General features: G+C 40.1%; 1 protein-coding gene and 1 long non-coding RNA gene across 2 annotated transcripts; one reads left to right on the forward strand and one right to left on the reverse strand.

Moving 5' to 3' along the window:
* Nucleotides 1-7,723: 7,723 nt before the first annotated feature.
* fam222aa (family with sequence similarity 222 member Aa) lies at nucleotides 7,724-118,398 on the reverse strand. Its single transcript, XM_088335908.1, has 3 exons — nucleotides 117,530-118,398; nucleotides 52,839-52,966; nucleotides 7,724-13,011 (listed from the first exon to the last, which is right to left on the reverse strand). Exons 2-3 carry the CDS (start codon nucleotides 52,918-52,920, stop codon nucleotides 11,549-11,551), a joined length of 1,545 nt encoding a protein of 514 aa, XP_088192034.1. The 5' UTR covers nucleotides 52,921-52,966; nucleotides 117,530-118,398; the 3' UTR covers nucleotides 7,724-11,548.
* On the forward strand, nucleotides 60,053-83,681 carry LOC148365537 (uncharacterized). The gene is made up of 3 exons (XR_015850416.1): nucleotides 60,053-60,099; nucleotides 61,080-61,130; nucleotides 82,286-83,681. It is a non-coding gene; the product is annotated as an uncharacterized LOC148365537 (long non-coding RNA).
* Nucleotides 118,399-144,179: the final 25,781 nt, after the last annotated feature.

Consider the following 144,179-nt stretch of genomic DNA (forward strand, 5'->3'; position numbering starts at 1 on the left):
AGCTGGCAGAGATGGGAAGCTGCGTTGTGGCTGTCATAGACTTTCTGGACTAGTTTGCAGGCTGGGGGCATCGTTGCTGTCATGCACTTTCCGGACAAATTTTCAACATGTTACCTAGTGTTCATTATGTTTGCGTATAGTAATGCTAAATGTAATTCACCCTGGTCATCCTGAAAGGGGGATTACCACTTGTGAGGTCCCTTCTCAAGGTTTCTCTTTTTCCTCACGCTGAGGTTTTGAGTTGTTCCTTGCCCGCATGTTGGTTTAAGATCCGGTTATTGTGTCATTGTAATCCTGTGCAGTCCTTTGAGACATTTTTGTGACTAAGAGCTATATAAATAAATGTGACTTGACTTGTAATTTTGGACACGGCCAAAATGTATGTATGTGGTCAACGTCTTCCTCTCAACATGCTCTCCAGTATGGTTATTGAACCTCCAGAAAACTTCTCCTAATTTTGGGGGTAATACAAATCCGACCAGGTCCTTCCAGTTGAATTCCCTCAGAATCTAGTAGTTGTGTACTATGTTTTACGGAACTTCCACCACTCTTTTGTTAATTTTTTTTTAATCTTCCAATGTTTAGAGGCCCATAAAAAAGTGTGCCAATTGGGTGACCCTTTGGAACCAATGGTCATATGGGGAAAAGGCTTCTACTCTGGAATGTTTAAACACACAATAATAATCTTGGGCTGTAATGAAAGGTAAGACTTGAAGCTACCACCTTGTTGTTGTTGCATATAACAAACCACTCCCGTTGTAAACACGTGGGTGAACGGGGTAAAAACACACCCAACCCTAAACACGTGGGGAAACCATGGTAAATGCACAATCATGCTGAGAAAGAACATATTCATATACACGAAAAGCAAAGTGAGGATTTGAATAATAAGTAACACAAGGTTGCTATTGCACATAGTCCAAGACAAAAACCACTGTGTAGCTGTGACATTATTGTCTGAAAAAGGCTAAAGTTGGCCAATTATAATCTTTGGTGGTCGATTCATTGTCAGGCTCAAATACAGGATTCTGCAATTTAAACACACACGACCAAAAGGGGTTTGATATTAAATGGCTCGTGCCTTATCTGCGGTTTTCATGTTGACATCATGGTATTTGCCTGTAAACCAGTGGTCCAACCTGGTGCGCAGCTCACCGGTGATGGGTCATTGAGATGTTTTTTTTGTGTGCAATTTCTATAGCCCTTATTCACAAAATGTCTCAAAGGACTGCACAGGCCACACATGCATCATCCCCTGATCTGAAACTTGCACACAGGCAAGGAAATACTCAAAAACCTCAGCAAGAGGAAGACAAGAAACCTTGAGACGGGGCCAAACAAGAGGTAATCTATTTTCCAGGATTACTAGGCTGCAAGAGATATGGCTTTGGGTAACAATACACAAAGCGTAGTCAACATCAACAATAAACCTAGGTAATGACTAAAACTGTATAAGAAGTCAGAGCGACGACGCAGCTTCCCAACTCAGCCAGCTGGTCAATGCAGATGATGACATGTTTTAGTTCCGGATACTGGTCCACTGACTCATCCCAGTTTGTCCTTCTTCCTCATTCCGACACCAGCCAGGGAGCCAAAAAAGACAGGAATAGTAAAGTATTTGTGCCAAAACTATGCCATTGGAAGAAAGTCAGAATTTTCTTATCTGTGAACTAGAGTCATAGTCTGCGATGAAAGGCACTATAGGCTTTTAATAATTAAGTGAAGTTTGACTTATGTATGTTTTATTCTTTTACTCTTTCTTGATCCGTATGTCTGTCTGTTACAGTGGAACCTCGGTTTTCGAACACCTCTCAGTTCGGACAAATCGGTGTTCGACCAAAAATTCCGACAAATTCTTGCTTCGCTGTTCCATCAAAAAATCGGAGTTCGAACGCCGGTACGCTAGGGTGCGATGCTGAGCGGCGTATGGGTGTTTTAGCCCCTAATTATGCCTCCGAAGAAGTTCGGTGCACGCAGGACAGGTGAATAAAAAACCAAGTTGTTCGTCCAACTATTGCCTTTAAGAAAGACATAATAGCTAAATATGAAAGAGGTGTACGAATTTCCGATCTTGCTAGTAAATACAGCATGGCTAAATCTACTATCAGTACGATAGTAAAGAATAAGGAGGCTGTGAAATCGAGTGATGCGGCTAAGGAAGTTAGCGCTATAAGCAAGCAACTGCCGCAAGTTTTGGAAGAGGTTGAAAAGACAATTTTTCGTTCCCCACCGTCCGCCAAAAAGGTAAGAAATCCTATTCATAATCCTTTTTGTTTATTTTTACACGTTCATGTTGGTGTAATCTTTCGTACGGAAGATTACGCTAACGCGAACGTACGATTAGCCTGGGTTAGCTTCATGTTTACGTTCTTGCTAAACATTCAGGCTGTTGGAACGGATTTAAACGATTTTACATTACTTTTAATGGGAAAACGATTTTCCGTGATCGACCAAATTGGTTTTCGAACAGGGTTTTGGAACGGATTATGGTCGAGAACCGAGGTTCCACTGTATTTAGTTATTTAGTAATCCAGTATTATATGGTGGAATTTCAACTTTAACGGCGAAACCTGATTTGTGCTGAAATTCACTGCAGCATCACAAAAAAATAATTTTGAATCAAGGACTTCCTATACATAACTATATTAAGTATTTTTTACGTTTATGTTGGACATATACCAATATATTAATACCAATATATTAGTCAGTCATGCAACGGAAGCACATGGGTCTTAGCGCCTAGCAGTAAATAGTCTTCAGAAAATGAAACTGCAGTCTGGTCGGGTCTCGTATGCGTAGACGATCTGTCACTTTAATTAGGAAAGAAAAGGAAAGAAAAGCTGTCAAACACACAAACGGACCAAAAACAAAACAGAACAAAACAGGTTCAAAGGCAATCAAAATTACAAACTAGACATTACTCAGATCAAACGGGCATAAACAGTTTCAACGAGGGTTAAACAATGATCTGGCAGCGGGCAGTTCTAAAAGGAGCGCTTAAGTACTCCAAGAGCAATCAGTCCAATGCGTCTCAGCCGGTGTCAAGGGGCGGGGCCAGCTGGGCGCCATGACAACCGTGCAGGACACGACACACCTGGCTTAAAATGAATACAAAAGTACTTGCTTTCATCTTTTCACACATTTTCTTAAATACTTATAAATAGCCTCAAAATAAAACAGAATTGTTTCTTTCAATGTAAATGCATGTGAATTGACAGAGTATTTCCTCCATAATTACTGTACTCCCCTTTATACCTTTCAGGAAATCCATTCATTTTTGAAAAGGGTTTGATTTCAAGCCTCAACTGGTGCTGTCACCCAATACTCTCATTAGATAAGAGGACGACTACGCTGGATACCCATTGGTGGGAAAGGCCAGACAGCACAATCTCCATAGCCTCAAGTGTTGGCTCTTGACTCCAACGTCATGTGACAGGGTTTAATGCTTGGATGAAGAAGCCAAACGCAGGGGATTTAGGGACGGCATGTGTTTGTAGATTTGTCAAAATATTTCTACAAGACAGAAAATATGGCGGAATCAGATTGCGGCCTGGATATTAAGCTGTTGAAACAACATGATTTTATTATTTTTTTATTTGAATCTTAAGGAGGCTTACTGTGCCAAATGTAAGCCGAGAGGCTCGGCGTTTTTTGGGCCGTCCGGATCTTATTGACAGTGGTGGTTTTATACAAATAAAGTGGTGTTGTAGAGTGAAAGTGGTTCACCTATGCAATAGTGGTTGCGCCTGGAACCTTGGTACAAGGGTTTTTGTATCTCACCTGTTAGAGTGACGTACCTGTAATGTATATTTATAAGATGTTTCCACCTGCAAACCGATGAATGGATGTTGCTGACAGACTTAAGTAAAGCAAAATGGTACAAAAATTTGCATTCATTATTGCAATCAAAGGAAACTACTCAGATTACTACAAGTGGGACAAGCTTAATTCAATCCAAGATTGTGCTCGTACCTTGAATTGCTCATGTAACGACCAAACTTTTCCGATATGAAAAAATTAAACACTAATTGGTCCAATCCCGTCCTCCCAAAAGTTTATCAGTGAACCATATGTAGCTATAAAACATATCTTCCTGACTAAGGAAACCACATTTAATGAGTATTTAAACATATCTCGAAAGGTCTGGCGTGCTCTTTCCGGGTCAAGGTTAAGATTCTGCTCCTAGTGGAGGAGTTCAAGTATCTAGGGGTCTTGTTCACAAACAATGGTAGCTGTAATGGGAGATGGACAGACAGATCAGTGTGGCGTCTGCCTTCATGCCGACCCTACACAGGTCTGTTTTGGTGAAGAAGGAGATGAGCTGAAAGGCAAAGCTCTCAATTTACTGGTCGATCAACTTTGCTATCCTCACCAATGGTAACAAACTGTGGAATGAACCCAACTAAAAAGATTCCGGAGGCAACTGTAATGAGTTTCCATCGCAGGGTGGCTGGGCTGTCCCTTAAAGATAAGGTGAAAAGCTTGATCGGACTCAGTGTAGAGCCACTTCTCCTCTGCACTGAGAGGTGGCTCGTGCATCTGATAATGATGCCTCCTGGACGCCTCCAACGGGAGGTGTTCTGGGCATGTGCCATTGGCAGGAGGACACAGGGACAGCCCAGGACACACTGGAGGGACGACATCTCCAGGCTCGTCTGGCAATGCCTTAAGATTCCCTCTGATCACTGGATGAAGTGGCTGGGGATAAGGAGGTCTGGGCTTCCTTGCTGAGGCTACTACCCCCATGACCCAACCTTGGATAAGCGTACAATAATGAATGAATTGATGAATGGACATAAAATATACAGTTATAAGATAAATAAGATGGTATTAACAAAATAAAATGTGAGTTTATTATGAGCGCCTGAACAAATTTGTGCGCATGCTGATGAGGAAGGTGGGGGGGTTACAAGAAGGAGTCACGGAGCTCGTATACATATAAACGTAAACATTTTCCCTGTATTTTATATCCTTTTTGATCATATACATTGAGTATTTTGTTTTTAAAATGGAATGATCTCGTCAAGGCCATTTCGGCTCTAATCCGGATCGTCTCGGTCACTGGTAGCAGACAAAAACGTCATTGTAGATTGCTGATATTGGTGCGGTATTTTACATATCAATTGGTGGAGGTTGACAGCTATGAGATCGAAAGACTGTTAATGATGCAAAAGAATTGAGTATATACTTAAAATTAAAGTTACTGTAAGTTTAAATGAATGCGCACATTAAAGAAAAATTAGATACATTTTTTGCAAGTAGTATATACAGTTTATACAGTATATACAGTTACCACTGTAATCACCCCGCAGTTTAAAAAATAGAAATGAGATTGAGGTTGAGTATTCGTTCAAATAAGGAGAGGGTTCCTTTTTCAATTTTAAATGTAAATGGTCTGCATTTATATAGAACTTTTCAAGTCAATGAAGGACTCCCAAAGCGCTTTACAAATAGAGACAAATTCATTCATCCATCCATTATCTGCACCGCTTATCCTCAGTAGGGTCGCGGAGGTGCTGGAGCCCATCCCAGCTATCTTCGGGCAGTGGGCAGGGGACACCCCGAACTGGTTGCCAACCAGTCGCAGGGAACACAGAGACAGACAACTAACTAACTGATTCACAACTAGGAACTATTTGGACCGGGCAATTAACCTGACATGTATGTTTTTGGAATGCGGGAGGAAACCAGAGTGCCCGGAGGAAACCCACACAAGCACGAGAGAACATACAAACTCTACACAGGAAAGTTTGATCCCATGACTTCAGAATTGTGTCGTACACGCGCTAACCACTGTGCTGCCGTGCTGCTAGAGAGGGATCCATCGTAATGTTTTGATTTTTATCTCAAGCGAGGAGTGTACAAATCCCAAGTACATTGTGGGACAATATCTGGCTTCAGTATAGAGTATTGTTTAAATCAAGAATTTTCCATCAACCCATTCATTGCCATTGACGACCATAGACAGCAAAGATCGATTTTTGGGGGGCGGGCAGTGTATTTGTTAGTATTGTTGGATAAGCCTCTCAGATAATAGAAAGAAGACTTGATCTGACCCATTGCTGACCCGTTGCTCTTGGTGCCTTTCTTTCTAAAAGCACTTTTGCAGACATTTTTCAGTTCGAACCAGTCGGGTCACATGTTGGCACATTGAAGAGGCTTAGCTGCCCCGCCCCACGTGGGTGGACATCCAAGATTATATAAGGCTAGGGACTGTTTTAGATAAGTGTGTGATAAGTGTGTGTTTTGTAGAAAAAGGCTCGACAGCTGTGTATTCATTCTTTCTGGTATTGAGTCGGTAGCTCAATTAGAATGTGCCGTCTCCTTGTTCTCATTTTAATAAAGCAAGCATTTAAGATGAAAGAACCAGGCTAAGGTTCAGGCCGAGCCGTTGGTGCTGAAACGTGGGACCTCATGCAGTTTTTATGGACGAATCTCTCATTAGTATGTGCTTTTTTGGAAAATGGTCTTTCTTTTCGTTAAAAATTAAACATTTTGTTACTGTTGGTATTCGTACTTGCCAGTGTTGAATACTCAAAAGTTAAGTACTTGCACTAGTCATGGTCTTGAAAAAGTGGTATCGAGCATCGCTACTTTTAAAGATTAAAGTCAGTACACCAGGTGTTTGGACCAATATCTAGCTTTATTTGTAACTTTCACAATAGAACAAGCTTTGGTAGATTGCAGAAGCCAAAAAATATGAGGGGTTTACCGCTTCCACAAGTTGGTCTACACATTTTCTTCTATTTCTTTCATTTTGGGGCTATTTTAAAGCAGTTTAGGGGGTCGGCTTCAACGCGAATATATACGATAATTTTTAACTAGATTGTTACAAATTGCAACCTTTTTGTTGTCAGTAATTTAGTGTCTGTGAAAGCAAACAGGCATGTTCCTATAAATGTTTTCTTTTCTCAAACGCTAAGTCCTTTACCTCACAAAGCGCCTTTGAGCGTAGGAGTCGGATTTGGGCACAACACCGGCTCGGGAGCTTTTATACCCGTGGTCCACACGAGAAAATGATGAGGAAGCGGAACAGTCGCCGGCGTCTGTTTTGCGGGCATACCACCGATGAACAGCGGGTTGGCCAATTTTGCGCATTTTCCATCGCGGGCAACCACGGGCAAAAAAAAACCGCAAAATTTTACCCGCGATACAGACGCAAACGGCTGTGTGACCGGGCCGTAACCAAAGAAACCAGTACTATCTTTTTCATGTAGGGGAGCAAACCCCTGCCCCCATAACGGCCTGGATGGGCACCGGCAGGCTTTACTTGCCCAAGACACACCACAGGAAGTTGTGCTCACATGACCCAGGTGGTTAATGTTTCTGTGAACTGTGATTGGTCACTATTTTCTGTGAACTGTGATTGGTCACTACTTTGTGGCTCTGTACATTCAGGAATTACAAGATATAACAATAGAAAGCTAACATTATTTCGAGAAATGTTTAGGAATTTCTGGGGCTTTGGTCAAAAAAATATATTTACCAGTATTGGAGATAACTTAAAAGTTGTGTACTTGTACTGTTTACCTTCTTTGAAAGTGGAATCAAATATCATACTTAAACAAAAAAAAGCTTAATTTTTGTCTTTTAAAAAAAAGTTTTAATCCCGCTTGAAAGTTTCGGCTTGAGTACCGACAGGGTCCACCTTCGTGGTGACATACACACAACCTCAAAGTTTAGAAAATGACTGGTGTCAAAGTCAAGACATGGACTCTGGATATGTTCTTAAAGAAATTTATTTTACACCTCAAAACAAAAAAAAAGGAGAAGGGTCAGGGATGTGGTACATTGGGAATGTATTGACAACTGTAGTTTACATTTTTTTTGGTGTAAGCTCAGAGAAAAAAAATGTTCATACAGTCATAGTAATTGCACTTTATAAATCTAGACCGACGCCAGTATTTCCCCACAACAAAGCTCCGGCTCTCCGCTTGATTTAACAAATTGAATTTAGCAATGAAATTCTACTGACAATAGAAATGCTAATCAAGACCACTGGTCTGCTGCACTGATCCAATTCCTCTCTTTCGCCTGAACCCCACAAGGCAATAACACATTGCAGTAATTTAAGTGCAGTACATTCAAGGGAATCTCACAGTCATAATAAATATTTCACCGCTCTGAGTCGTCTCGTTAAGACTGGCCCGGGCTAAATGCTTCCCGACCAAGAGTGAAAATCAACGAGGGAACCCAAAGACCCTCGCCTCATTTCGTCTGACGCCAAAGGATAGCAAACGATTGTTTTCAATTTTTTTTTATCTGCACGACGAGTGAATCGTCTCTCAAAAGAAATAGGACTCCCTTCCTTCCCGGCTTCCTGATGACACCTGACGGACAAGGCAGATGTGACAGTTACACATACAATTGAGATGCGATAAGTCCTCCGTTAAAAAGGAAGACGAATCAGCAGAACATTTTCTGTACATTACTCAGATACGTATGACTTTATGGGGATGCACTCCGATTGAAATGTTCAAATAACAACCTGAAAATAAAAAAAAAGTCGGAGGCTTTTGAAGAGCTTAAATGCACACGTGCACAATCGGGTAATCGTGTTCAGCACAAGTAGACGTATTGTTATTGGCGATAACACTGAGATTCACATCGGTTACTGTAACATTTCTAAGCGTTTTTAATAACAGCTTTAAGATTGATCATTATGAAGGAGTATCAGAGGGACACAGAAAATAAATCTATGATGAAAAATGATAAATGTTTACGAGAAAAGTTGTTGATTTAAAAAATAAATATATAACATTTCCAATTCAATTCCTTAAATATTTGTTTACTTTGTTGCTAAATGCCAAATGTTAATGCATTTGAAAAATGTTTTAAAAATTACTTAAAGTGGCAGCCATCATGAATACTTTTTCTTACAACAGTTCTGTGCTCACCCACAAATCATCATCACCTTTTAACAATGTTCTTAATGGATTATGATTTAAGGAATAAAATCCACAGATTGCTTTATATATCTCAGTTTTCCCCTATTTTGCTACTTTCTGTCCACTGAAAATAATATCACATGCTTTATACTGCTTCAGTACACAGTGGTGGGCTCTCAGGACAGTCAAGGCTTCTCTGTTGGCCTAAAGAAATATCCAAATCATGTTATATTTACCCCCTTGAATACTCAATCAATACTTTTAAATTGTCTTTCAATGTCCTTCAAGTGCTTTTCCCCTGGCTGCGTTGCTACCAGATGTCTGCTTTCATATTTTTCATCACAATTCAGCCATTACAGGGTCAGAAATCTACCATAAGGCCTTCACAATCTAACATCATTCTCGATAAAGCTGTTGGTTTAGCCATTCGGATTTGGAGCTGGCAAAGAAGAGATTTTTGAAGGCGCAACAAAATGTCAGTGATTTCGCAATCTATGATTTGCTAAGGGGTCGTAACAAACGTATCACAAAAAAGGGTGGGAAAAAGCCGCTGTGTCTACTGCTTCTGTAGAATAGCCTTTTTTAAACTCAGATTGAAAAAAAGATTCGATGAGGATAGGAAAAAACCTCTTGATAGAATTAAAATAAACGGAAAATCCTTACAACAGAGGGATTGAAATCTTCTTGAGGAAAGAAAGGAGTATGAGTTTTGTGCACAAATGTAATGATTTTGGGTAAAAATGACTATATTCTGAAATAATATTGTTATTTTATGAGGTTATTGTTTATGCTTTGTATGATTTATAGCCTAAAAACAGATATTGAGGATTGGATTGATTCAGATGTACAGGGATCAGAATGGAGATTTTCATTTTCAGCTGAAATAGCCAGCGTCCAGGAATAAACCAGGGCGGAGCCGCGGAAAATTCTGATCCCTGGATGTAGCATTGCTGAAGGCCTAGGTGTGAAATGCATAACCCACCACTGTCAGAATGTATGTACACCATGAAAAGTTGCCATCTGAGCCTTTAGCAATTGTGGTCTCATTTTCATTTGACAGCAGGAGCAGAATGGCTTAATGGCTGAGATGGATAAAACAGGCGGATATCGTGTTTTAATCAAAATGCAGTGTTTGGACTAGTAGGGGCCAATCCTATTTTCCTGAACTTAATAAGACCCATTTGATTCCTGTCTTTCATTCTTGAGTGGACAAACCTATTATTTCAAGTGGGTCAGGCCCTTGTTACACGGTTTACCGTGGCCAGACACCCCTTGATTTATCAAGTGGGCAAAATAATGAAATTCAGAAAAGGTCAGATCAGGAAAGAAAAGATCAGGAAGTAGTGGGTTTGGGCAAAAAGCCAATTGTTTCCTTTTCTGTGTCAGCCTAACACTCCTTTATAAATGATCAGGATAGTTTAAATGCAACTCAGCATTATAAGGTATTATTTTATAAGTTTTACTATTGCTGAAGTCATTTTGAAAACATTTATTGTATAACAGACAACACTTAGATCTTATTTGGAGTTATTTCTCCATAGTGTTCTTTATCGATTTTCCAGATGGTCTGTTGTTTAGCTGTCGGTTGACTTGTTGTTTTTGACAGCACCTGTGCTTACCGTGCATTAAAAATATGGAGATTCACTTTCATTTACCCCATGAAATAATGAACCCTCATGCAATTGGACTGTTGATTACATTAACAAATTCAAACGCTTCGTTGTCTTTTAGCCGCCTTGAATATTTCAGTGTTAGTCCGGAAACAAGATCTCCTAAAGCGGGTTCTTACAGAACCAAATCAGTAATGATGCCTCAAAACAGGACGTAGAAGCTGCACATTTGCTTGAAAAAAAAAAAACATTTCAACCTTAAAAAACAAGTGGAAAGAACAAAGCATCAGAGACACTTTTCCCCATAGCAGCCAATGCATATAATATACCTACGAATATATAAAACAACATAAAATAGGTTTCAAGTTTTTCAAGTTTCTTAAATATATCATATCCAAACTACCCAATTCCAAACTTCAATGTTAACAAGATTCAAGCAGTGCAATTTATGTATCCATTATAACAGCAATAATCATTAATAATGCTCTATCCTTTTCTAATCGGACTTGATGATTCTTTTGCAGAAAGCTCGACTCCTGGCTTTAATTTCACTGAGTCTGTCTTCACCCATTTGCCCGTGGTTCTGGATGTCAAGAGCAGCCCTAACTTTGGTCCTTTGACGACCTTTTCAGTGACAACCTACACAGTAGCTTCAGTCTTAGTGTTTGAAGTAGGGAGAACAGGTGATGTTCACTTCATCTCAAGCTATGATCCCGTTAAAAGAAGAACACAACAAATAATAGTTAAAAGTTCAAGCGAAAGTAAAACATCAGCAAAAGAAATGATGGAGAAATAAATCAACGTAAAAATCCTATTGGCAGACTGCACGATCGGGAGAATCTTCAAATCGCTTCTCCTCCCCAATTAGCAATCGCTACCGCCCTTTTTCTTATTTGGAATTTTCGTAGCCTGGCTTGAAACGCCTTCGATTGGGTCACAAGAGTTCTTCTCGGTAGAACTCCATTAAAGCAAACCTTGCCCACCCTTTCTGATCTGTCCTCTGAATTAAGATATTTCTTTACAAATTCACAACTTGATTCGGCACCGCCTCTATCTGTAAACCGGGAGGCGGATGTGCGCGTGCTGGTGGTCCAACAGTCGCGGCACCGACACAGTCTCATAGCCTTTGCCGAGCATCTGCTCTTTAATGCACGGCGGGTGGATGTCGTTGATCAGGTATTCCAAAGACTGCAAGCTGCTGCTCAGCACAGACGTGTTGCACAAACTCTTGCTGGGCAGGCTGCAGCACAGGCGGCCTCCACTATCGATAGCGGGATGGAGGTGATGATGATGGTGGTGGTGGTGATGATAAGGGTGATGTGGGTAGCCCACTTCTCTTTGGCCCGTGGCCGACCCACCGGCGGAGGAGACGAGAAGCTCCTGAGGATTATAGCAGTCGCTGTCGGGTGTAACTAGGACACTGTTCCATGGGGGTGCGAAGTATTGACCCACAGAAAAATTCCCATGCATCCCCATGCAGTTCAAGGGGGAGGAGCTAACTTTGTCTAGCCCTCCTCCGCCACTAGCGCTTGCCGTCAGGTGGTAAGGTCTCGATGAAGACGAGGACACCTGCCCCACCGCCATGCTGCTGACGGGGATGCAGCTTTCAGGGGATTTACTGATGGCCCCTCCCCCTCCGCTGCCCCCGCTATACATTCGTAGTACCGCCTGATGCTGCTGCTGTTGTTGCTGATGCTGCTGCTTCTGCCAGAGGATGTAGTCCATACTGTCGGAGTAAACCCCGTTCTTGACCGTCTCGGCATTTGGAGCCGGCAGACCAGGACCCGTATATACCATGTTGGCCTGTGGGCCTATCCCCACGACGTAACCCCCACTTGAGGAGCTGGAGGACACCCCCATGACGGCGGTTCCCTGCTTGGAGGGGCTGGGATTGGAGGGTGGCGCACCTTGACACACCTGCTGCAGCGCCTGCGCTTGGCAGTGCTGGTTGATCTGGTAAATGATACTCTGGATAGAAGGGAGGTTGGATTGCGCAGGGAGGGCCAGGCCACGCCCCCCTGGTACAGGAATCACTGAGCCAGCTACAGTGACATTTGGGGGTACTGACAAACTGGGGCCCTCTGGCGGCTTAGCCGGCCCGGTTCGATATCCCATCTGACTGGGGCCAGTGACTAAAGTGCTACTAATGGGAGGGTAGGGGGCAACGGCAATGTGAGCTGGAGAGAGCTTAGTCCGTCTGCCCTCAGAATTCTTGAGAACGCCTTTAGATGAGACAAAAGCAGGAGTGGATGATGACAAGGGGGAGGAGGATGACTTGACGATAGCGAGCAAGCCATGGTAGCCTCCAGTGTGGAAGTGTGGGTAGGGGCTGTAGCGCTGGCCGGTGGTGTCGTATCCATTTACTGTCCGGTTAAGGTGCTTGTGCTGGGGAACCCTGATGTTGGTCGGGAAGATTTTGATGGACAGTGGGTTGTTGGCTGTCTTTTGAGCATAGGCATCAAGCTCGGCCGCAGTTGGGTAGCGAGGGGAATTTGGAGGCACCACCAGGTCACCTGGGGTACAAAACACAGAGGAAAAGATGAGTGACGATCAATTACATCTTGAACATTCTCACTAGTGCATGTCTATCTATCTATCTACCTTGGCCATATCCCTCAAGAGGGGTGACCGACAGCAAGACAAACACATACAGTAACAAAGAAAATAAAAGGGAGAAAATTAGCAAAAAAATACACACAAAATGTTTTGGACCATGCCCAACCCAATTGCCCAAACACTCAAACAAGTCAGGCATCGAAGTTGGTCATGCTTTCGTCCCTCCAGATGAAATGGGACACCAGAAAGCAGCCATGTCGCTTGGGTCAGGGTGACACAACACACTCTTTTGTTCAACAGCAGGGCCCGACAGCTTTCACTGGTTTACCCCTGCCGCATCATACGGGTGCCCAGCCCATCCTTAAGAACGCGTCCACAATCTCACTATCCTTTCACAACACCTCTCCACTCCTTCCTATCACCAACAAGAGCTCTAGCTTCCATTATATTTAGACCTCTTTCCTGCAGTGCACTCATAACACCATCCATCCACGTCAATCGCGGCCTTCCTCTTGGTCTCCTTCCATTGACTTCTGCTCTGTAGATCCTCTTCAACATTCACTCCTCATCCATCCTCTCCATGTGTCCAAACCAACCGAGTACTCTCTTATCAACACGCTTGCTCAGTTCCACGACTACTCCAGTTCTGTCTCTCACAATTTCATTTCTCAATCTATCCAATCTTTTCACTCCTAATATACTCCTCAAACACTTCATCTCAAAAACATTCAATTTCCTTCTTAAATCTGCGTTCAGGCTCCAAGTCTCTGCACCATGCAACACAGTCGGCACAATCACACTCTCAAACAGTCCCCTCTTAACATCCATAATCATACTCTTGTTGCTCATCACTCTCTTCAGAGCATCCAAAATCTTGCTTCCTTGATCCACTCTGTGGAGTATCTCGCACTCCATTCCACCAACTGCAGCCACATCACAACCCAGGTACCTAAAGCTTTCAACTTCTTCCAGCACCTGTCCATGCAACCTGATTTCTAACGTCATGCCCACTCCATCATGTGAACACTTCATAACCTTACTCTTCCCAACATTGACACATAACTCACGCCTATCACATACTCTTCCAAACTCCGTTACCAACCTTCTCAATGTTTCCTCAGAATCAGCCACAAGCGCTGTGTCATATGCAAACAACAACTACCTTACCTGCCACACTGTTCCACTGTTGTCCATCATCTCTACACCTCTGCCAAATACTCTTGCATTCACCTTTCTCACCACAGCCATGGTCACATCACACACCCCTGTCTCACACCAGTCAACACAGGGAACCACTCACTTGTCTCACTCCCCGCTCTTACACATGCTCTGCTGTTCATATATAAAATCTTCAATGCTTCCAACAACTTTCCACCCACTCCATACATTACCATCACTTGCCACGATCAATTACATCTTGAACATTCTCACTAGTGCATGTATCGGTGGCAAAGAAAGGCTCAATATAGTGAACCATTTTTTATGAGATTACAAGTGGCACTCCAGGACAGACATTTAATGCGGATTGAAAGAGAAAAAAATCATATTTTCAAAATAGGAATGTTAGGAGAGGCTAAAACATGTATAAGGTAGTGCTTGAAGACTGGCCTAAGATGTTAGTGCATCAGAACAATAGTGCAATGAAAAAGTAGTATAATTACATATAGAGGCAAAACATTTCTTAAATAAGACAAGAAATAAATGAATATCGTTTTCAATACAAGGACAAGATACGTGTATTTTTTTCAGTCTTGTGTGCTTGTTTAGGGTGGTAATAGTGGTTGAGAAGAACGTCTCTGAGCATTTTAATCCTTGATTTAAGGGACCTATAGAGTCTGCCAGAGGGCAACACGTCAAAGAGGTGGTGACTGGGGCGAGAGAAGTACCTTATATTGCTATTAGCTAGGCTGTGGTATTGAGAGCAATGTCCTACAGATAGGGCATAAAGCAGCCAATCATTTTCTGGACCGAGTTAATAGTAAACATGATGAAATGCTTCACATTCATTCTTTAACGAGTTGATGCATTTGTCTTCTTTTGGTACCATTCTTGCACTAAGAGTTTGCAAATATGAACACTGGACCGGAGGGATGAAACCACTCATGTTAGTATAGCAGAAATACATTGGACACATGACCAAAATCAAACCTCGGTTGTTTACCATTGGCATGAAATCAAGGGGGAAAAATATGTTTTTTTTTTAACACCAAAAGAAAATTATGCACTGATAATAATTGTGGCTGGTTATGCACACTCTGAAATATGTAAAAAGAGGTTTCGTTATACTTTTTGCAAACTGTGGCCCAAGGGCCATTTGCAGGGCCAATCTTTTAGCATTCAATAAGAATTATCTCAATTGTGATGACACAGTTGCTGACTGGTTAGTACATGCCTCTTTAAAACAAATCATATAACATTTCAGTGGATTTTGATGTTTTTGGGAAATTAGAGTTAAAAAAAAATCAGAGTCACTTTTGTATCCTTCCGTTTTTCTCAGAAGATGTTTGGAGACCTCTTATGTTAATGAACCATAAGTGCGTCCACTAAATTCACTACATTGATGAATTAAAGTATTTATATTTGTAGGCATTTATCTGTTTAAAATGTAAACCCATGGTAATAACATTTACTGTGACGATTAGGGGTAAAACCTAAAACGTCAAATCATTTGTATATTCTAATTAGGATTGCTGCTTCATTAGAGATTTCTTTTCCCATCTTATTAGGACTCCCTTGCTGAGAAGATATTTTTAAAAACTCATTCTATCAAAAGTCTGGAACCGTAGGCAGTGTTAAATCCGTGCATTGTGGTTTAGTTCAAACTGTTTTTAGCAACAAATTAGGTTAGACGTAGAAACTAAGGCTGTTCAAGTGGGGTAGCACGTTTGAGAAATGTGATTGTTAAAGTCCAGTAAATGAGCAAGACTGATTTGATCATCTTTGGTGTGTCATTCTTGGAAACATCACCATCCCAACACAACTTAAGGTACATGTGCATAATAAAATAAAACCTAGTAATGTGGTGTTATCGGAAATGTGGTGATAAGTTTATTCTGTTTTTAATAATGAACAACTGCAAAGAAGATTGCATGGGACGCCAGTTAGTTATTTTGACTCTTATTGGCCACTGTTGACCATTATGAACTGTTTACTCTTAGCCAATCATGTAACTGTTCTTTAATATCCACACCCTAAAGCGCAGATCTGCTTTTGTAACCCAGGGGATTTTAGGGGACAGTGTGTATTGAGTGCATCCTAGTGGTACAAAAACTTTCATTCAGTAAAAAAAACAAACCAGCAAAAAACACTGATATCAGTACTAGTCAAATATACATGAAGTGTCATACCAATGTTAAATTATATATTAATAAAGATCATAGGTCAAGAAATTTGAATTTCTTTTACATAAGTGGAGTTCCGACTTAAGTCACTGCCATGTTTGTCTGCTGTATTGCTGTGGTACTGGTTTTCGTTCGCATAAGAAAACAATGTCATCTAGTGGTCAAATATTAGACATGCAGGCTTCAATAAAAAAGAAAATGCTCTGGAAGGGCTTGAGAACAGATTAGGAATTTGGCATTGTGAAATTACTTGTATAGTTCTACCCTGTTCTCCTTGCATGTGATGATTTCTCTCATTTGGAATATTTACTAAACTATTGATACTAAATTTATCAACATTGTACTAATAAGCAAGATTTGAACACTAGGGGTGGATCAATCCAAATACTGTACCAATATTATTGAGACTAAGTAGGTACCTAGATCAAATCAATACTATGGTCCTAGGATCGATATTTCCCTCCTCCACCAATTTTCTCAAAGCAGCTTCTCTTTAGGGCAGCCCTTCTCTTCCTCAAACCAGCGTTTTCGACCTATTCCTTAAGTTTATGCCTGATTCGTGACTGCCAGGCACACTTTTATCACGAGCCTGCTACTACATCCTCCTGCCTTCCAGGCAGAAAAGTGGGCCCAATCTATGTGCCCACCCTGATCACCAGAAGCTGAAAATGACAGAGCCAAAGCGCAACGCAGTGTGGTCAAGTGGTCTGCTGGTGTGGCAACAACGTTGAATTACATAAACAAATGAAATAGCTCACCCCGTGGAGAACAACGAGCTGCAACCATAATTGTAAATATGTTACTGTTCCTGAACAAAAGTGTAAAAATCCATTATCACCATCGCAACAGAGCCGATGAGAGAAAATTGACACTTTAAATTGCTGACTTTATTTTCAAAATATTGTGTCGTTTTGTTTCATGCTGTTAAACTTTATAATGTAATTATTTATTAAAAAAGGAAATATTTTAGTGCCTAATTCTTTTTACTGTTTATCGCAATTACAAACTAAATCAAGGGGAAAGGGTAAAATTATTCAATGATCATTACATTTCTCATAATAAGCATCAGTCTCGGATTGGTATTAGGTGATACTACCCTGTGTTTACTAGTACCGGATTGGTAACAAAATTCCATGTATCGCCCACCCCTAGTGAAGACTTCCTTTGCTGTCATAAAAAAACGGCAAAGATTTAATACAAAGAATAAAAAAGGTTCAGCAAAAGTATTTACTGTAAATGTTATTTGCTGTTTTCAATACCGAATTCTCCAATCCGAGAAATTCAAGCAGAAATGACGACGGTGACTCTGAATAGCAACACCCTCTATCATTGGACAGGAAAATGGTAATTTTGGAAAGAAAAAAAAAAGATCATGAGTCAGTCTTTGGAGGCTGGTCGTGGAGGTGATGGGCCACATTGAAATGAGATTTAAACAACATTATTCAGGCAATTTCATGGCTACTTACCTCAATGCAACAAAAAGTGTGTGGGTGCTCGTGGAGGGAACTCAATTTACAAGCGATATATCAGCTGCCACAAATGACTTGCGACCCCTATGTAAATACATATTTTTTATGCAAAACACACACCGACACACACCAAGTGGCAAGAGCGCGCTGTCAGCAAGCTAAAAAGTAAGCACGGGTCGTAGACTGTGACGACGACTCACGCCATTTCTTTTCCAATTGCAAAATCGTTTAAAAAAAAAAAAGGAACTCCACAGGCAAATAACCTCAACCCTTGCTAGGCTTCCATTACCGATCGTACGGGAAGTTAATTTCAACGACCTAACAGGTCCTTAACTGTGAAAATGAGTACATCTAAAAGATCCATATCATAAAAGAAATACATTTGAACTTTGATAACAGTGGGTGATGGCAGTGGATATGCTGAGCTGAATTTTATAGGTGCCATCTAATTCAGAATCCCCTAATCTAGAATTCTATTGCTGACATGGTAAAATACAATACAGTATATCACAATATTCTAAAAGTTAAGTTATACTTAATTGTATATCCCTTAATCACAAATAGTCTTAAAGGGCTGCAAGGACGACTATTTGAACATCCCCTGTTCTGAAACCCAAATAAAATCATGGTCTGGATTTATACTCTTTTTTTTTGCATTTCTAGCTGTTTTGTTTTTAAGGTGAACTGAAAGAATAGAACATTTTAACCCAGCTATGGTGAATGAACCAGTTATAATTAGGGGAATTAATTAATTCTTGCAATTCCCTCTTTTTTATTCAAAATAAACCTTACAAACACAATCCAACACCTATTCTCACAGCAAGACAGACTATTTAGAATACAGCCACAATATTAGCAATCTACAATGCCGTTGTTGTCTGCTACCAGTGAGACGATCCGGTTGGAGAAAAAAAAGCCATACACAATTTAAACTGTTGAAAAAAAATGTATAAACTACCTGCAAAATGTCTAAGTTGACAGGTATGCAATAGGAATGGGACGAAACATAAATGCCACACAACGACAATCCTCATGAGATTTATTCCATGAGGACAGACAGAAGCATAAATATAAATTTTAAAAGTTTTAGAAGTTATACATTACATGCTACGTTCCGGAATGCTAATTAGTAGCTAGCAGCTGAGACACCTGCATTAGCTGCTATTGTCTGCATCGCAAGAATTTGCATATGCAATGGTATTATCGGCGATTAGCAGCCACATCAGGACACGAGTTTCTAAAATGACGCTATTTGGAACAATTTCACAAAATATGCTTTGAATTAAGGCATGGAACAGGAGATATTAAGCCTTAGAAACAATCTAATGATCTTTTCGGTTTTCAAGAACTCACAATCATGTTGAAGGACTTCATGATCAAAGATCGTTACAGTCATCGCTCATTTTTTGCAGGGTTGCATTGCAAAAATGTCCCGCATCAGTCAAACCCCAAAGTAGAAACCTTTATTTATATATTTATGAATTTATTAAATACTTTATTACACATTAAAACCAAAGAACAAACCCAATTCACAGGCTCAAGTATTTGTTTAACAAATAAAAATACCATACTTTCTCATTTAATTTGTTTTACAAATAACTTCTTATGATTTTGAAAATAATCTTTTCACTTTATTGCTCAACAGTTTTGATGAAGAATTTAATCCACTTTAGACGATACTTTGTCGCCATCTTGAAACGTTATAGAAAACTACATTTACATCCTGGTCAGCAACCCAATATGTTAAAGAGCCATACAGTGGTGGATTCCCCCCACCCCACCCAAAATAAAAAAATCATGTCTGAAGCAGAAAAAAAATAAAAGCCTTTTATGAGCTTTATAAGAAAAGAAAGACTATATTATTTGGAAAACTAAAATAATCGGTCCTGTTGGCGCTTTTACAGAAACAATATATTTTTTCCATTATCAAACCTTTTTAACAAGCGCCAAGGAGCCACTAGAGAACGTCAAAGAGCTGCATGTGGCTCCAGGGCAAGTTTAGTGGGTCAAGATGTACAACTTACTTGGCAAAGAAAGCATCTTCCTCTGTGGGTCTATGTAGTGCATTTTGTTGACATGATGACTTTTAGAGAAACTGAAGTTGGAAAAGATTTGCGCACACATAATGTATCTTCGTCAAGCTGTTTTACGTACATGTACAACTCAGACCGCAATTTCATTGATGCACACGCAGACACAGGCAGTAGAGGGATTACTGTATATCGCCGAACCATAGATCAAAACAAATTCTGATTGAACCTGAACGAAACACCATTCGACAGGGCGGTGCCCTGACCTAGCCAACCTCGAGGAGGTGGCGCTCAGCTGCCCCGGTGACGATACCGCCAGATGCTTTGATGCTCTCACTCACTGTAGAAAACTGACAGGACTTGTTTGGTGTGACGCAAAGACCAAAAACACGCCGCTTTCAAAGCTCATCTCTGGTCCGCATGCAAATGGGAAAGGCAGCGTTTTTTTTCTCCCATATTTTTACTCAAGAAAAATGTCTTTGATGACAAAATGGTCCAAATGAGAAATGATTCTTGGCTTTCAGGCATATTAGGGTCCTTGTGTCCTGTCATCCTGACAAACCCCCCGCTGCATTATGCCCATCATTCCACCTAATTACTGCCATATATGACGGGAGAAAACAATATTTAAAAACAAAACAAAGACAGAACTACAGCGGTACCTCTTCATACAAGCTTAATTTGTTTCAGGATCGTGTTCGTAGCTAACGAGCACATTTTACCGATATGTAAAAATTTAAAATTAGTTAGCACCCATGGCAGGTTAATTGGCAACTCCTAATAGTCTCAACAAGCGTGTGAATAGATGTCTGTTTCTGTGTGCCCTGCAACCCTAGTGAGATGAGCGATGCAGAAAATGGATGGATGGATAATTCACCCGTTCCTAACCTCCCAAAGGTATTAAAGTGAACCCTATACAGCAATAAAACATTACCTTCTGATTACTCATTCAAATAGTAATTAAACATTTTAAAAAATACAGTACCATAGAGAGTATCCTGACCAGCTGTATCTCTGTGTGGTGTGGAGGCTGCAGCGCTACCGACTGGGGTAGTGTGAGGAGGGTAACAAGGACAGCAGAGAAAATAATCGGGACTACACTTCCCTCCATTCAGGACATTGGCCAGAAGCGCTGCCTATCCCATGCTAAGAACATTATCGGGGACCCCTCTCACCCCCATCATGGACTGTTCACTCTGCTAGCCTCTGGGAAGAGGTACTGCAGTGTGCGGTGCAGGACCACCAGGTTCCGCAGTAGTCTAGTCCCCCTGGCCATTAGACTGTTAAATGGTCAATCTAACATATAGTTAACCTAAATCTTAACGGCTGCTAATCTGACTTTTTGCACTACTGGCAGTTCTTTATAGCTTGCCACTCCTTGCACATTTGCTCTCTGCACTATTGTACTTACAGCGTTATTGTTACAGTGTTAATGTTACTGTTTACCTGACTTGTTAACCTGAATGCCCATTTTGCACATCTGGTTAGCTACTCCTCTTGCACTATCGTCACTATGGTAAAATACTATACGTAGCCATAATAAAATACAACTTTTACTTATATCTGTACATTCGAGGAAACTGTGCGGGTCAGATGTATCGACATTTCGTTCTGTATACACGTGTACTAGAATGACAATAAAGTAGATCTGAATCTGAATCTGAATCTGAATAAAATAAATAAGATGATATTAACAAAAAGAAAAGGCCAGTTTCCTATGAGCACTTACTAATCGCCGAGCAATTGGCAGAGGTTGACAGGTATAAGATTGAGAGACTGTTGAGGATAAGTAAGCACTTACTGAACAATTGAAATTAATGTTACTGTAACTTTAAATAAATATACTCGCACGTTTTTTACAGTTTGCATGTACTAACTGATGCTGCCAGGGAGCAGTCACGAGTGGTAAGCCGTCTCAAGCAGTCTCTCGTGGTAGCCTCTCGAACTGCTTGTGAACTGGATTTTTCTTTGTATTGCGAGCAAGATTTTTGTTGAAAATCAAATTTATACAGAAGTTCTCAGGTTTAGAGGTGCCGGCGCAAAGAGGTCCCACTGTATTGCTCGAAATTCTTTCAAGGGAGGTTAATTCTCCTACTCCCTCACCAAATGCATAGTTTTTCCCAGCCTGGTCCTTGCTTGTCAATAGGCAGAGAGTTTGGCTTGCCAACCTGGCTTCAAAGGGCTTCACACTTGACAAGCCACAGGGATTAGACGCCTTTCAGGCCCGCCAAACCCACCGTGGCCCACAAATGTTTCCGGTTATTAGAAATCGAGGCTTGGAGTTAAATGAGCTCCTGTAAATGAGGAGCATCTGGAAATTTCCAACCGCAGCCTACAACTTTGATATCAAACTTGATAACAATTATGGACACATTTTTGTCTGCACATGGTTTGAATTTGCTACCTTTTACAACATTTGAGAAGAAATGATCATTTTACTGGCTACTCGCCTGAAAAGTAACAGGTTAATCGCTGGTTGGTTGATTTTAAAGGTAACTATGTAGTTCTGACAACTTGACTAGGTATTGGATTGGGACTATATATGCTGAAGCGACAGTCTGTATTTTTTAGGGCCTCTTAGTGGTTAAACAGACGTCATTCATTAAAAAATGTATTGATCCAAATAATGAGCAAAAATACAAAAAATATTATATAAACGTGATTATTATAATGCTTGTCTGTTAAGAAAGTGTGTATTATTTAACCGTTAGATGTCACTGGATGTAGTACAACTGAAAATGAGTGCTAAAAAGACAAGGAAGACTACAAACTACGGTGACTCAAAGTAACCAAAACACACCATTTTTTTTTTCCATTTTTGCCCAGCTTTTTTTAGGTTTTTAGAGTAGCCAAAGGAGCGAGATGACGGACAATAAAGCCGGATTCGTTTAGCCCTTTAGGCTCATATCATGTAAAAAATAATCGCTAATTTCCCGCCCAGCCAGTATTTGAAAAAATGCATGTTTATATAAGAATTTGTGTTTTTTTTTTGCTTATTATTTAAATCACATTTGTTAAGCTCCTGGCCTAGGGGCCAAATGTGGCCCACCACATAATTTTATGTGGGCGAGAGCTTCAAATGTCTAAAAGTCAACTGGTCAAAAGAGTGTTTTGACCAAAATCTAAATTGCAGCAGAATGACAGCTAAGTGCCATTACATGCCAGTATACTTATATAAATAAATGCCAATGAGTAGAATTGGGAAATAAAAGATTGTACAATGTCCAAGAAGATTTTCTTGTTTTTTTATATTTAGTTTAGTCCAAACAAAAGTCATGTTTCTGACTTAAATGAATAATATATTCAGGGATATTTTACATTAATTTTACATACAATTTATAAGTTACATCCGGCCCTTTAAGGAGACTCATTACACCGATGTGCTCCTTGGTGAAAATGAGTTTAACATGCCTGATTTAAATCAATATTGTTTTTTTTTTTTTTCAATTAATGAACATTTTTACAGTTTTTACAACTAGGAGGTGCTAAAAAACACACAATGTCCTTTGACATTGACATTGACAATTGAAAATTGCCCATTTGTGGGAAATTGCATAAGGTTTGGTTCTGGTTGCAGAGATAGCATTCCAATTCTGTGCTTTCCACTTACTCACTAAAACATTGAAAGCATGTTTAAGCTTTACAAAGTTACTTATTAGTTACCGTACTCAAGAAATGTTTCAAACAAGTGCACCTTCCTCCCGGGAAGCACGAATTCTGTTCTCTAGTTAGCAGAGTGTGACTTATTGGTTTAGTTTTCAGCAGATCCCAGCTAAGAGCAGCGAGCAGTTGCAGTACAGATGGCGCTTCCTGATAAAACCTTGCAAGGCAGCTTTGCGCCTCTTTTGCGTGCGCCCTCACCTCCATGCAAGGTTGGGGCTTCCTTGCACCTGTGCATGCAAATAGCACGCGTGAAAGGCGTGAAAATACGGCACACAAACAACCCAAATACACAAACAAAAGTGCTTCTGCACTTGTGTGTCTCGTTTGACATCAGTGGAGCATGTTGTTATCCTGCGCTCGGCTCTCTCATGAAATGTAGGGCAGGGACAACAACAGGTGCCTGCGCCGACGACAGCCTGCAATGCCTCCTGGGCTAAATGCTTCACACTCGCTTCATTCCGACACGCGACAGCCTTGTAAGGATTAATTATTTCCCCTGAGGATGTTAGAATATGCTTTTCCCCTTTCTGAGACGGTGCAGTAACACGGGAAATGGCTTGAAGTATACTAACGCAGTGTCTCGCGACCTTTATTGCAGCTAAGACACCGAAAACAATTGTTAATAACGATTGAGTGCCCACTGAAGTTTTTTCTAATTTTTCAAGATTACATGTTAAGACACGCTATAATGTAGCCTAAGTTCACTCTAAAAGATAAATTGCTCATTATTGAATTAAATATTGACCTTTTTCAATGGATAATGTTTTTTTAAACACTACGAGACACTAAAAAATTAAAAGAATACAAAATTAAAAATGTACAAAACATCTACCATTTGCTAAATTTAGACAATCAAAACAAAGAGAGAAGACATCAATGAATGTTGCACTTTCAAGGAGAACAAGAGAGGACTGTTCAAAAAAACACTGTGAAGTTTAAAGTTTAGTTTCCACTCAAATAAGGACAGAACGGATTTTGAATTAGCAAGGAGAATAGGCGATAGCCATAACCTCAGGTAAGCAATTCCAACCTGTTCAGGTGGCCCGCACCTAAGCTCCGTCTTTTTATCATATTTCCTAGGTTGCAAAAGTGGATCCACCTTGAATGGCATGGAAATCAAAGAACAGCAAGAGTGAGGTCCGATAGTGAAAAAAAAAAACTGGCATCCTAAGTGATTTCCCTGTCAGGTGTCCAATTTTAAAAACGTACAACCCTCACAATGTCAAATTCCAAACTTCTTCTAAAAGCCCTTCCCAGAGCTCTTTCTTTTGCAATAGATCTAGGGTACAAAAGGAGATTTTCACAAAAGGGTGTGGAAATCAATAAACAGCAATAATATTGGCAAAAAGTGAAAATGATGTAAGCAGTGCATCATAGTCAAAAAAATAATCGGGCATCCTGTGCAAAGAGAGAGAAGCTTGTACATAAACAAAGATTGAGCTGCAAAAGAAATGAGATGAAAGCGCGTTATATGGAGCAATCACGTGGCGGAGAGCTGAGATGGCAGAGAGGCAATTACCGGGCTGACCTTCGTCTTTAATAATCCAGTGCCTGGCACACAATGCCCGCGTGTCAGGGCAGCGCATCTCAAAATGCCATCCCTCATTAGCAGAGGCGACTCTTTGAGCGGTCAAGCAAGGCGAGATAGCACGGTGGCAAGGGAGATGATCCGGGCAAGCCCGTTTCAAACCGGGAGGACGGTTAACTCCCCAAGCGCAACGTCCTCGCTGTCACTCTGATTGCCTCCGTGCACCGGCGTGTTTGCAGAAGGGGGGTGCTCGATTCTTAACACTCAATTAACACTCCTTTAATTAGCCAGCAGTACGTTTTGAATTCTGATGAACTCATTTTCTTGGTGTGCGTGCGCAGGGAGGAAGCCTGCTAAAGACGAGGTCCATTGGGTACAAAACAGCAATAAAGAGGGAACTGGTTAGATTAGACTGTTAGCAAAAATCCATTAAATTCTGAGCACTTCTTTCCAGTGAGGGGTCAAATTGTGTTGATCACACCAAGGCAAAAGCAGATGGTGATTGCCTGTGAGAGAGGGAGACAGGTAGGGGGGAGGTATGTAAGTTCGCGGAATCCTATCCGGAGAACCACCACAACGATTTGCATTTTAATTAGGAGGTTTAAATGTACAAGCAAAGCAAGGCGTTTTAGGAAAGTTACCAAAATGCCTTCACTTTGAATGTTAGTAAGGAGTGTCGTACAATTATGGAAAATGTTCTCTTTACGAGTGGGGTGATGGGAAATACAGAGCTACATCAAAAAGCTCTCAGCATTTTCTTTCCTACTTGTGAAGAGCTGAAATCTCCACACACTTTGATCCCAGCGGAGCAAGTAGTCAGGTCAGCAGGGAGGGAAAAAAGGCTAAGGGTAGAGGATGGTTTGGTTGACTTGCAATTAAGACAGAAAAGATGGAGGAGGTAGCGAATAGCAACCGGAGGGCAGAAGCGGCGTTTATGTGGTGGATTCAAATGTTCTTTAATCTGCCATGTTTGGCACACTTGGGTACCGTTTCTCAAGGGTTTTTTTTCTGTTAGATTGGACATTAGCGGTAGTCAAGGGTCAAATTAAGCAGGGCTTAGGAACTTTGTGGCTCAAAGAGCCCTGAAATCAAAATATTGAGATTTTTCTCAGTGAGAGCCACACCATACATTTTAAGACAAAATTTAAAAAAAGCCAAAAGGGAATTCTTCAGTGCATTTTATTTCACTGTATGACATTTGATGATTTCATAAAATGTGAAATTACAATAATAATGATAATAATGCCAGAGCCTATACCCCATACCAACAAAAAAAATTACTTATAAGGAGTCTCCATTCCTCAATTACTTAAGATCATTAAGTTCAATTTGATAGCCATTTTTTCATAAATAACGGTTTCAAAACAAGGTGTGAGCAGAGTAGAAATGTCACAAAATACTGCAAACGAGAAGGATATGGATGTATTTTCCTTCAGGTATTGGACGTGGTCACAGTTCTTACCCTGGGAATGCAGTTAACTATTCCGTTTCAAAAACATTTTTGGAATATATATTCTTCATAAATGTCCTCAAGCAAATAATTGATCATTAGTTGATGACATGTGGCCAACTAAACGCTTGAAAAAATATCCAGGAAAGGGTAGAAAACAGACATCAAAATTGAAGGTGTATTTTGATGCATCTCATTGGCTAAGAGACAGGCAAAAAAAACATCAGAACATTTCTTCTTACCACTCTTAAAATTAGAGAAGCGCAACAGCGCTCTTGTTGCTAGTAGTCAAAACATTCCCGGCCTAAATAAGTTAAAAAAGTGAATTTTATCTCAAAGTCAGATAATCATGACAAAAGCCCACCCCGCTCATGTGCTATAAAATATTTTGATGGTATCGCTCTAAAAACAAAAGCTTAGCATTTGCTCGCTTAGGAAAGCACATTTTATAATAGGGATTTCATTCATGCATTCACTATCGCTGACTACAGAAAATTTGAGGATCACAATTGATCTGAATAAGGAGCGAAACCAAGATTTTAAGTAATTAATCATGTATGTTGATTTTTTTTTTTATTTGTCAGTGTAGCATGAAAATGGTGAAAGTAGGAAGCCTTAAGAAGTCCAAACGCCAACCCAAACCCCAAGAAAGATGAAAAAAAGAAGTGTTTATTTAGGAGCGTGTAAAAAATCTACGCACTTGCATGCGCGTCTTGAATGAACTGACTGAAACTGTAATGATGACAAAAGCCAGGAGATGGCGGCAGAGAGTAACAAAGTTCTAAATTCTGTACAGCACCTTTAATATCAATAGGTTGGCATGTATGCAAATTACACAAAAACTCAAATGAACTCATTGGATTCCATAACAAATTCCACAAGACATGTCAAAAAAATAATTGAACGTACCTGTCGGTAACATTCGACTTTGGCTAAAGGTTCGTACGATGCTTTGGCCCCGCCTCCTTTTGCTATTGGATGGGGGTCATCGCTACATCCTGAACAATACCTGCCTGGGGCTAATGGAGGTGTCATCTGGCGCAGGCCTGATTAGTCAGCGATTACGGCGAGGCTAGGATTGCCGTGACAACTGCCGCAAACACAATAGGCCTTGATAGAGCCAGATGTTTGGTCCTCGGCAATTAACCCCACATCCCACTCATCTCTGGCAGCGCACTTGCTCTAATTGACTATTGCGCACACAAAGCGAAGGCTGTGGGGCCAGACCCCCCTGGACGCGGCCCCCTATTTCTGCTCCCGCCCCTCTGACGCTGAGGAGATGATAATAATAGAGGCGTCCCGCCGACTCGCCCGCCAGTCAATCAAAGTCTCGGCGCCCCGCAGGAGCTTCCTGATGAGCGAAAAAGCAGAGAAAACGCATGTACAGTAAACAGCGCCCTCCTTGGATGGGGTGAGGGCCTGGAAGTGTTGAATAGTACAGCGGTACCTCTTTATACAGGCGTATTTGTTTCACGATCGTGCTCGAAGCTCAAATTACTCATGTAACGTGCACAACTTTGCAATATGAAATAATAAAAAAGTAATTGGTCCCAAAAAATTAATTATACATAAAATAATACAGTTGAGAATAAGATGTTAACAAATTCAAATTCAAGTTTTTTGTGACTATGAGCACTTAACAGTCGCTGTAACTAAGGTTTGCGTGTGGTGCAGAGTAAGGTGTTGGCGGGTGGCTGGTGCAAGGAAGAGTGACAGAGATCGCATACCTGCCAACTTATACGTGTTCCCTGTATTTTGTACTTTTTGGATTTTAAAACGTCACGGTGTTCTACATGGTCTGCACTGGTGGGCCATCGGGGTCTACAAGGCTTTCTATGCTGGCCTAAAAGAATATCTGAATCATTTTGTTAATTACATTTTGTCCATGAATACTTAAATAATTCCAAATTGTGTGTCAACTTCCTTTCATCACTTTTCTTCCAGTTGAGCTTCCTCCAGATGTGTGTTTTCATATTTAAGCATTTAACCAATCACATTTCAGCCAATTCTTGTTGCCAGGGTCAGAAATCTACCCAGAGGCCTTCACCATCAGTTCTGAGAATATGTGTCGATAAAGCTGTTGCTATAGCCTTATAGATTTCATGGTGGCAGAGCCAGGGCCTTCTTGAAGGATAAGGGAGACATCAGTGGTTTCACAAACTATGATTGGCTAAGGGGTGGTAACGGAAGTATCACAACAAAAAGGTGAAGAAAAAGATCCCGATTCCCACTGCTTCTGTCGAAAGGACATTTTCAACCCTAATAGAATTAAAAAATCGTGCTGAAATCTGACAGGACAGGCTTGACTTTCAGCGCAAGCTTCGACGGTGATAGAAAATAACTTCTTGATCGACTTAACTGAATCTGTAAGACAGAGTAAGTGAAATCTTCTTGAGGAAATAAAGGAGGATGGATTTGAAAAACTGATTTTTGGTGGGTAAAATGTGGCTATATTCCTAAAAATAATGCAAATTTATGATCTTTTTATGGATGTTTTTGTATATGTAATGCAGCTGCAGCAGCATAAATGTTTCATAGCCATAAAATAAGTATTGAGGGTTGGATTGATTTAGCGGTAGCACTTCTGAAGGCCTAGGTGTGAAATTCATGGCCCGCCACAGAGTCTGTCTTGAAGTGAGTGAATAGTTACCGTGTTGTGTTTGAAAGTTTTATGATAGCTTAATGATGAAGATTCACAATTATTGATAAGGAGAGCAACTGGTGGAGGTTAACAGGTATGAGACTGAGAGTCTGTTGATGATCCATAAGCACTTACTGTAAACTTAGAATGTGATTGTTTTTAACTATAAATGAACATACACAAAACATTTAGAGCCCAATTTTTAATTTATTTTGCCTTTAGAGGTTTCCATGTGCAAACTGGGCGAGCTGATGCTGGGCATTTAGCAGTCACGAGTGTTGAGCTGTCTAGAGCGGTCTATAGTAGTAATCTCAGGGATTGCTCATGAACTAGATTCTCCTTCGTATCGCGGGCAGGATTTTTGTTGTAAATGAAACTTGAATACCGAAATCCTCGTGTTTAGAAGTGCTTGTATAAAGAACCACTGTATACAGCGCTCTCCTCGGGGTGGGGGTCTAGGTGAGTCGAACACGCATTCAGTCAAAGTATTAATCAATTCGAGTGCATGTGAGGAAACCCTGCTGCTTGCCACATTATCAGAAAGCCATTTTGGGAAGCGTTCATCTCTCCCACTGTTCATCTCAAGGTTGATTTTTCCGCAAGAAAAAAAAAATGTAGGCAATTATTTGTCAGGCCTCTGTTATCTATAATTGCAAAGATAAAAATCAAACCGCAATGATTTCTCTGTGGATAGAGCTGTCGAAATTCACAGCTGCTTGTGTCATCATAATCTTCAAACAAATGCATTGTCTGCAGCTAACTCCGCTCCGCCAGCGCTCAGTCGGGAATATTTATTATTGAGGAGGCTGAATTATCGATGGGATGTTTCAGGCGAGCTCAATAGGAGGAATATAATGCATGTAATGCGAACGCATATCCGTGTGGATCAAGTGGAGGTTTATTTTTAAAAAAGGTGATGTTTTCGCCAAAAATGTTCCGTCAGACCTTGTCAACATGTTACAAAGTGCAAAGTAAGATTTTTAGTAAGGTGTCAAAAAACGGTCGTTTCTATAAATACATTTTATCTAATTCTATGTAATGGTATTCTTAGGGTATCAATACTGACTTTTATAGTTGATACTGTTAACGAGTGGCTTTTATTAGTGGTATAAAAATTTTTTCAGAGGGAACTGACATTTATGAATTCATTTAATAGGCATGTGATATCAACATAGACTACTCAAGACCTGGGTATCAGGATCTGTCTGAAAAACATGTTGTTTAGAAAATCTAATCATAATATAATAGCACAATACAGACGTTCCCCTATTTTCGAACATTCAAGTTACAAACAACAGTACTTACAAACATTTTTTTCGGGATGTCGAAAAATATCCGGACATTGCTGTAAGTTAGATTTTGTAATGTGCACCTTTTTCCGAGTACAGGACAGTACTGTAGTGCGTGTAGCGCTGAGAAAGCTCACCCGGTATCCACCCCGAAAAAGAAATCCGGCTTCCTCTTCCTAGTTCGGTAGCAAATATACTGTACTGTATCTCCAGCGCGCTAAGAACTTTAAAATAGTCATTGTTTAATATCTCGTGCATCCATTCAATATGGTTGGTGTCAAGTGTAAAAAGAGGCGAGACGTTTCTTTTGAAATAAAAGTGGAATATGAAAGCTTGATGCGGTAGAGGAAATGGTCAGAACACTTTTATTCGGGCACTTTTTACAAAAGAGGAGGACCTCTTGAAGCGCATCTTCCAAGAGTAAGTTAACTTTATTTATAGAGCATATTATTTTATAAAATGTTTATTTTTTAGTACAAAACAATACAGGTTAATTATACAAGCCTTAAACACAATTATATAAAAATTAAACATAAATTCCAAACAAAATATAGCACTGAAGCAACTTATGAACAAATTCAACTTACGAACGATCGCCCGGAGCGCAAAATAAGGAAATCAAATCTTTTTTATCAGTGTTTTTCAACAAGTGTGCCGCGGCACATCAGTATGTCATGAGACCTTGGCTTGGTTTGCTACAGGAAGTTATTTCAATTTTATGTAATGGTCACAACAAATTGTGAAGATTGTATATGATGTCTCATCCTTAGTACAAGAGGTTCTGTTAAAGAACTGTCAAACAATTCATTAATCACATTTTTCGCTGTTTTTGCAGTCTTGGAATCAATGCCATTTATTTAATTAATAGTGTTAACAATCTTTATATTACTCAAAATACCTATCGTGGCTTTCATGAGGCAAAAATAATCTCCTTTTTTGCAGTTACATCACAAAAAAGTAAAAAATTGATAAAAAGGAGTTGTCTTTCCCTTGGCAGCACTGATATACATCTATTTTCAACAAGATGCATTTCTAAATACATGACATTAAAAACATTTTGAACGTAAAGGAAAATTTATTGAGCCTTTTTTTCTGTTTCAGTGTCATATTCGTGATTCGCTGAAGTTTCAATTTATTGACCCTCAAACTCGACCTTGCAAGAATTCTCCAAAATACTCGAATACCCTATTTATCAAAGCTGACACATCAGAGAAGCTCATTAACTACTACAGTTTTCCTTTGAGGAGAAGCAAAACTAATCAGATGCTGCCATGTTTACGTTTTCTCTGTGGAATTTATCTCTGAAGCCAGATGTCACCGGATCAGCCATGAAAATTAATTAGTTGGGTGGATGCGGCAACCTCAACACCTTCTAGGCTGACCTGCCTTTTATGGGCTGTCAGGGAAATTACTGGCAAATGACTCCTCTGGCTCCCACGTCCCCTTGTTTGAAAAATCACTGAACACTTTCAAACACTGGCTAAAGTAAACATCCTCTCATGCTTAAATTTCAGTGGAGACGAACAGGTGGGTCCAAAAAGGGAAAAATCTCAGCTGACATCACAATGAGGTTGCCCTCCCTGACCTGGAAAGCTTTGTAATTACAAACACTGGAATTCCTCAGTCAGGTCTCTTGATCGTCTCTGTTCCTTCATTCTGTTTTCATCCCTGTTGCCTCCCTTGATCTATCTTCACTTCGCTTTTCAGCCCCCACCTTGTCTCTCTGGGCTACCTCCCCTCTCTTCTGTCTTTTCCATCTGAGTAAGTGAGTTTCATCTGGGGTGCTCGCCGGGCGAAATCACCCCAGGGTGAACACTTTATTATCTGTAGTCAAAGCGTCACCACAAATACCATTCTACACACACAAGTGTCACTTTCCATTTGTCCACACTCTTGCTGCATTAGCCGAGTTGAGTCGGGCCGGCCCAGGGCCTCGCTTGTGCTAACAGCGTGGGAAAGCGCTCGTCCTGCATTCCTGCCCCAGTTGACATCGGCGCGGCTGACCTGCTGCCTCCCTCTCGGGAATTAAAACAACAATAACAGAAAATCTGCACCGAGATGACAATGAACAAGGTAGCTTGTGAAATGAGGATGATATTGTGGCATCTTGCGAGCTTTGTTACGATTCATGAGCTCACAGCAGGAGCGAAAGAGGCCGAAACAAAGGGGGTTCTCTGGTTCATGCCGCAAGGGTTAATTAGAGATGATCTAGCCAAGTGTCCACTAAATACCCGAGTTGTTTGGACCAATGTGGAATGCTGGAAACCACGCTGCGCCTTTTGTGGGACACCATTAGACCAAATACACAAAAGAACAGAACAGGGGTTGGCAAAGCAGCTATTAGATCCGGGTTAGAAGAGCCCTGTTTTATAAGAGCCATCATTTCTTATGTTATTTCAAAGTATCCCTGCTTTAACACAGCTACAGCTCATCAGCCAAATTTGTAGTAGTATAATGATGATCGTATTCATCAATCCAAGGCTGTATTCATTGGGGAACAGAACGTCACCCAACCTCCCTTTTGCTGATGATATTGCTGGACTGGACGTTAATAAAAAAACAAAAGTCAGGACTAATAACACCCAACATCACCATCACCATCACCATCACCCACCAGATAGTTTGAACCTGTCACCAACTTTAAATATATTGAAGTGATATCAGAAGAGGGGTCATAACCAGAAATCGTGGCCAGCTTAGCTCAAACCACAGCCGCATTCAATTAATTGACTGGTGCCAACTTTGCGGCAACTGAAACTCAGGCCAGGAAACGTCAACAGTGGATAAAACTGTCCAGAGTTGTGCCTTAGTGGTGCCCCGACGACCCAGGTGGTTAAGGGATCCGTGAACAATCAATTCACATTCAATAGACATTGAAAACCGGCCAGCCTACTATGACTTTCAAAAACCAGGGTTCCCCAGTCTTGTATGCGTTTAATTCCCCTAACACACCTGACATCAGTGTTAAACTTGAAATTCTTAAGATCTAATACATCTGCTTCAAATTATTATCTCTTTGATTGTCATAACAAACATTTGTCATTTGTCAGTTAATGGAAACATCAAAATCAATCTTTAACGACTCAAGTCCCTGATTGCCTTTATCTGATGTTACCTAGAAAATCACTGTCTGCTTTCTGGTTAGTCTGGAGGATATAACAACAAAGCAATTACCATTATAAAAGACTTTTCTCACCTCGGCCACTATCTCTTTGACCCATTGGTCTCTTAAAACAAAGACTAACAGAACATCGCCACCGTAAACAAGCGCAAAAATTAATGGAAAATCTATATCTTGTGATTTATTTGGGAATTTTGTAAATATTTTTGACCATCTATCCTGACATTCTTTTATCTTACCTTTCTTTATTATGTGTTCATCCTGGAGTGTCACATCTAATCTCATTACAAATAATGTTCACTACCTTGTTATCAATGACAAAAAAGATAATTCAATTCAATTAATATGTCCTGTCTTCCAATAGACCTGATGCAAAATAATCAAGATTGTTACTGGTCTTCTCACAAAAATGCTCGGGAGATACTCATTCAAGAAAGGTGTTTTAAAGGACGGAAATATTTAAACGACAGGACTCTGGCTCTGCTTCTTGAGCACGACTATTCTGCAAGAATTCATAGTTGCCCTCTTTCAACTCATATTATGCAAATGATCAGGATTATTGCTAGACTCGTGTAGAGAATAAAGAAGATCTCACAATTTATATCAAGTGTGATAGAGGACTGACACTTTTCAACCACAGCTCTTTATCTCAGTTCCTCGAGGACCCTTATAATTTCTATTTTGGAATGATTTACCATCTTTAAAAATACCTGAAGCATATGGAAGGAAGAATCTAAACCATGGGACACTGACTTTGCTTCTTGATGACCACTATTCCTCTTATTTGGAAAATTCCTCATGTCACCAAAGCTGATGCAAATACTGAAAATTAACAACTCTTCTGAGGAGGCCCTTTTTATACCTGGCTTTACTCATGTCCTCTTCCAAAACAAGTGAACCTAAAAAAGAGCTTGATTCTTCAAATCAGGTGTGCCGGCTTTGGCTTTTGGCTTACAACATAAATACTGCAAATTACACCTAAAGTGATACTACAAAAAATATCCTATGGAAATATCACAAAAATACTACAGTAACACTGTACTACAAAAATACTACAGATATACAACAAACATTGTTACATGGAAATACTAAAAAATACAATAATAATACAAAAACACAAAAACATAAAACTTCAGCAATGCTACAAAAATACTATCATCATAAAACTACTGCAAGAATACAAAATACTGCGAAAATACTACAAATATACAAGAAAAATGTAATTTCGAAATACAACAAAAGTACTAGAGAAATACTAAAAAAACATTACTATGGAAACACAACAAATATATTACTTCAAAAATACCACAAAAATAGTACTAAAATAAAACTACAGTAACGCTACAAAAAAAAACTACAGAACTTCAATAAAAATTTGACCTCAGAAATACTATTAAAAATTAAAAAAAATCCTACAGTGATACTTCAAAACTAAATAACACATGAAGTGCTCAAAACAGGGATCCAATATACTATTTTGCTCTAATTGTGGCCGTTTCAAAACCAATTTGATGAAACTAATCTATCCAAAAAGAAGTATAACAGGTTACATGCGGCCCCTGGCTCCAAATAGCTACCCACCCCTGGAGTATAACATACAATGAATTCTAGTATGGATGCAATATCAAGTAATAGGGGGCCCCAAATCTAATTTAAGGGCCCCATGATGGCTTGGGACGGTCCTGGGTTAACCCCACCCATTAATAAAGGAGCTGTATACAATTTGGAGTTTTTTTACTCGCTGCCACAATCTCCTGGCTTGTCTTAGTACTTGCATTTCCTAGACGAATATTCATCTTTATTGGGGGTTAGATTTGCATTTATACTCTACTTAAAGCGGGCCTTTTCTTACTTTTCTTACAATTTTCATGCTCATATAACAAACAGAAAAAAAACATGGGGGCAAGCATGATCTCTCTCTTTAGGACTTCTCCAACCCCCATTCTGCACGGAACAGCTTTGCTAAACGTAAGGTAATAGCAGAGAGGCACAGTGGAAAATAAAGCATAATGGCTCTTTAAACTCAGTTGGTCATTTATAAAACATACTAAATAGAGAACATATTTAACGTTCAACTCTTAATGAAACCTCAAATGACTTGTTTCCAATTTTAAAGTCAGCTCTGATAGGTTAGATAGCATAGCTCGGACACTTCCATATATTGCATTGTCTTGTCATATGTGCTAATGTTGGCTTTTATTTTGTAGTAACAAGTTGCACTAATTTGAAAAGATTTACTTACCACCTATGCCACTCTGTTGTGAACTTTTTCTATATAGTTTTCTGCTCTGGTTAACTACTTATTGAATATGTTTAGTTTTTGCTTTTTTTTTGTAATTTTTTTTTTTACCTTTGAATCTTAATAATAAGTAATGATCACAAAATGTATCTACTTAGTTGTGGTATCCAAGGAGATGTTACTAAATCCTGACTTTAATAACACTACCATAAAATAAAATGTAAGATTTAATATGCACAAGTTTTGGGAACTTATTTGCATTAATTTTGCTCATGAGCCTGAAAGCATAACAGAAAAGTTAATGAATGAGAAAAACGTTATCTACTAAAAAGTGCTCTGTTTAATAATTAGATCTGGCGTTAGATGCCGTTAGCCCTGCGGCCAGCCTGGGCTCCCCTCATGGTGCACATTGCGTGGTCTCAAAAAAACAGAGGCCTTATCAGCAAATACCCCGAGTCAGCACCCGCAGCAGGGCGGTTATGCGTTGCGACTGGCGCACCAGCCGATATTGTCATGTACGATTAGGCCCGTGCTCACAAGCCTGTGAACTCATTCCTGTGGCGTCCGAGTCAAGCCCGCCCACTTATTTCTATCTGCTGCTCCTAAGCTCTGGTGCTATGCTTTCCCATTTATTATCTATTTATTATTTCCAAATTCTTAAACATGCAAAATGTGAGGAAATAGTAAATGTACTGAAGGAGTTCTGCCCTGTGCAAAACTACTGAGGCATCTGTACGTCGGGTAGAGTTAAACTGACGCACTTAGAGCGTGGCTAAATTGTTCCCCCCTTTCGGGGTCAAATACCTGTCTGACCAAAAAACGTTCCTACCTTAATACAAATGAATGTGCGCTCCCCAGTGAGATAAATAAGAATAACATTCAATGAAAGAAATACATTTTGGCTCCTACAACATGTTTTTTGCAGAAAATCTATATACATTTAATTGATATGTTCCAATTATTTTCTGAGATGCGTTTTGAAGACAGCATGCCTTGTTTTTGTCATTCCGAGCTGTAACAAATTTGGAAGAAAATTCAGAACCCTGGTAAGCCAGTGGGCATCATGTTTTATGTGTTAATAAAAAGACAATAGGCGGACAAGGTTCTGGCAAGAAACGCAAAGCCGGCCAGAAATAAAACCAGGGAACACGGCAAAACTGGCGATAATGCCAGGCTAGCCAACAAAAAAACACAGATGGAGCAACCAGGCCAACTTGGAACCAACAATGAAAAGTGACAACAGTTCCGGTGATAAACAAGATTCCAGTTGCATACCTGTCAACCTCCACGGCTCCATGCCCTTACAAAATGTTGTATTTTCCCTTACAAAATACAAAATAAACTTACACCATATTTTTTTTCAAACATATTTATTTATGTAGTTTAACATCTTATATTCTACATATGTTTCGTTATATCATATATATTGTTAATCAACATTTTGGTGTGAGATACTGAGTTGCTCGACATGAATGAGGCTTATTATAAAAAAAGTTCAAAAATTAAGTAGCTTGGACATTCACTGAAGAAGGAAAAAATACATGCAAATATAATTAAGTAGAAGAATACATATTCTTATTCAAATTATTAATTCATTTTCTGCATTAAATTATTGTCGGTAAAATAGTGAATGTACATGGATGGTGTGGTGAGAGAGGTGAATGCAAGAGTATTTGGCAGAGGTGTAGAGATGATGGATAACAGTGGAACGGTGTGTCAGGTAAGTCAGTTGTTGTTTGCAGATGACACAGCACTTGTGGCTGATTCTGAGGAAACATTGAGAAGGTTGGTAATGGAGTTTGGAACAGTGTGTGATAGGCGCAAGTTATGTGTGAATGTTGGGTAGAGTAAGGTGATGAAGTGTTCATGTGATGGAGTGGGTATGGCGTTAGAAATAAGGTTGCATGGACAGGTGCTGGAAGAAGTTAAAAGCTTTAGGTACTTGGGTTGTGATGTGGCTGCAGTTGGTGAAATGGAATGTGAGGTATTGCACAGAGTGAATCAAGGAAGCAAATTTTTGTGTGTGTGTTTTTTTTTTTGCTACTTTTTCCCTTTTTATTTTTGTATGTGTTGTCTTGCTGTGGGTCACCCCTCTCGAGGGATATGACCAGATAGATAAATATACTGAATAAAGGGATAACCACAAACCTGTCTTTTTTCGTTTTCTCCTTTTATACTTCCTTTTTTTTTCTTAACTTCTTAATACAACAATAATGATCTGTAGTATAATGCATCAAAGCAAGTGAGCCGTTTGAGAGCCGGCTCTCTTTATTGAGTTGAGCCGAAAAAGCCGGTTCTCTAAAAAGAGACGAACTTCCTTTCACTACATAACTACCACAATAAATCCGAGGCGGCAGATACATGCGCACAGTAGCATCAAACCGCTCGCTCCGTTTGCAACGGTAAAAAAACGATACCGAGATAGAGGCTACCGCGGCGAACTCGTTTGACTTGATTGATTTGCCTTTTCGTCATAGTCGGTGTATACCGGATGGTACCCACAATTGACAAATATGCGTTTTTCCGTAAAGATTTTTTTGTACGTCGTACACGTCTCAAAATGCATAATAAACGTACTTTGTACGGCAAAAACGTACAGGTTGACAGGTATGCAGTTGGGAATAAACCAAAGGACAGGGCAAAACCAGTGCTAACGCCAGGCAAGCCGGCCAAACAAATCTCGGTAGGAAGCCAACGAGCGCCAACCAGGAGCAAACAAAACAGGAAATCCTTCGACACTAACGGAGAGCTAGCTGGACAAAGTACCGACAATTATACCAATCCCGACACCCACTGCGAAAGAAATACAAACAAAGAGCCACATCCACCTTACTTAAAAAGAGGCGAACGCAAACAAGGAATGCACGCTGTAACTGAGGTAGGTAAGCTTATCCCAGCTTTTGGAGGTCAAAGCACGCAACTCCGACAAAACAGTCACAAAGCCCCCAGCGACACGGTAAGCAACGTTCCAATTACTCCAAGCAGAAAGGAGCAGGATGCTGGTTTCAGTGCTGGCCTCACATGTTGTGTTAATGGGTTTCACCATTTTAAAGGTTTTGTTGTCCTTCAATAACATCACAACTCTACAGTTTCTCGAGTCCCCGGCACATGGAATATTACTAAACAGATTTGCATTATTGTGGGGAGGAACACTACACATTCTGTGTATACAACCTCTCTAAACCTCTGAGAAACTGTAAAGAACCCATTTTAAAAAAACGGACAGCAACAGATCAAACTGATCAAGCAAAGTCGATGCTAGCAATAGGTTAATTTGTCACCTCTGTGCATGACAGTGTGGATGGTGGTGAACAAAGGGACACAAAGACAAACTGAAAGGCCACTTACCAAGAAAGACTGAGGAGATATCAAACATTATACGTACATGCTGACTATGAACACTATGTTTGTTCACTGCTCAAAACAGACACCGCACAAAAAAACTGAAAACTCGTGCCAACACTACCTCATACAATATAATGGTACTCATGTCTATGTTCTTGCACATGTCGGCTGCACTACGTTTACTGCTCACCTTGCACAATGTCTGACCATTTCTTTTTTCTGCACTATGATGCCTATGTTTGCACCAATGCATATGCTGACTATTTTTTTGCACTATGATGACTTTGCACCAAATGCAATATTGCACAACCCTTACGATACCAACGGTATTACGATAACACTGTATGTAACATCCCACATGCCGACATTTCTTGTGTAAATACCATGTAAATTATAACTATAGCCTTATCCCCCTTGTTTTATAACCTTATCTTCTCTGTTCCTTTATCTTCTTGGCTCATACCTCACTGTGAATGTGTAAAACTGGAGTGTCATGCCCAATTTCGTTGTCACAACATGTTAACCCATTTCGTAACAATGACAATAGAGGTATATTCTATTCTATTCTATTCTATTCTATTCTATTATGACGACAGGAAGACTCTTTTATCTGTCTTTCCTTTAGGAAAAGCGACTCGCATCCTGACACTATTCTCTCAAAGGGCTCCATGTAGTGTACTGCCAAGAGCAGTTTGTAGTAAAGGGTCGTTTGCGACTGAAACGGCTCTATGAGACATCTCATTGAAGTGACTGACGAGAGCCGACTCGTATCATCCACAAAAAACACGCACGCACACCAGTCTGGACTAAAAGGCCTGAGAGATAATCATTTTTAGTGCATTCAAAAATTAAAAAGGAAGCAGAGCTGAGGGTATAGAAGCAGGGGGAGGAGGATGAGGATAAAAGAGGGGAGGCTGGGGGCGATTGGGCCGGCCTGTCAAAACCCAAACGTGTTGCTGCGCAGGCCTGCAGGTAAATGGAAAAAGAAAAGGCGCCCGAGGGCTGCCTGAGGCAAACCCGGGCCCTTCTGTTTTATCATTTAAGAGACAAGTCGTTCACTGATTCCCAATTAATATTTAACACTGCACAGACAACAAGGCACTCCACTGCAGTACACATGCCAGGAGGAGGAGGAGAAGGTTTTTGACCTTTAACAGACACTTTACAGCTTCTATTTTCTACCTCGGGGAAGAAGAGAAGCTCTGCATTTTGATGAAGACTATAAATACAATTGTATATTTTTTAGGGATCTCATATTTAGGGTCGGTACACCTTTTTCATTGCCAAATTCAAGCACTTTTTAAGGACTTTACAAGCCAATTTTTGAATTTCTCCAGTACCATTAAAATATATAATGCGGTGTGAATCATGTATTTTGCAGAGCAACAAATATAGCTGCAATTTACATTAGTGAATCTTAATCTTGTGTGCGAATTTATCAAGATATGTGATTTTTAGATCATGAGTAATATGCAAATATATTTGGTTTTGAGACAAATTTCTCCCCATAAAGTTGTAAGGTAAAATAGACAGTGATATGCAGCTTACAATTTCAGTTGCAGGAAGTTCTTCCCATTACAATTTCACACTGGGAAACACTTTATTGTTTTATTGCATAGTCCATCATACATATCTATAATTGATACATAATCCTTGCACTAATACACATTTCATCATTTTATAGTGCTGTGTTTAGGTATAGCATGACCCTGTCCTATTGGGCACAATCCATAGGGTGCGATAGCGTTTCATATGACAATACCGTACAGACCAATGCCAGCTACAGTTAGTCCGGGGGGAGAAAAAAATTACACGGCAAAGCAAATGCAACCAGAAGGCAGTGTCGCCATCCTTTTAAAGCAGATTTGTTGAGAAAATGGCAACAATTTCAATCATTTAAAAGAACTTCACACAAAATTCAAGCATTTTCAGTTTTTAAACTGCCCATCCCAGCTATCTCCGGGCAGTGGGCAGGGGACACCCTGAACTGGTTGCCAGCCAGTCGCAGGGCACACAGGGACAGACGATTCGTACCTAGGGACAATTGGACCGGCCAATTAACCTGACATGCATGTTTTATGAAATGTGGGAAGAAACCGGAGTGCCCGGAGGAAACCCACGCAAGCACGGGAGAACATGCAAACTCCACACAGGAGGTTTGACCTCACGACCTCAGAACTGTGCCGCACACGCGCTAACCACTGCACCGCCGTGCTGCCCCACTGTGAAAACAATACAATTTATTAAAGCTTTAACAGTGAAAAATAATTCTACTAAAGAACAAAAGTTAAAAGTGTCAAACCACCAAAAAAGCATCAATGGAACTAAGATACGAGTAATGAATAACAATATTAACATGATGAGTAAAGTACCTTCCATTACGCAATATTTCTAAAAACAAGTGCAAACACATCTATTATTCTGCACCGCTTATCCTCAGTGGGGTCGTGGGAGTGCCGGATCCCAGCTAGTCAGTGGGCAGGGGACCCCCTGCACTGGTTACACCCTCATCTATACCTAGGGAAAATTTGGAGTCACCAATAAACCTGCCATGCAAATTTAAAAAGAAACCGGAGTGCCCTGAGGAAACCCGCACAGGCACGGGAGAACATGCAATGGCTGGAGGCTGGGATTGAACACTGGACCTCCACACTGTGGTGCTATCACGCTGTCCAGAGTAAACACAATTTGATCCAATGAAAAAGTTTTAATTTATGAATAATCTTACGACCCACTAACAATGTTATTTTAGTGATGGTTAAAAAGGGAAGACAGTATTGATCCCCAGACAATAGTTTCAATCCGATCCAAGTTCTTGCTCATTATCGATAATATGGATATTTGGATCGATCTGCCTACCCTTATCTCATATTAGGAAGGCTATATCAATATTTCATTATTTTTGTCAATAGTCTGGAAAAGCAGGACGTAATCCTAATACTGTCCTATTTATGGGAACAGTGTTTTATCGCAAACTCTCCAATAAGCCAAAAACAGCCACATGTAAACAAGAAATTTTAAATGTGAGATATTATTGTAAAATTGTGAGGCGGAACATTCTTGTTTTTTAATGTCAAACAAAAGGAAACAGAAGCACATAAAGATTCAAAATTGTCTTCCTGTCTTGATCACACAGCCACATCTAGCCACATAATGGCTCTTCTTACAGCAGGACTTCTTGCAACAAGATATCGATCAATATTTACCATCTGTGTGCTTCAATCAGGGCCGGGAGGTTAAATGCACGAGTTATTTACTGAAGTGGAAATAAGGACGAGCAGCTTGAACAACAAAACAGACCTGCTGCTGTCTGGCTTTAATTAAAATATACTTACAGCAGAAAGCCTGTATCCTATTTATAAGCTCCCTTTATTTCCAGTTTGTATATTAAACTGTGTCTAATTGGACCTTGGACATCACTGATCGGCTTGAGTATATTGTAGTTGTAAGTATAGCAGTTGTAAAAGTACCCTGTCCAGAATCAACTATCTTACTATGATAAATTAAGGAGATTGATGCTTAAAAAATACTATTCAATTAATGGAATTGGAATTACCAGTGGAAGACTGAACTATTTACGAGTTAAAGAAGAAAGTCTGTTTCAAGAGCATGACTCAGTTCGACTTAACACATCCCAGTCCCCCTCCTGCACGTTTAAAAACATAGGCAGACGCTTCACATGGATCTACTTAGAACGTTATTTAGATTTCGGTTTTTCATTAGTTAACGTACTGCATGTATAAATTGGTTTTTTTTTTTATTCGTTTCTAGCTTTTACAACAGATTTGTAATTTTGTATCAAGGTTTTTTAGAGTCCTCTCCTGTTCTCCAAGTTCAAATGTATTCTCTATTTATGTTCAGTATTCACTAAACTATTAAATTATAAAATATATAAGTATATGGGTTGTTTAAAACAGAATTTATTTTGATAACTCTGAAAGGTAGGCTGAAAACGACACAAGCAGTAATTCGGTCTTTCAGAGTGATTCAGAGTCAAACTACAATGAATAAACCAAACTAAAACAAACAAATACCATTTGAAATATATTCTCAACAATTGGATTACATTTTAACGCGGTAAATTATATGATATGACCACCTCTTTGAAAGGCATCAATCCAGTGTGTTTGGGCGATCCGATCTTTGCCAATTACAACCTGCTGTACGTGCTAACATAAATGAGCCCTCAGTGCCTCATTTCCTGTGTGAAACCCAAAAAAAAAACTGGGGACTCTTTGTCCGATTTGTTCCCCAGCACCACGCCACTGCTCCCTGGCAGGCAAAAACAAGTGGGTGTTGATGCCTGCCTGCACCTGCAGGGATGTCCAAATGCCAGCTTGCTTCGGAACCAGAAAGCTCTTTTTCTATCAAGTTCCCACTGTGGCCATGCCGACAGCAGAGCCCATCTTTCTAGGGCTCACCTCCCATGGAAGTGAGATTGCCTTACCCCCTGCGCTTGCGGCAGAAGGCAAGAGGGCAGAGCGAAGGCAAAGCTCAGCGGGTCGGTACTAGCCGGAAATGGTCCTCTGTGTGCCAGTCCGGAAAGGCAAAAGGCTACATAAAGAATAGGAGAAGGCCACAGCTTGCCTTTTTATCTCTCACCGAACCGCGTAGACCTCTCTCAAATGCTACGAAAAGCGCTGAGATTTCCCACAATGAGTATGAATAAGTAGACATCCAGAAAGGAGGTCATCCGTGGACGGCTGTCAATCACCTTTCACTATGAAGAATAACTTCCTGATCTGCTGCAATAATCAGAATTCCAATGAGGACACGCTGTCAAATTCCAAAAGGGTCATAGAAAGAGGACAGTTCAGTGAGAGAAAAAAGGTCAAGTACATGCAGAATTCCTGCCCGCCCCCTCAAACCACCTAACCCCCACACCCTACTTTTTTTCTACTACGGCGTGTTAAGAATCAAGTGGTGACTATAGCTTAAAAGGCTGCTGTGCATAGACTAGTAGAGACTAAAATAATGCTAATACTGTATGTTTGTTTCTGCCATAGTGGCTACAATACCTACATTTTAACACATTTCACTGTTTGAAAAGCATAATAGTTAATGGGAGCAATTTTAACAAATCAAACAGTGAGACAACCTTTATGGAAGAATAAACAATGGGTCACAACAGGTCAGTGTTCCCATTATTTCTTCCCACTTACATAAATGTAAAGCAAGCATCTACCGTGCCTGGCTTCCCTGCAGAGGAACAGGGTCTATTAGCACGATCCCCAGGTGAACCTCCCTGCTGTGTCCTGAGGCCATGTGATTGTCTCTGTCCATCAATCTGGAGGAGGTCTGGAACCCGGCTTGACATGGCATGAACCGTGGATATCAGGCCTTCTGGGAACGTCTCATCTACACCTTACTGATTGGCATGCCAGGCCTCGCGGCAGGTGTCGCGAGAGGTTACTGCTGCCTGCCTGCTCGTCTACCCTCTTCTTTGTGTGAGTGAGAAGAAATAGAGGGGCCCATTAGGAAAAGGGAAACTGGACTTTAGTAGCAGTTTATTATATGGAATGGACTAGGGTTAAAGAGTTCCTACCCATTTGAGTGTACCACACACACACACACACACACACACACACACACACACACACACACACACACACACACACACACACACACACACAGTTGACATCACTGTTATCCAAATTAGGGTTAGATAACAGGCTGGACTTATAATATTTTGTACATATAAGACCTGTTTCTTATCCGACCCATGCATCTCAGCACCACAGTTTTGAACTATACCCCATCCTACACAAGCAATGTTACCTGAAATACCATATGAGTCGTATTTCACCATCAAAGTAAAAAATAAATAAAAATAAATCAATTGTCCTGTTTAAATGGCATATAATGGAAAATGACTTGGTTTATAGCAGCTCACGTAATGATGTTGATGAATTATTTTAAAAAAGGTTATCCCAGAAAAAAATATGCTACTTTCCAACAATGAAGAAGAATACAATTCTTTTTAGCAACGAAGATTCCAGTTTTTGGCATAGAAGGTGCTTGTGTTCAAGATTAAAGAATAAAAATCTAGTTTTCTGTATAGAAAAATATGCTTATTTTTAGTATAAAAGATTAAGATGTTAGTTTCAAAGAAAATGACGCATGTTTTCGATGTTCTCAATGTTTTGGACGAAGAAAGATATCCTAGATTTTAAATATGTTTGATCTCAAGGTGATGTTTTTAGGTAGGTGATGATTCTTGTTTGTTGTTGTTCTTGTTTGTTGTTGAAAATTGTTTTAACGGAAAAAGATGACACTTTTATAATTAAAAGTAGATGAACAGGACAATTTTTGATTTAAAAGAAAATACAGCTTGTTTTCAAGGCTGAAGATTCTTTAGATCAGTGGCCGGAAACATTACCTGTACCACAGACCGGTTTAATGTTTGACTCTATTCTTGCGACACTGCCCGATAATAACATTAGAAATAATAACAATAATAATAATACCAAGCCCAAATACAATGTGTAATCAGTAGGAACACTAAGGATCTAGAATGACATGGGAAAATATATTTTATTTTATTTTTTCTCATGGTACCATGATGTACAACATTGTTTTGGCTGGACTATTTCCAATATTGATCCATCACAACGTTGTACAACACGGCGCCGTGAGCAAAAATAGTATGATGAAAACAAATGCCTTTTCCAATGTAATCTACAATCGTAGTGGCCTATTGGTCAGGATTCAGTGATCATGTTAACTGCTCCCTTTGAGTCCTGTTGAATCCAAAGTTGAGCAAATAAGGTCAGCGATGTTAATCGAGTGATTAATAATTGCTTTTATACAGTAATATACTACCGTGAAACTTTTGTATAACTTGCACCCAAATTCTTGAGTTTTTTTCTGAGTGAAAAAAGTGGGTAAACATGATATAATAAAAAAAACAAGGCAAATCATTTTTCTTTCTGTGTGGCCCGGGTACCAAACGCCCCACGGCCCGATACCGGTTCGCAGCACATCGATTGCTGACAAGTGTTCCAGATGATATGTGTTCTTAGGACAGACTAAGATAATTCCATTTTCAGTGAAAAGAAAAAGATGCTAGTTCTTGTCATGGAAGGTCATGCTAAGATCCTAAATTCCAATCTTAAACATATCTCATGTTAATATGAGAGAAAATAACACGAGTGTTTGGAGTGGTCAAAGTCCAGCAGAGCATGTAATGCAAATAATGTTGTTTATTTTATTATGTACCCATCTTGTATAGATGATATTCTTGCTTCTGGAAAGGAAGCAACAACAAACTCCAAACAAAAAAGCAAATGGAAAACAATGTGTTTCTTTTAGGAAACCGCCAGATCGCCACCCAACTGTCATTTAAGATTGTGTAGCAGGTCTTTTTTTCTGGACTTGACATGTGGCAGAGTAATTGCTGTCTGGGGCGAAGAAGGGGGCAGGTGGTTGTTGAGGGGGAGCTTCCTCCCGCGCACCAAGCTCTCTTCTCGAACTTTCAGAGCCGTGATGAAGGAGAAGTAAAGGAAGGGAGGGCCGCCCCTGGTGGATGTTGTCCGGGGTCACTTGCTTCTATTCAACCTTCTCCCCCCACCCGTGTGGCCTCTCTCGTTTTCTACCCTGCTCTCTTTTCCCCCTCGTCTGGGCTGCCTCCCTTTGGGGCACAACATGATGAGAGGCTCTGGCTCGGCGGCCGTCTCTGCCTTTCATGTCTCCATCTAGGGCAGCCGTGGTGAGTGGCGGAGGCGAGGACGAGGGCTACAAATGTCACCCATAAGGAGGATTTAATTAAAAATGACAGCGGCTGGCGCAGGAGAGTGCAGCCACATATGCGCAGAATTTGGACGCGGTGGAAGCAAGTGGCTGTGATTTATAATTCAAGTAATGCTCCGCGCTGCCTTTAATTCAATGGCCAAAGGAAGAAAAAATATCAAAAGGCCGCCCCTCTGAAGCTAATCCAATATGATATTTTTAAGGGCAGGCGGTCAATGGCTTTCAGTAAAGCCGGCTTCTCGTGGCTCTCTCGCCATCTCCCCAACTGAGGCCGCCGCTTGCTGTCCCCGCCCAAGCCCCCCCCAGGCCCCCATCCCCTTTTCGAACGCCGGGCTGTGATAATGGAAACATCCGACTCTCCGCCTCCCGTTTCCCCCGCTAAGCTCTGCGCGCTCGGGGGAAATTGATTGTCTGGCGAGCAGATCTGAACGCTCCCAGCTGATGGCAGAGCCAGTTAAGTCCTTTTTTATTGAGGGTATGAGGGATTTTTAATGGGAGCTGCATCAATGAACTGTGCAGTCGCTTGGCATCTGCATGCAGGGTCCTTTTTTAAAAAGCTTCCTCGCCCTCCCACTCACCCACAGACAGGCTTTATTCAAAGGACAGTACAAGCAAATGACACATTTCATCTCTGCTTCATTGCCAGGTAATCTACCTCCTGTATCTTCATTCACTGTGTCTCAGCGGGAGTGTCTCCTATTGAGAGGCTGGGTCACCTTACTGACACCTGCTGGCACTTAAATAAGAAGAAAAAAATAAAGGAGCACCTGCTCCCATTGGCTCCTGTGGTGATCCAAACCATTTGGAAAGACTTTTAAAAAACCATCATTCTGTACCTCAATTCCGTTTGCGACACTTGAGACTACTTGGATTTCTGACTTAAAACCAGGCATTTTCTTTTAGGATATATATCAGGTAAGTTCATTGTGTGACATCTGCATATATTAAATCACTCAATTTCTGTACCGCTCATCATCAATCGAGGAATTCTTAAACAGATTGTTTTTAATAAGGCCCGAACGTGTAGTGTTTAATTATGAACATTTGTTGCAAAATATTCCACGCGCCATTGGACTTGAGAATTTTAGTCTCAAGGTTTACCCATCTGCTTTTATCCTGTGGAGCTCTGATGTAATTGAAGAAACGCAACCCAATAAAAATAGCAAATTCCATTAACATAACATGTGAGGCGACCTCCGGAACAGACAGTAATTGTTTTGAACAGTGATTGCATACCGGTCATTTCTGCTTGGACATTGGTGATTGTCGCTTTTTGTTTGTGTTTTTTGCCACGTGTGTCGTGGTTGGGCTTGTCCATCTTGCTCCCGGTAAGCGTCTGGACTGCCAAGGGCTTTCCTGTTTTGTTTGTTTGTCTCATGAGTCTTTTTTAGCCAGTTAGATCATTTTTTGGCTGCTCGCCCATTGTTGTGGAATTACTGCATCTACCTGCAACTAGATTTTCTCCACAAAAACTAGCAAAACTTCACTTAAAACGCTTGTAACCTTTTCGACGAATTAACACGTGAAATAATATGGTGACTGGCTTGCTAGGGTGCCAGTGTTCCTCTGATCACAACTCAGTTTGACAAAGAAGAGACATCTGTCTTCAAAATGCATCCCGGAAAATAATTATAATAATAATTTTAATAATTTTCATGCCAAACCCATGAACTATTTCCTTACATTTTGCACATTCTAGAATTTGGGAATAACTTTAATTATGAGCGAGAAAAAAAAAAAGAAAAATCTTATTAAAAATAATGGAACTATCCTCTAAAAATATAACAAAACTTTACTTGAAAATATTGTCTTGCCTTATTTTTCCCACAATTCTGTGTGATAGGTTGAGGCGTTAATTGTTCGATATATTTTTTCTCAGACTGATAAAATGTTTTCCTTATCTACTGAAATTAGTCAGAGTGAAGCAAATAACACATTTGAGTTTTCACTTTTATTGAAAAGTATAGGAATTTAACTTTAAAATGCTACCATAGTCAAAACTTTATGATGAACTATTTGGAAAATATGGCCATTTAAAATACGGCCTTCCATCCACCTTTTTCTAATCAAAAACCTGAGAAATGTGGCAAAACGAATAGATTACAAAAAACAACGTCCAATTAAGCAGAAATCTTTAGGGCAGATTTGTATTTATCTGTCGGAATTATTGTCTGTTTTGAAGTAATTATTTTACACGGTTGGATTTTATGAATTGTCCTTAATGTAACGAAGTCTTTGATACCAACATTAAAAAAAGTTGGGTACGGCCAGCGGCCTTATTGGTTTCAGACTGATTATAATGTTTCTCTGATGAGTATATTTCAAAAATGGTATCATATATTGAATCCCAAGAGATTAAGCTTTACAATTAAATGTGGCATAACATATTCCAGTGACTGATGACATTGTACAGACTTGTATTTGTTTATCAAAAGTCTGACGGCCCACCAACGGGCAGTCGGAACGTTAAGCGCTTAAGGTACTGTATATTAATAAAATTATTTCGGTGTCTTTCTTTGTCAATATCTCATGTTTCAATATGGGCACATGCGGCTTAGTCAGTTGCGGCTTATGTACGTACAAAATATTTTTTGAAGATCTACTGGGCAGCAGTAACTCAGGAGGTAAAGCACTCGCCTTGGGATTAAGAGGTCGCATGTTCGATTCTCAGCTCTTCCGTGTTATATATTGAAGTGTCCTTGGGCAAGACAATGAATCCCTAATATCCCTGATAAGCAGTTGGTTTCAGCTATCGGTGTGGGAGTGTGTGTGAATGGGCAAGTTTGAAGCAAATTGTAAAGCACCTTAGTGACTTGAAAAGCGTTACTAATTGCAGACCATTTACATTTACTGGGCGCGGCTTATAATCAGGGGCGCCTTATAGTCCGAATTTTATAATAGGTTTAACATGTTTGTGTTTAATTTTCTGATGCTCTGTTATGAGGTATTAAAAAAAACCTCATACTGTACTTTAGCAGGGCTTGGAACGGGTTAGCGCATTCACATAAAAAAAAAAATGCATCTCTAATTAACAAAGTATTCAGGTTACAATACTACTTCCAGAACGGATAAAATTCCCGAGTAGAGGTACCACTGAACTTAATAATCAATTAAAGATAAAAAACAAAGAAAACATTTTCTATTTCTCGTTTCTGATTATAGAATGTAAAAAAAGGGTCAAAACTTTTGTGAGTAGGAATACCTCCAGCCAGACCAGGTACTGACCAAATGCAGACACTATGGACCTGTCTGTGATCATCAACTGCATACATGAATACTTATAAATTCCATTTGACTTACATGTGCAAACATAAATGTAACATAAATGTGGATTTGTTGAGCTAAATTCAAAACCCTTGAAGTGAAACCAACTATTCCAACTTTTATTTGAAGTACATAAAATCACTTTACAATTTGTTAGTTTTTACTGTGCAATTTGATGCTTTCCTCGCAAAACAAAATGACCTAAACTGCCGTTATGGGAGACAATGTGTGTCTGTATCATAGATGACCATGATTAACACTGAAATTTAAAGCTTTGACTTCCATTAAGATCCAATCAATACTCCAGATGTCCAATTTCTGCAATTGCAAACCGGCTGCAACTAGTAAAGCATGTCTGCATCAACTCATCTTTGTCCCCTTTCGCACAATTTTGCAAGTGGACATAGTGCGGGGCAGGGGGAGCCGATGCTGCAGCTGTCATGCTTTACAGGCGGCCCCGACCAGACACTGTAAATGTTTACAGACCCCTCAGGGTCATGCAGGGCCATGAGACACGTTAAAGCAGTGTTGACACCATCGCACAACCGCCACGGCTAAACAAGCCCCGCTCACAATAACGGGCCTAACAACACCACAATTTGGCTAGTAAAGCGCGCTTTAGCTCGTCCAACTTTTTGGAATTTCTCAGGGCTGACACAATCAACAAATACACCATAGTCTATCTTACGGTCACTTATTTACAGTCAGTGTTAGCGGTCCGTTTCCATTGTCTGCCTTGATTGATTAACTGAGAGTACAGGTGCACAACATATTTTGGTCAAAAACAATAGAATAAATAATAATGATACCATATTGGACCCATTTCTTACAACTACTGTTTAACACATGTTTTGGGACTAGATAGCACATTTCTGTGTGTTTCTATACTTAGGGTCGGAGTCAGGGTGAAAACAACCTTACATTTTAAACCAGCTATCCTTTTTTAATCTAAATTTTACAAGTGAGCAAATATGACCCGATCGGACATGATTCATGACACACATTCAGCAAGATAATATTTCTCACAAGATTGAGTCCAGGAGACAAAGATAAGATTCGGCGAGGGAGGGGGTGGGGCTTAGGGGGGAACACCCATATACATTTTCTTTCAGTGTTCAATATCTTTTTAGTGGATCAACAACATCCGCTGAATCCAGGCGGAGGACCGCCATAAATGTGAGAGGACAATGTACTGAATGAAGTTTTTTCTTCATCATGTAAAAGCCCTCCACACTAGCGCAGCAGAGCCATTAACAATATAAAGGAATCTTCTCACCTGGGCCACCACCTCTCTGACCTGTTGCCCTCTGGTGGGTGCTACAGGTCCCTTTAAAAATGACTAACAGGCTCAGAGATAGTTTCTTCCTCAGGGCCATCACCACCCTAAACCAGCGCGCAAAAACCGTGAGAAATATACAGTATATCTTGCGACTTCTTAGGGAACTTTTGTGTCTGCTAAATATTATTTGACTACTTTTCAGGGGTCAAGACACTTTATGACTGATAGAGCCATGAAAACAAAATATTTAAATTTGTATGGAAGGAAAGCCACACCATATAATTTAGGACAAAATAATAAACAACGCCGAATCCACTCTCCAGAAGAAATAATTATTCAGTGCATTTTATTTCACTATGACGTTTGATGATTTGATCAAATGTATGAAATTTATGGAAGCCTGTTTCCCCATATCAAAAAATATACTACTTCAAATTTGTCTACCTCCCTCACTTACTTAAGATAGTTGAGGCTCAGTTTGACTCTCATTTTTTCATACAGTAAATAATGGTTTAAAAAAATGTGTGAGTTCTTTTGTAAAATGTCACAAAATACTGCAAACGAGAAGGATATGGATGTATGTAGGGAGTGCGCGCAATGTGTGCAGTGATCTGCCCACCCCTACCTCGCACTCAATCAATTTATTATGGGTGCTTGGCTGGCGTTTTCAGGTGTTTATTTTTTTCTCTGGGTTTCCATTATAAAGTGTCTCAACAGTGAAGTTAAATTGTTAAATGAGCTTCCAGAATTACATAGAGAAATACAGCCAAGACGGGGTATTTTGGTGTAAAGCTCTAATCAGCATATTCTGGACCGGACCTCGCTATAATGTAATGCTGGGGTCAGGAACCTTCTTGACCCAAAGAACCATAAAAGCAAAAAATTACAGAACGCTACAGAAAACTGGATAATGGTGAAATTTTATCTTCAAGCCATATGTACTCATGAAAAGAGCCATAAATAGTTTGCGAGCCATAAGCTCCTGAAACCTGATGTAATGTTTCGGTTTTACATATACTGGAATTGGAACATCATACAGGATGATACAGTGACCCTTAATTTATCTCCAAGCCAAATGTATCTGGCTCACGAGCCATATGTTCCCGACCCTGCTCTGAGCCCTATGTTTTAAATATTTTTGACCATATCCTGACAGTTTTTTACCTTATTTTTTACTTTAAAGTCTTTATTACGTGTTTACCTTAGAGAGCCCAGAAGAACCTCTTTGTGTACAGTATTTTACTATGTTAATATCAATGACAATAAACAATTTCAATTCAATCACATATAAAACCATAAAATCGCCTACTCCTAAATGAGGTATATTGGGAGATTCTATAAACATTCAAACCCCATCCTCGTACCCCAAAACTTACATTTACGTGGCTCCAGACTCTTGCTGGCGCACCCTGGGTGCTGTGGTGGAGGGTTCTGTCTCCTCTGCAGACAGGCCAGCATGGTGAGAGGGGCACGGTTCAACAGCCGGGGGACTTCTGGGGCCGACCTGAAATGCAAAAATACAAAGTGGAGCAAAATTAGCAGCGGGATTTTTAGGTCAAACGTCAGGTCTGCTATCCCAGCGGGGTGCTAATAAGTGGCTAAATAAGTGGCTAGATGAGGCACAAGAGACACAAGAGGGTAGATCGCCTACATTTAGAGAGCTGTGCGCTGCATGTGTTGACTGATAAACATGCACCTGCAAGAACACCAAACCTATGAATGAACGATACATGAACTTTGCAAAAGCCTTTCGCCACCCAAGTGATTACATGATTTCGGTCACCATCACGTTCCCTTGGGCGTGCACGAAACTTCCCTCTCTGGCCAGATGATGATGATGGGACTACATCATCTTTTTTGAAAGGAAAAAGCTCCCTCGAAGCTGTTTCGCCCATTTGTCTATGCCTTGCGAAGTCTCACCGCACTGCTTCAGTACGCTTACCGCTGCATGGGGCCACCTGCCCACACTCACTCATTTAACAGAAAAGGGACATGGGGACTGCTTCAATGTGTGGACAAAGAGCTAAACAAAGCCACTCCTGCCATCTAACTATGATTTATCATACTGAAATCCTTCCTAGAAAGTTAATATTTATTGATGACCAGTGTCAAAGCCTTTATAAGTTTTTAAAAATAAAACAAAAAAAGGAATTTTTAAGGTTTTGGCATTCAGGGACAATGCCTCTAAAAACGTATTTATAGATAATGGCACGAAATGACTTATTTAAGCCCAAGCAGTTAGTTACATGCTAGATGCAACCCAATAACTACGCATGAATACAAACTAACTAATTCAACGACCTACTTTACCAAATCGTTTGTGAAAGGAAGACATTAACTTTTGCAACCCTCATCTCCTGGCTTGTTTCATCAATGCTACCTCAATCAACACGTTCATGATGCGCAGGCAAGTATGTGCATTTCTCAGGCGCACCCTGTCATTCAATTTGAATGGCATTTCAATGGCAAAAACAATGTGGAGCAAAATTAGCAGCCTACTTTGAGGCCAGACGTCAGGTCCTGTATTCAAGCAGGTAGACATCCATGATTAAATAAAATCTAATCAATAATGTGGCGTAGTTTGAATGTGTAATCACAAGACACTGCATTTTTTTCAAAGATTTATAATTCCATCCACAGTTCAGATTTTAAGGGTGCTGGACAATCAGAGGGAAGTTTAAACAGCACTAGCCAATACAGGCGAGGCAAAAATTGCATGCAGTGTGTGCGCGACTGTGATGGGCTGGTGTATGCTATCAGTCATACAGCAGGAGTGGGCGGGCGCACAACTGGCCCCCAACACTAACGATGGCGCTATACAACAGCTAAAAGCCTTAGCGGCAGGTTACAGTGAGAATAAAATCAATTAAATGGGACTCAGGAAAGAGTCCAAAGAAATGGTGATTTCCAGCGGGTTGGATTGTTATTGCGTCTGGGAATCAACTGAGGCTAAGCCGGGAGAGAAAGCAATAGCAAGGCTGCAAGTCCAGCCCATTGCTACGGCTAGGCTAAAAACTCTCTTAAGCCACCCCTGTGCAGGCTTTATCTCACAACTGCCAGATCAGTTACTCATGAAACGGATAACCTGGAACTAGACCTTATGGGAAACCGATATACTAGATACGGTTTTATTTTAATCATCATCATCAATTGCTTTCTTATACTGAAAGTAGAACACCTGCAATTTCGTTGAACTTTTGTATTATAACCATAAAGACATCAAGTTCTTATGTGTTTACAGTTGTATACTCTTAGTCAGTAATGACATAAATTTGCATGCCACTTTGATGAAGTTCTCACTAAAAAGAAAACTGGCACAAAGAATGCATTTTCTTTTAAAGTCGAAAGTCTCATTGAAATCGTTATACAGGTCTCAAAAATCACAAATAAGCTGAGCAGCCCTAAAAGGGGGATGCTAAAAAGTGACTAAATGAGGCTCTGTTTAGCACTTAGGGACAAATTTGGGGGAGGTCGCCTCGATTTAGAGGGTTTCATGTGCATGTGTTGACTGATAAACACGCACCTGCGCTCGGCCGACCCTAGCTCGGCGAGCGCCGTTGCTTCGCGCAGCTAGTCAAGCATATCTCCCGCCTAAGAAACGCCGCTCACAACAAACACACAAGTAGCAGCACTTTAACACATTCCTCTCAGTGCAGTGTGCACGTGGTGATTGATGGCGTTATCTGTGGACAGGCGAGGGTACAAATAAGAAAAACAGCAGTCTGACTTTCTAAGCTTAGCATGCAGCAGCCCTGGGGGGGCTGTCACGGAGGGCCTTGGGGGACCGACTGGTGTCTGCATGTGGAGACCCGCATTCTGTACTGTATGGTTGTGTGTGCTTATGAGCAAACGTGATGGGGAAGGTGGAGGAGACTGCCAGCCGTTCATCATGGGTGTTGGCGGCGCTAATCAATCTCCCTGCAGGCCATAAATCTGGGGTTCTGCTCTTTCTTTTCCCCTTCAAATAACGACACTCAGGAGAAGTTAGAAAGAGGCTTTGTCTTTTCACAGAAGAATACATATTCAGATTCAGATTCAGATTTACTTTATTGTCATTCGTGTACACGTGTATACAGAACGAAATGTCGATACATTGAGCAGGTAACATGTTTATTTTGCCCTTTTCTATTCAAATCGCTCGTATTGAAACTGTTATGCACTCTACCATAAAGCTTATTTCAGCATAATAAGCTTTATGGTAGAGTGCATAACAGTTCTCAAAAGTGATTCATATACGGTGTGCATTACCGTTCGATTACATTCACAACAAATACAAAGACAGAATGGTTTAAATTGTATACATTCCCAACAAATGCAAGTCGAAGTGGTTTTGGTTATATGTTCGCCATTACATTCCCTAAAAGTGATATAAAAATGAGATAAAACGAGGTAAAAGTGGTTGTAGTAGCGAGGGGATGCAAATCTCGGCAGGGATGCATTTCTCGGCATAACACCGGGCTGTAGAAATCATAACCGCTCAAGACACAGTCCCGTGAAGATCAAGATTTCAAGCTATGGCACCGAAGAAGCCAATATGTTATCATTGTAATAATTTTTCATTTTTATTTTATTATCTCGTTATGAAATGAAAAGAAATGTCAAGAAATAAAAATGGATTAAGACGAGGTCACTACGGTGACGGGGATCCATGTTCACCCCTTGACGCCTCGAGCACAACTTAAGTGTGCTCGGCAAATCGCGCTGTATATACGCGGAGAAAGGCGTTTGACCGTCACACGCGTTACACACGCTAATTCACGTGATAACACCGCGGTACAGGCGCAGAACAAACGTGCTATGACCATGCTCCACCCACGATTACCCGCTAAAATTTCGCGTCCTACCCGCGTGTAACCACGCCCTGGCCGCGGCCGTAGCACGTCGTTCCGTGTCTGTACCGCGCAATTACCTCGTGTGTACCACGTGTGCCGCCCGCGGTTACACGTGGTCTAAAGTTTTGAGCAGCGCAAAACTTTTTCGCGCGGCCGACCGCGTGTGAATTTCCGACCGCGTGTAAAGCACTGCTGTATCTCGTCTGTATGGCGATCTCAAAGCGCCCAACAGCGTCTGCTTCACAGGCAGAAATTTCTGGCCGTGATTCAGCCTCGATACAGACGCAAACGGCTGAGTGACCGGGCCCTAAGCACCAAATGTCTTTAACCTAAGGGCTAAAAATGAAACGTATGGATTTTCTTAATTATGCAATTTAAATATCTTTTTGCAAGAAAAAGAAAGACTTAGCAAAAACATCAAGGTGAAACTTAGCAAATAAGACGCGCTCGCTTATGCAGTCAATGCCCCAGATAAACTGTCCCCTCACCAAAAAGTTCAACGTGGAGGATCATTCATCATTAACAGTCACAAACCATCCAGTTGCATTATACACAAAACGAGGACAGTTAAAGTAAAACCACCAAGGTCGGCAAAGTGTTCTTTTACGATAAGATTAATATTCCTAAACTCAGCAGGAAAATCTTTGGTTTCCCCAGAACAGGCACGTTTATGTAAGAACACCGGCAAAGTCCACTCGCAAGTGTGCACGCGGGCGCAGACTGTAAAAAAAATGGCGTCCTTCACATTAACTCCGCCAGGGTCTCGTGTCCAAAACGCCAGGTCATAAATCACCATTTTGCCAACCTCCTTTCATATTAAAAGAAAGAACGGGAGCAAATATTTCATCTAGGCTGTCGGCGGCTGAGGCAGTTGTATTATTGAAAAATGATTTCTTTTGCACCTCTCTGAAGCCCGTGTACCGTTATTTATTTTGCCGGCAGATCAGACAAGCGACATGAAGCTGGGTGCTTTTGGCTTGAATTTGAAAGATGATCATTTTACCCCTGACCCCCCAAAGAAGTATTTATCTTATTATATTAACCTGAATTGTAAATACAAGGTGTTGTTTACAAATCAAGTAATGAAAGACCCATGATTTTTATGTATGCATTTCCTCCAAATTCAAAATATCAACGTTTTAAAGAAATATTGATTTGTTTCAAATCAGCTGTCATGATTACCAATTTGGATCACCAGTGCCCGCTCATTTGGCGCCAGTCGCTGTGGTCGCCAGTCTGATTGGCTCCCTGTCCCTTTCTAAGCCCAATCCTGTCACTCTTCTTTGGTCAGTCCGTCTGCGAACCTATGTTGAAACAAGGCAAGCCTTTTTGACCCTGACTCCCACCTGTCCCGTTTTTGCACACGTTTTTCCACCTGTCAGTTCCTGATCTCCTCGTCTGTCCTTGGCTACGACCTGTTTTTTGATTCTGACCACGGCTATCTACCTGTTTTTCCATCCTAGACACCGCCATCTCCCGCTATGGAAGATTCCCTTACGTATTCGCATCAAGATGAGAGCCGCTTGCTTCCCGCGTCCAGCGAGCACCGGATCGAGGTCGCTGCCTTTCCTCTTTCTTTCAATAAAACTTGTGGTTAACGTTAGGCAATTGGGCCCTGATTCCGTTCTGGTTGTGACAATAGCATTTTTACCTTGATTTACTGTTTTGTATTCTCATTATTTTGGGTTTGAAATAAGCCCAGCTGTCAGTTTGAATTGATCGATTAATGTTTATTATTTGATGAGAAAATAATTGCTAAACATGCAGGGCAGCTACTAAGAATAATCCACTTTAATATTCTAACCACAAACTGATTATAAGATCATTCCCAATTGTAGTTCCTAATTGCAACATGGGGTCGGCACAACAGCTGAGTGGTTAGCACATCTGCGGCACAATTTTTAGGTCATGGGAGTTTCCATGTTCTCACCGTGCTTGTGTGGGTTTCCTCCGGGCACTCCGGTTTCCTTCCACAATCTAAAAACATGCATGTCAGGTAAATTGTTCTGTCCGAATGGTCCTTAGGTGTGAATGGGCAAGTGAGTAGTCTGTCTCTGTGTGCCCTGCAACTGGGTGTCATCCAGTTCAGGGTGTCCCCTGCCCACTGCCCAAAGATAGCTGAGATGGGCTCCAGCACTCCCGTGACCCTACTGAGGTCAAGCGATGCAAATAATGGATAGATGGACTGCAAAATGGCCACAGATTTCGGTCATCATCGCATGGGCTGGACTGATTGACCACATGCTGGTAATAATCGGCTGATTGCATGATTGCAGTCGCGGGTCGTGCATTTCACACCTAGGCCTTTAGTAGTGCTACATCCTAAATAACTATTTGATGGACATAAAACCTTCATTGCAGCTACAGCTGCAACACATATAAAACAACATCAATATTAACGTAATCCAATGGCATTATCTAGGAATATAGCCAAATTTATTCACCAAAAATCTTTTTTGTTTTACACAAAATCCATCTTTCTTTCATTCCTCAAGAAGATATCAGTTACTAGGTCTTACAGATTATCTGTGCGTTCCATCAAATAATTGTTTGATTGTCTTTTCTGAGTGCAGAACCTGTCCTGTCGTATTTCTGGCTCACCAACTTGGAATCTGATCGGCTCAGCTTCATCGTCACTTATTTAATGCCTCAGGGCCTGCAGAATTGAATTTGAAGGCCTCCAGGTAGATTTATGACCATCGCAACAACTAACGGCTTAAAGTTGATTGGTATGATGCCTAAATATGAAAACACACATATGGAGGCAGCTCAAATGGGGGAAAAGCAATGAAAAGATCGCACAATTCAAATATTTTTCGTGAAGCAAGAGAAGGCATTAAAAGCCATGACGGCCTACCACTGCCTGATTGTTACCTTTCAGATTCAGATTCAGAATGTGAGAAACTGTCGGGAGCAGATCCAGCCGCCGCCATAGAGGGCGCCGCCATTTTGAAACATAAGCAAATGTGATTTCAATGCATGGCTTTGTTTTTGTACCATTGGATATTGAGAGTATCAAGCCCTGCGCACACAAGCTGTCACCACTGACGGCCACCACAATTTTCCTTTGGCAGCTGATGTGCAGGGCCATTTTTTTGAAGAAAACAGCTCAGCATCAAAGGTGTCCAGTATCAAACACGTCTGAAACCTAAATCTACTTGTGTGCATGGCACAAGAGCCGACAATGTGCTGTTCTTACCAAAACGCATGCGCTCTAAATAAAAAACACGGCAATAACGTTTTAAAAACATTTGAGATGCCCTTCTGGATGTGAATTAGTTTATATAAAATTGCGTCTACCTTTAAATGTCAACTGATGCTTAAAATTTAAGGAAAACAAGACGGAAGACCTCAACAAGCCAGTTTTTGTTGTGATGAAAAATTAAAAGTTCTCCCTCCCACTCAATGGTGCTATTTTTGTGTTTTAAAAATGTTTGTTATTATTACATTGCAAAGCTTCTACACGTTTGCTGTGGCATACACAAGAGGAGCAAAGAGTTCAACTGGATTTTTCAACAATGTACTCATGTTATATGCACAGTTCTATGAATGTCGTTGATTTCTATATTCAAACTGATTAGAAATTCCTCCATTAAACACACTTTCCTTCTCTTTCAGGATTAGCAGATCTTGCATCCCGCTGGCTTGTTTACACCAATGCACTGCGGCTAGGGTTCCTTTGTTGATCCCCTAAGAACGATGACAAAGTGCATGGTCTGTCCATTACCGTGGCAACCATCAACAACAGTGTCGCAATCGCAACTTTTCCATCGACATAGTGTACATCAGCCTTTGCTGTATATAGGTGAGATATTCATAGAAAACTTGTGTAAGATCACAGAAATACGGTACATAACCGCTATTGCTAGCTTGAATAGTCACATGATCAACCTAACTTGAGGCTTATCTAAATAACAGCATATTGTGTGGATGGGCAGACATTAATCCCCAATGCTGTCTCGCTAAAGGAGGCTCTTTTTTTTTTTAAATTTAATAATGCCAATTCACCTATTGATAAATATAAAGGTTGGCACGTTATAAATAATTGATGGTTAGTCGGTTAGCATGTTTTTCATCTTCATGGAACTATGTTCGACATTCGCCCTAAAAAAGATATTTGTGGTGCCTCAATGTAAATATTTGAAAAAGCCTGGTATCATAATAGCACCAATACTCTTGTATGTGTATATGATATAATTTCCGATTTTCTAAAATCACAAACATTCACTTATACCTAGGAATAAACCAATATCTGATATATATGAATAGTACCTATTTTTTTCATCTCCGTGAGCCCACTTAAATGGAAAACAAGAGGTAGCTTTGACATCTATTGTCATCAGTGGGACTAAATAAAAACAATTTTAGAATAAGAAAAGGAATTGTCTTTATTGTACTTCATAACAACGTAGTGTTTATTGTTTACAATGAGATTAGACGTGGCACTCCAGGATAATCTCGTAAAAAAGACATCAAAGAGAATAAAAAGGACAAAAAGAATGTCAGGATTAATAGGCAAAAATATTTACATGGTGGTCCTTGGAGTTTGGCCTCAGTGGCATGTGCGTCAGAACAATAGTGCACTGAGAAATAGTGCAATAACATTTAGCGGCTACAAAATTACCCAAATAAGTCTGTAAATAAGATATGAATACCCATTTTTCTCTACATTAGGCATCTTTCGATAAAACTGGCAAGATATGTTTTCCACAATCTTGCATGCTTGTTTAGGGTGTAGCGCTGTCGACAAAACTGTCTGCAAGCATATTGATTATTGTTTTTCAGTGACCTGAAGTCCCTACTGGAAGGCAACAAGTCAACGAGGTGGTGCCCGCGGTAAGAGAAGTCCTTTATACTGTTGTTAGCACTGTTACAGTCGCAAGCCAAACATGTCCTCCAGTCTGAGCAGATAGCAGCCAATGATCTTTTGGGCTGTGTTGATTACTTTGTGTAAGTTTTGTATAGTTTTTCGTTAGATTAGAGGGTTTTTCTGTCGATACACATTGAGGGGTGGAATACTGCAAATTCTGGTATCTACCTGATTCAAATAGATACATGGTAATATCGATTAATACTGATCCAATATTGAGACTTTTTGCCTGGAAATGTCACGATCATTGAACAATTGAACCCAAAAAAGCAATATAACGAAAATACATTTGCTGTAAAGCAATGTCAATTAGATAAGTAAAATACCTTCCATTGTACAATACTTTGTAAATAAAGTCAGTAAAGCAGATTAGGTGTCTCTGTTGCCATAGTGACAACGGATTTACAGGTTTTGTTAAGGAACAGCAACGTGTTTACCACTTTGTTTGCAGAGTGAGGTTTTTTTCATGTGTTTATGGCCACACTTCGCTGCGCTTCCTGTTTGCCTCTTTCATGTTGAGCTTTTAGTAGTTGTGGGCAAATAGATCTGTCCCTCTCTTTTCCCTGTCAGGCAGAATGCAGCAACAGGACAGGTAGGGTGAGTGCCTAAAAGTATGCCTGAGAGTCACACACCCAGGGATAATCCTAGCGAGTTGCCGAGGGCGGTGGGTGAGAGAGAGAAGGGCTGCGCTATCTACATACAGTGGCGCTTTGAGGGAATTTGTGTCAATTCCAGGACAATAGTATCAATCCGATCCAAGTATTGTTTAGTTTCGATAATGTCTATATTTGGATTCATTTGCCCACCCCTATTACACATGTACACTCAGATGATGGAAGAGAGTTGCCACTCCTATTGTTTGGCAGGTGCTTTGCAGAAAAAAGGTCGTGCTGGGTGTCGTTTTCCCCTGATATGGCACTCTGAATTCAACACGGGCTGTTCATGTTATCCTTTTATGTGGGGCCCCCTTCTACATGCACGCTAATGTCATCAGCAGCCCATGCTCGCATTCGGTCAAAGACGGTTTCGCAGTGTGTAGATTGAGACTAAAAGCTAGTCAGTGGTGGTGCCACTGTGGCGGGTACTTCCACCGTCCCCCCTTGTCTGAAATGAAAGACAATAGCATAACAGCGCTCCATTTTTCTCCATTTGCCACTCACCAAATGTATTTGGAGTCATTATGCTTTGCTGAAAAAGACCCACTTTTTTTTTCCAATTCAATTTTCCAGAACCAATTTTCTCCCATTATTGCCTTTAAGAGCGCTAGCAGAAGAAGCAAGTCTTTGGCTTGTTTGTCATGCCCGCCCCCAGGTCTTTTCGCCTCATCTCTTCCTTTTAGGTATTATGCTGCTTAGCAGATGTCAATCAGTGGCAGGAAATGATGTACTAGGCGAAACATTCTGACCCGTCGAAACAGCTGCTCTGAAATAGCATGCATCAAGTTTCCCCCTTGAGTATGTTGAAGAATGCAAACTGTAACCCCTGTTAAAAGCGAATTAGGGATAAATAAATAAATAAATGGATGATTTGACATTGAAAGGTACATTGTGATATATCTGACCACTTATTGGCACATTATTGTATAATGCGAACGAAAACCAGAGCCAAATGAATATAGCGTAGCAGCAAGATGTCAGAAAAACATGGTGGCGACGACTAGGTATGGATTCCCCTATGTAAAAGAAATACAAATTTCTCAACTTATTGATATTCATAAAGATTTGCAATGGCCGTGAGTGTTCGTATATTTTTTGCCCATTTTTCAAATCAATGTTTTTTACTGAATGATTTTTTTTCGACCATTAGAAGACACTAATTATTACACACTGTCCCTTTAAATAAAATTTTAGAATTTTATAGGAAACACATTGTCGTGAATAGTTGATCATTTAGTTAGCGAATGAAAAAAAATGTTTTAATTAGCAAACAAGGATTCCTTGTTTCCTGTTTCATTAAAGTTTAGTATAAAACACATCTTAGACAGGGCAGCACGGCGGCGCAGTGGTTAGCGCTTGTGCGGCACAGTTCATGTCATGGGAACCTGTCGTGGGTTCAAATCCAGCTCCGGACTTCCTGTGCGGAGTTTGTATGTTCTCCCCGTGCTTGCGTGGGTTTCCTCCGGGCACTCCGGTTTCCTCCCACGTTCCAAAAACATGCATTTCAGGTGAATTGGCCGGTCCAAATTGTCCCTAGGTGTGAATGAGCGAGTGAGTTGTCTGTCCCTGTGTGCCCTGCGATTGGCTGTCCCCTGCCCACTGCCCAGAGATGGCTGGGATGGGCTCCAGCCCCCCCGCGACCCTAATGAGGATGAGCGGTACGGCTAATGAGATGAGATGAGATGAGACATCTTAGACATTATAGCGAGTGCTTTGAGCACATCTTCTAACGTTCGTTGTGGATCGAAAATGCATGCCAGGCAGGAGCTGCATTTATCATTGCAATAGTTTGCAAGAGATTGCTTGGAATTCGGATGACCAAATCTCTCATCTTCTTCGTTTTGACTGATGTTGTGATTCACAAAAGGGTGAAAAAACTGATCTAGACGAGTTTTGGCCAGGTTTTTTTCCCTACAGGGGATATTCCTTGATTCCTTTGACGATAGGAAATCTCGGTGACCCGATTGGCAAGCACCCTTAGACCAGGAATCCAACAAGTTATCATAAAGCTTCACATTGAATTATTCATTTGATCTTGAGTCTGGACTGCTGAACTTTAAGAAACCAGTGTGTGCTTATAACACATACCCATAGTTTGGGATTCCCTGAATTGGAGAATATTGAACTTGTGTTTTCTTAGCTTATTTGTTGAACCCCCATGTTGAATTATCAGAGATGTTTAAAGCATATTATTGTGTTATTGTGTTATTTTAAAATAAGACACAAAAACAGATTTCAGTTGATCCTGGAGCTCTATCAGTGCGCATGAAAGAAATATTTGTGACGAACAATAGGTTTATCAACCTAAATCAGAGTAGATAACCGGTCATTAAACTCAAATAGAAATAGAACAGGGTTATTAAACAAAGCTTAACCAAACTTCTCAATTAACACCTTAAACCTAGTAAGAGTGTTCTCCTACTATGATTTTTGTTAAATGTGTCTATTGTTATGTTCATTATTCATTTAATTGCTGGCTATTGTTTTTCATTTATTCATTAATTCAAACGTAGAACTAGTCCAGTAGATTTTATTCCTTCTGCTTAATAACATAGCTGCTACAATTAATACAAGCGTTCAAACCACATGCTCATCAAATCCGCTATTACACTGGCGTGGCAGTCTCTCCCGAGCCAGGATTTCTATCGCTCTGATAACGTGGCCGCTGGGTTGGCAGCCTTGGCGGACGGGATCAGTCCCACCGGATGAGGGAATAAGCTGGAATCAAGAGCCGGGGGGCTCGGCGAAGGGCTATTCCTCCGTTTAAAAGGTTCTTAAATGGCAGAGGAGATCAGAGGAGATGTTACCACGCGGCCAGAGCTGTTTGAACAGATAAGAAGCCGAAGTGGTGCAAGTGATGGTTGATTTTGGTGTGTGTTTATTTGAGGATGGACTCACTTGTAAAGCTGCTGGTAGGACCAGTGTTTGGTTTGCGAAGTAAACTGTCTAACGGGGATTTGCAATGTTATGAAAAAAGGATGGGCTCAGTAGAGATGCTTAGAACTGGTACTTGCCCAAATCTAGCAGCTAATGTAATTATGTGGCAAATATTGTCAATTCTAAGCCAGGAATAGGTGCGGAAAAGGAATACTAACTAACCAGAAAACCTTAGTCAATTAGGACCACCTAGTTTGCCTACTAAACGACTTTCAACACACATTATTATATATTATCGAACACTTTTAGGAGATTATTTGACATTACAGCAGCTATTGACTATTAATAAATCATCAAGTTTTACGGAATCAAGACTAAAGCTAAATGTTTTGACTTAATGTTATGGAAGCATTATAGTAAAAATGCTAAACCTGAAAGTATTTATGTGTCTACACTAGTGACATGCGGTAAGATTTGTGTTGTGTGAGGAACAGTTCGTTTTACAAATAGATGAACGTACATTTTATTTTTCATTTGATAGGCGGAACAAAAAAAGCAATGTAAAAACTGTAGCATAGGTGGAAATGTTTTATTGTTGTCAGGGTTGGGCACATTACTTTAAAAAATGAATTAGTTATAGTCACTCGCTACTTCTTCCCAAAAAATAACTGAGTTAGCAACTGAAATGGTCAATATTAAAAGTAACCAGTTACTAGAGAAAGTAACTATTTACGTTACTCTAAAAATTGTTTTATGCCAGCGAATTTGAATTTTTCTGGGCAATTTTTGCATCAGTTGAATAGAGAGGAACAGACAGGTAGTTATGTAATAGAACCTTGAAATAGTTATTTCACAGCAAACATTATGAAAAAAATAACAATCAGCAATAAACAATATTAAAAGATTTTAAAGACATTAAGACTGAAAAAGACGCAAAATAAAATTAAAATGCTTTACAAAAATTTACAAAACAAAAGATAAAATTCAAAAACAATTGAATCCTTTTTTTATGCTCAACTGTTTAGGATATCACAGAGTGTGCAGTTTCCTCATGCGTGAGAAGATAAGCAGGACATTGTGGTTCAGCCTTTAAGCATATTTATTCCTTAACAGCAAGCAACCAAGAATACGGCTCCATTCAGACCAACATGGCAATCTACAATAGCAAAACGAAATATGGTGCGTGCAAAATGACGTCACACAATGGAAAACGCCTTACCGCAATACCACGAGTAAGATCGCTATTAAATTGACAAAACTTAACATCAACAACTTTAAAGTCAACAACACAGAAAGTTAAATAATGCATATTGACCGATCATAAGAGAAAAACGTGTCCCGGAAGGAACAAGCAATTGATTGGTGGTGAGCCGGCTCCATTCGTTCTCTTCCAAGAGACGCTCATTAAGACGTTTTGTTTCCGAACGCCGCAAGTCGGGTGCTGTGAAAGATAAGGCTTACATTTTTTCCGACTCAGCCCTCATTCATTCATTAAAAAATAGGTTATGCACCATTTACAGGCAACAAGTAAAACAAATACTGGATGGACTTTCTGATAACCAAAACGATCACTCATCCTATATTTTCAGAATCCTTGGTCTCACCATCGCCCTCTGCAATGAGGCAAGACAATTGTGTGCCTCACTCTGCATCTGCGGACGCTCAGCACAGTAATACTAATTGTATTATTAGTATTTATGATGTAGTGTGAAAAAAGGAAAATCCCCAAAATCTTACATTAAATGTCAAACAACTTTAACACTGAATAGACCTAACCATCAAATTTGTATTTTATATGTCTATCAAGACCAGTGAGGCAGATGTGATATCCATAACAGATATCCGTCTGATTTCAGAGCCTCCTCTCCAAAAAATATATAATTTTGTGGGTTTTACCAAAGTGATCTAATGTATACTCCAATATTGATGTTCATATAAAAGCAGGTCATCCCTCTTTCCGACGCTGCTTCTTTTATAGCATTTGGATCTAATATTTAGCTAAAGCCACAAGCTTTTGGCATTGGCCATGGATAGCCTACATTTTAGATGAGCAGGACTGCATCCAAACTTTGTAATGTTAATGAAAAACAACTCAAAGAACTTCAATCATCCAAATGTGTTGTGCCCAATTACTCTAAAAAGTACACTACAAAAGAGCACGCTTAATCTCTGTTGATATTGGATCAGATAATATAGGTAGATATCAGACAAAAGTCTGAGTGACACTATCGGTATTGGATCGGAGTAAAAATTTTGAATGGGGATGTTCCCACACTTTCAATGTTGACCTAAAACTGGAGCCTCTGATTCTTCTTAAAAAATCACAAGTCTCTCACTATTCCTAGATGTTTTTTCTAGGGGTGGGCGACATTGGGAATTTTAGTATCAATTTGATCGAAGTAAATACATAGTAGTAATATTCATTATCGATCTGATGTCAAAACGTTATTCTTAAAGTTAATAATCGTTCAATTTATTTAATCCCCATTAGGAAATTAATTTCCACCAAGTATAACAGTTACAGCAGAGCGTGCGCCAAATGACCTATATACAGCACTTGGTATTCCCAGGCGGTCTCCCATTATAGTACTAATCAGGCCCGACCCTTTCTAGTTTTCCGAGATCAGGCGTTTTCAGTGTAGTATGGCCATAAACAGGAGATGTCCTGATCATTGGACAATTGAACCCTCCCTCATGAGTTATGTAAATTTGCCACAGTAGCATACAACTTTACCACAAAAGTGACCCTTGGCATTGTCCTTTTTAGTCATATTTAGCTTCTGATAAGGGTGCGTGCCCACATATGGCCCTCTCTCCTGCCTGGCAGGCAGAATGCAGCAGCAGGCCAGAAAAGGAGAGGTGCTGAAAGTGTGCCAGTCGGTCACACAAACAAATACAAACTTAGAGAATAGCCGAGTGTGCTGGATGAGGGAAAGATGCACTTCACTATTTGCATTCGGAAGTGGCACTTTGAGTAAATTGGTTGAGGGTGAAGTATCCATTTCAGGACAATAGTATCAATCGATCCAAGTACTTGCTAAGTATCGATAATATCAATATTTGGATCAATCTTCCTACCCCTTGTTCTTGGATCCAAGTGTCAGCAGCCCCTCCATCTCGAGTTAGCCCACTTGGTCCACAAGTGGAGCCTGCCAAAGCCCCTCCTATTGAATCAGGGTGAGTACGGCTGCAGCCTAATTGAATGGTGACCCCGCCGTCTCACAGTGGGACACCCCATGCCGTGCTTTTAACAAGCCGCTGTGTCTTTCCTCTTAATAAGCCCAAACAAGTTAATCCAATCGACACACTCTAACCCTTTCCTTTTCTTTAACAAGGCACTGCTCTACCCCGTAATCCCTCACCCGCCTCCCCCTTCTTGTCCGTCACCGTGCTGTCACAGGAATACAGAGCCGGAGAAAAGATCCATTAGCAGTAAAACCCTCAGCTCTCCACTATGCACAAAATCCTACGCCACATACCGAGAGGGTTGGGATGGTTACTTTAAAAATGTAATTCAATACAGTTGTGAGTAACCTGTAGAAAAAAATGCAATCACGAACATAATCTGAATACTATAATATTGAAGTCATGTAACTTGATTATTTTTGATTACTTTTGGATTACTCCAATACAAAATATACTAATCAAAGACAAAATGAACAATATAGAGACAATTACTTAATTTTGTTTAAAATAGACACTGTAACCTTGGAGGAAACCAAGGATAGTTACATAGTATAGTATGAAAAAAAAATCAAATTTTCTCTTTCACATAGAAGACACAATGCATACGTTTGATTTCAGTTAACATTAAGAGGATAATAAGAACCCAATATTGTTTTAAAACACACCAAAGGTTCACATTCTAAATTTCTAACAAACTATGGGATGTCTTGTGCCAGTGTTCAAGTTTTACTTGTTTAAAGCAGGGATGCCCAATCTCTTAAAAATATTCAGATTTACTAGGCTATGTAAAGCATTCTCAGTTATCAGGTACAGTGGTACCTTGTTTAATGATAAACCAAATTGTGAGTGTTTCAGTACCTGAAGCCTCCAACTAAATTCTTCCTGGCAATACGATCAGTTTTCCACTATCCAACGTCAGTGACGCTACCAGGTACGCAACAACAGCGTGCTGCGTGGTCTATCAGATAGGTGCCAAAATCAAATTACCAAATGGTTTAGTCTTTCATTTCATTGGTTGCAGCCAGGAAATGCTGCATTTAGAGATACTACATCAGCTGCAGTCTGCTAAAAAACAATGATCCAGAGGAGCCGTTATTAACTGTAGAATTTAAGGATGCGTTTGTTTGCTAGGAAAAATTGCAAGCCTTTATCTAAAATAGACATCCCGAAAAAGCCAAAACCAGATGTTCCATCAAAACTGTCTGAAACATTTTAAAAACATTCTGAGATCTAGACAGAAACAATGATCACTAGATCGCTATTTAATGCGTACAGCGACCAAAACGGTGAGTCTAAAAGCGTACCAAGACATTTAACCGACTTTTTACATTTTAGCATTTTTATTCGGTTATTGTTGATTTTTTTCTTCATCTTTATCTTTTGCATTATTTTAGACGTATTTCTTGTTTTGCCTACACTGGTATATCCATTAACATTGACTAAACATTTTTGTACCTAAAGGACAGTTATAGTTGATGACCTTGGAACGAATTAATCCGATTTCAATTTGTTTAAATTGTAAAATGTGTTTCGATTTACAATGGTTTCACTATACAACATCACGGCTGGAACCGATTTAATTCGTAAGTAGATTTTGAAGAATATTTACCAGCAAAATACAAAAAGAAGATAATCAAATTTACTTAACATCCTTGAATGCATCGCTGGTGCGCAACTGTGCTGCCCAGTGCCAAATACGAACCCGCGTTAGCAGCTGAACAAAACTGCAAGCTTGCACCAATTTAAAAAAATGTGCTATTTGAAGGAGAAATAAAATACAGACAAAAAAGTGCTTTTACCTTCAACACAATCTGAAAAACATAGAGTGGTGGAAAAGATAGCCGTTGTGAGTAAACCTAATCTCTAGTGTCAGTGATTGAAATGATAAAAGATGCAATTTGTCTATCGGCGCATTATGTATATCAAATATTTTTTAAATAAAATTCTAATCCTGCAAAGTAATCCTTATTTCACCTAAATGCAAAGTGAAACTCAGTTAATCCGGATTCAGTTAATCCAGATCTTTGCGAAATCTGGATAAAAAGTTTGGTCCGGGTGATTTTGAATGTTTTTTTTACGAAAAATCTATTTTTACTATCCGAATCTTCGAATTTTCCGATCACAATCCAAATCATTTCGATCCATTCCTATGCATTTTTGCCATGTCTGTTCCGGCATCGTATTCCAAATTGACAAGCCATTTTTAACGTCTTCTTCCCGAAAGAGGCTGGATGACGCAACTTTCCCGGAAAGTGTATGCCATGCTTTTGTCCGTAGACGAACAAATTTCTCTATGTGTTTAGCTTTGTGGGACGTCTTCCCGGTTATCACTGACTGACTCTATCTTATTGTGCTTCGATTCAAGTTACGATCTCTTCGTGCAAAACGAAACAAAATGAGACTAAACTGAGTGTCAGATCATGGCGTCAGTGAAGAAGAGGAGTCGAGAGGATAGAGAATTAGAAGAAAAATTAAAGATCATACAATCTGAAAAACCCGTTATGTGTGTTTCAATAATATTCGGTAGTGAGTTTACATAATTCACCCAGGGAACACTGTTGCTGAGTAGAGAGTTCCAGAGGGACAAGCTAGGAAGCTGTGCTGTCCCTTCTTCTGGTTAGAGAGACAGCAACCTGTTATTGTTGTTGTGCCTTGTTTTGAAGACCTCTGTCAATAAAGCCCCCATTCACTCCGACATTTATTACTCCGCCTCAGAATCCGGATAAACCAAGTTTTACTGTAGTTATTCTGCAACTGTAACGGAATATAATTACAATTATTTTGAATCCTAATTAGATAACGCCATTACATGTATTCCGTTACTCCCCGCATACTGAATACGCGCCCGTGCGTGAGGCTGCCTGTCCGGGCTCGCCGTTCATTGAGCGAAGGTTGGGCTCTCTGACCCCGTTCGGGCACACACAAACAACAAACAACATTTGTGAGGGTACATTCGCCGACAGGCACACACTGTGGGCGGCATCAAAAAAGGGTATTGTTAGAGAACCCTCCCAGCTTGGCAAACACAAGCTGCTGATTCCCGAACAATACGAGCCCCTGGATACGCTTGCCCACCAGCTCCCTACGCGGCTTTGCGGCTGCACAATAAATAACCCGCGCAACAAAAGGCCATTGTGTGTAAAAGCCTGCAGTTTAGGCGTCATTGGTGTGATATACGGTGCCGGAATAACGCACCGACGGCAGAGTCTCACGCGCACGAGGCCGTGTGTTATGTTGTCGAGGCTTATGGCGCCGCGCATCGCTCGCCGACGTATTTATAAGAGAGGATGAAGGGCGTCTTGGCACAGACGTTCATCTGCCCAGGCTCCATATAGCAAGTCAGCTTCGATAGCTTCATCCGCGGGATGAAGGGCGAGGAATGTCTGGCAGTCCGATAGCAGCGGGGCCCGCCTGTCATCTCGGATCAAAATATGGCCGTCTAGACTAATGTCAAGCCTGTAATCGCAATGAAGACTAATTGACTGCATCTTTGAGCCGGGTTTGATTTCATTCATGCTGAACGGAGGCGCAAACGGCGTCTCGTGTGGCGAGCACGCTTAAAATTTAAACACACAGTGCAGAGCGAAGCCACAGATGATGTGCATAAGCAACCCAGATGGTATGCTATCAAAATACCTTCCCTTATATCTTGATGGATTACAATGAAGAATACATGCTTTTGAAATATAGTAAATTTCCCTTCCTGCTAATTGTATTATCGTTAAGCCAAACTATACTCACCAGCACTACCAATTTCCTCCCTTTAAAATCACCTTATCTTATAGCGTGGCTAAGTATTTGTGCGTAAATAAACTGCTCCGATGATCAAATTAGATTAAAGTTTAGGTAGTTTTCCCCTTCCAGTTTCAAACAAGCACATGTTGTAATGTCGACCCGATCCCAAAAGCAGTGAAAATACTCTGAAATATGACACGAGAAAAGAAACGTGACGGGTAAAAATGAAAGGAATAAGTTGCTTACATTTTCAGTTGCAGGAAGTTCTTCCAATTACAATATACCACTGGAATCGCTTCCTTCATTTTTTTACATGGTTCATAAGAAATGTCCACAATTGTTACATAATCCTTGAACTAATACATGTTTCAAAGTGCCCTGTTAAGGTGTAGTATGAACCTGACCCCTTGGGCGTGACCCTTTATAGGACAATGCCTTACAAACTGTTAACAGCTGCCATTTATGACAGGGAAAGAAGAAATGTGACAGCAAAGAGAAGCCACCGGAGCAGGCGTGCCAGCGTCATTTTTAATCACACTTGTTTTCTTCATTCAATGTGTGGTCTATCGATTCAGACTGCTGAGAAACATGGCAAGCATTTACAAGCCAAATTCAAGCACTTTTCAAGACTTGGAAACGAAACATTGAAATTCAAGCATTTTCAAGGATTTCAAGCACCAGTACAAACCCTGATTATAATTATTTCTAGTTCCTGTTATAAAAGTAACTAGCTGGAAATGAGTGCTGTTGCAATTGAAGAAACTGTAAAATGTGCACTGATACCAATACCTGGAATTCATACCCGCTCATCCATACTTAGAAGAGTGACAGGATTAAATAACATAAAAAATAAAAAATAATTCTCTGTTACTCAGAGGCACATAAAGGTAAGACTGCGTGCCGTGTAAAGTAATGAGTGCACATCTTGGTGTTTCCCCACTGGGAGAGTCGCTGCCTCTGCATAGCGCGACCAAAAGCACTCTCCAAACATGACAAGCTCCAACTGATAGCAGCCTGAGACTCAGAGCAACGCCATCGTAGCTTAAAGTTGTCAACGAAAACCGCAGGGGAAAGTAAACCCGCTCGTTTTGTTTCTCCTGTCATCGAACTGCCTCAAAGTCGAATAGAAGAGCCGCTCGCGCTAAACTGTTGATCACAGGTGCGAGTTGCGTCAGCATACTGAATATCTCACATGCGCACACAGTGTATACCATAGCTTGGCAAACCTTTAGACTGGCGTGCCGCATCGGGTTCTCAAGTTTTGCAGAATGGTTGATTTGATCTTATGGAGACACTGTGTAATATTTGACCACTAGATGATATTGTATAGAGTCGTGCAACCGAAAAGAAGTGCTAAAAAGCTCAAGGAAGAATACATACAAAATCTTCTGCCGAGCATTTTGCAAAAAAAAAAGGGGGGGTGATGAGAAAAAGACAAAATGGGAAAAATAAGAAAAATCAAATAGGAGAAACAGAGGGAAATAAAAGAAAAGGAAAAATAGGGGAAAAAGAAAGAAAAAAACAGAAAAGTGGAAAAGGTCAAAAAAGAAAAAGCAGGGAAAAAGGATAAATAGAGAAAAACTAGAACAACTGATAAAAATAAAGAAAAAGAAAAAAGAAATTAGAGTAGAACAGAAAAAAGAAAGAAAGTAAATAAGAAAAGAAAGGAGGAAGAAAGGAAATGTGAGGAAAGACGAAAAACACAAAAAACAAAACAGGGGAAAATGATTGTAGAAAAAAGAAAGAAAATAAGAAGAAAGAAAAATATCAAGTAAAAAGAGAAAGAATAAGGAACAAAGAAGAAGAAATCTAGGAAAAAAATAAAATAAAAAAAGACAAAAATGGGCAAAAGCAAAAGGGGAAATTGGAAAAAGGAAAAGAAAAAAGTTCAGAAAGCATAACAATAAAACAAAGGAAATAAAAAAATGAAATGAAGGAAGGGAAAAAAAGAAATACTGAAAAAAAGAGGAAAAAGGAAAATAGCAAGAGAAAAAAAACCCAGAAAGAAAAAAGATAGGAATAAAAGAAGACAACAACAGATTAGAGAAACAATGTTTACTCTTTCTGTACAGCGACCAAATTCAAAAGCCCAACATTCTATATGCGGCCCACGGGCCGTAGGTTACTTGTACATGGTAAAGTATATGCAAATTGAGCCACACTCCTCAGCTCGCACACTCCGATTTATATTTCCTCCATGGGCAGAATTACACCCCCTTCGCAAGACATTGTCGATCGAGCGAAAAAATGTCTTCTTCCAATGTGGCACAATCTTTTATAGTCCCAGACAGGCCCATTCACAGCATAACAGGGCCACAATAAAACAAGGCATCTTTCCCCCCTTTTCTCCCCCTTCAGCCGTCATCCTACGGCTCACTTGAATATTCAAACGTTTTCTATTGTCTTTGCAGGTTTTGTTCATTGTTTGTTGCGCTGTCACTTCTCTCTTTGGCTCCTCGACTTCAAAGAAAGGCTTATGTCACTTTACCATGAAACGGAGGGAACAATTCAAAGCCAAGCAAAAAGCTGCCATCAAAATGGCCGAGCCTCACAACACAGGCTCCTTCAAATTAAATCAAAACAAGGACGTATGATCAGTGTTGTGCCGTTACTGATAAAAAGGGAGTTAGTTACAGTTACTTCATTTCAAAAGGAATTGTGTGACCTCCCCAGATTCACAGCCCACGGATGCCTGATTTGGCTGGGCAGGTACAGCCTGTCAGCTCCCATCCCTCTCCAAGCTGTTTTTGGTGGGGCTCCTCCACATGAAACAGTGATGCATTAAGCTTAATTTGATCCAGGATTGTGCTGCCTCTAGTGGTAGCGTCTGGGAATGCTCGTAACTTGGATTTCCCAACGTGTGTCCAGCACAGTTTTTATTCCATATATCGAAATCCTCGTCTGGTGGACGTTGTTGTTGTTTGCGTTTGTGCATACCGGTTAGCCTGGACTTGAGCACAAGACATGTTTAGCAGGAGTAGGACGATATGCTTTGGTCACGATAATATTGTATCATGATACTAAGGTGGCAATTTGATTTATATCCTGATTCTTGATAATTGCCATTCGATATAATTGATGATTGCGGTTTAAATTTTGCTCCTAAAAATCAAGCAATTTAAATCATACACTTCTGCGACAAAAAAAACATGAATTATGTTCAAAAAATGCACATCGGTCTGTGTCAGTCAGTCATAAAGCTGACATTTATTTCAACTGAGACAACGAGAACATAACGTTTACAATGTGCAACCGGTTAACAGCCTAAAAATTTTCAATTTTTCAATGACCTAGACATTTCCGAGCAAAAAGTATCAGTATTGGATCGGTATTGATCGAGAACAGGAAACAGGAAGCAGAACCCAATCGCGTAACGTTACTCACAGTTTATTTGGGAGAAGAGGAATGAGCGCACTTTCGATCCATGGATCGTTGGTCGCGAAAGTAGATTGATCGCCACGAGGAAGTGGACAAAATCAAACAGCTCAGGGCGAGAACAAAACAGGGGCAAAACACAGGCAAAAACGGAGATTCACAGGGCTTGACAAAACAAGAGCAAAAAAACACAGGCAAAACGGACATTCACAGGCTTGGCATATCACACAGAGTTTAGCAGGAGTTCCGCAGACGCTCTGACACCAGACAACTCGCAAGACCGCGTTTAAGAAGTCCGGCAGCAATCTGTCAACGCGTTTCAGCTGGTGCCAGTGGGCGGGGCCAATTGGGCGCCGTGGCAACCGTGACAGAACCTGGCGCCACACGGCGGGGCCAATTGGGCGCCGTAGCAACCGTGACACTACCCTGTTTTTATGTGATTTGGATTGATACCAAAATTCCAAGTATCGCCCACCCCTTCCAGGAACATGTTCCTTTACAACGCATTACTCCCAACAAGAGGTAAGAGCCAGAGCCCTGTCCTGAAATTTGGGTTGGGTGAGGCCTAAAATGTCGATCATTACGTTTACGTTCAGGTTGGGCTTCCCTTTTCCTGCGTTTTTTTAAACCTTTCTATTATCCACCCAACATTGTCCTTTGTTTCTTTTTCTTTATGAAAGACCCGCAAAATGCATTCCTCTCACACAAGACTCCCTGTGTCTGTGCACTTGGAGGAGCACCGCTCCTCTTCCTCCGAGTCACAAAGAAAATATGAAAATTAGGGTTTGCTCCAGGCCCCTCAAATCAAGTTTTTTTGTCCAGTCAGGCTGGATTTATTCTTTAGGTCCGATCTTACCTCTACTCCCAACACTGCTCACAAGGCACGCTTATTAATGCCCGCTCAATAAATCAATGACGTATAATTAAATTCAAACGTGGCAATTCCAACCCTGGGCGGACTCCACACGTAGCCGCACTCCGCCGTGCCTAAGGTGACCCCGATTCTCATGGTCCTTTCACTGGACGGTGTCACACATCCAATACTCATCCATGCATAACATTAACGCGTTGCCGAGGCCGCCGGGCAATCGAACAGCACACCGGAGAAATGTTGACACTGATCCCGCTTGATATATTTGAAGTGTCACAAAGGCGTTTTTGCTCGGCTGGGTATTAAAAGGGTACACAAGCCGGGATGACACAAACTGCTCTCAGCTTTCCCTGGTTGGGGGTGGTCCAGCTGTTGTCACGCTTTCCCTTCCTCCCTGCTCAGGATGGAACGGAGCAGAAAAGACAGGCTCTACTTAGTTGGAGCCAGAGAGAGGATGCAGCTGGCAATCACCTGCTGGATCAAGGCACAGATGGCACGATCATGACTGGGATTTACATGCAGGCCTATAATAGTATAAGTACTCAAATTGCGAATGGTCATCAATAGCAGTAATAGGTATACTATTACTCTAGGATTTTTACACAAAAACGTTCCTGAAAAAATTCAATTGCAGATACCCTATTTATTTGTTTATAACACACACCCCTAATTTTTGTCTAAAAATCGGAATAAGACTTTCACTTGTTCTCAGCTCAAACCAAGGATTGTCAAAGACATGATTATAATCATTTATTGGCAACATAAACTATGAACACAATACAAAATTCAAATTTACAATGTGTTTATTTAATGTCCTTTAAAGTCGGATTCATCATCAAATACACCGAATAGTTGTTTCCCAAGTCGGTTTTCTTCATTCTCTACCATTTGCCTGTGGTACCGTAAATATAAATAATAATGAGATAAAATTGAATTCCTTTTCATACGTCATCTATATCAATGGCGGTTTTAGTGGTGGTGCTCTATTGAACTTGACAAATGAGTTATAGTATAGAAAAGTGGGAAAAATATACTATATATAAAAAGTAAAAAGGTGGTTAAAAAAAATACAAACATAAAATATTATGAAATATGATATGCATATTTTTTCTTATGTTTTAATTCTATTTTAAAATGTATTTTGGTTTTTGGTTACATTAATTTATTCATTTTGGTGAGGATTAATGAAAAGAAGCTATTAAAGCAAATGTCGGGTTTTAAATTTTCTCTCAATTTGTCGAGGTATTTTTTAATGAAAAATATAATTTTGGTGGTTTAAAAAACAACAATTTAGGTATTTGTGCAAAGGTGGTTCTGAACAAAATTTTGCACCTCCTGAGATGTTTATGTAAAAAAAAAAACGGGGCACTGAACTTAATCAACTAAATCCACGAATCAATTTTAGGTATTTTTGACCTGACTACCTTCTAGAGGGCAACCTTTGTCCTTTTAGATAGACACTAATAAAAAATGAGACCAGCCATGATAAACGTCATTTTTGAACCTTACAAAAACCGGATCGTACTTTACCATTCCAAACAAACAGTATTGCAGAAATATGATCATGAAGCCCAATATTTGAAAAGCGGCTTGTCAGTGACTTCAAGCATTGATCCCTTGTTTTCCTGGAAAAGCCTTGATACCACCAAAGTGGTGGGGTTATAATGATCTCACTCAGTGGGCAGATTCACTTGACAAAAGAAACCTGATAAGGGCTGCATGTTATCAGAGCGTCTGAGGATTCGCAGGCCGAAGAAAAGGTCATCGCTCAGACAGAAGCACACGGCGCCCACTTAGGATTCCTGATTCATTCCCTGTCATATATTTGGTAGGGGTGGGCGGATCGATCCAAATATCAATATTATCAATACTAAGAAGTACTTGGGTCAGATCGATACTATTTCCCTGGGATCGATACTTGGTTCCTACACAAATATCCTCAAAGCGCCTGTTCTCTATCCTTTTCTCTCTCGCCCACAGCCCTCGGTTTGCCTGTTCATGCCTGTTTGTGCACACTTTTAGAAACTCTTCCTAGCTGGCCGGCTGCTGCATCTTGCCTGCCAGGCAGAAGAGAAGGCCAAATCTACGAGCATACCATTATCTTAAGTTAAATATGAAAGAAACAAACGGGAAGCACAGTGCGGTGTGGATTTTATTTTTCAACAACAGGACAATGCAAGGTAAAGTGGTCCACTACTGTGGCACATTTACATAAACACATGAAAAAAGTTCACGCTACAGAGAGCAACAAGCTGCAACCAAAAATGTAAACCTGAACAAAATAACAAATCTGTTCTCACTCAGGCAACAGAGACAGGAAGGCTTGTTCGTTACATTGTTGACTTTTTGGTTTGACTCTTGACTTTTGCTCTGTAACAGTTGTTGTTGTACAAGTATTTTTAATACTGTTAAAGGTTTTTTGATTGTTTTGTTTACACTATTTGCACTTTTATGACTCTTTTTAAAAATATTGTGCAATGGTACATATAGTTGACATGTTGAAATTATTATATCTGTATTTTTATTACATTGCTGCTTTCTTATTTGACTCACTTAGCTTTTGTTCTGAAACAGTTGTAATAGAAATATTTATATTTATTTTCAATGATAATAATAGTAATAATGATGCATTGTATTTTGAAGCGCCTTTCAGGACACCCAAGGTCGCTGTACATACAGTAGGACGCAACAATAAACAAAGAGTAAAAACAAGAGTAAAACAAGCAAGTAATAGATAGCCAATAAAACACATTATAGTTAAAGGGGCGGTGTGTGAGGCATATGGTCAAGAATAGGCAAGTCTGAAGAGTTGATTTTTGAGTCCGGATTTGAAGGTTGACAGGGTCGCAGAATTTCGGAAGTCAGGAAGCAATGAGTTCCAGAGCGGGGGGGCAGAGCGGCTGAAAGTTTATTAAGTTTGAATTGTAGTTATTTGATTAAAAAATGAAACATTTTAGTGCCTAAAATCTAAATATAAACTACCTCAAGGATGAGGGTTCAATTATTCAATGATCATGACACTTTCAATCGGTATCGATCGATACTACCATGCATTTACTTGGATCAGACCGACACTAAAATTCCCAGTATTGCCCATCCCTAACATTCGGACTCACATTAAGGTTCTGCTTTAAGAGGAGAGCAGCTGGCGGTAGGCGTGACTCTCTCTCATGACTTAAAATGATCTGACGTTGCCAGAGACGCTCATTTGAAGTTTGCAGCGGGATACACACAAGATAAAGGCTGATATATTTCAGTTGGAGTGAGCGTGCAACTGTCACCCAGATCAGGTGCAAAGCCTGTTAGCGTTTCTCTGAGCTCCACATGAAGGAACTTGGTCAAAGTCATTTAGTTTATTGATGTTTCCAGCAGAGATTTTTCATGCTCGTCGAGCTTCCATACACATCAAACATATGACGGGAAAAAAAACAGAAAGACCCTCAGAGACAACCCTCTTCCCTCAAACTTACAGGCAGACAAGCTCCTTCTGCGCTGCGTGCTCCTGCATCAGTGCCTTAGTTTGTCCTTCACAAGAGACAGGTAACACTGCCAAGACCCGGTAATTAGTGCAGATGGAGACTGGAATACTTGCTTCGCCGCCGTGCAGAAAATACGCCATGGGAGGCAATCTATAAATTCCTGCATATTAATGCACCTTAAAACTGCTCCAGACACCTTGCTGGAAGCAGGTGATAAAAAAACGAAGACAGACTACTTGGCACGCAGCTGCTGATACAACAGCGACTCTGTCTCTCCGTCTCAGCAACTTCCTGACCAAATACCACTTTCCTGTAATCTATAAACCTATTCCGGAAATGCTCTCAAAACATAAGAGATAACAAAACCACCAGTTTTGATTACTTACCGTAAAGGAATGAACTGGTACTTGTAAAACAAAGAGACTTTATTAAACTATCAACTTAAAATCGGGCACAAGTACAAAAGTAAAACACAAATTTAGATTCATCAATTCGTTATGCTTCTAAACCGAGAATGCTGATCAACACAACACAGAGAGAACAGAAGAAAGTTTGATTGAAAAATAGATTTTGCCCACATTTTTAAGGAAGAATTTGTTCCAGAGAGAAGTGTCATCACACTAGTGGGTATGTATTACCACGTAGTTTGTGTGTGAACACTTGTTATCTGTTAGGATGAATCACACATAATAGATGATAATGTCTTCAGCGTCTAAAACTCATGACAAAAAGTTACCGGACACCAGGGCAGGCAACTCTGAAAAGTTGGCTGCCCAGCCATAAAGTTGCCTGCCACATTTTTCACAACTTGAAACACAATAAGACGTCTCGTCGCAAAAAAAAAAAAAACATTGTTACAAAGTATTAAGGATTGATAATCAGAATATATAACAGTACAACACTTTAAAATTAAGTTTATTATAAATCTATTTATAACATTCATTGTATGTATATGAGATCGCTGTTTTCCATCTGCCATCCATATGTACCTGTATTAACTCATCTTTATTCATGCAAAGTTTGCGTCGCGTCGTCTGCTACAAGCCACGTGAACTCCTCTTTCCACGATGCTTTTAAAGTACATTTACGTTTTTTAGTGTCACAAATTTTGTTAGCTTCTTTCTTTCTTCTGGGGCTGAGGTTTTGGCTTGATTCCTAACCACTTATCGATTTTTCTTGTGTTCGCTGTGCGTCTACTTTGGAAAATGATATGCAAATGCACGACCTTATAAAACTCGGGAAAGTCCGAAAGCACGAAGTTATTAGATGCAGGCTTCTGATTGGTTGCCGAGTATGCAAATTACCAAACGAACCAAGATTCCGAAATTTCCAAACTGAACGAAGATTTCGAAATCGGAATAAAGCAAACTTTAGTTGTCTAAGTTGTACACCCGACATAAAAGATGCATCCCCGGGCGTCCGGCAGACGTTATTTCAGACACTGATGTCTTGTTAGCATTTGAATGCGCTCCGCCTTCGAAATTTAAAAAAATTAGTGTACTGTGTAATTCTTTCTCAAGAGCACATTGATCAAATGTATGGCACGCAGGGCAAAACTGGCCCACCACAATTTTTATGTGGCCTGCAAGACGATACAGAGAAAAGCAAATCTCATATCCCTAAATTATAGTGAACTTTCGAAAAGACCATCTGCACTCTAGCTAACTTTTTAAGCCATTCATTTATTAGTCTGGCTCCTGTGAGAATGTTTTTCTACCTTGTGGTCCCTGAGCTAAATTGAGTTTGACACCCCAGTTCTGGATTGTATATTTTCATAGTTAACACCCACAAAATTGTTAACAAACATTTTAAAGGTTGTTGCTAAAGCAATAGTAACTAGTTGCATTCTTCAGTGTCCTGCGTCTGCCCCATTCTACACGTCAACGATTATTTCAGTGAAAAGTGAAGCAGGGGAATGTGGTTAAAATCTTTTTCCGCGGATTATTTCTTTCAGAGAGGATGAACAGAGGGCACCAGTATAAAATGATTATATTATACACGCTATTTACAATATCAATCACGAGGATTTAGAATTTTGATATCCCAGTATGATTATGTACTCAGGTCATTGATGACCTAGTTGAAATGTTCTTGGAACATTAAAACACGTTGTAATACAAAAGGCACTCTAGTTCCATTCAAATTATACAAACTGTTTTTGTGTCTTGCTGTGCTATAGGACATAGTTTGTATATATTTCTTAATAATTCAATGCTGGCATTTATAAACAATATCGGATTACATTTCTAAAAACAAATTGTGTCATCAGGACATATCTTTTCTTACAAAATTTAAGAATTGAAAGTATAGATATTCGAGTTAAAAAGGAGGAATGACTGTAAATATAAAAAGTAACCAACATTTAAAAAAAACAGTGTGAATCCCAGAAAAAAATACAAAAATAGAAGTATTACTTGGTACCTTCTAACCTTTACCAAACAATAAGTCCTTCTCAGAAAGTGATCTCAAAATCCTGACCTTAGGCTTTTCGACTGGCTCCCTATCAATAATTAACCGTTAATCTAAAAACCTATTTTTAGTTGGATCATCTTTTTCTTTCCAGTATTGTCGCTGCTCTTCCATCCGTTTCCTCCCCTTTTCCGTAAGATCTAGTTAGAGATTCTATTAGCATGAGAAAGCAGGCTGGTAATTGTCTTTACCCTACTGAGTGATCCCTGGATAGAGGATTAGTCGAAAAGAAAGCCCGTTTTCAACTGGGAGCACAGATGCTGCCCACAGCAACCCACTCCAGATTAGATTAGACTGCATTGGGGATGAAACTCAAAGGAACCTCTGAGCAACTTTCGAGATAAAGCACCGAAAGGAGTTTAAATCGACCCAACCTTTATGTAGCCGCTGCTTTTTTTAATTTTGAAAGGTGGTTGGAAAAAAGAGGAAGTCTGTCAAAATTGTTGCCCTCTTTTCTCTTTTTTTAAATACAGTATTTAACGCGTCAGTGCCCTAAATCATACCCCAGGCCACCCTGCCCGTCACTAATCCGACCGCCACCATCCGCTCATGAGGAGGTGTCGCGTTTCTGGCACTCTTCCACGGGATAAGCGCTTCAAACACCAGTGACTCTCCTCTTGACCTTTCCACGGAGATGATCGATTAAGCCCATTGGATTTATTCTATCAACAGGCAGCCATCACATCAAAAAGGCAAGGAATTTACCTCAGAGGCCGACCGAAAATCCATATAAGCTTCGCGAGGGTTCCACTTTTTATTGGCTTTGAAAATCCACTTCTCGCAGAGCGTTAATAAGCACTTTTTTCCAGGGGCTGTTTGTTATCTGGATGACTGCAGCTCTTTAATTACTGAAGCAAATGACAACAGCAAAAGAGAGGCGTTTTTTTTTTTGTTTTTACAGTCTGTCATCCTTTGAAGCAGCGAAGCAGAGAAAACTGTTTAGCAAGCGGTCCTGCCAGAAAATGACTGAAAACCCCACATCAAACCAATGACAATGGTGGGGACCTCTGCCAAGGTTTCACTCTATGAACTGAAAACAGCGTTTTGATTTGTGTGTCTGAGGAGAAGGGCAGTTTCTGCGATTGATAGCTAGGCCTCTGACAAGAGCAAAACTGTCCATATCTCAAAAATGTGAATGACAAGATTGCAATGAACATGTTTGAGCATTACAACTGCTCATTCCGACTCCTTTTATTGTAGTATTATACAGCAATCAAGACGATAGGGCTAAGGAAAAAGGTAAAATTGAGTTTAAACTTTAGTAGACAATGATGAGAGGAGAGCAGGCATCTATCAATATGCCTGGCTGATACGAAGGAGAAGGATGATTTGGGATGGGTCAGCGGACCGGCGTCTGACCTGCAGCATGTCAACCCCTGCATTTACCAGCTGGCAGAGACGGGAGGCAGCGTCGTGGCCGTCATAGACTTTCTGGACTGATTTGCAGGCTGGGGGCGTCGTTGATGTCATGCACTTTCCGGACATTTTCAACATCTTACCTTATGTTTACTATTATGTGTACAGTAATGCTAATTGTAATTCACCCTGGTCAATCCTGGAAGGGGGATTACCACATGTGAGGTCCTTTCTCAAGGTTTCTCTTTTCTCCTCACACTGAGGTTTTTGAGTTTTCCTTGCCCGCATGCTGGTTTAAGATCAGGTAATTGTGTAATTTTGTAACTGTAATCCTGTGCAGTCCTTTGAGACATTTTTGTGATTAAGGGCTATATAAATAAATTTGACTTTGACTTTGAACTTGCGAGGGCAACTGGGAGAGAGGCCTTCAATAAGAAAATTCTATCCTATCCTAAAGCTCTTCTCTAAGCACCCTCTTTCTAGTAAATCTTCAATGTTACAAAAACAGATCAAGTCTAATGGTTGTGAAAAGAAAAGAACACCAACATCATTGGCTAACAGCGACAATGATGTATTGAATAGCAGTGAACAATAATAGTCAAAACAAGAAACCAGGATCCAATATTGTCCAATATTAAAACAAAACAAATTTATTAGGTTGCTCAAGAATCATGCTGTGTTTGAGCAGTCTTTAGATTCCAAGTCCAATATTCACAACCCAGTTCGAGTCTTTACACTTTAAATATAAGTCACAGAACCACAGCACAACCTATATTTCACTGGGTGAAGTACAACAACTTCATTGTTCATTCGTTGTGCAAATGGGTTTTATAACGAGACACAAAATGACTGTTGTCATGAACAAAATGAAGTCAATTTATCTGAGAAACTAAACAGCAGCACTGCGGCAGGGATTTACCATTTTGGTAATTATACTTTTGTCGCATTTGTCAAGGCTATACGCAAAAACACAAACACTAAAAACATTAAATGAGAACAGTATATACCATAAAGACTAATAATGGTCACAGGTCACAAGAGAAAAAGATGAAGATCAAGTTGAAAGTTCAACTAAATTGCGACTTGAGTCCTAATGGCAAGCCCCCATTCAATGGCACTGACCTGGTCTCGACCACTCTGCTTATGAAATCCCAACCAGATGTGATAAGCCCTATAAAACGTCTTGTGGTCTGGGATAAAAACAGGCAAGACTTATATCAAATACAGAAAATCATTACTTGTCATAGTTCCAAAATTAACATGTATTAAAACGTTTTTTTTTTTCATTTTATACCTAGAAAAGAAAAAAATACAAAATGTGATTTTCGTGAATTTCCAAGACGATCATACAAATTTCTCTCCTTATTGGTTAACAGTTATGTAGAACACATTCATATTATGCCTGTACCGAGCCTAAGCGTGCTTCAACACAGTAAGCATGCCTGCTAACACTACCTGTGTTAGAACCCCACTTTTTGCCTATTGCTTTTTTTTCTTTTAAATCTACCACTTTTTCAAATGTAAACAACAAAAAAATCTTGATTCAAGAGTGTTTTACTTTGAAGCGAGACCAAGTCTTTGTGCGTGAGTAAACTGCTTTAACGATCACAATAGATTTCCGTTTTGGTAAAAGTGTTTCAATTCCGATTCTAAACAAGCAAATGTTGTTCTTTAATATTCTAGAGACGGGCTGTGTTTTGCAAGAAAAAATAGGGCGCGTGATAAAATCTATCGCTTTTTCATGTCTAAAGGTTGGCGCATATGAGTAAGCAGATGAGCAGTTTCTTTTAATTAGTGACACCCTTTGCCATTTCATGGAATGTGGTAGCTAAAAAAAGGAACAATGCAAAAAAATGATTATTAATTTAATACTACAGATTCAGAGGTTTTGTGGTTAGGGTGCATGGTGGGCATGTGCTTTGCTTTGTAGCTGTCCAAGAAATGAACCATAGCCCAAAGGACATGAATAAAAAGCCCGGTTACACTCTTTAACCAGCTAAGACACAAAACTGCCGACTTCCCTTTTGAATGCTTGGACAACTTTACATGCTTTTAAGAGCAGCAACAAAAGCAGCTAATGAAAGAAACCAGAAAACAGGAGCAGTCTCCAGTCAGACACATTACACACACATCACTTCGAATTCCATTTGCGAACATTAAAAAGGGGATCGAAATACAGAACGAAACCAGTTCATTTGCTTTCTTTAAATTGCAAGGACACACGAGCCATCTCTTGATCACAAATGTCAGTTAGCCCCTTTATGCTAATCACATCCTATTAGAATAATGAAGAAAAGCCACCAATCCCCAATTCTCTTTCTGCCTGCATCCTTGACTGGAGATTCTCTGATAGACACAAATCCCTTCTCCAGACAGTATATAAGGGTCTTCTCATGCATTTTTTACAGAGTCTATTACTTTAGAAATAAATTATAAAAGACTGTCCCATTTAAATTTTTGATAGTTTACATAATTGGCATCAGGATCTAAGTGTGAACCAGAGAACAGCCAGTTTGTACAGGAAATTAGCTGGATAGAGTGAACCCATTCATGTGAAAGGTGAGGTGAGAAACTCATTTCCTTGGACAGCAAACTTATGAGGTGTGTTGAACATGAAAGCAGCATAAAAGGAGGACTTCTTGAAGCACATACGGAACGCAGGCGTGGAAGTATTCAGCTGTTGACCAAATGTCGTATCCGAGCACAGACAAAAGACACTTTAGCATTAATACTAAATTGAAGTACAATGGTGTAGTTGCATAATAAATTACATTAATGCAACCCCTTTTAACATTGTGGAAAACGTTATTGTGTGACTAAAGCTATACACCAAAAGCAGTGGGTGGGCTTGTGCTAACGATCCACTTTTTGACAAAACAAGCCTACTTAAACGGTGCTGATTTGTTGGCAAAATTGCTACTGTGGTGCCGATATTTATGGTGAGGAACAAAAGTGACAGGTGTGAAGCAAAGATTTGGGGAATTTCCACTTGTGTTTCCTTTTTGTCTTCGCCCACCGTGTTTAGCATCATTGATAAATAAATGATTCTCAGACATTTTAAAAGAACACTCGTGAAACCATCACATAGTTACTTTGTACTCACAAGCCCGGAATATTCAGTTTCATTGTAGTAGTCTCGCCACCCGGATGTTGATTCGCACACAGGTTTTGATCCAACCTTTTGATATTAAAGAAGCTGTACTGAATTTTGAACTTGGTTATTCTTTGGCATCATTTCCTGGCTTGTGTAATGATTCCAGCCTTAGTCAGATCATTCATGAGTACGTGCGTCTTTTTTGCGGTTTGGGTTGGCGTGTTCACTCTACTTTTCTTACTTTCATTATTGTCATGCTATACTGAGAAATACAAATAAAATAAATCCTGACATCACTATTCAGCACTCCCCCCAGCCTCCATCCCTTCTGTTCTGCCCCAAAAAGCTCTGAAAAAAAGAAAGATAAAAGCAGATAGGCCGAAGTGGAATATAAAGCGTAAAGATTCCTAAACTGAGCTGGGCAATGTTAGCACATACTTAACGGAAAAATATTCAACTTTCAACTTTTTAAGGAAACTTCAAACGACACAGAAAAGGCTGTTGAAAGCTGTTCATATGATTTTCTGAATTAAATGTGCTTTTTACATTTAAAAATATCAATTCTACGATTGTATGTGGCAATGGGAAACAATTTTTTTTTTTACTCGTACGATTAACTATGAGTTAACAAAGGCAAAATGCGATTAATTAGTGCTTTAGAGCAGTGAAATACAGTTCTGCTCTCTGCTCCCAGCTGTAGGCAGATTAGTTGTGAGTTCAATTTAAATGTCATCTTTCATTGGGCTTTCCAGTAACAACGCATTCATGAGGGCAAATGCGCCATCGCCTCTAAACGGACGGCGCCCTTAGAAATCCACGCACGTCACCATCCCCAAATTAGCACCGTAGGGACAACTACCCCCACTCTTTCCCCCTCGTCTGCCGGCGGCAACGCTTTGGCATATCTGTAGCGGGGAAAATATTTCACACTGCATGAATTATTAAGCGCGGGGGCCAGTGCTAAGCAGTGTGGAGATAGACCAGTTATTCACGGCTCTATTGGGACAGATGCATCGGGAAAGCCGGGCCCCCGCTCGCCTATCAGATCGTTTGTCACCGCCGATAGACAATTTACAATGAGAGAAGTTTTCAATTTATTCATTCTGCTGTCACTGCAGTTTTCCGCCTCTGCTCATTCCACTCCTCAAATACCCCCCGCCTTCTCTTCCCCTTACCTACTCCATTCCTTCAGCACTGTTTGGTCTAGTAAGGCGCCCGGCACCTGAACCAACCGCTTATCTCCGCCTGATACCGCAGCTCACTTTGTCTTCTTTTTTTGCCTGACTAAGGAAGAAAGGTGGAGCTGAAACGTACATGCAAAAAGACGTAAGCAGAGCAGTTTAATCATCTTAAGTGAAGGAAAGGTGTGGCGGGCGCATGCTGTGACAGCCGAGGGATTCGGCGAGCCCGTGGCAACACAGTGGATGACTGCGGTTGGGTGTTGAAAAAAACAAAAAACAGGAAACAGAAGATGAGGGTATTTAGTTGTGCACCTCATTTTATTTAAACTTTACAAACAACCTGAAGAATCATTAGTGTGGAAAAATAAGCACATATTATTGGTTCCTCTTAAAACAATCACCTCTAAACAAGGATTACACATTTTGAAAAACAAACATCCTCTCATTATATGACGGAAAATCCCATTAACGAGCAGTTCCAGAGTCTACCATTAGAGACCGCTCACCCCTTGTGACCGCTTACTGTCACCATCAGCTCTTCCAGTTTGCGCAGGCAAACTACTAAATGCCCCCCCCCCAAAAAAAAATGCTGTAAACATTTTTTGAGTGTTCACTCTTAAAAAAGGAGTAACTTTAATTTATAAGTGTAAGTACTTACGTATCATCAACACTTCTCAATCTCATACCTGTTGATCTCCACCAATTGCTCCCCTTAATAGTGAGTGCAAATACTCCTAATTAAGCGATAATAAACTTTACAAACACAATGCTGCACCTACCCACAGCAAGACAGGCTATGTAGAATACTGTGAAAATATTAGCAAATCTACTAAGTGACAGAGTACCAGTGACAGAGATCGGTCTTTATAAAAAAAAAAGGTCCTGTTTACCAATTGTTATATGACGCACACAATGTGAAATGATCAAAAAAACGTACAGAATCCAAAGGAATCTCTGTGACTCCTCCCTTGCAACCGCCTCCCCCTTCCTCCGCAACACACACACACTTTTCTTCCAGCACTCATAATTAACTCTTATTTTATTAAGTTATCTTATTTAAATCGTTACTGTATTTGTTATGTTTAACTACTATTTAATATGTTTTTAGTGATCAGGAAGATGTTCTTTAGCTATTTTGGACAGGAGCCGCCCAATTATCATTTCATTATTTCATATAAAAAACGAGCATGTTACACGAGCAATTCGACCTAAGAGTACGATTCTGGTACAAATGATGCTCGTGAGAAGAGGTACCATTGTAATTGTATCCAATTGTAGTAGAAATGCATCACAAACACCAAAACATTTTTTGTTGTCAAATTATTTTTGTGGAAAGAAAAACCTCCTGTGAGTCATTTAATGGACCTTAGCACAACTGTCTAGCAGACAGCGACTTCATTATCACAGTAATTACTGAATGGGAAACAGTCGGCATAGCAGCCACATTCTTTGTTTTAGTTTAAACTGTTGAAAATAGGCGGCACAGCAGCTGACTGGCTAGCACGTCTGCCTCACTGGCTTCTCTGAACGTAGTTTGCATGTTCTCCCTGTGCTGTTCGCTGACAGGCAGTCTAGGGGGTCTCCCACCCATTGCCAGATGTCAACTGGGATGGCTTCCTGCACCCCCACAACCTTGGTGAGGATAAGCGATTGGGAAGATGAATAAATGTATAAAGTACATGTGTCATGGAACAGGGAGGACTGGGGGGTAAGTCCTCTTCCGCTAGTTTAGGAAACAAATAATCCATTAGTACAAGGCAACTAGCATATCATATTACCAGCTTTTTAGCACTAGATCAGCTGTGTCTGTGTTTTGTTTTTTTTTTACTCATGACAGTATGCTATATTAATGCACCTACTATGAGACGCAAAGTGAGGCACTTAATTTTATTGCCTCATGGCAGAGGGCAATAGCGAGACCAATTGTTCTTATTTGGCGCACACCTCAGCCCCAAACGATGGAATAAGTGATAATATTAGCAAGCTAACAGCAAGTCAAGCCATCTAGTCATTGTTCTCTCTTGCATGGACTTTTTTTTATTTATGAAGGATCACTTATCTAGTGATGCTTTTATTTATTAAGAGCAGCGTAGAGACTTTATAAGTTAAGACAATAAAGGTTCTTTCTTCTATGCTGCAATTTATATTTTGCTTGCAAATATTAAATTGCAAATGATGAATAAGATGTAGGTTCAGTCATTTGTAAATCTATCTGTGCTTTACCAGTCACAAACCTCAGTTCAGGTCACAGTTTTTTACCATTTAACTCTCCAGAAAATTACAGCCCCTTTACCAACTCTCGGCTAAAATCTGTAGAGGGTAAATAATCAATACTGCTTTAGAGTTATCTAACCTGCAGCGTTAAAATGTATGAAAACAGTGCAGTGATATTCTGTCTTAACTAATTCAGTCCCATATATGTATTCTAAAGTAATTTCCATTTTATTTTTTCGCAAAGAAGGGTAAAGTTGGGTCAAATGCTAATTCCAACAAATAGAAGCAATAATAGATTTGAGATTTTGTCGACACGTGCTCAATCGTGTCATGGTGTTTTTATAATCACAGAAATAGGGTATACGTTTTGAATTGCGAACTGAAGTTTCAAAAACGTAGCCAAGCAAAATTGACTTAAATAGCTCTTCTCTTAAGGTTTTTAAAACAGTTCCAAGTTATTTTATTCTATTTTCTCCTGTTAAACAAATCTATTTGTATTCGTTTGATGACATAAATATGCATCTGACGAGTGTCATAATTGCCGATTCAAGGCACCTGTGACTGCCCAATTGGCGCCAACAGCCCTGAGAGCTGATTGGCTTAGAGACTCCTTTTAAACCCCCGGCTTTCAAGAGGACGCCGTCAGATCGTTACGAACCTTTGCTCCCAGCTAGGCAAGCTCATTCCGTCCGACAATCTCCTGCTCTGTTTTCTCATGCCTGATTACCTTTTGCCGACCTGTTTCTGGACCTGTTTTGCCCCGTTTCTGCCCTGATCTGCCATCCCGACCACCGATCTGTTTTGCCCTGTTTGCCGCCTCATACCTGTTGCCGACCTCTTCCGAACTCGATACCGCCCTTGCTCTCCCTTCCCGGCTAGTGACCAGTATCCCTTCAGTCTACGATTATCCTCGCTTGACACGGAAGCGCCACTTCCGCATTCCCGCCACCTGCTACCCGTGCCCGTCGATCCTAGGATCATGGAAGCAAGCCCTGCGCTCCCTCTCTATCAATAAAACTGAGTAAACGAAAGCTACTGGGTCCGGTGTCTGTTTCTGGTCTGTGACAATGAGTGTTTATTTAAATAAAATAAGAGGGATTTAATGCAGTACATTGTTGGAGCAACACCACTTCAGTGTGAAAAATGTTCAGTTGTGGGATAGTGTTAAACCGGGGCAGCATGAATACGTTGCCGTCCTACAACTCAAAAGTTCAAGTTCAATCACAGGTTTTCACAATGATCATATTTAAGTAAGTTACTGAACCCTGAATTGCTTGTGTTCGTTCATTGTTAGGAAAGTAGTCCAAGGTAAAACGCTTTAAGGGTTTTGTTAGGTAGAAATACTGTTACATAAAAGTGACATTTATAAAGTGCTATTAATATTCATGGATAGGACTCGTTACTTTTTTTGAGTTACCCCAACCCTGGAGAGTCTGCCTTGTACTTGGAAATTATTAATGTGCTATATCTTTATGATACATAACTTGAAAGTAACAATTAACATTTTTACCACAGTGTACTGATGCAAAATTATGGTATGCGCTTATTAGTTTGGCAAGCTTAGTAAAGCAATACACCAACAAACACTATAGCAGCAGATGTTCCTTTTAGTACATGTCATTGGCGACTAAAAATCAGATAGTAAGCAACAAATGCTCCCAAGACCAAATCTGGCCCTTACTGCTCTTAGACGGCACTTTTGACCTGCAGTAGCAGTCGATGCCCTTTGAAAACCTGACACAGACGGACCTTACTGAAAGGGTCTTGATGTGAAAAGCTGAAATTTGAGATAAATGTCTTCACAGTCAAGGCCTTTGCCCTCTTTCTGATGATGCATTCTTACACCCACAACGTTGCATACACACATAAAAACAGCAAGGTGCTTTGCCAACAACCCCATTGGGGGCAACATTTGTTTAGGGACAAGGTGACCCTGTTGCCTGGGGCCTGTGAACAGACACAATAAAGCCCTCTCATCCTGCGCTCACCCAGCCGGTTGTGTTCGGCGTGATGACGGGCGGGTGTGGGACGTGGGGGAAAGAGCTGATGGTGACACCCTGCAAAAAGCAGTGTTAAAACCCTTTTCAGGAAGCCCCCCCGACATTGCCCCCTTCATACCCTTGCACAGACGGCGCAAAATCCCCGCTTGTAACCCAGAGTCACGCAGTCAACAGATGGAGCAGCTATTGAGTGAAGGATTGTGCCGGCAGAGGCGGCACCTCCTCATCCATCCCCACTGGAAACAATGGGGCAGCAGGTCAAGAGTGCCCCTGCTGAAAGGAGGGGGGTCAAGGATCAGTCATGCTTCCACACAGAGGAGCTATGTGAGCTTCAGGGGCAATCTTTCTTTGGTGGTGGGCTGACAGGAGAGACTGGTGAAAGCAAGCGCAGAGCAGATGTAAGATCAGGTCTAAAAAATCCGGCCCGACCCAGGCCCACGGGCATTAAAGCCCAAACCAGCCTGAGCCCTACCAACTTGACATGATTTGTAGGACTGAGCCCAGAGCAGTTGACGGACACTGTTGGCCTGTGCCATCCTTTGAGACTTTTTGTGATTAAGGGTTAAACAAATAAATGCAACAAAACTTGACTAATTGATGGTAAAATCATAAGGCCGTTCGTCCTTTTGATGGGTTTCAAATTGGGACATAAACCACAGCAGCAGTACATCCTTAAGAATCTAGCACAGCACTTTAAAACAGAGGCAGAGAGAAATGAAATGATGAAACGTTGCTAAAGAACGAGCTAAAGAAAGAACAAAGAAAGGTGGATGATTTTGAAAAAGGCAGCAAGAGAGAAGCCCGACCTGAACGTAATGATTTTAAGCCCGACCAGCATTTATTTGGGGCCGGGTTTGGGCTTAAAATCTTACGTCTGGCGCAGAGTTCAAGATGCCAGAATGCGGCGTATGGGGAGGAAGTTAGTGGGTAATGGGAAGGGGCAATTGTTTGTGTGAGGAAGTGGGACAGCTATGTTAGTGTTTAACGTACAAACACAAATGTACGTACGACCTCCATGCACACATGTACAGGAAGGCAACACGTACACTTAGCAAAGTCCTTTAAGGGAAAGGGAACCATATTTGGTAAACACAGAGGGTGTTCAAAATACACCCATCAGGCTTCATGGTGGCAATTGAGAAGTTTTGCAAAGGTTTGATATGATACACTGTGAATCTTAATGACATTATAAAATAAAATGATTTCCTTGTTGATAGACTAGAATGTTAAAAGTAGGGCTATCAAAATAAAAGCTTTGGCTCAAGAATTAAAGGTTTTAACTACACAGTATGGGCGGGCTGATTGAAAAAATATCGATACTGAGCAAATACTTGGATTGGATCTAGAGGTAGGACCAGGCCTAAAAAGATCCAACCCGGCCAAGCCCCGCGGATATTAAAGCCTGATCCAGCCCAAGCCCGACCAATTGAATTGAGCAAACCAGAAATTTCATAATTCATTTGTGAGTCGGAGATGTGATGCCTGTCTTTTGTAATGAAATCTAAGTTAGACAAGACAGTAGAAACATTTACATGTATTTCTGTGTCTGCAGAGGTTACATTAACTGACAATTTTCCATTTGCGACTGATTTTTTTAATAGTTGTATCTCATTACATGGTTTTCAAAGGGATGCTTTCTTTAATGCTTTAAATTGCTCCTGATTCGCATGATCACTCACACAATCACAAAAGCGGTTGTGGGTCTCTGTAAAGGAAAGTATATCCTTTTCCATTGACCAGCAGCGCTGCTATCATGTGGCTCTGACCCCGGGAGTCAAATAGTCATCAAGGTTGCACGGCCTCGCTGGCTTTCCATGGCCAAAGAGCACACAAAGTAAGAAAGAAGTTGCATAGTTAGCCTGTCATTTTAGGATCTTCACGGCATGGACATCAGAAACGGCTGTGACATTGTATTCTGCCACCATGTGATAGGCGTCCTTTAGAGGCTTTATGAGGCTATTTTGCACAGGAAAACGTCCATTAGAGCCTGAGGTGTCAGAGACGCCAAAGCAATTGTGGAGAAAGTGCACAAACTTCCTCCACCGGAAAAAAAGACTTCCTACCACTTGGGAAATGTCCACAAATCACACCTAATTAAAGACAAAAGCCCACTCCATGAAATTAGAGCGCAGTAAGCCATTAAAGTTCAAGTCCAGAAAGGTTTTTACAAGTTGTTAAAACACTCCAAATTGTTGTTAAGCACTGAGGAACAAATGGAGCTGTTTTATTTTTTCCTCCCTTTCATACTATATCAGTGGAAGCCTGCTGAAGAGATCCCTAGATGTGCCGTTAACAAAAAAAAAGGTTCACAGAAACAAAGGCTTTTCTATGTTTTCATGCCACAGATAAAAGCCAGGCAGCACCTGGATGCTAAAAGAGTTATCAGGTGGGGGCCTCATTGAGACCGGAGCTCATCCATCCCAGAAGCAGCTATTAAGATCGAATATTGTGCTTTCTTTAAGGAGGCTGGGCACAATGAGACCAATTTAGCCCCCGTTGGACATTTTTTTCCTTATTGACGTAGTCTCACAAAGTCTCCTTAGTTTTGAACAAATAATACAGCTGGGCTGGGCCTCTTGTTTAAAAAGATTAATAGCATGCAGTGTTGGCAGAGAGGCAATCAGCGAGGTTGTCTGTGACAGCAGAAAAAGTGTGAAAACAAGGCAGAGGCGAGACCATTGTCGCGGTTGCCGTCGGACCGCCGCCGCTTTTATGCCCGGTTGTCAATCACGCCAAACTGACGCCAAAAGAGTAAATTTGAATGATAAAACATAAGTCATGAGCAGCAGATTTCCCTGTCATCAGCTGTTTGCATGCAACCAACCACAGAGCGGAGGGAATTGACTGCATCAATATGGATTTGGGCTTTTTTGCCTTTCAATCGTGGTTGTTTCTGTCATCGCAAATATATTCCTCCAAGCTGGGCTCTGCGGACAGCAAAAAAAAACCTAACTTTGCATATTTGAATCGAAAAATAAAATGGTAATGTTTTGGACGAATGAATGAATGAATGAATCAATCAATCAATCAATCAATAAATGAATGAATAAATGGGATTTACTTCAGGGAAGGGCAAATGACCTGGAGCCCACATACCTGCCAAACAAAAATTGTAAAAAATATACATGCAGACATGAAACGCTCAGGATAAAAGCAAAATTATATATTAGATCCCTGTTTTAGGCACCCAACTTAATATTCAGTTTTGAACTATTTCTGTTGTATTTCTGTATAATGTTTGTAGAATTACTGTAATAGTATTTCTCAGTATTTTTGTGGTACATCTGTGGTGTTTTTGCATTATTACTGTGGGTGTGTTTTTTAGTTCTGTAGTAGTATTTCTGCGTTCGTATCATATTTATTTTCAAAATAAAAGCAAAATAAAATATCAAAGAACTTTTTTTAGATTGTGTATTTAGTTATGTAGTATTTTTGGTAATTTTTCTGTCAGATTTTTGTTGTTACTGCAGTCGTACTTTTTGTATTTCAGTAGTTTGATTTTTGTAATATTTAATTGTTCCTTTTAGAATTTAAAGCAAAATAAGATATTGGATCCAGTTTTTTTACATGTATTTTAGTAGTAATTATTAGTATTTATGTTGTAGTATTTTTTGTAGGAGACTCGAAGGGATAATAATAATGATAGTAATAATAATAGTAATAATAACAACATGTTTTATTAGTAGTACTCATTTACAAATATATAATGTATATTTATATATATATATGTTGCCTGCGGGCCGTAGTTTGCCCACCCGAGATCCAAAGAAAGAATCACAATGTTGATAATGACTCTCAAAAGTGAAAATGTTCACTTCATCCACACAAAAAATCACAACAGGCGCTAATGACATCCCCACAAGAGACAGAGTGGAATATATATTTTTTGAAAAGACCTTCTGTTGAAGGCGTAAGAAGGAAAACAGCTGCTGTCTCGTGTTTTTTTCCCCATTTGCTCATCCCATGAGGGATCCCATGCGAGCTCCCTGATCCTAGTTTGTGTCTGACAGAGGGGACCCGAGCTGTGTTCATCTCGCATGGCAACCCTCCTCCTACTCTATCGCCGTGCCGGGAGGAAACGCTGCTGAGGAGGGGGAACGTGTAGAGAGAGAGAAAGGAGGGGAAGGGGGGCTACATCAAGGAGAGACTCTCCCAGTGGGTTCCCGTCAGTTCCAGGCCATTGCACTTTGCTCGCTGGGATTTTGTAAAGACACACCGTGAGGTGTGCGCACACACATATCCATGCACAAGCAAACGACCATTAATGGGTAAGTTAATGTTGTATGTTTTTTTTTTCTTGTCCACCCTTAAACTTAAAAGCAGTGGTCCGGATCCACCGGCTCTGGATCTTATCTCATCATCACACTATTTTTACTCACAGTACCACGTTGTTCAATACATGGGGCCATTATTAAAATTATTTTTCTTTTATTTTTTTATTCTACAAATCCAGAAACTGCACAATCTTAATATCCTCCCTCAACTGATTCACCTCACACACAACTTCCTCACAGACAGACTGCAGGCAGTAAGGGTGGGCTCAGCTACATCCCCAGGACTTACTATGAAGATCGAGGTCCCACAGGGATGCTGTACACCAATGCCTGCTGTAGCATTTCACCCACCACAAAATATCTAAAATACTCAGACAACACAGCCATTCTTGCACTACTCTCTGACAGTCAATCCATCTCGGACTACCATAACACAATTCAACATTTCTCAGAATCATGCAGAGCCACTCAGCTCGAAATCAATGTCAGTAAGACAGATCACCCAAATACATCATCATTAACACATAAACAATTGAAAAGGGGGACACCTTCAAATACTTGACAGTAACACTGTACGACAAAGTCACCTTTGATCAGCATACCAAGGACACTGAAAACAAAAATGGTCTAAAAAGACAGCCATCAGCAAACTTAAAGAACAATACTCTCTGTTGCACCTCACTTTATTTTACTACTGTACCGAAACATTGTTCAACTCATCCTCCTGTACTGCTCTACACGTTTTTTCAGTATGGTCACTGTCATAAAAAAATCACTTACTATACAGCTTAAATCATCGGCCTACCCACACACAACCTCTCAGATGTAAACAACAGGTCCATCACCCGACAGGTAAAACAATAGTCCTGGATCTCAATCACCCACTACAATAATACTTCATCTTATTACGATCAGGGCCCAGAGGCATAGGTTGGGCCCGTCTTTGGAAAAGCCTGATCCCCTCTACCATCACCCTTCCAAAGAGCAGGCCCTGCTGACCCATTCAGCCAGTCTGCCCTCATTTTACCACTGTCATGTATGATTTTATTTCATTTTTTGTCATGTAATGTAATGAGTGTTGCTTTTCCAGTAGTGAATCATAGGCCACGCGTCGGGAGGGGACGTGACCTATACTGCAACAACAAAATCAATTGACAAATGTAAGCACACAATTCGCAATTTAAATAGTGCTGAATTTTGGTCATTTTATTTGAAAAATAATGTGTGCAATACATCATTCTTGGAGGAAAAAAAATTGTCTTGGACAATAACCAGAAATGGAGAAAGAAATATTTTGGAGACCAAATGAATATGGAGTGTCTCGGCTGTGTTAGTTTGCAAGCACTCAAATTTGGATATACAATTTCCACAGATTGGTTTACATGTTTTTCTTTTATTGATGTTGTTACATGGCTATTTTCAAGCAGTTTTAGGAGAGTCGGCTTCAGTTTGAGTATACACGCTAATTTGTCACTAGCTAGTTACTGTCGGAGTAACGCGCTACTTTTGGTATTCAGTAAAGTGGAGGGGCGTAACGTAAATACTTTTTAAATGAAGTTACTCATAACTGATTACTTTTTTCAGTATTGCGCCCGGCACTGCTCATAGAATGTCTAATTTATAACTATCTTATACATAAATAAAAAACTCCAAGTGGCTCAAACGAGATGATAATGTTAAAAGCAGAGGCCGCCAATGGCGACGTGACACACTTTTTACGGTCTTTGGGGACGGGCCGAGAGCGACAGGCTGCCCCCACTGTGCAAAGCGTGCATTGGCGCTCTGCAGATGTTGCCTTGGAGAGAAGTGGACTGGCTGGCTGCTGTGACAGCTGGACAGCTGTCCCCATAGACGCAGCCACAGAAGCGTGCAGCGGAAATATGAAAAGGGATATAACGGCGGATATTTGAGTTCCGCCTGCAAAGTTCCCAGGACGTGTAAAGCTGTCACGTCTCACCAAGCGTGCACGAGGCTGATAGGTTGGGACCCGACAGCGGAACTGATTTTTAAAAAAGTGGTTTGTCAATCAAAAAATGGTCTAATTAATTATGTGACATGTATTTGAAACCTTGTGACCGATTCCGCTAACAAACTTGACAGACTTTTTCCCAAAAGAAGAGTAATTTTTGTTTTTACAGGTATACCTACCAACACAACCCAAACCCCAAAAAAGACTAAAAAGTTTATCTGAGCGCATCTAAGAAATGCATGTACTTGCACAAGCAGCTTGACAGAGGCTGCAATGTTGAATTAAGCCAGAAAATGGCGTCAGTGACTAAATAAAAATCCTTCTTCCTCACAGGACCTTTAAGAAAATAAATAATTTTGGGATATTTTATGTTAATTTAGAATTGTAAGTCATTAGAATCTTGATTCTTGATTGTTGTTTGAACCGATTTGTATTTTATTTCTTCGGGTCCCAACTCTACCAACCAACCAAAGAATATTGAGTACACATAGGCAGTTTTATGCTCCCTTTGTTTTGAAAGCCGTGACCCGCCGTACAGTGCAGATCATGAAACGAATGTTTGGAATCACGCCAGCTCTTATTGCCACCACGCTCATTTTCTCAAGCATGTCGGACCGACTGCTCATTATGCCACTAAAGGTCAGCAATTTGTTGGAGTCCATAAAAACCTTCATAAAACTAAGAGCTCACAAGAGGGACACCCCGTTTGCCTACGATCGCCCATCAAACCACGAGCATGTGAACACAGGGTCGAGTTTTGCAATGATCAAAGGTTGGAAAACTGCAGTGATCTATCTGGAGGAATATACCATATCACTATGCCCCGCTGTAATTCCGATCAAACTCCAACAACTGCTGGCAAATGTACTTAAAAAGCTAATGTAAACTGGATATGAGAGTGAACTGAACTGATCTGACAACTCATTAACAGTGCAGAGAAACACAATTACTTTTCTCAGTAATGATTAATGTGTAATGCATTCTCAATAAAATGTTGTAACTCAAACGTCATTGCAACATTCTGGGTTTCTCTGCTAATTATGAAAAACAGGTCACTAATTTGAACGCCATCTAATCAGTACTGGACATATTAATGAAACCTTAGTCCGCCAGCATCAGCCCGCTAATCACGTCTTTCAAGAGTTGTCATCTTTTTATGGCCCTACAAAGTACATCTCAATACAGTTAAGAGTGAAGTAATTTCTCCTTACTGATATTCTCCCTACCATATATACTAACATCCAAGCTGTATTTACAATCAAAAAATAAAATACTGTCAACAGCGGGTCTGCCTAAATGCACAAGTCTGGTTGTGTGTCGCCAGTCGCGAATAGTACACAACGTGTGGAGAAGGGGCTCATAAAGGAACAACAAACCAACAGGAAATCAATTGGGCAAACGTAAGCACGGAATTCACGGTAAAGGTGTTCTCAGTTTGGGTGGTTTTATTTGTAAAAACATTTTCCAAGCCTCAAAAAAAAAAAAGAAAAAAGAAAACGTCTTAGCCAGTACTCAGCAATGGAAGAGGAAATGTTTCAGTGGTTTGAAACCCAAAGATGCTGCTTCCACAGTTTGGTGTACATGGTTTCCTATATTTATTCTATTATGTGGCTATTTTTCAGCAGTTTTAGGTGGTTGTCTTTATTGCGCGTGGATACAGAAATTAGTAACACACTACTCTTTGCAATACTGTTGTGATGTACTATTCTTTCATTGCACTATTACTGTAACTTGGGACAGTCTCTAAGCACTACTTTGTACATATTTATTCCTATTTATCCTGACAGTCTTTTTTTTTTCTTTAATGCCTTTTTACATGTTAATCCCAAATTGCCACTGTCTAATCAAGTTGCAAACGATTTTTTGGACTGTTGATATTATTTACAATGAAGACAATTTAAGTTAATATTTTGGGGGGCGTGGGTTGATGTAATGGATTTACTTTTTAAATGAGGTACGTAGTAAGGGTAACTGATGACTTTTTTAAGTAACTCGCCCAACGCTGCTTCTAAATGATGCACTTGGAAAGTGCTATTAGGCAGTTTCCAATACTTGTCAGTTGCTTTATTATCATGAATATAAACGTGCAATTTGCAGGGTCAAAAAAAATGATTACTGTGGTCGGGAGTCAGGAAGTGGATACTGGGTGGTTTATTGCTAAGCAACCAGTCATTATCCTGCAGAGTGGCGAGAAGTGACCGGCCATCCGTCTGCACCCCCACACAACACCAAATCCCTCCTGCAAGCTCAGTGCGACCACATCCCCACCACTCGCTCTCCACTTTCCCTACTCGCTCGCCCTCTCTGCTGTCTCCCCGTCCGAATACAAACAGAGATAAAGAACGCCGCAATCGCTCTTGACACACAAATAGGTTAACACAATAAAGCCGGCTTTGCCTGGCTCACTCGAGGGAGGAAAGCAATTCCAGCGGCAGGCAGGAGGTAATAAAACAGGGCTCGGAGTGTGTGCGTGAATGTGTGTGTGTGTGCAATACATGTCCTCATGTCAATGTTCCTATGTTTTTGTATGTGAGTGGAAGCAGGCACCCGAGCTCTTTGGCCTCAGGGTCCAATACCGTCTGGATTTCCAACCTTTCCTCAACTCAAATAACAAAGCGGGGGCAAAAAAAGATAGGAATCCCGAGCTCCTCCATCATTTGGATGGAGGAAACTGGAGCTTAATACAGACAATAAAGCTGACTTGCACCAGACCTATTTCGAAACGTGAAGGCGCCCCAGCAGGTCAGCGTTCGTGTCTTTTCAACTGTATCCTGGATTCTCCACGTCGACTGAATACGGGTTTTATCTCGCGCAAGCCTCGGCTTACTGTCACGGCTGCCAATAAATGATAAAATCTCCAGAGTTTTATTAAACGGTGTGGGGTTCAGGCTCGACTTTGGGGAGAAAAGAGCGAGGTGGCTGTTGCAATAACTGTATCTTTAGGCTACAAGGTGCACCTAAAAAACTAAATTTGGTGAGAAAGAGCACCACATAAGCCGGTGCACCTTATATATGCATTATAATACAAAGTTTTACATACAAGACTTGAAAGTATACTTTCATATTAGAGTAATTGTTGTGCAATGATTGATCAAATCGATAAACATGGCTAACTTAAATCGCTGCCTAAAATTTGCAAAACCTTATATGCAATGGGAATCAAACCAAAGTAGTGGCGGCGAGGGCACTGACGCTTTACTACTATACCACCAATAGTACAGGTAAAACATTACAAGGCATTAGAGCTTATTATCGTATTCCATCCATCCATCTACTGCACCGCTTATCCTCAGTAGGGTTGCAGGGGGGCTGGAGCCCCTACCAGCCATCTTCGGGCAATGGAAACCGTGAACTGGTCGCCAGCCAGTTGCAGGGCACATATAGACATACAACTCCCTCACTCAATCACGCCTAGGGACTATTTGAACCAGACAATTGACCTGGTATGCATGTTTCCGGAGTGCAGGCACGAGGAGAACATGCAAACTCCACACAAGGAGGTTGCGGTAGCTGGACTTGAACCCTGAGCCTCTGCACCGTGGGGCTGCGCGCTAACCAACAAGTCACCGCTCCACCTATTATTTTATTATCACACTTTATACTCATTGTTTTTGTCCTGTTTTTATCTTTATGTTCGAAATAAAAAGTTTTCATTCATTCATTCATGGTGCCCTAAACATTGATTTGCATAAGGCTTTCTGATCGAATAAAAAGTACCTCACTTCTTCACCAATGAATGTTAGAGAATGGAGAAAACAGAAAGTCTTTCAACTATATATATATATATATATATATATATATATATATATATATATATATATATATATATATATATATATATATATATATATATATTAAACCGAGAGATTATTGATGCAGAGTGAGGAAGTTTAACCCATCTTAATGCACTATGCAAATCAGTATTGCAGGTACTTTAATAATTGTCTGATAACGGGACAAGCCTAGTGCCTTTTTATACATCATCCATACCACTAGTGCTCCAGAGTTGGCGCTTTCACTGCCACTACTCGGATTCAATTCCCATTGCATACAATGTTATGCGACTATGGTCCGTGACACTTATTGATTGATCAACCATTGCATTGTCAGGTTAATTGGCCAGTTCAAATTGTCCCTAGGTGTGAATGAGCGAGTGAATTGTCTGTTTCTGTTTGCCCTGCAACTGGCTGGCAACCAGTTCACGGTGTCTCCTGCCCACTGCCCGAAGACACAAATACACACAGTGGCTTTTAATACCCTATTTAGTGTCTTAAAATGCAGTGTGCCTTATTATGTATGAATAAATCATGACAAAAGACAATTTCTTCGGGGGTGTGCCTTATAATCCAGTGCGTCCTATATTGCGGAAAATACAGTCCGTTTCAGTCCAGAAAACGTTATTGTATGCAGCAAGCCCCCTACACTCTGGTAACGTCTTTTTTTTATCGAGAACACTAACAGTCAGTGGGAGGCGTAATGGCGAATAAGTGTTACGCATTTGAGACAAGATGACATGCAAGCATCCAGTACATTGCAGACACCGGTCACTGCTATTTGATGATGGGAGAGGACGGAAGTCAATAGCTATTTCCTGGACTAACCGCTGAATATTCAAAGGCATTGAACCTTCATGTAACCATGCATCACAGATGATCTATTCCTCTGGGCTATTATAGACAAATGACATGGGTCACACATCACCTCATTGTTTTTCCATCAATACATAGAGAGTGAACAAACCACAATTAAATTTTCCTTTTACTACAGTAGCAGAGAATGAACAATTCTGAGTCATCATTTTGGGGGAATTATTTCCACAACAACTAATTACAACAGAAACACAATGCTGTTGTGGTTGAACAAAAACAATAGATATGAAAAATCGTAGTCTTTTTCAAATAGTGTCCCCATATGCCCGGAAATGTTAATAAAGTGGTCCTACTTTTTAAAAATGTGATTGTCTTATGGTCAGAAACACGTGTTGCTCCATGCTCAAATTGTATCCTTTTTTTCTCTTTTTTCACCTTTTACGGTAGCTACTGTAAATTAAAAATGAAAACAGGGCATTATTTTGGGAATAATTATTTTTTAGTAAAAAAACAATACAGGTTACTTATACAAGCCTTAAAAATACTTATTTAAACCTTAAACATTCAAAATATAGCACTGAAGCAAGTTATGAACAAATTCAACTTATGATCGTGCTGAACCTAACTCGTTCGTAGGTAGGAAAGCGTCGGTATATGTATATAGGGGGTTATGGCTCCGGTATATAGATAGGGAAATAGCTTCCAGGACAATTATATGTTCACGTCTGTCTCATGCTGCAAGCTCTTTTGCTGTTCCCCCAATAAGTTATCCACCGTGTGTGGATGTAAGTTGGTGACTTTATTTAACATGGAATAAATTACATGAAGAGAACATATCTTATCTGTCTGATGTATTTCCTGCTTCTGCAGGAAGATACAAAGCCTGAGGGAGGGGAAAAGAGCCGGCCAAAATGCAGGGAGATGGAGATTAGGATGATGTGCAGTTCCTTCTTCCATTAAAGTTTGATCTTCCTCAATAGCCGAGGAGAATCAGATATCTCCTATTCAAGATTAAAGTACAACAGCAAGAGGGGGAGATTAATCAGAACCCTGCATAAGATATAAAGAACAAAATCACACACACAGCCCTGTTTCTGGCTTGGAAAACAGTGGCAATAAAGAGTTTGCCAGATAATGTGGAACACAGCGAGGCACAATAGCGCATCAAAGAGCTTGTACGGGCCTCCACAAAACCCATCAAAAGTGTAACCTAGGCCGCAATACAGTAGCTGGTGAGCAACAGCGGGCGTTGCATCTGATAAAGGCCAAGAACGTCTCTGCGGTGTTGCGTTCAGTGTCGGAGGGGCGGGCGTAGGATTTTCCCATGTCACCAACAGTCGCCAAACTCCCCGAGCCCTGCCGGGATCAATGACTCCGGGGTGATTTCACAGAGGCCTGAGCTGTCACCCAGAACAAATCAATGTGAGCATGAGGAAGGCAGGAGACGCGTTCTTTTTAAGGGGAGCAAATTCGCATTTGGGGAGCGTGTCAGAATTGTTTTTTATCCTTCAGCCCTCCACACTTTGGGAGGAGAGCGCCTAACCCCCCCTTTCCATTTCTCACTGTAATATGGTTTTCATGTGATGTCACCCATATGTAGACAGTCGGCCATACTGGATGGGTCCACCAGATGTGGATATCATGGGTTTAACCTGGTATGTAATTGTCAAAAACAGATTTTTTTTTTATTCACATACTGTGATTAAACAGTCTTAAACTCCCATTGAACCAGTTTTCATTAGGAGAAGGCCATACTGGAAATTCTGGTACCCACCCAATCCGATTATATACAGGATAGTATTGATCAATATCAATACTTTTTTCTTAGAAATGGCAACATCATTGAGTAATTGAATCCCTACCTCTTGAGTTAGTTTGGCTTTACCATAAATACAGCACAATTTTAGGACGTAAAAATGTTTAATTTTTATATTAAATAACTACAATGCGATTTTCAACAATAACATTAAATACATATTTGTAATAGAACTGTTTCAAAACAAAAGTCCAGAGACTCATACCAAGAAAGCAGCAATGTAACAAAAATATGAATTACATCAGAACCAGAACAGGAGGAAGACCCAGATGCATAACGTTTTCAAACAAGCTTTATTTTACAGGAATGGGGCAGTCAATCGATAATGGAGACTGGCGGAAGATATCGGACAGGATGAGATGGGCGGAATGGATACCGGAAACCGGGGACCGTAGCAAGATATCAGACAGGACGAGACGGACAAGATCGATACCAGACACTGGAGACTGGAGTCAGATATCAAACAGGACGAGATAGACGGGATCGATACTCGATACTGGAGTCAGATATCAAACAGGACGAGATAGACGGGATCGATACCAGACAGGATACACAAGCAGGATACTGGACAGAGTCCAAAACACACGTCTTGGGGGTGCAGAGGTTCGTTGACGGACTGACAACGAGTCAATGAGAGTTTAAATACGAGGGAAGCCAATCAAACAACGAGCCGCAGCTGGCGCCAAACGGGCGGGGCCAATTGGGCGCCATGGGCAACCATGACAAATTATGTAAAACAACATCGACAAGACAACTAAAATACCTAGCATTTCCACAATCCTTTAAAATTAAAATCAGTAGAATTAGAATTGTCGTTATTGTCATTGATATCAACAGAGTGAAGATTGTTTACAACGAGACTGTATATGACACTCAAATTTTAACACATACTAAAAACTGCGGCGCAGTGGTCAGCGCGTGTGCGGCACAGTTCTAACGTCTTGGGAACTTCCTGTGTGGATTCAAATCCAGCTACCGGACTTACTGTGCAGAGTTTGTATGTTCTCCCCGTGCTTGCGTGGGTTTCCTCCGGGGACTCCAGTTTCCTCCCACATTCCAAAGACATGTATTTCAGGTGGATTGGCCGGTCCAAATTGTCCCTAGGTGTGAATGAGCGTGCGAGTTGTCTGTCCCTGTGTGCCCTGCAATTGGCTGGAAACCAGTTCAGGGTGTCCCCTGCCCACTGCCCAATGATTGCTGGGATGGGCTCCAGCACCCCCGCGACCCTACTGAGGATAAGCGGTGCAGCTATTGAGATGAGATGAGACTAAAGACTTGAAAGAGATATAAGAAAAACAAATGTCAGGATAAATAGGCAAAAAAATTTAAAAGATAGGTCTTGGACACTTTCTTAAGTTGTGAGTGCTTCATAATATCTGCACAGAGATGCTGCGCTTTAAAGAGTTGATGGACGAGTGAAGTAACGAACCTTGGAAAGTAGTATGAATACGATACGCCCCCCACCCCCTGTTTTTAACTTTTTATTAAAACTGTATTCAACAGGCAAAGCATCTGCCTTGTACTTGTTTGTGAAAGCATATCTTACATATATTGAAGAATATAATTACACAGAAAGACATAAAAGCATGAAAGTACAAAAACTACAGGAAGTGGCGGTTTTTGAACATTTAGAGTTGTAACGTGGCCTGGAAAGATTGTTTAAAGATTGTAAACCTACACAATTCTATTATGTATAGTCGGATGTAGATCACAAGTTTAGGGACCATCTATGGAGAACTGACTGAGATTCATAGAAATAGTATAAGTAGAATAACAATGCTCTTTTGGGAACTGATTAGACGCTTCTCTAATAGGTACATATATTTGGCATGAAAAGGGGGCACTCGCTTTGGTGTCTAATAATTAGCCAGACGGGGTGCATTGTACCATGAAGGACGCACGCGGCCTTGTGTTGTATTCATTAACCGCATATGAAAAGCACATGAGGTCTTTTGGACGATAAAAAGGCATCCGCTCACCTAAACTTTTCCATATTAAAGGCTACACATTAACCTAGATGTCTTATGGGACGTGACTTCCGTTCTGCATGACGGAATAAAGGACAGTGTGGTGCAAAGGGCTTGGCTGGGGTTCGTGAGCAGTTTCTGTCACAGGATGTCCTGCATAATTTTTGAGGTTTCTCTTCTCCAATACAGGTAATTTCAATGACCAGGATTGTTAACAAGCTCATGCCAGTTTGCAAACGAGTTGATGATTCATATCAACTGAGTTGAAGAAGGGAAACCTCCAAAAACATGCAGGACAAGCGGCCCTAGAGGACCGGAGTGCCTAGTTCCACCTTGGAAACTCATCTCATCTCATCTCATCAGCCGTACCGCTTATCCTCATTAGGGTCGCGGGGGGGCTGGAGCCCATCCCAGCCATCTCCGGGCAGTGGGCAGGGGACACCCTGAACTGGTTGCCAGCCAATCGCAGGGCACACAGAGACAGACAACTCATTTGCTCATTCACACCTAGGGACAATTTGGACCGGCCAATTCACCTGAAATGCATGTTTTTGGAATGTGGGAGGAAACCGGAGTGCCCGGAGGAAACCCACGCAAGCACGGGGAGAACATACAAACTCCGCACAGGAAGTCTGGAGCTGGATTTGAACCCACGACAGGTTCCCATGACATGAACTGTGCCGCACAAGCGCTAACCACTGCGCCGCCGTGCTGCCCGCCTTGGAAACTCACTTATTCAAATTGTGTTTTTCTATCCTTTGATTAATTTGTATAAATATTTTGATTAGTCCTCTGATCGCTTGAGACTACGATATTCTCCCTAAACCGATTCATCTTTGGAAAATGATGACCCCTGTGTTCTCCAGGGAAATACACATTATTTTTTAAACACAGAAAGACAAACACGACTTTCTTTTCCGTTCGGATCAACACGGATGGAGCTTTCAGAGCAGCAATTAGCCTATTAGCGTTACAGCTAGCTTACACAGAGATTTCAACACTATTAATTGAGATCTGATCAACATCTCTGGCAACCAAGATAAACAATTACATAATGGCTGATGGTGAACTGCTCCATTGTAGCAAAAGAAGTTTTTGAAATATTGTATTAATTTATCAGGTCTTATTACATAACTGCATAACTGTTATTACATAACCGTGCATTGCTAGTAAAGATAGTATTTATCAAGATTACATTGTGACTTGTCCATTTTTTGGCTGAAGCTGAAGGTTTTCATCGACGTTTTCAACGAAGAAATCAATAATATAACACTTCAATACATAGTTAAGGCCCTTTTTATGACCCTTGAGATGAAATGTGATCTTTATGGGCCCAAAAATCATAAACAGCTTCTATTCTTAACAGAATGTTGAATGTTTGTCCGAGTGAGTCAAGGGGGTGGGTATTAGCCATAGGTTAATTGAGTCCTTGGCAACTGTGATGTATCTTGTTATTGACAGCAAATAGGGGAACCCCCCTGAGAGTGATGAAAAGGGTTTGATCTTAATTACTAATTCATTTTCCACAAGCAAAAGAATACCTTTTTGACCAGGAGGGATACATAGACAAGTGTTTCTTAACGTTTTTTGGGGTTCTCGCCATATCTTTTGACTGAAAAAAAATCTCATCGAAAATATTTGAAGACGCACACTTTCAGCTCAAACTTATTTGTTAACCTTTGAATTATCAATACTAACCTCTGCATATAGCGGCCTTAGTTCAGAATATAAAGTTGATCTAATCAAAGTGTCTTGAGTAGGTTTTTTTTGTGGCGAAACGACTGAGAAAATGGAATAGTTGAATGGTTTTGGTTACTTATTTGTCTTACATTTTATATTTTAAATCTTCCCTGTAAGAAATAACAGAAAAACAGTCAAAACCAATCAACCAACTTACAAAATCATCCAAGTTAATCTTAAATAGCTAACCATAAATGTTGCGTTTTACGGCTATGATAATATTTGAGGTACATTTTTATTGATTCAATATGGGTTGTCTGTGGCCACAACTATTGCCCTATATCCATTTCATGTTGCGGTCTAAATGTACAATTTCTTCAGTAAACTAAAGCCCATATGCAAATGACAATTGCAAGGATATACCGGAAATCGGAAACATTACTGTGGAAAAAAAAGGTCCCCTAAAAGATATTCCTATTTGAATCTGGGCAGTCCAGACACGCTAAGACAAAGATAAGAGATGACTGGAAATATAATCATTGAATTTTGTGATGAAGTAAATGTTGGTCAGTTGCTCTCTTCTAGTTTAGGACTGCAATTTTTACGCAAATGATCAAAACCAGAAGTTCAACACCCTTGTGAAAACACGTTTTTTAATATGACAACAGCCTCGTCTCGACAGAGAAGCACAACACTGACTATTGTGCACATCCTTGAGAGAATATGCCTCTTGAGGAGTGACCACAGACCTCTATTTAACTCTGATGTAGCGGAAACACCAGCAAATGGGGCAAAAATACAAAGCACTCCTCTTCCATGTTCATTGCGGCTGGAATAAGAGCACCGGGTCAAGCAACTGGCGTTAAAATTGATATGGTTGCTGCGGTACAGCTGCTAACTATACAACAAAGCAACAACATCATGTCAAGTTGCTTTTGGTCCTGCCACAGAGCTGGCAGGACTTCACACTTAGCCATGCACAACCGTCCATGTAATGTCACATTCCATTTTTCCAGCACGTCGCCTCATTTGCAATGACTGCTTGAAGGGTGTGTTCATCCCGCTGCATTGATGATTAGTGTGTAATGCTTTTTTTGTATGCCTTTTCATGTCTCTATATATTGCAGATAGCGGAGGTTATATTAAATCCCGTCAGCGTGTAAATCACAAGAAAGACAGGATATCTTTTGTTTTCCAACGCAATAAACTTTTAAAGAAATCAAGCACTTTGATCAACAGTCTATAATGAGCAACTTAAAGTGGAAACCAGCTTTAAGTGTATGCTGATGTTAGCTTCAGAGAAGAAATACAGTAGTCCTGTCAGGCTCAAAGGCGTAGTATGTTTTTATGACGTCTGACATGCAGACAACAGATTTGTCCCAAATATGGAGGACCAATTATGCCATATGTGAAAATGAATGTATAGAAAAAAGATGCCATTTAAATAAATGAACAAAATAACAAATCATGTTCTACCTAAATATATGACATAAATGCAATTCATTCATAATGATAAGTTTATTCTGTATTAATACTTCAAGGAGGCTAGAGCCTTATTTTGATTACTATTGTACACTGTTCTTTTGTTCTTTGTTCTCACTTAAGGCCTATACAAATAAACATGAATTGCCTTGAGTTGACTATTACATCTTTGTCTCTATGGGACAATCATATTGCTGTTCTTTAAAGTCCACGCCTCCTTAGGGCTGGTCTGTTTTTTGTAACCCTGAAGATTTAAAAAAAAGAGGAGCTCAAATGAGGGCTTTAGGATGTGATTAATTCTCTTATCTGAAATCCCCTCTCATGGTCCTCTTTGCAAGTTCAAAATCCATTTTCGTCTCCTCTTATCATTTTGAGCATCGATTAAAGTTTAAACTTACAGCTAACACATTTTTGCATTTTGTCATTCTTTTTGTCGAGTATTTTATCATGTATTTTCTTGTTGGTTGTTTGGGTCCCTTAACCACTAGGGCCGTTGGGGCACCATTTGCTGTGGTGTGTCTTGGGCAAGTACAGCCTGGTGGCACCATATTGTGAATTTTGCCATGTAATTTGTCATTTATTTTGTCACATATTTTGTCATGTAATGCTATTCAATTGAGGGGGCGGCTCAAATTGGCTGAGCTTTTCACCAATGGGTTGATAAACAATTGCACCAATAAACTGCAATTACTTTCTTTCCCCAGCTAACAGACATCACGGATCAACCAATAGGTGAAAAGCTTAGGAAACTGGACCGCCATCTCATATGAAAAACATTTTGCTGTGACAAACTACACGACAAATACATAACAAAATACAAAATAAATACCAAAATGGATGAGTAAATTAATAAATTGCATACGACATATATATAAGTATTATGTGAATTATTTATGTGTACGTTATCTATATGGCAAATATTTCTAGGTATCTTTTTATTTATACATTTATTCCTACATATGGCAGGATCGACCCTACATACATAAATAAATGTTATAATTCAGCGTGCAAAAAGTCCACACACATACACACATAAACACACACATTCACGCTGTGACTATTTTAGTCACCATAATTGTTGAAATGAGATTGGCTGCCTCCGGGTAGGTGTTGAGACAATCAAACCATGCAAGGATTAAAGAAGAGATTAATACGCAGAGCAGGAAATTAAACTTCAGCAACTCCAACGATATTCAAGACGGCGGCTCGCTTTTCACTGCAGGCGGCGGCATTAATAAGCACAGAATATGTTAAAGGGCCTAAACTATCAATCAATCAAACTGATGTGTAATTTAGGAAAGGGCCCTTTTTAGCACATTAATTCTGTCTGTGCATTGCTCCACTATTCTCAATGGTCGAGAACAACTTTAATGTGGAGCAGATTTGGTTTTAGGTCAAAAAGAATGTTCGAGGCCCGGTAAAACATATTTAGAGATTTCACAATAATTGTTTTGTTTATTCAGGGCTCCTTTAAAGTCGTTTCGGTTATTCCTCATGTAACCCGATAAGCTTTTTCGGACACCCGTGTCAAGTCAAGGTGTTCGTTGAATTATTTCTCCTTTTCATTTAATTCTTGTTGAAGCATTTGTTACCCTACTTTTGTTGCCATACCATGTCCTTGTTGCAATTTTATAATCAAACCCTTATTTGTTTGTTACTTTGCTTGGCCCCGTTTGCAAACCAACCCCAAACCGTAACAAAAGTTATATTTTCACTTTATTTGTGGAATTATTTATCTCATTTTACTCCTCGTTTGTCAAAAACAGTTATCGAAATCTAGAGATGAAAGCATTGAGGACAAATAAAGTAAAACCTGAGGTTTTAATGCAGCAATATAACAACACAAAGCATAAAAATATGAATAATAATCAATTTAAAGAGAATAAAGCCATATATCAATGAGCAAACTTCTAACAGAAAAAAAACCATTTTACTTAGAAAGATTGTTAGTTTTCCTATTTAACTTGTTATTTTACTTATATGCCTAACTTGATTTTTAGTGTTTTGTCCAAACACATAATATATTTTGAAAATGGTTTCTGAAAATGTCTGTAAAGACTGGGAATAATGTTAGTACCACGTTGCTAGAATTCATATATGATTTATTTTTCAATATTTCAGCAATACAAAAATGTTTGTTATTTAAAACCATAAAAAATGTTTTCAACAGTTATTTGATATTTGTAAAACCCTGCAGTTGAAAATTCACTTTTTTTCAGCTAGTGTAAATCTGACATTTTTATGGCACGACTGTGTCAGAGATAGACTTACTTCCATATAGAATACGGACATTTAAACTATCCATCCATCCATCCATTATCTGCACCGCTTATCATCAGTAGGGTCGCGGGGGATCTGGAGCCCATCCCGGCCATCCCCGGGCAGTGGGCAGGGGACACCCTGAACTGGTTGCCGACACCCTGAATTGGTTGCCAGAAAATTTGCTCGCTCATTCACACAATTTGGACCGGCCGATTAACCTAACATGCATGTTTTTTGGAATGTGGGAGGTAAATTGGAGTGCCTGGAAGAAACCCACTCAAGCACGGGGAGAACATGCAAACTCCACACCGGAGATTAGATCTCATGACCTGTGCCGCACACGCGCTAACCACTGCGCCGCCGTGCTGCACATTCAAACTACTTATTCATATATCACTTTCTGCATTTGCTACAAACAGAAAAAAAGTACGGTATATTAATCAGGACAGCGGAGCTTATATTAAATCACATCTGCATGAAAATGATAAGAAAGACAGGATATCTTTTGTTTGCCAATGCATGAAACATTTAAAGAAATCAAGCACTTTGATCAAGAGCATATAATGAGCAACTTCAAGTATAAACGTGGCTTAAAGTGTCTGTTGATGTTAGCTACTTAGAAGAAATACAGAAGTCCTGTCAGGGGGGGTGGTATAAGAAATGTCAAAGTTAAACTTGCTTCCATATAGAATAGAAACATTCAGACTACTTTAATTCATATGTCACTTTCGGAAATGTTACAAACGGAAAAAAAAACATTGGTTTAAGTTCTTTTAGTATTTTGGTACATAAACAACACAAAAACTATAAATTGTGTCCATGTGATGCTGTCATAACCATCAAAAAACAAAATTGTTTAGTTGGACATCAAAAAGGATTTGCTCGGACTCATATCATTTGCTATTCTCTTCTTGGTAAATTATTAGGTTCCTTAGTGTCAATACACAGTGTTAGCACGCTATGTCAATGCCCCTAAAAAATGAATTTTGTGCGAACAGCTATTACATAGCGTTTTGGGTTTCTTTTTTATTTTGGCTATATCAAATAGGAATATCTGAACTATGGGCGTGATTCTGCTACAGGCTATGTATTTTATGAGGTCTTGTAGAGCAAAATCAACTCTCAACGAGTATTGAGATCAACTTTGTGGGAGTCAAGTTATCATTGGGCTTTGATGGAATGGAGGCATAACACATCAATAGAAACCTCATCCAACTGTTAACGAAACATTGTAATTTCAAGATCCTGAACTAATACTTGCAGTTCGTGTAGATTAGAAAATGACAACAGTAGTCTTTTAAATGAAGTTTTTGGCTTAAAAAAAGACTACATTTGTAATCGTGAATGAGACAATAACAATGCTCAAAGCGGAAGACGGTGCTAATTTACTACGAATTACAGACATGTAATTTTTGTTATCAACGCACTCATGCTCAGAACAACAAAATAATTCTATAACATACTTTGGATACCTGTCTTTAAATCAGGTTTTCGAAGCTCAGAGTATTGCAGGATTTATATGTTTCTGTCCCTAACACACCCGAGTCTAATCATCAGGATTATCCGGCTCCTGCAGAGCTAGCTGATGAGATGATTATGTCAATCAGGAGTTTTTGAGGCCGGAAATGCCTGGAACTGCCTCAGGAAATAATGGGAGTCTTTTTTTGTTCACATACTTTTTCCTTTTTCAATGCCAATTTTATAATACTTTAACGTGAACACATGTGTGCACCGATGATCATGTCATCTTTTTTATACAAACATGGCTGTCACAAAACACTTTGCATGAACATAGCAAAAGCATACACCACACAAAGAATAAACGCAACGCAAAACAAACCAATCGCAATAAACCAACATTTTTTTTCCATTCCACCAAACACTTTGATGTTTGAAGTAGTTATAGATGGACGAGGAGCATTTCAGCATCCTTTCAACAGTTGATCACAGACATCATTATCATAGCGCGTTGGACGTCACAAACGTCTGCTTCAATAAGCTACGTTTGAGAGTAATCAGGCAGCTGCTGTGTCCATTTATGAGAAACAAAACCATAAATTCAGAATCAAGGGTTGAATTTGTCTGTGGTCATAGAGAAGGAGACACTTGACCATTCATATAAGGAGGTGTAAGAGGAAAAGGTCAACTCGAAATTTTTATCCAATACAGTGCAAAACGCAACTTTTGTTTACAAAAAATAACAAGATGTGCTTTCTCAACGACCTCCAAAATGTTCCATGTGTTACAAATACTTCCCATACAGCCTTTCAAACAACGTCAGTTTAATATTTAGTCTCATCAAATCTATTCCACATTCTATTTTAAACCGTTAAACACAGACGGACATATTGTGTTAATATTATTATTACTATCATTATCATCATCAAAAGAACCCTGTTTAACAAAAATAGCTCCAAAGCGAGTAAACAAAATTCAGAAGAACCTGAATGGACTACGCATGAAGTTGCTACTGTTATTAAGCCGTGGTTAATCTCTTTTAAACTGAATGACCATTCACAAACCATCTTGTTGTCGGTGCTGCTAATAATGGATCGCTGATTGAAATGGTTTGACCCTGGAACAGATCAATTCCATTTCCATTCCTTTCTGTGGAAAGCGATTGATTTTCAATTGAAAAAACTCAAAAGTTGACCAGCATTCCTGGAATTGTCTTAAGCCTCTCATATTCAACCATAGCAAGCAACATGAATGAGAACAAGTCCAATCAAAGACCTGTAGTAGGACGGTTGAAGGTCTTAAGTGAAGGTAAAAAAAATTATTTGCTTTCCATACCAATTCAGAGAATTAAAAAAAATTGAAAAAACCCAAGAAACTCCAGAAAGGTAATTCAGTGACCTAGATATTAAAGCTTCTCCGTCATGCTTCTTCCCGTCTCCTCGTCCTAACCACCACGTTGGGTTAAGACAAGCATTATGCTGGGAAGACTATTTGTTTAGGTGAGGAGCAGCCGCAGAGCTAATATGAGCACAATTTGCTCGGTAGGTCAGAGGCGCCGAGTGGAGGAAGTAAATGAGGCAGTTGTGCCCCCTCGGGTGCGCAACCATCCCCTCCTCCCTCCCCCCATGCCTCATACATCACTGGATGTTTTATTCAATACAGCCAGGAAGGCTCCATGGCAGGTGCCCTGGCTTTTGGGGGGTGAGGGGGTGGAGAGATTGGGCATATTGCATCCAGCGAGCTGCTTGTCGAAAGGAGAGGGACAGCTGGAGATGAAGAATATTGCAAATAATTTGAAAATTGTGTGAGCGCAGAGTTACACCACATTTCTTTTCTGTAAATTTTATTGGATATAGTTGCACCAATTCATGCAAGGGTTTCAAACTGATTTTAGCTGAGGGGCCACATGGTAGGGAAACCATTCTCACAGGGGCCAGGCTAGTAGACTTGGGAAAAAGAAAGAAAGAAAGAAAGAAAGAAAGAAAGAAAGAAAGAAAGAAAGAAAGAAAGAAAGAAAGAAAGAAAGAAAGAAAGAAAGAAAGAAAGAAAAAAAGAAAGAAAGACAGACAGGCAGGCAGGCTGACAGAGATAGAGTGAGAGAGATAAAGACAGAAAGAAAGAAAGAAAGAAAGAAAGAAAGAAAGAAAGAAAGAAAGAAAGAAAGAAAGAAAGAAAGAAAGAAAGAAAGAAAGAAAGAAAGAAAGAAAGGGAAAAGATACAGAAAGAAAGAAAGAGAGAAAAGAAAATAGAGAGAAAGACAGAAAAGAAACAGAGTGATAGAAAGAGAGAGAGAACAAGAGGGGGAATAGAAACAAAGACAGAGAGAGAGACAACAAGAGAAAGAAAGAGGAAGGAAAAGACAAAGAGAAAGTGAGAAAGAACAGAGAAATGAGGTTGGTAAAAAAGTGAAAGAGACAAAAAGAGAAAGAGAGAGTAAGAGAGAGATAATTATTTAGGGAGAGAGAGAGAAACAGAAAGAAAGAGAGAAAAAAGGAGGAAACAGAGAGAGAGAGAAAGAAATACAGTTCCAGCTGGCTTGAGAGTGCGGCCTGGCTGCGGCGACATCAAGTGGACATATTTAAAACTTCAGCTCTTTTTTTCTTGCGCTTCTCTCGCTGCGTCTTGCAGGCCGGATCAAAACCCTTGGCAGGACATTTGACGAGCCAGAACGCTAACGCTGCCTAGCATAATTCTTTACAACAAAATGTGAGGTTTAAAGGTCACAGGAACACTAGGAGCCTAGTCAAATGTACAAACAGTAAATCGGAGATAATCAGCCTATGAGTGCGTGATTCGATGTAGCGAAGCTTTACATCATCCTCACTCGTGAAAAGTTTTACAGGTGGACGCTCACATCTTGGGTGAATTTTACGAGCTCTGCAATAAAAATGAAAAGAAATATCCATGCCATAATATGCAGGAAGACTATAAAAGTGCACTGGATGTCATTAACACACTGGGGCGAAGAAGCAACTAATTGCAGCAGACGTTTTCAGCGGGGGCTTCGCACGTTTGGATCACAGCCCGAGGTATCGGCCTCGGAGACGTTCAATCACACTTCAAAGTGCCTCCCGGAGCCATTCGAGGCCCCTTCCGTTTACGACATTTCTTCTTTTTATGGGGCTCTTTTACACAAACACGCACACATATGCAATCACACGCACACTCTCAAGTCTTCTTTGCAGGACATTGTATAGCAGGGGTCTCCAACGCGGTGCACATGGTAGCACCTAAGCACCCGGTAGCACCTAAGACCACCTGAGTAGCCCACTGACTGGTTCTGAAAATATATCATGGCTCATTGTGATTATCTACGAAACCAGATTTCTAGTGATGGGCCACCAAGGCCTGCAAAGCCTTCCCTGCTGGCATAAAAATATCTGACTTATTAAATAATTTCAAATGGCCTGCCAGCTTCCTTTCATTGATTTACCCATGGTTCTGCTTTTATATTTACGCATTTAACCAATCACATTTCAGCCTTTGCTTGATGCCAGGGTCGGTAATCTATCGGGAGGCCTTCACAATCAGTTCTGCAGGCTCCGAGGCAATAAATAAGTGACGATAAAGCAGTTGGTTCAGCCAATCAAATTTCGATGTGTCGAGTCAGCACCTGCTAGTGGGTCTTGGGAAATGTCGCTGTTTTCACAAGCTATGATAAGCTAGGGGGCGGTAATGGAAGTATCACAGCAAATACGTGAAGAAAAATACAGTATCCCCATGTCTACTGCTTCTGTCGAATGGACAATTTCAGCCCTAGATTGTATCAAAAATATGCCAGAAATATATGACAGGTCAGGCTGGACTTTTAGCATTCGCTTCGTGGGAATAGAAAATAACTTTTTAATGGAACTGAAATGAACAGATAATCCAGAGTAATTGAAATATTTTTGGGGGAAAGAATTTTGTGCACGTATAAAAATGTTTTTTTTGGGGGGGTGACTAAAATGTGAAATAATATTGCAATATTAAGAGGTTATTATTGATGCTTTTTATACGTATTTAAAGTTGTACAGCCATAAAATAGTTATTGCAGGTTGGATTGATTCAGACGTAGTATTACTGAAGTCCTATGTGTGAAATTCATGACCCACCACTATAGTGATTTCTAAATGGCATGGTGTTTAGTGGTTGACTGAGGCTATTTTCTACCTTTAATAGTGACAACCTGGTAATAAAGCGGTAGTATCATAGTAATAACATGTCGATTTTGAAATATCAGCATATTGTGCAAATCAATAGCAAAAAAGTAGCTCTCAGCTTCAAAAAGGTTGGAGACCCCTGTTTGTAGAGCGAGCCAACAACATTCATCCCAAAGACGGGGAGCGAGGTTTCGACAAGACAAGGGTAGAAAAAAATGTAAAATTGTATTTACCATAAATTGTTACGATGTAAAGACTAGACCTCCATGCAGATTGATACCATTTGGTCTGGCAATCTTGCGTGCTCCCAATTAGAAAAGCTTCATATTTGCTCCGATGTCAAAGCGAGTTGAAGTTTATCCTAGTCTTCTTCCTCCAGCCACGGATTTAAATTCCACACTTGACTCGCTGTTCGGAAAAAAAATGAAACAAATCTCGGATCGACTGCCAATTTTTGTCAGCGGTGGGCGAACCGTGCAAAGGGAAAAAGGTCCCCGTTGGGGCGATATTGCGCACCGCAAAGTGCGCTTCGAGCGGTCGACGGTTCGCCTCCGGAGCGATGTGCGTGGGGGAAAGGTCTTGGCTTGCTTTTGATTTCACCCGCTGTTATTTCCGAAACGACGAGGCAGTTCGTGGGAAGGTCGAGTGCTTGGTTTTCAAACCGTATTCCACAAATCCGAGAGAAATACAAAAAAAGGTATCCCAGCTGTTACGCGTTGGTTTAAAGTGGTTAAAAAATCACACAAATGTGAAGCAATCCACCGCGATGACACTAATAAAACTTGGAAATAAAGAGCTTCGGAATCGTCGTCGGTGAGGGGGGATAAGAAAAAGAAGGAAATCCTGGTGTTCCGGCTGCGCTGGGTCCGTCACTTTCGCCCCTCGAAGACGTTTTTGCCTCCACATCCACGGCGCAGATCTCCCGGTTGCTCTTGGACCTCAAGCTCCCTCTTGCTCTCTTTGGTGCGTAAACTGATAAAAAAAAGGGGGGACGGGGGAGGGTAAGGTTAGGGAAGAGTGAAATAAAAAGATGAGTTTGGATGAAAAGGGGCTGGAAGGCAGCTCCGGGATGCGGCAGCGGCGGCGGCGGTCCTGCCCTGGTGCCGAGCTGCTGAGACTGACAATAACCCGGAACGCTGCAAGCACTCCCGCCGCTGGACCCGCCCACCGACCAATCAGCGACCAATCAGCGAGGTCGGCCAACCCAAACATTCCCACGGCTCCGCCAATCAAGCATAATTGACGACTGTTACCATAGAGATGCCATAGCGTCTCAGCGTCTGAAACCACGTTGTTTACTGGCAAAAAGGAAAAAGATGTTTAATATTAATTACATCGGCACATAACAGATCTAGAGCTTAAAAAATAATCATCAATTTTTGCGGAAAATTTAAACGTGAATGTTGACATCCCTTATTGGCATACCTGTCAACCTCCAGGGCTCCATGCCCTTACAAACTGTCGTATTTTCCCTTACAAAATGCAAAATAATCTTACACCTTGTTTATTTTTCAAACGTGTTTATTTATGTAGTTTAACATGTTATATTGTACATGTGTTTCGTTATATCATGTATATTGTTAATTAACATTTGTTGTGAGATACTGAGTTGCTCGACATGAATGAGGGTTATTATAAAAAAGTTAAGTAGCTTGGACGTTCACTGTAGAAGGAAAAAATACATGCAAATATAATTAAGTAGAATTTTATTATTCAATATTAATTCATTTTCTGCATTAAATTATTGTTGGTAATATACTGATTAAAGGGATAACCACAAACCTGTCTTTTTTCATTTTCTCCTTTTATACTTCCTTTTTTTCTTAACTTCTTTATTCAACATAATAATTCGTAATATAATGCATCAAAGCAAGTGAGCCATTTGGGAGCCGGCTCTCTTTAATAAGTTGAGCCGAAAAAGCCGGTTCTCTAAAAAGAGACGGACTTCCTTTCACTACACAACTCGAACTCATTTGACTTGATTAATTTGCCGTTTCGTCATAGTCGGTGTATACCGGATGGTACCCATAATTGACAAATTTGCGTTTTTCCGTACAGATTTTCTCGTACGTTGTACACGTCTTAAAATGCATAATAAACATACTTTGTATGGCAAAAGCGTACAGGTTAACAGGTATGTATTGGAGATGGCTGAAGTCTGACCAAACATACCGCAAAACTGAAGATAAGTTTCTGTGGCTGGTTACTTCATTTGAATAGTAATTCTGTTAACACCAAGATGACTAAAAATTAACTTGTAGCTCTGAAAATTACCAATTACCATACATACTGAAACCACTTCAAGCCATATCAGTCATATCAGTAAAGGAATCGAAGAAAACGTGTACACCAACCTGTGAACCCTTGATATTTCTTGCTTGTGCAATCTCAATAGCTTGCAAACAAACACTTAGCTGAGACACTCCATATACATTTTTTTACTGGCCTAAAACCACTCAAAGATCTCCTTCTCTATTTCTGGGTACTGGGATGTTTTCTTTTTTCCTCCATGCATGCTGTTTTGCAAAAGTAGTTTTACAAATAAAAACATCAACATTCAAAACCCTTTTACTCTGAATTCTCTGCTCACATTTGTCCCATTGATTTCCCATCGCTACTGCAGTGTCATTTATATGGCATCAAGCTAGAACACCAAAGAAGGCCAGTGACCACAGAGGTTATGTTATTGAAGTTTATCCCTTCTCTGGATATGGAAAACTGAAAAAGTGCGATACAATTCAGTGAGACCACATACTGATAAGTTCCCCAAAATAAAGTAAATACATTTTACCTTTGTCTGAACTTGCCATGTCCTGCACAGTGGTCATAGCACCCAGCTGGCCCCGCCCCTTGACACCGGCTGAGACGCATTGAACTGATTGCTTGTGGAGTACTTAAACGCTCCTTTTGGGACTGCCCGCTGCCAGACCATTGCTTTACCTTGTTGAAGACCTGTTCATGCCTGTTCGATCTGAGTAATACCTAGTTTGTAATTTTGACTGCCTTTAAACCTGTTTTGTTTTGTCTTTGGTCCGTTTGTGTGTTGGACAACTTTTATTTCCTAATTAAAGTGACAGATCATCTACGCATATGAGTTCCGACGTCCTGCTTCCCGGTCCGTTTCCTGACAGAACTATTACAAGATATAAGTGTTTATACATCATATAAACACTTTTAAAAACTTGTTACACATTGATGAGGATAGAATGGACACGCAACGGTTCTGTTAGCCATTGTCTCTGTTTATGTTGAACTGGCAGGACCGGAAGTGTCTTTTCAACTTAAAGCCCAAATAAACACAAGAAATTGATGTAAAATACTTCCAAATGAGCTTACATCTATTTTTAACCTTGTATTACATTATAAATTGCCTCATGGGCCACACAGTTACATATAAACGGCAGCACGGCGGCGCAGTGGTTAGCGCATGTGCGGCACAGTTCATGTCTTGGGAACCTCCGGCGTGGTTTCAAATCCAGCTCCAGACTTCCTGTGCGGAGTTTGTATGTTCTCCCGTGCTTGCGTGGGTTTCCTCCCGGGCACTCCGGTTTCCTCCCACATTCCAAAGACATTTCAGGTGAATTGGTCGGTCCAAATTGTCCCTAGGTGTGAATGAGCGAGTGAGTTGTCTGTCCCCGTGTGCCCTGCGATTGGCTGGCAACCAGTTCAGGGTGTCCCCTGCCCACTGCCCGATGATTGCTGGGATGGGCTCGAGCACCCCCGCGACCCTAATGAGGATAAGCGGTGTAGCAGATGAGATGATGAGATGATGATTACATTATAAACACAGTAACTTACTTGTTAAATAAATTGCCTTATGGGCCACACAGTTACCTGGTTTTGTATAAGCAACGCCCCCTCCCCACGTGCTGCCAACCTGCCTACCATTTGTTACTGGTGACACCCAACCAAATATGCGCAAATAAACTGACCCTCAGGTTTCAGTTTTGGGGTTTTTAGTTGTAAGTACAGTTTAGTTGGGAGTATATACATAGAGGGAATATCAATAGGGGTGAATACCTGTCAACTTCAGCCAATTGTTCCCCCTATTAATTATTGCAATTCCTCTTATTAAGCGATGATAAACCTTAAAAGCACAACACAGCACCTATTCACTAACACCAAGACAGATTTTGTAGAATAAAAACAAAGACAATTTGTTTTGCCCCGTTTTATTTCATTTACCAAATAACAAAAGACAAACAAGTATTTCTGCATACTTCTTAGTTCTTTTCCCACTTTTACTTTTTATAAACTTATTATAGGATAGCATTTGCTACAATATTAGTAATCTATGATGACGTTGTCGTCTGCTTCCAGTGACTAAAACGATCCGGGTTAAAGAAGTAATAGGCAAGACAGGATCGTATTTTCAAAAAAAAACAAAACGTTTTTTCTTTTTACAAAAATACTGACTTTGAAATGATCAAAATACATCCATCCATCCATCCATCCATTATCTGCACTGCTTATCCCCAGTCTCTTAATGTCGGTGCCAGAGCCTATCTCAGCTATCTTCAGGAAGTGGGCAGGGGACACCCTGAACTGGTTACCAGCCAGTCGCAGGGCACACAGGGACAGACAATTCGCTCGCTCATTCACACCTAAGGACAATTTGGACTGGCCAATTAACCTAACATGCATGTTTTTGGAAAGTGGAAGGAAACCGGAGTGCCCAGAGAAAACCCACGCAAGCGCGGGGAGAACATGCAAACTACACACAGAAAGGCTGGTATCTGGATTCGACCCCATGACCTCAGAACTCTACCGCAGAGGCGCAAACCACTCAACTGCCGTGCCGCCATCAAAAGACATAGAAAATTAAATTAATAAATAAATTACGGGAAAAATGTGAATGTTGAAAGGTACTGCATGTCTGTACTTCAGACGGCCTCAATGTAACTGTATTCAATTGTATTTTCATATAAACACAGTGTGCTGCTTTTAGGATGAGGTTTAAATATTGTTTCTTGAGTTAGGAAATAATTGTCAAGGATTGGAAGACAATATTATCCACAAGCTTTTAAACAATAGTAGTGTAAAGCACCATATTGTAACAACAGTGGAGTTACAAAATGTTATTAATAACACATTGCTATACTCGTTCACTGAGTAAAGTATATGTGTCCTAGGAACACGTTCATTTGTAACACGTTACTCCCAACACTGTGACTTACTGGCAAAAAAAAGAGTGTTTGTCCAATATCAATTAGTGTCAGAAAACAGATCAAGATCTGTTTTCACTATTTCATCCTCAACAGCGCTTCATCCATCTTTTGCGGGAAACTTAAAGGTTAATTGTAACATACCTTATTGGGGACAGCTCAAGTCTCACCAAACACAGACTGCAACGCAACCAAAGCGTGAAGTAAGTTGTCGCGTTTAAAACTTTTTTTTTCCTCATTAAATGACAACCAGCAGTTAGATTAAGTTTTAAACAGAACTCCACTGAAGTAAGCATCAAATAAAACAGTATTTCTTATTGTGGTTGCGCAAGAGTAAAAAATACTTTTTATATCCTGATCTCGCTTTTGACCTGTAAGCCAGTTTCACTTCACGGTCTTGTTTTAATGTGTTTCAAAAGAATCCTCTCATGGCTTGCTTACGTCTTTGACAAGCTCTGCTGAAAGCTGTTATGAAGTCTTTTGGGCATGAGAGCCATTTGTTTGTGTACTATAAATGAATGAATGACTGATAAACACTCAGTCTGAGCCATTAGTCTTTAAAAATACAATGAAGTAAACAGGAATTGAGATATATGAGGCAGTCCCACGAATACATTTTCATTTCCAAGTATTTTTTAACAAATGGATGTAGGAATCCTAACGCCGTGGCAAATAAGTGTTTCTATCGAGCTGATGGAGAGTAGCCAAAACTGTGCTCACATAAGCGTAGTGAAATATTAGAAAATGTATTGGAGTGCTGAAAGTACAAAAAAGGGGCATTTTTGCAGATATGCTCATATTGTCATGATTACTGATTCGAGGCACCTGCGGCTGCCCCGTTGGCACCAACAACCCTGAGCGCTGATTGGTTCCCTGACTCCTTTTAAATCCCCGGCTGTCAGACCGTCCTGCGAACCTACGCTTTTGCTAGGCAAGCTCCGTACCCTCCGACAAATCTCCTGCCCTGTTTTCTCCTGCCTGTTACCTGTTGACGACCTGTTTCTGGACCCGTTCTGCCCTGCTTTTTCGTCCCGGCCATCGACCTATTTTGCCCTGTTTCCTGCCTGATACTTGTTGCCGACCTTTTTTTCTGGACTCGTAAACGTCCTTGCTCCCCTGTCCCGGCTAGCGACCAGCTTTCCTGCCCCCCACGATTATCCTCGCTCGACACGGAAGTGCCACTTCCGCGTTCCTGCCATTAGCTACCCGTGTCCGACGATCATCGGATCGTGGAAGCAAGCACTGCTCTCTTTTTCAATGAAACTGAGTAAACCACGCTATTGGGTCCTGTCTCCGTTTCTGGCTTGTGACACATTTTCTTCTAAAAGTGCAAATTAAAATAAATTAAAATTATATATATATATATATATATATATATATATATATATATATATATATATATATATATATATATATATATATATATATATATATATATATATATATATATATATATATATATATATATATATATATACACACACACACACACACACACACACACACATACACGTACATATATATATATATATATATATATATATATATATATATATATGCACACGCAGCACAGCGGCTGGGTGGTTAGGGCGTATCCCCACAGTGCAGGCATTCAGGGTTTAAGTCTAGCTACCGCAGCTTCCCTGTGTGGAGTTTGCATGTTCTCCCTGTCCCTGTGTGGGTTTCTTCTGGGCAATCCGGTTTCCTTCCAAATTCCCCTAAACATGCATGTCAGGTTAATGTGGGAATGATCGAGTGGTTGTATGTTTCTGTCTCCCCTGCGACTGGCTGGCAACCAGTTCAGCGTGTCCCCTGCCCACTGCCCGAAGATAGCTCGGATGGGCTCCAGCACCCCCGCAACCCTGATGAGGATAAGTGGTGCAGGTAATGAATGGATGGATGGATATATGCACACGTCAAATGCCAAATGTCTAATCTCGATGCAAACAATGTTCACTATGTTGGTAGTAATGACAATACTGACAATTCAATTTAATTCAATTCAATTATATTTTTCTCTGTGAAATCTACATTTTACAAATTGGGTTTACAACACATCAAAAATCAATGTAGTGGGGTTATCCGTTAACGGTTCCAATATTGTGTCTGTAACAGGCATTGCACCCAGCTGCCGTGGTTTAGAAAGGAAAGCAATGGACTATTTTTGAGTCGTTTAGATTTTTCTAGCCCCACCAGGCGCCTATTTGTGCATGAGACTAGTCTTTTTACATCAAAAAAAATCTCGTAACAAACATTTCCGCCGGTCTTACTTGAGTTACTAAATTTTCAAGAAATGCAGTTTTGTATTTTTCATCTTTCTCCTCTTGCCAACACTGCACTGGCACCCAAAGGGGAAGGACAAGCAATCACACATCATGGACTCATAATAAGCTGACGCTAGGAAGTGGCTGATGGTGATGCAGCACTCAGCTTATGCCAGCGCTGATAAGGGCCTGAAAGTATTACCTCAGTCTGGCAGCCCGCTCCAAGAAATCCATTGTGAGCCAGGTCATCAATTCTGCCCTATCTGATTGCTCCCCAACGATGAGTATAGATAGATGCATGTCACCGGCCTCGCTGTCTTGAAACTTCTTTTCATGAACCACACTTTCATCAACAATGTGGACTCGATAATTTCACATTTTGCAGGTGGCTTAGTATTTACACTCTAAACCACTGGTTCATGCCTCGTCGGACTTCCGTAGAGCTGTGACCCAAATCAAGGAAAAAATTGAATTCTCAAATCATTCCAATAAAAGGATTGTGAAGTTTAAAGCAGCGATAGTAGAATATAATTTACCTTTTTTCCTAAAAACAAATTACCATCAAAACTAAAACGACTTCATGTACTTTTTATACTCTCATATACAGTAAGGCCCTGCTACTGGCTGGCAACTGCCCGAAGTTGGCTGCGATGGGCTCCAGCACTCTGCGGCCCTACTGAGGATAAGCGGTGCAGATAATGGATGGATATACAGTAAGCCTACATCTCATTTAAAAGACCCCGTAAGACTGCTTTAAGATAACCACATGGCAAAATACCGTATTTTCACAAGCACATGGCGCACCATGTTAAAAGGCACAGTCTCCATAGCTGGTCCTATTTCTGTATTTAAAGTACACATGGCGCACGGCACGATAGGGCGCGGGTGCAGCTGCCTTTCAACAACACAGACAATTCATAAAAATGTGATTATTCAAAAGTATAACGGAAGCCAAACTGAGTTTCATTGTGGTTTATTTAAGTATTGATTATGAACTAAAACCCACGGACAAAACAATTTTATTTTAAAAAAGCTTGTGCAAAAGTTAAGTTAAATCTTTACTCATATTTATTACCGGTAATAATAGATATTAAACAAAACCTCGTCCTCTCTTTTTGACAGGAACAGCTTTGCTAAATCTCCATTCAAAGGTTCCCTTTCAGAGTCACTTTCAGAGTCATTTTCCTTGTCATGCAGCTCCTTGAAAATGATTCCGGCTTTTGTGAAAGCAGTAACAACAGTCGAACAACAGTATGACAACGGCATACACGTTAGCCCAAGCGTCAACAATCCATTAATCTCACTATAATCCGCTGGAAATTTCTGCGCCACCGTATTCCTCATCCGGATGGAAAATTGACACTGTTTCATGAAACGAACGAACCAAGGCAATAACAAAAACTTTCAAATTGCTAGATACGGTACGACATTAGCATCCATAAGTACTTTCGCAAATAACGGCCAGATTGCGTGTAACGTTACGTGTCCTTTTCTTCACAAGCAAGACACAGGAGATCGCATATAAGTCACATTTGGTTAGAAATGTGAACGAGCTCACAAAAACATTACATTTCACCCAAAATGGTATCAGTCTATAACTCGGCCGAGGCTTGCACCACACGATAGGCGCGCCGCACAATTTGAATGAAATCGAAAACTTTGTGTGCGCATTACGGTCAAGAAAATTCAGTCAATTAAAAATATTAATAGAGCGTATACCTACCTAGTTAATAAAGATGAAAATACTGGTAAAAAGCTAAAAGTACAACATTTCTAAACAATTTACTGTACCTTCCAGCAGTACTTCAACGGCAGACACTCTCACACCATTTTCGTATTTCGCAATCGTTTCCTTTTTCGACTTAATCATTGTTGTCACCGTTTTTTACTTTTCCTTCCCCTTATCAGTAATTTTCTTGGGACCCATTGTTATGGGCATAAAAAGGAAATAAAACAAACAAAAGCATAATAAAATGAGACGTGGTCCAACACACCGTTTGACTGAACAGATAAAAGAGATCGAACAGGGGAATATTGTCATCTACTTTTAAGGAGTGTAATTGACCCTCCTTTTTTCTTTGCCTTAGCGTTATTAGGAAAAGGTCCTTCCGAAACCTACGTCTGTTTTTTGGGGATTTTCAACTCCAACTCTTAGTTTCCTTTTTACTTAGAAACTCCCTCCAAGTATCAGTAATTGGCAGCCATTTTGACCGCACACTACCAAATCCTACAGCCATTGTCCTGCAGATTGTGACTGCCTGGAACATTCTGCAATAAAACTTCAAAGAAACAGCTCATCTCAGCTTTTGTATGTATATAAAAAAATTGTTGTATAAGAAAAGCCCTTCCTTTGTTTAAAAGCCATGCAACGTTAATTTTGCCATCTTTTGAATGATTTATTCATCAGACCAATCAACAATTCGCAACAGAAAACGTGAAATTCCAGCAGTATAAAACTCACAGATTTTGTGAATAATCATTGACAAAAATGTTAACTAATACATGACAGCGTACAACGAACAGGAAAAAAAACCTGCAAACCTGAACATGCTATGTTGTTTTTTATAAAAAGACAATTTTAATGGGACTTGCGACTCTAGAGGTAGGTAGGGTCAAATGAACCCAAATGATAAGTTGGTCCGTGTTTTGTCATCCATCCATCCATTATCTGCACCGCTTATCCTCAGAAAGGTTGCAGGGGTGCTGGAGCCCATCCGAGCTATCTTTGGGCAGTGGGCAGGAGACACCCTGAACTGGTTGCCAGACAGTCGCAGGGCAGGCAGAGAAAGACAACTCACTTGCTCATTCACACCTAAGGAGAATTAACCTGACATGCATGTTTTTGGAATGTGGGAGGATACCGGCGTGCCGGTGGAAATGGGGAGAACATGCAAACTCCACCCAGGGAGGCTGCAATAGCTGGACTTGAACCCTGAATCCTTAACCAATATCAGGTAATTGTTTGACCAAACTGTTTTTTGGAATGGATGACAAAAAAACCAAACAAAAAGCAAAGACCTGTCTTCTTCCTCCTTGCTGCTAAGCATAAAACAGAGCAAAAAGATTTTAGTGATGAGGCTTTACCGTAAATGAAACACATGAACAATCAATAATATAGAAAGGAGCCAAGCCAATCAAGAGCGGGAGCCTGTGGGAGCCAGGCATGAAGGCAAACAAGTCATTTGATTAGCTGATAAGCAGATGACTCAACAAACATTTGAGGCATGTGTACTGCGGTTTGATTAGAGCACGCCCAATACACAGAAGATTGGACACAAATACGTTGTGAAAACACTCAGCTGTTCCAATCCCCCAAGGCGGCATGAGGGCACATAAAAACAATGAATTATTTATGGGGGAGACGAGCGAACATCACAGTAGATAATTTACTGTGTGGCTATATTAAACGGAGCTTTCAAAATAATAAATCCGAGCGTGTGCCTTTCCCAGATATCATTGCCGGTGACACGCCGCCGAGCCTGCAGATTGGACTTGAAATTCTATTTGATAGCAATGAGCTTTCACTAAAACAGCGCCACGAGAGTAATCCCGACGCTAATTGGGCCTCTTCCTTTTCTGCCATCAAAGCCTCCCTGCTTTTTGTCACTGTTAAGGCGTCAAAATAAAGGAGCATCCAATCAAAGCAGTATTGGACATGCCTCTATTAAAAAGAGAGCTCACAATAAATCCATTCAATAAATCCACTCCAGATTCTGTTTGAACAGCGCATCTCATAAATAAAGCCTGTTCACGCCCCATCCAGCGCTAACGTTGGCGTCTGGCGCAGGAGCTGACAGCCTAGTGTTGTTAAAACGTGTTCCTGAAAGTGAACTCACTTGAAATGAGCAAACTTTCCATACGCAGCAAAGTAACAGGGCGCAAAATAAAAAAATCAATGGCCACAGAGGCGTGGAAAATAGAGATAGCATTGATCTATCTGCCATCGATTGTCGAGGATTGCCGGATTGTGCCCTGCAGTCCATGCCGTCTGCCACGGGGTTGGGGATGAATCTGTAAAGGTGTCAAGTTGCTAGAGGACACACAGGTTGGAGGATGAGTTCAGGGATGGGATGGTGGGATGGTGGCCAAGAAAGAGTGACCTGTAGTGGGAGCAAGGGCAAGAGGGATCAGACTTGATAAGACCAAATATGTGCAAGGGCGACAGGGCCTCACGTGTCAAGATCTTTTATGAAATGACATTTGAGAAAGGTAAAGATGTCTTCTGAACAAAAAGTTCTCTATGCGCTATCATTAAAAAGCTTGGGGTCATCCAGACAATTTTGAAGTCAAACATTTATTTATCATATTTGTGGCCTAGGTCGGTGTTATTTTGCCCATATTGTTCTCTTCCTTTTTTTGGCCAGTCTCCGAAAGGCTGTTTATTTGCCACTCTACCTTCAAGGCCAGCATCTTGGGGAAGCGGGAGTAATAGATCTTCACTGTAGATCTTGACACTGGTGTTTTGTGGGTATTATTTTAAAAAACTCATAGCGGAGGATCTGTAAGGCATTTATTTCTCAAGCTAGAAATTGTAATGTACTAGTACTCTAGCTCAATTGTGCTTCCAAATCTTTATACTCTGGTTAGAACCTGTTTGTGCTGTTCTTTGAAGGGAGTAGTACACATCTTTTTAAGAGATTTTCAGTTTCTCTGAAATTTCTTGCATAAATAGCTTTAATTCCTTGGAACAAGAATAAACAAACAAAAGCTATCTTTTCCTGGCCATTCTGAAAGTTTAATCACACACACAAATGTAATGCCCCAGATACATGGCTAGCTCAAAGGAAGATCAGTTTTATAGATTCTCTTATCAGTTAAACTGTTTTCTTCATTGCACTTTTTAACACAATTCGGAAACACAATGTACTATTAGAAGACTGTTGCTGATTGCTGGAAATGGGCCTCTACAAGCCTTTGTAGATATTACTTTAAAAGCCAGACATTTGCAGCTAAAATAGTCATTTACCACGTCAACAATGAATGTGGTGTCTTTTTGATTAGTTTCAAGTTATCTTCATTGAAAAAAAATAGTACTTTTCCTTTAAAAATAAGGACATTTCTAAAAAACACCAAACTTTTGAACGGTAGTGCATACCTGACAACCTGTACGTTTTTGCCATACAAAGTACGTTTATCGTGCATTTTAAGACGTGTACGACGTACAAGAAAATCTGTACGGAAAAACGCAAACTTGCCAATCATGGGTACCATCCGGTATACATCGGCTATGACGAAACGGCAAATCAATCAAGTCAAATGAGTTCGCCGCGGTAGCCTCTATCTTGGTATCGTTTTTTTTCATTGCAAACGAAGCGAGCGGTTTGATGCTACTGTGCGCATGCGTCTGCTGTCTCGGATTTCATGTGGTAGTTATGTAGTGAAAGGAAGTCCGTCTCTTTTTAGAGAACCGGCTTTTTCGGCTCAACTCATTAAAGAGAGCCGGCTCTCAAACGGCTCACTTGCCTTGATGCATTATATTACGAATTATTATTGTTGTATAAAGAAGTTAAGAAAAAAAGAAAGTATAAATGGAGAAAATTAAAAATGACGGGCTTGTGGTTATCCCTTTAATTAGTGTATTACCAACAATAATTTAATGCAGAAAATGAATTCACAATTGAAATAAGAAAATGTATTATTCTACTTAATTATATTTGCATGTATTTTTTCCTTCTACAGTGAACGTCCAAGCTACTTAATTTTTGAACTTTTTTATAATAAACCTCATTCATGTCGAGCAACTCAGTATCTCACAACAAAAGGTTAATTAACAATATATATGATATAGCAAAACACATGTACAATACAACATGTTAAACTACATAAATAAACACGTTTGAAATGAAAATATGGTGTAAGATTATTTTGTATTTTGTAAGGGAAAATACAACATTTTGTAAGGGCATGGAGCCGTGCAGGTTGACAGGTATGATAGTATATGTGCTTGATGATAAATTCATAAAAGACTTGTCTGTACTATATACTCGATTGGGCTATCCCTGTATGTTTTACATGTCTAAAGAACAAACTGCAATGAATGCGATTAAAAAAAGAGAGAGATTGCACCAATTTAATTTGTGTTTCAACGAATTGTCTCGGATAGACAAGAATCCACATTGTACTGCTTTACAGAGTATTAGCTTAGGTTGACATCAACATAGCAGTCTCAGAATAATCTCTCTCGGGGGAAGCATTTACTTGCAGATGATAAGAAAGCAGGCACCTTAAGTGGAACCCTGGGGGATCCCAATCACAGGAGAGCAAGTAAGGAGGATGCCACACCTTGTCTGAAACCGAAAGGTTGTCAGGACAGGGAATATTTAAAGCATGCCAATTTCACATTACTAACACAAACAGCGGCGACGGCTTTGTAAAATTGCAATTGTATCTTGCAGAATCAACTTACGTATACTTATGGCATAGATGATGATGCCATAATTCACTTTGGATTATCTGTAACACCGTGTAAAGGCAGAGAATCATTAGTTATTTCTATCAAGTTTTCTTATTGTTCTGGGAGGTTAAATTTAAGACAGTTATATCATATAGTTTATGAGCGATGATGACCTCATATTTTTGTTTTCATGCCCTTGAGGGAGAAGGAGGAGCTTAGATGTTGCACTCTGCATACAGTACGTTCTGAACCATCGTGCTGCCACCAGGACCATCTAGAATCTGCTGCATTGTTCGATTACTTTCAACTGGAGCTTTCGCGTGATTTCTTGTATTATATTTATTTAATGTCGATGTTGAGTGTGTATTATCTGTTTATGCCCTTGCAACATTCATTGCAGTTTAGTAGTCCTGGAAGGGGGATTTCTTCATGTATGACCCCTTCCCTTTTCAGGGTTTCTTAATTTTTCTTATGCTGATGTTAGGAAGATGTTGTAATAGTGGTTTGTGCAGCCCTTGTCTTAGACAAAAGTCTTGCTCTAGCATTTTGCACCAACTGCAAACTTTTTATGCTCAACATCAGGAAACCACAGAGCAATACGTTACGGTAATAGAAACAGGCAGTAACATGTGCATGAATTATAATCACAGTATCAAATTGGGACAGCATCGGTTGGAAAATTGTGTGCACTCAAGTTTGTGCTTTAATAAAATCAGTGATCCATACCTGTCAAGGTTACTTCATACGATTTTTTTATCATTTCAAATTCTGTATGCCGTGTAACAATTTTTGTATGTAATTTTTTTATTTTGCAAAGACCAATCTCGTCTTGTCCATTTTGGCTCTAATCCGGGTGGTCTCAGTCACTGGTAGCAGACGAAAACCTCTTTGTATATTGCTAATGAAGATGACTTCAGGACAAAATCCTGTACTGGGACTTATAATCTATCTCTCTCTCTCTCTCTCTCTCTCTCTCTCTCTCTCTCTCTCTCTCTCTCTCTCTCTCTCTCTCTCTCTCTCTCTCTCTCTCTCTCTCTCTCTCTCTCTCTCTCTCTCGCTCTCTCTCTATCTATCTATCTATCTATCTATCTACCTTGGTCATATGTTTTAAGAGGGGTGACCGACAGCAAGACAAACGCATACAATAACAAAGAAAACAAAAAAGGGAAAAAATAGCAAAAAACACACACAAACATTTTTGGACCATGGCCAACCCAAATGCCCGAACACCCAAACAAGTTAGGCACCTAAGTTTGTCACGCTTTCGTCCCTCCAGATGAATTGACTGCAGGTGTGGGAAAAACTAAGAAAGAAGCTGAAATCTTTTTTTGTTGTTGTTTTGTTGTTTATTTGGTAAATAAAATAAACTTGTTTACACAAATTATCTTACTTTTAATTCTACATAGTCTGCATTGTTGTGAGTAACCTGGCTATTTTCAACAGATGTTTAAATTTTAACAGGAAAAGATGAGTGCTGGTATTGGTATCGATGCTTGTATCTGCTTTTTTAAGATATCTGTCCATTTGCAATTCAAGTGGCCATTTAGAATAGAATAGAATAGAATTTACTTTTATTGTCATTCTTTGTAACAATGCACACAGAACGAAATGTCGATGCAACTGACACGTACAGTTAAACTGTAGCGAGCCGATGCAGCCGCAGCCAAACAGGGCGCAGCCATTTTAGTCATTAGGTGACCAAACCCCCCAATTCCAACCCTTAATGCAGAGCGCCAAGCAGGGAGGCAATGAGTACCAATGTTGTAAGTCTTAGGTATGACTCGGCCGAGGCTTGAACCAGCGACCTACCAGTCTCAGAGCGGCCGCCCTACCATCTAGGCTACCGGGCTGGTATAATAAATTGCCATTATTGCTTTTAATGAATACTTAAGAGTTGAGTATCAAGATTAGGCTGAGAAGTTAAGTGGTATTTAAAGTCTTTATTTAATCTAAATGATGCCAACAATATTGAGATAAAGATAAGAATAATTTGAGTTCATTTTGTGTGGGATAAAGGACAGTTGGATAATGAAAACCAGCATAAAATCATTTTTGTTTATCCTTGACAAGAAGCGTATATTTTGCAATACTTGACGTCTGGCTTGGCTAACAGCCTCCAAACCAGACATTTCCGACCGACAGACAGATGTGAATAGGAGGGGAAGCCAGGACAGGGATCGGGGACCAGAGGGGCGAGAGGCCTGCTTGAAGAAATACTCTTCCACTTACATAAACTGAAGTCTTTACGACATCCTCCGACCTCTTGCGTGTGCCTGTGAGAAATCACGTCTTGGCTGACCAACATCAGTCAGGATTTGTGCTGCAATCTCACTCTGCTCCAAGACATCCTCTTACCTTAAACACAGATCAGTTGGGTAGCCAAACAGCATTGCCACAGCAACATCAATGATTGCTAGTAAAAAATAACGTTTCCTGGCATCGTTTTAAAAGAGATAACTTGTGGGTAACATTGTGGTTGGCTAATATCGACGGAATAATAAATGTGAACAAATCGTAGTTTTAGGTCTACGGGTATTATGTTTCAAATTCAAACAAAGATGAATATCAATTACTTTCATGTTTGGCTTAAAAAGAGACTATTTTAAAAAACAAAGATCAAGTGTAAGTACTTTTCGGTACAAGATTTATTTTTGTTGCTTCAAATAAAGAGGGCTGCCAAAAGTCTCACAGATTTATGCCTTGCTGTCCTGCACAGACTCACTGTTTATTGCTTTGCATGACTTTGTATTTAATCAAAATGTTCATCTAATTTCGTCAATACGGTTTTTAGGATTGGATTCTACAGTGTTTTATTTACCGGAAAAACAGATAAATAAGCCACAACTTAATGATCATGTTGTAACATAAGATGTTTACATCAAAAGACAGTACACAGAAAAACCTTTCGCTATTTTAACGTAACATACATTAACTTTTCATTCCAAAAAGTTCCTGTAACAATCTTCAATACAAAATGAAAACAGCAAAAGGCTTTAGAAATCAATTGTCAAAAGTTATGTATTATTTTGTTGTATGGCAAAAAAAATCATGTTTTATATTTCGTTAGTTTGTTGGTTATTTTTACCAGTGGCGGGCCATGTATTTTACACCTTGGCCTTCAGCTCCTGTAGGATTCAGAGATGTGTCTTTCGGAAACGAATCGGCTACTTCAGAATTGTCCAACCTTTTGCTATTGAATCAACTCAACAATAAATTGTTCTATAGTGTTTGTGCAATCACTTTGGTGGGTTACTGCCCCCTTGTCAATCATAGTTTATCAAACTGGTGACATTTAACAGCAGGTGCTCAGACGCCAACGTGGAACCTGATTGGCTAAATCAACAGCTTTCCCAAAGACTAATGTTGTGGTTCACAGCCTTCAGGATTTTTTGTGAAGGCTTATCAACAACTAACGGCTGAAATTTGAGTGATTAAATGCTTAAATATGAAAGCACACATCTGAAAGCAGCGAACCCAGGGAAAAGAAATGAAAAGAACCTGGCAGACATTTTGGAATTATTGAATCAGTATTAATGGACAAAATATAGTTAACATGACATGATTCCGATATTTTTTAGATCAGCAGAAAAGACCTTGCAGGCCTTGACAGCCCAGCCCTGATTTGTACGGTGTATCGAGACTGTTGTCGTTCATTTATTTTGATTAGGGGCAGATGTTACAAGTTTCTACTTTTACGGTCTTTCCCCTTTTCATTTGCTTTGTTTCTTTTTGGTGTGAAATACACAAACACAAGGAAATTAACGTAGCTGTAACACAGCAGTGACCGGGCTCTAAAAACTTAAAGTAGACATTGGTTTGTTGTAGTTAGAGCAAAATCTGGTGGTCGATTTGTTTGTGGGGTTCCATTTGTAACAGGCATGTTTTCAGACAGCTATAAATCTTTCTAAAACTAAGCACATAAACACATTTGTTTGTGACATACTGCAATCCTCCACCCAAATGAAATTGATTTGTTTGTGCAAGTATAAGTAGTACTTTAATATTGTAAATGCTATATTAGCACGTTAGGAAGTTCTGGGTTCAATTCATGCTACTAGCCTCCCTGTGTGGAGTGAACATGTTCTCCCTGCGCCTGAATGGGTTTTTCCGGGGCCCTCCGGTTTCCTCCCAAAAGCCAAAAATATGCATAGCAGTTCAATTGACTAATTAAAATTGTTCCTATAAATGACTGTGAGAAGGGATAGTTGTTTGCCTATACAGGTTCATCTGTATGACACCGAAACCTAAACCACCAAAGAAGAACCATGATCACAATGGACGGTGTAACTGAAGCTTTAATTCTTTCTCTGGACGGTGAAAACTGCAAAAGTACAATAGAATGCATCAAGACTATGTGCCAATAATTTCACGAAAAGAAAGTGCATAAGACTTACATCTGTTTGTACTATTACAATATATAGTTGTTTATACATCATAAACAACACTTTTAGAAATGTATGGCATTAACTTCTTAATCCTTCAAAATGGATGGAGATAGATTGAACACCACCCGTCATGTCAATCATTGTGTGAGACAACTGATGACAACTAGATTACAGAACAGGAATTGACCTGGAAAACCTGGTAGTGGTATTTTTTCACCATAACTTTCATCTTAAAGCTCAAATAAAATATCTATGCAGAACACTTCAAATGAACTTACATCCATTTTTAGCCTTGTGTTATATTTTAAACACAGGAACTTATTTATAAAAGAAAAACCTTTGCCGTAAAGGCAACACAGTCTCTGTGTACCTTGTAATTGACTGGCACCCAGTCTAGGGTGTCCCCAGGTACCAGCACCCCTGCAACAATAGTGAGGATAAGCGTCTGGAAAATTAATCCAAAAAAATTATATATACTTTGTTTAGTTAATGTTCCTGGGGCTATATGTACTTAATACAAACCGTCCTTGATCCGAAAATGGGCCACATCATTGTATTAGCCGCATGGTTTCAAACCTAGGAAACAAGTAGCATCTTATAGTCTGTTTGATTTTTCTTGTTATCATGCCATAAAACTGGAATTTTGAAGAAGCCATAATAAATGAATGGCAGGAATTGTAACGGTTGACTAATCCTGAAAATGGTGTTGATTGCTTTGCAACCTTCAAAGTCCACAATGGGTCTTTTCTTTAGGGAGGGAAAAAATGTCATCTTGTTTAATCTTCAAACGCATCTGGTTTCCTGTATGACCAGTCGGAGATGAGATGTCTTCATGATAGAGTGCCTGCAGCCTCAACAGTCTCTGGCAGGAAGCTCTGAGCAAATACGCGTGCACTCAAGTCACAGTTGAGTCTGTGTTGCATGTTCTGTTTGAAGTGTTTTCTTAAAGGAAGTTGCTACTAGAGTCGTTTGCTAGATATATATTTCAAGGCAATGTGTTATTGACTCACTCTTTGCCTTACATCTTAAAATACAGTATAATCGTGTTCATGGGTTAAGTTGTCAATGGCACCGAATAAATGTTTCTTTTGTTACAGTGATATTGGTGTATTAGAAAATTTGCAATCACACTTTCAAAAATATTCCACTAGTGAAGACACCAGAGTCAAACTACTTTTTGGAAAATAACAAAATTAAATGAAATAGGGGTCTTGCGTGAGTTTTAATCATGCAGCGAAAAGAGGGCAAAAAAAAACCCTACCTTTCATCATGTGTGTAAAAACTGTCCACCCTCCTTCATAGTAGTACACTTTAGTGAAATTATTTTGAAAAACAGAGGCACTCTTCTCTTTATCTTGTTACAATGATATTTAACAACCAACCAGAGACGGGAAGGGTGACATCTGCAATTTGACAAATATTTGAAAAGTACTGAACACCTGAACAAACTTGACTTTACATAACATAAGTGAGCTCACTGCATTTGGATTGCCGCCATTCATAAAAAGAAATTAATCATGCTATTCACATAGCAGCATTGGCTGACAATTTAGCTTCTTTGCGTGATAAAAACATACACGTTAGTTCAATTCAAGTCCCATTTATTTGTATAGCCCTTAATCACAAAACTGTCTCAAAGGACTACACAGGATGACAACGACACCATCGCCTGATCTGAAACCAACATGCGGACAAGGAAAATCTCAATGTGCTTTTCTTAGCCACCGCCTCAGCCCTTCACGATACTTTTTGCGCCTTTTTTCAGAATGCTAAGTTGATGAGGTTGGACTCAGATATCCAACTGCTACATTCAGCTTTCACATTTGCTGGTTTCCTGACTAATTGAGTTATCTAGGAATGAAAATATGCAGGAATGGCCAAAGTTCTTTGATGATTTCTACTTAAGAGCACGTTCTCACACACACACAGACCCACGCACGCAAACAAACCCCTTCTTCCACAAAAAAGGAGCAATAATGCTATGATAAATGGTATTCAGTCAGATACACCGGAGTCCTAGGGCAGAGGTCACCAAAGTACGGCTCGCTGGCCGTATTAGGTCCGCCAAATGGTTTAATCCGGCCCACAACACTATGCTGAGAGGGGCAGAGGAAAAAAAAAGGGGCACTTCACATCCTGAAATGACAGTTTTAAATATGTCCATTGCATGTCGTCAAAGCCATGCTCTACTCCATACCTCTCATTGTAGCTGTATATGCTGACCACCATTTATCAAACAGAGAACATTTGTAGAAACGCTCATTCCAATGTTATTTCATCCATTATCCATCCATTATATCCACCGCTTATCTTCAGTAGGGTCTTAGGGGTGCTGGAACCCATCCCAGCTATCTTCGGGCAGTGGGCAGGGGACACCCTGAACCGGTTGCCAGCCAATCGCAGGGCACGCAGGGACAGACTACCATCCACTCACTCATTCACACCTAGCGACAATTTGAAGCGGCCAATTAACCAGAAATGCATGTTTTTGGAATGTGGGAGGAAACCGGAGAACCTGGAGGAAACCCACCAAGCACGGGGAGAACACGCAAACCCCACACAGGAGGTTTGATCTCATGACCTCAGAACTGTGCCGCACACGCACTAACCACTGTGCTGCTGTGCTACCCGATGTTATTTCATTTAAAATTTAAATATTTGTTCAAGCCAAAGGCAATTGCACCTTGATTTCTGAGCCTGTGTCGCTTTGGGTACCCTAATAGAAACTGTGTTTCTTACTGCACTCTTGGCCAATATTCAATACATGGCTACATTTTTCTGTACATGTTTTTTTACAAAAAACTTTATTTAACAAGATATTACATTTCATGCAATAAAACACTTCTGAAGTAGCCCTGCATTGAGTTTTTCAAAGCAAATAATCAAATTTAGTGCATAAAAAGGGGAGATATCACATTGCTGTTACTCTTAGTTTTTATTTGTAGATGAAAATATGTATTTGTATATTTCGTGTGTATTTAAAAATCAATTGGATGAACTGGTTCTTTTATAAACAAATAGAAAATTAAACACATCATCTGCATGTAAATGCGAATGAGAAATAAATGGACTGGCTCATGTTATTTATTTTCCTCATGTATTCAGCAGTCGGTCAAAGATTCTCAGCTGCTTTCGACGGATCGAAATAGCAAGCGTGCTTCGAGGGCCATCTTGGATAACAAAGAAAAACACTCTGACGAAGACGACGATCTCCCCGCTCCTGCGGAGCAGAAGGCACCAAAAAGGAGAGGGAGACCACCGAGGAACCCTATCCTCTGTCAGCAACCCCCACCTGCTTCGAGGCCACCTCGCAACTCCGAACCGGAGGATGCGGAAGAGGAAGATGAGGAGGACGACGAGGAAGCCGAAAGAACATGGGAGGAGAACAAATCTAGCCTTCCTTTGTCCCGCCCTATCTTTTCAGCGTCCTCCTCTTCATCACACCCAGGGACCCGGGCTCCACATTGAATTTAAAATTTAGCATATACAAAAAATCTAATACATCAATCAGCATTTTTTCCCACCCCTGTCCTAAAAGTCATTTTTATGTACATACTTAAAAAAAGAGGAATTACAAAAAGGAAAGGCTTGTATACACCACATAAATACACTTGGCAGCTTGGCTGCTTTATGGAGGTCCTTACTTGAGATGTTATTCGTGAAAAATGTATACTGACAAGATGCTTTCCCGGATTTTAATGAAAACCAGACACCTCAGACAAAGCCTACAGCTGACCGGAGATGAAATGTGGTTTATCTTGCTTTGTCAGGTCATATGTCTCTATTACATGGAAGCAGAATCGGGTCGGAGTGTGGGTAGGTCGCACATAGTGTCACAGGACTCACAAGTGGGACTGTTAAATCCCATTGGGGCTCCTGCTCCCTGTTTAGAAAAAATCTGTGGAGATGTGAATGCATTTGTTACATGCAATAAGCCAAGTTATATGTCAGGACCTGAAGCGAAGTTTCCTATTCAGGCTCTGACTTCAAGCAATCACAACTGAGCAGAAAAAGCCTAAATGACACTAGTCTCGAGACAACCTTGTTTGTTCACACATTTTCAAGCTCCAACAGCCGCAAACACACAAACACAGCAGCTGCTTGAGGCAGGTCTGCCTAGAACAAAAACCTCACTCCTTGTTTTGAAGAGCCACACATGATTGCAAGTCAACATGAAACTGGTGTGTGTGACAGGTGAAGGTCACCTGAATTCATTCAAAGAGACTTGTGGACATCAACAACATGGTCCTGATTTTGATATTATATATGTCCGGCAATTTGGAAATTATATGTTTGGCAAGTTATTAGTATTGAACACCTGCAAAGGAGATTGCATAGAATGCTGGGATTGTTCGTTATTTGACTAGTATGCAGTTTTTACATCATAATCACTATAGAGTTTAATGTTGCTGTTCTCTTAATATTCACATCTGCCTTTTTGTAACCTAGGTGACCCAGGGGAGGGCTTTTAGAACAGATTTGGAATTTTTTATTGGGGAGGTCTCTTTACAGTCTTCCTCTGTTCTCGTTGCAAGTTCAAAATTCATTGATGTCTTCATTGCTTATTTTGAATGTCTACTAAACTATACGCATATGATTCAGTTCTCACCATGTCAGGCAGGTCAGCAAATACTGCAAGCCCTCTTACTTTAGCGGGGGAATTTTTTGTAAAACAAGGAAATAGGAAACAAAAACGTGAACTAATCACATTAACAAGTACAATTAAGTTGGTTATTCAGTAAATTTTCCCTTATATCAAATATGATTTATTTTTATGGTCAAAATGTTTTGAAGATCATATGTAATTAATAATAAACATTTTAGCTGAATAACAAAAATATACTTAAAATGAGCACAATTCTAAATATGTACTATATCAGATAATTTCAATTATAGATTTCTTATTTTACTAGATTTTTTTGCTCAGGAGGTAAAGCAGAGCTCTCGGGATCAAGAGGTTGCAGGTTCGATTTCCTCCATGTTATATGTCAGACTCTGACAGTCAGAGTGTCCTTGGGCAAGACACTAAATCCCTATGCCCCCGATGAGCAGGTAGGTGCCTTGCATGACTTATGGTTAGTTAGTGTGTGTAAAATGGAAAGTGTGAAGCACATTGCAATGCGCTTTTTTTTCTTGAGTGACTTGAAAAGCACTATATAAATGCAGACCATTTAAATGTCAAGCATTTAACAAATAAATGAAAGTAATAAAGAGAGGATACATTTCACTTCAAAAGTATCAAAACTGTACAAAAAGTGTGTGTTGAAACAATATTAACCCACTATTTGTAGTTAAAGTAGAATATATATATATATATATATATATATATATATATATATATATGCCCTGCGATTGGCTGGCAACCAGTTCAGGGTGTCCCCTGCCCACTGATTGCTGGGATGGGCTCCAGCACCCCCGCAACCCTACTGAGGATAAGCGGTGCAGCTAATGAGATATATATATATATATATATATATATATATAAATATATATATATATATATATGTATATATACTAGTTTTTCCTCAATCACATTATTTGATCCTGCAAACCACTGTGAGACTTTTACTACAAATACAAATGATACATGCATTGGTTGAGTTCCCCAGGGAATTATCTTCCCCCACGGCAAAAATGCCACGGTTGGAAAATGCCACAGTTGTATCTATTCTTATATAGTGTAAGTCCATTGTTCTGACTATTCACTTACGAGCACAACTTGTCAACAGATGGGACACAGGACACAGCAGTGACATGAATTAAATCATCCTTTTCCAACGTCAAAAATCAAGTGCGGAAACAACGTCTATTTGCATAGTGATGTTCCTTGTGCTTGGGTTGTCTGGGCTGAGTTGTAGGTCGTCCAAGAACTTTGAGTCAAAATGAGTCATGTTGAATAATGATTTGGACATGTATTTTAATCAATTACTCATGTTGTAATGCTACATTGTTAAATTAATTTCACCATAATCGCCCCGCTTAAAATGTGCAGTTAACAAGCCATTTTCCATTCAGTTGCTTTAGTGTAACGGTGAGTAGATAATTTTTAAATAAAAGACAATGTGTGTTCTTTTTTGTTGAAGGATATAATCTGCGCAATCAAACACAAAAGATTTGGACAAGCAACTAAGTATTAGTGTTGAAATAACATAAGAAAAAGGACCAAAAAAAAGCTTGTGAAAAGCTTATTCGTGAATGGTAATGTCCGTTAAATAGAATATTTTCCATTCATCAACAAAGGTTCTCCCAAGGTCAACATCTTGAAAGCTTTCTTTGAAATGATTAAAATACTATGAGCATATTTCTTTTTTTTTTTGAATTCTTAAAGTGATGCTGGAGACCGTCCAATGTCACGGTATTCATTAACATTAGCTTTTAGGAAAAACTTTCGATTCAGGATGCTTTCACTGCAAAATAATGTAACAATGTTTGCAACCTGCTCAACATTGACATTCAAAAATAATAATCGGCAAATACAAAATACCAACAGACAATTTAACTAGCTCCAGCAAGCTACAGACATGAAGGCTTCAGAAGTAAGATCTTAAGGCCAAGCCCGACCCGAATGTCAAGCTTGTTTGGGCCTAAAAGGTAAATCATTACGTTCGGGTTGGGTCGGGCTTCTCTTTCGCTGTCATTTTTACATTCATTATCCATCCGTCATTGTTCGTCATTGTCTCTCTGCCTCTGTCTTAAAGTACATCACTAGAGTCTTAAGGAAGTACTACTGCTGTGGTCTATAGCCTAATTTTAAACTTGGATGACCTTAAAATTTATTTCAACTCTCATAAAATCAGTCAATTGTGGAAGGTTTTTGGTAAATGTAACCACTGCAGACACAGAAATATAAAATATATAACTAATTATGCAGCCTTGTTTAACTTAGATTATGTTCCAAAATAAAGGCTTTAATTTGTTATCTTAAATCATATGTCCTACTCCCAAGTTATCACAAATAAAATATGAAATATTGGGTTTTTGCTTCGGGCTCGGTACTATAAATCAAGGTAATAGGTTAGCCCGATCTTACCTTCATTGTGCATTCATGAACTCCCGAACATCTAGATTGAAAGTGCTAAGTGGAATCTTCGACTGTGGTGAACCATCATCCTCTACGTCTCAGTTCGGCCTAGTTTTATACCTTGGCTCACAAGTGATAGAACTCGATCAGTTCTGACAGCTCTCAGGAGCCTTGTGCAGTTTGAGTACCCTCTTATTTCACCCGCCCAAAAACACACACTTGCAGACACACAAGCCCACTCATATGCTCATTCTAGAAAACTCACAGAGGATCGGGATGAAAGGTGGAATAAAAACCTGTCAAAACAAAGAAAGGGAAAGGTTTGAAGATATCTGTCAAGATGCATGGGACAAGGGGATACTTTGTCCCTGGTTTCATTATTGGCTCCTGTTTAATTGGGAACAGACAGCTAATCACATTAGTAGCGACCTCTTCACAACTCAAGGATTGCCCACTCCTAGAGGCAATCACTGTGAAGATGTGTCCTCGTTGAGTTCTCCCAAGACTACAAAAATTACCTTTGATGCAAGTCAACCTAGACAACAAATGACTGCCAAGGAAATGTACATCAGCTGTCATCTTTTATTCATTTGTAACATACATGGTAAATACAATGTTTTTCATGAAAAAATTCCTGAGAAAAATCTTTCACTTGGAAAAGAATCCTTGATCCATGCTTCAGTTCTTTATCCCAAAAGCAATTCTCTTTGTTGCCCAGGAAAATTGAGTTTAATACTCAGAAGGCACAGTAAATATGGTAGATGATAAATGTTTAGAATATGTAAGGTTTTTTCGTTTTTAGAAGTTAAAAATCCCAGTAGAACACCTCAGCCTAAAGCACTCAATGAAATCATTAACGAATGTAAAATGGGTTTTCGGGGCAGTGCAGCCCAAACCAATCATTCCACTAACTGTTCCTGCTGTGCAAGGGACTTTTTTCCTCACTAGGGTTTCTAAGTGAAGAGTCATTTGAGATAACACATTATAGAGAATTAAAATACAATTAAAAAATAGGGGCATGGAGTGGAAATGTTTCAGTGCCAATATAATTGGAGTTTTTATCACAAAAAAGAAATCTGTCAGCGGGTATATAAGAAAAACAAACCTGTTACCTGTATTATCTGCACTGCTTATCCTCAGCAGGGTTGCGGGGGTGCTGGAGCCCATACCAGCTATATTTGGGCAGTGGGCAGGGGACATCTTGAACTAGTTGTCAGCCAGTTGCAGGGCACACAGATACAGACAACTCACTTGCTCATGCAGACCTAGGGACAACTCGAATCGGCCAATTAACCTGACATGCACGAGGGAAAACATGCAAACTCAGCACAGAAAGTAGCTGGGTAGTTGTAAGTGCATTTTAACTCATGACTCAGTCACTGCGCCACCTACCCTGTTACCATTTAACCAACACTTGTGTACTACTTATCCGCTACAAAAAAAACTTTTACTCAATATTGATTTAAATAACAACCAAAAATACTATATAATGAATGAACTATGATATAAGCGTGCTTTTTGAAACACTTGAGAAGTTACCATTTATTCTGCATAACATGAGCCTCGCCTAAAGGGAGCTGACATAATTGTCTGTCATCTGGGTAGAAAATACAGTAATCGTCTGCCATTTTGCTGTGGGTACCCAAAAACATCA

Source organism: Urocampus carinirostris, chromosome 5 (assembly GCF_059441175.1).
Source record: "Urocampus carinirostris isolate Australia breed hairy pipefish chromosome 5, RoL_Ucar_1.0, whole genome shotgun sequence".
NCBI lineage: Eukaryota > Metazoa > Chordata > Actinopteri > Syngnathiformes > Syngnathidae > Urocampus > Urocampus carinirostris.

Bases quoted from the DNA above. Each gene is read 5' to 3' on its own strand.
- fam222aa (XM_088335908.1), bottom strand. From the start codon at position 52,920: ATGCTGGCCTGTCTGCAGAGGAGACAGAACCCTCCACCACAGCACCCA. The intron at 13,012-52,838 runs GTAAGTTTTGGG...TTTGTACCCCAG, and splicing joins GAGTCTGGAGCCACGTAAAT to GTGACCTGGTGGTGCCTCCA.